At 38.2% G+C, this 144,179-nt stretch overlaps 1 long non-coding RNA gene and 1 pseudogene across 1 annotated transcript; one reads left to right on the top strand and one right to left on the bottom strand.

Annotated features, from left to right (window-relative positions):
* Window positions 1-19,600: 19,600 nt before the first annotated feature.
* LOC110211309 (uncharacterized) lies at window positions 19,601-94,876 on the top strand. The gene is made up of 4 exons (XR_002325347.1): window positions 19,601-19,749; window positions 49,105-49,187; window positions 50,067-50,310; window positions 94,653-94,876. It is a non-coding gene; the product is annotated as an uncharacterized LOC110211309 (long non-coding RNA).
* Window positions 83,662-84,593, bottom strand: LOC110211308 (ubiquitin domain-containing protein UBFD1 pseudogene; annotated as a pseudogene).
* Window positions 94,877-144,179: the final 49,303 nt, after the last annotated feature.

Genomic DNA, 144,179 nt, shown 5'->3' on the forward strand with positions numbered 1-144,179 from the left:
ATATGAAGTAGGGTTCTCAGTAGATGTTGACTGAGAACATCCGAGCTACCCTACAGCTCCCAATAGGTAGCATAGGCAAAGGCACCATATTAGGACTCTCTTCTATATTCATCTCCAGCCACCATGTAGCCTTTCACAGTTGTACACAGATCACTGCAGGTGATTTAGTTAACGCCAGTCCTTTGTACAAAGAAAACACCTGAGTACCCCAAGAGCTCCCCTCTCTCAACAGTATAACAACTTCTCCCTTCATATAGCTCAAATATACTGCAGACAAGGAGGGCTCTGCTAGGACCAGGAGCTGGGTGTCTAGAAACTCTCCTCTTGGCCAGTGTGGTTGAGGGCACAGTTTTCTCTCATTTGTTTCTGCCATTAATAGTTAGAGGGGTTTGGGAAGAGGGGATTGGTTACCATATTCCCTGCTCTAAGTTCTGCTATACTCTAGTCTATCCTTCAAAAAAGGAAAAGACTGAGTCTGTGATTACAGCTTCCTTTTTTTTGTATGATTATTACTTTAGAGTTTGGAGGTCATCTAGTTTAACCCTTTCATTTTATAATTGAAGAAACTGGAGCAGAAAGTTGTGATTTGTTAACATCACAGAGCTAGTGATTGACAGTTCTATGACTCAAGTGCAGATGCCTCTGATGCCAAATTGCACACTCTTTTCATTATCCCACCCTGTCTTCAGAAAAGGGTGTTCCTCCTTCAACAATTTTAAGCAACCAATTTATCCCAAATGACTTGAGACCCATCCTCCATAAGACTCCAAGGGGCATGTCCGTGGTCTCTTCAAGAACATACCATCAAGAGTTCCCAAGACTCATCATACTGGTGTAAGACTAATTTAAGTTGATCAAGGAACTTCTTGGATGAACTCCCTAGAATTTGATGGCATTTTACAATTTTTTCATGTGATAGTTTCATTTATGATTAGATAAAATGGTACCCTATTACTGCTATACTGTGTAGATTCGTGAGACTTAACAAGGGCTTGTCAAGCTGTGAAAGAGAAACTGGATTTAGAGAATAGATTTTTAAAAAATTGTTGTAAATTCAATGAAACAACAAATAGGAAACCAAAGGAATTTGAGGCTATGTGATCATAATTAAGTGAAATTGTTAAATCTCATCAGAACAATATTTCTTTTCCAAGGACCAGAAGAGTCATAGACTTACATACTAACTAGAACAATCTGACAAAAGAGCGAGAGGAAGAAATGAGAAAGAAAAGAATGGGGAGTACATGAAATTATTCCTTTGATAGGAAATGCTAGACCAATAAATTGGGTCAATAAAATAGTCAATAAACATTTATTAATTGCCTACTCTGTGCCAGGCATTGTGCCAAATGACAGGGATACAAGTATGAAAAAAAAAGTCAGTTCCTGTCCTCAAGGAGGTTATAATCTAATGGGGGAAGACAACGTACAGAAGAAACCTGAAAAGGAGTAGAAAGCTACCCGATGTGGGGGCATAATGGAGAAGGCAAAGAAATACAGAACAAATGCATCCAGAGAAGCCAAAGAAATCTAAAATCAGTGTAGCCAGGGGGCAAAATTAATACATTGTGATTTTATAAGCTGTATTAACCAGGTATGTTTGGTGACGATAAAAGAAACATTTCTCAAATTTGGTAAAATTATGGCTTAGGGACTTTTCGAAATTATGTAAATGTTTCCTTCTTGCTTTTTGGACCTGCTGACTCCACTAAGATCATGGATTTAGGGATAGAAGGGACCACAGAGGTCATCTAATTCAACCTGATCATTTTTCATAAGAGGAAACTGGGGACTCCAAAGGCTGGAAGCAATTTGTCCAAGGTTTCACAAGTAATGAGCAGCAGAGCCAAGATTTGAACTAAAGTCTTATGAACCCAGTTCCAGTCATCTTACTACAAAGACTTTTCTAATGTCAGCTTTCTCTTTCTCCTCTAACACTCAGAACAGTGCTCTGCACACTTACTTAATAAATGTTTGTCAAATGAATGAATGAATGAATGAATAATAAATGAATCTCTTTAATTGTCAATACTTATGCACTTCAGGAGACTTTGACAGTGATTCTGGCTTAGCGCCTACAACTCCCTGCTCCATACCAGTCATTTGTGAGAGCTGCCATTAAAACAAGGTGATAAAGTGAACTTTCTGAATCCTAGTCAAGAAGTAGATCCAGGATAAATAAGGCATTTTCCAACAGTGTTAGGGCAAGAGCATTTATTTAATTAAGTGCCCACTATATGCATGGCATTCTTCTAGGCACTGTGCATATGTAGATGACAAATGTAATGTATGTCATGTTCTCTGCCCTCTGTGATACGTACTCAGAGAAATGTACTATGGGATCTGTGTGGGGGAAAAGAGAGAGACAACGAGACAGACACACAGACACAGAGACAGACAGAAACAGACAGATAGAGAGAGAAAAGGAGAGAACAGACAGACAGAGACAGGCAGAGAAACTGAGACAGACAGACAGGAACAGATGCACATATGCACATACACAGCAAGAAAGAGAGAGACAGAGAGAGACAGAGAGAGAAAGACAGAGACAGAGAAAGAGAGAGATACAAAGAGCTAAATGAAAATTTGAGCAGAATAAGAACACTTTCTGCTGGGAGATGAGGAAAGGTCCCACAGAGGAAGAAGCATAATGAGGAAGGAAAAGAAGGATTTTGAAAGACAGAACACACAGGGAGTATATTACAAGAGTACATTATAGGATGGCCTGCTCAAATACATGGAGATAGAAGATGGAATATCAAGTTTGGAGAATGCCTAAATTATTCACTTTGTCTGGAATTAATGAGATTATTAATGTGAAATAACAAATGTAGACTGGAGCTTGTTTTACATTAATATCCATTGAAAGGAGAGAGCTGTAGAAGGTTTTTGAGTAGGAGGTTGAATATGGTCAGACTTGCATAATGGAAAATTTCTCCTGGGAGGTATGGAAGGGTTGTATTTTCAAGAAGAGAAATTAGAAGCAAGGAGATATCTCAGGAGACTAGTACGATAGTCTAGGAGAGAGATGATAAAGGACAAAACTGGGGCAATTATGTGAGTGGAGAGAAGAAGTCAGGTGTGAGAGGTGCCATGAAAGTAAAAAGTCAGAGGAAGTGACTGCTTACTTCGTATAACTGTGGGAGTCCTTAGGCATGTTCCTGGTATGCACATTGTGTAGTTAGGTTTTATTTGAAATATAAACCTCTGTATAGACAATCTTTGCCTTGAAATTCAAATCTCTTTATAGGCAGCCCATGCTCTAGAACACCTTGTAACTCTTGGGCACACTCTCTTGCATGACCAGGAACTCAGAAACTTTCTATTTATTTGTGCAATCTGATCTGGCTTTCTCATCACAACTCCCCAAGACTGGCATTGGTCAGTGGGGATTTTGAGAGGGCACAAGTACACAGAACACAGAAAGTTCCCCTCCCTCCCCACACTTACTCTCATTCCCAATCACTTAATTGACCATGACCTCAGACTGCCTCATACAGGCCACTCACTATATATATATATATATTAGCTCTCCTCCTTAACCTACCCCATATCCAACCTTTCTGAAAACAGACTAATTTTTTTCTTTTTCATTCTTTTTTCTCATGAACATCCCCCAACCTCCTATAGACCCAATAATTAGTTTCTACCATCATGCTGTCATAAATACCAACATCAAGAATATATCCCAATGGTATTTACATAGTCCAAAGGCATAATTAGTGGTCATAGGCAGCTGTACTTCCCTTCCATCTTCTGCTCACAGCTGTACTGGTGATCTTAGATTTCAACAGTCACATCTCACTATTTCACCACCATATGATGCTGCCTTTTTCTGCCCCTAGTTTCTGTTAATAGCACCAAATATGCATATGCAGACAAAAACAACCGAGTCTAATTCATCTACTTCAGAATTTCTATCATAAAAGTCGGGGTTGCCTGCACATAGCAAAAGCCCATTTGTTACAAGCAACTCTCAGAATAATCTGTATCCAGAATGATAAAAGATTGGGGTGTGGCCCAATAAGGAAAGTGTTTCCATGGGTAAAGTGCTAGATCTGAAATCAGAGTACTAGAGTTCAAATCCCACCTCCATCACGTACTGCCTTTGTGATCTTTCCCAAGTTGCTTAACCTCTGTGGGCCTATATCTTCATCTATAAAACGAGAGGGTTAGATCTTTAAGGTACTTTCCAGTTCTAAATCTGTGATATCATGAAGTTTGACAATATCATTCAAACTCATTACAACAACAGTCATCTAGGGCCACATAAGCCCATGTGTCTATAAACATGCAGACAGGGAGAATGTTATAATGGGAAGAAAAATCTGGACTTGGATTCAAGTCACGTAGCCTTAATCCTGGTACTGATACTTACTGACTATGAACCTCTCCTTAGTGCCGCCGCTCCCCACCCCAACACCTCCCTTGTTACCTAGAGGAAAGAGCTTCACAAAACTGACAGATCCCAGACTCAAATGTCTCATCCCTAAAGTCTATTCTACCACCAATATTAGACATTCCATTCTGTCCAAATCGTGATGTCTTTTAGTCTAATCATTTTCCTTGACATGATTGTGGTCCTTATGTGAATATGTATGTATATTATATATAAACATACATTTATGTGTGTGTGTGTGTGTGTGTGTGTGTGTATATATATATATATATGTATATATATATATATATATATATAATATATGTATATAAATTTCTCTGAGCCTCAGTTTCCATATCTGTATAACCCTTAACCCTTGGTTATTGTGAGGAAAGTACTTTGTAAACCTGAAAATGCTGTAGAGATTTGAGTGTATGGGGTGTGTGTGTGCGTGTATGCATGCATGAGATTTGTGAATATTAACTACCTTAGGATAATAACCTTGTGTCAAGTTTCTGTCTCATAACAGAGCTGTGTAGCAAAACCAAAGGGCTCCCAATGGTGGTACCTCCTTGCCTGGGCTCCGAGTTACTTTTAACTATTGGTTTTTGCCATCCCCAAGGCTGATTCCTGGAAATCAATTGCAATAAGACTGTTGCTAACATGAACAGACTTGTGGTTGTGTTGACAGAGCCAAAACAACAGCTTAAAGCAAATCTCAGCTGCAGTCTTGCTCCCCTGCCTATCACTGTCTGTCTCTCCTGCTCCCTGAGAGAATATCACCTACAACAGACATTGCATCATCCATGTGTTGTAATCTTTTCTCCACTGCATTTGTCTTTAGACTACAGAAGACGTTTTTAAAAAGGTATTTACTTCTTGAAAAGGCAGCCTTATGTCTCAGCATCCTTCCCACCTTCCCACAGGAGAGATGGTGTGGTTGGAACAAAGCATGCTTAGAGACAGAAGACCAAGATCCGCTTAAGAGCCCTGCCTTGACCATGAGCTAAATGAATCACCTGGAGCAAGTATTTCACTTCTCTGGGTATCTATCAGAAGGTGATCACTGGAGACATCTTATGTCTCCTCTTTCTCTTACATTCCATGATATTCTCTGTATTCTCCCATTTTAATATTCTATATTTTAACAATCCTTTAAATTCCAGTGTTCTAAGATTCATCTGTTCACAGGGAGAGAGTCTAAGTAGATGGATGAGATAAAAGTTCTGCATAACTAGACTTTCCTTTTTGGAAGCTTCCATGAAAGCGGAGCATGGAAGTGTCAAGGAGTCTGAGTTTTAGATGCCCAGATTGGAGATTGGGAGAAGTCTAGATGAGTAGGCATGGATCTAAAGGGAGCAAGTGTTTGGGTGTTAGAGAATTTATCTCCATTTCACTTAATAGGAGGATCTCTTCTTTACATAACATGAGAAGGTTTATGCTTTAGTCTCTAAGTAGGCACTAAATGGGCCAAATTAGGAGTGAGACAGAGGTTTTCATCCAAATAGCCCACTGCATTGTTTTTCATTTTTAACAATTTTCATTTAACTTTGGGTTCTTTCATCCTCATAATCATTTTTATCTGACTCAACATTTAGGATCATAGCATTTTTGTAGTTGGAAAGGACCTTAGTTAAGTTTAGCTCAACGCTCCCATTTTTAGAGATGACGAAACTGAGACTGAGAGAGGGAAAGTGACAGTATCTTTTATTTAGTAGGTCATTATTAAATGCTTATTGAATGGTATTTCATGTTCATTTTCATTGTGGCATTTGAGCTAAGAGTTGCTGATAGCTATTGGGCAGCGGAGCTCCTTTTTCCCCTGCCACATGTCCATGAACACATGATACCTCTGTTTTTGTTGTGCCTTATTTCTTGATGTTCAACAAATATGTATCTTTTTTTTTTAAGGCAGTTGGGGTTAAGTGACTTGCCCAGGATCACACAGCTAGTAAGTGTCAAGTGTTTAGTCTGAGGCCGGATTTGAACTCAGGTCCTTCTGATTTCAGGGCTGGTGCTCTATCCACTGTGCCACCTAGCTGCCCCAACAGATATGTAGCAAAGAAAGAACCAGATTACAACCTTCTGATGATTGAAGTGTTAGAAGAACCATCTGAGCTCTAGTAACTGTAGTCAATAGAGTTTTCCAGTAATCTCAGCAGTTGAGTTTGGTGAGGATCAGAGTCTGAAAAAAAAATTTACCTTCTTATCAAGCCCAGCAGTGGATCAACTGGGTAGCTGGGTTTTATAAACAAGGGAGTAGTGAGTGCCTTAGCTATGTCACACAGATGTGAACTTAGTGGAGGGAATGTTTAGTCCACTCTTCCTACAGAGAGGGACACATAGAGAAAAACATGTTCCCAGTTTGAGATATTGTTTCATTACAGTCCTTGCAACCCCTTCTCTGTAAATATTTCTTTGTAAAAGCTAAATGAAATAAAACATTCTCTCAACAAACAAAATAAGACAACACATAATCCCTTACACACCTTTAAGAGTATTTCTCAAGTTCTCTGTTAGTTTAAAAACCAGGACTCAAGTGCTCAGGCTTTGCTGTCAAGTTCATTATTCTTTCTATTGCATTGGGGCCTTCCTAAAAACTTACAGTATAGCCCTTTGCAAAGCACCGAAGAAGCAAAGATAATTCTGACACAATTTCTGCTTTCACGGGAGTTGTGATCTAGCTGAAAAGAGAGGATAGATGTTACATAAAAAAGAATATATTGTAGTGTAGATTGTTAAACTTTTTAAATGTTTGTTAATTTTGCTGATTTTTTTTTGTTCTATCCATTTTGTTTTATTTTGCTTTAGATTTTATGAGGAGATATTTCCTGAGAAGTTATAGCAAAAATTTAAGTATAAAATAGTAACTCAAACCAGGTATATACTCTTCTGTCCATGTCATTGCAAGACATGCTTCTCTGTGTGTGGGGAAGAGATACATTGGGAAGCACAGGTAACATAAAAATAGAAGGTATTAAGAGAAATTTATTTTAAACAAGTGCACACTGACCTGTGTTGTGATTGTTTTGTATTATCAAATTTTAATTTAGCCTGTAGTGAAGGCTTCATGTGTAATAGAGGCACTCTGCTTCCTTTGCCACCATTCTGACATTCTTGCCATTACTTCATCATACTTTTTGGCCACCCAGGCTGATGTAGATGGTGAAAGGGACTACTTACAATGAAAGAAGGTGTGTAAACTTTGAAGACAAAATACAGAGTCTAAGAGTGGCACAGTAGTGACTGAGGCACATTTATCTCCCTGCCTTTTTTGACATTTGACTTGTGACAGGGAGGCAGGGTTATATGTATTTTAGCCTCTGTGGCATTTGTATAGAACCTTCAGTCCTGGGATTTCAGGGTCAGATGGGACAGGATGACAATCTGGAGTGGATCTCTGGGGTATCCCCATAAACATAGAGGGAAAAAAAGAGCCAGATCCTGGAGAATTTATTTTTATTTTTCCTATTTTACCCATATATTTATGGCAATGAGTATCACTGATGGACTCCAGCCTAAAGTGAGTCTTTGCTTTGGGAGGAGCCAGATCTAAATTGAATGGAATTTAGTCTGTCATATGTAGTTAGTAATTCAGATTTTCCCATGTATTTATTAATTAAATTAAATTGCATTTATAATAAGTCTTTAGGATTATATCTTACTAGTAATAATATTTTGAGGATACCTAGGTAGTACAGTGGGATCTCAAAAAGACCTGAATTCAAATTCAGCCTTAGAAACTTACCAGCTGTGTGACCCTGGGCTAGTCACTTACATGTAAAGATAGTTTTGAACATTCATATTTTTATAAGATTTTGAGTTCCAAATTTTTGCCTTCATTCTCTCCCCTCCCACTTCCCCAAGACAGCAAGCAATCTAATATAGATTATTCATGTGCAATCATGTTAAATGTATTTCCACATTAGTCATGCTGTGAAAGAAGAATCAGAACAAAAGTGAAAAAACATGAGAAAGAAAAAAACCAAGAAAAAATGAAAAGAGTATGCTTTGATCTGCCTTTAGACTCCCATAGTTTTTTCTCTAGATGTGGATAGCATTTTCCATCATGAGGCTTTTGGAATTGTCTTTGGATCATTATTAGCAATATTGTTTGCCTGCTGCCTCAGTTTCTTCATCTGTAAAATGAGCTGGAGAAGGAAATGATAAAACTACTCCAGTATCATTTTCAAGAAAACCCCAAATGAGGTCATGAAGTGTTGGACATGACTGAAATGACTGAACAACCACAAATAACAGGACTTTAAAAGTTTATGAAGTGGCATATGTATATGTATGTTAGCTCATTTGATCTAGTTTTAGAACTTAAAGGGCCCTTTGAGTCACACTAATCTAACCACTAGTCACACTAGTCTAGTCACAGTAATTTCATAAAACAGGTAAGTGAAGCTCAGAGAGGGAGAGGATCTTACCAAAAGATACACAGCAAAATTAAAATTTGATTCCTAGTTCAGTGTTCTTTCTACTTTACAAGTATTTAGTCTAGGATCTCACTACAATAAAGGTGGCCACTTTCAGATCATGAAAGACAGATTAGTCACTAACTCGCCCAGTCTTTCCTGGGACACTTTCTTAGAACAAGGGTTTTTAACTTGGTTATACATGTCTTTTTTATTATTAAAAATGGCATTTTGATATAATTGATTTATTTTGTAATTCTGTGTACTTTATTTTATGCATTTAAAAACATTATTCTGAGAAGGGGACTATAAGTTTCATCAGACCGCTAAAGGAGCCCAGGATATAAAAAAGGTTAAGAACTCCTGGTAGAAAACTTAGCTAAATATATTAAATCTTCCATGTCATACTCCCCTGTCCCAGCCTACTTTAAAAGGAAGACTTGCCTGACACATGACTTATATCTTCTCATCATTATTCAGAGACAGAATTTTCCCCATTCATTCTCACGCTACATCCTGACTATCATACAATTCAATTTGAAGCAATGTGGGAAACTTCCAAAACAGCCTTGATTCCTCTTTTCCTAGTCCTAATGAATTTAAATAAAAGCATAATGTGAACAACACATTGCGAAAGAGATCAGGCCTAACACTTTATATTAGAGTTGAAATTCTCCAAGTGTTTCTTTTTGTAAATAAATGAAACTCTGATGATCAATAATAATTGTGATTAGAATATTAGCCCGCCCCCATCCTCAAAGAGAGAGAAATATGGCAAAGTAATTGCTATGAGCTCTTTAAGTCACTCTGAACTCTATTTTTCACAACCAGTGTGTCATTATAGCATGATGATTGATCCCATGTTCTTTTTATTTTTTATATTTTTAAAAATTTATTTTATTTTCAATTCAGGAAACAAAGCAAGCATTTCCATAACACAGTACAATTAAAAAAAAAAGATGATTGGTAATGAAACTGCAAATCTACCAGGTACAACTTGCTATTTCCTCCAAATATAAAACAAAGTTATCATGTAAATTTCTTTTTTTTCTTCCCTCCCTCCCTCATCTGCCCCAGAGATAGCTACCATTAGCCACAAATAGGTGAAATTTCTTGAGGCTGGGAGTGAGGTGAAAGTTGAGGTGAAATTTCCCTCAGGACAGAGCCAATCCAGACAGGGCCTGCTGTTTGTTGATTTTATGGAGTTGGTCTAGAGGCGTCTACACTTCACTCAGACAAAACCTCAGCCTCTGGAGTCTTCTCTGAGGTCATCTCAAGTTAGGAAAACAACTGCTTTACCCCTTTCTTTTTGCTACTCTATGTTCATTTTGCAATGATTTTCTTTCTGTTTATGGAGGAGATCTGGAGAGCCTAGAAATTTCTGACCTACTTGGCCATCTTCCCACAATGCCTTGACCCAGTGTTTTTGAAAGATAAACCAGTGGCATGTAATCTCTGACAAGGAAGCATAATCACAATCATAATCATAATAATAACGAATGACTAGCATATGTATAGTGCCTACTAAGTGACAGGCTCTGGTCCTATCTTATTTAAATGAGATAAATAAATAAATGAGATGGAAGAGAAGGCTTTCAATACATCCTCAGTTACATGTACTATCTTTTTTTTTGCATTTTTTTGGATATTTTATTAATTTATTTTGATTTATCAACAATCACTTCCACATGCTTTTGAGTTTAAATTTTTCTCCCCCTTCCTCCCCACCACCCTCCCCAAAATGGTGCACAATCTGATATAGGCTATACATTTACATTCCTACTAAACATATTTTCACATTAGTGAAGTTGTAAGTAAAAATTAAAACCAATAGGAGGAACCATCAGAAAGAGGAAACAAAACTCAACAGAAGAGGAAAAAAAAGATAGTGATTCAACTTTCACAGTTATGATTACTATGTCTTTTTCTCCATCCCTTTTTCCCCCCCTGTTTATGCTTTTCTTTCTCCTCTCTCCCTTCCCCCCTTCACCAGTACTTTGCTTTTGACCACTGCCTCCTTCAGTCTCTCCTCCCTTCTATTATCCCTCTCCCCCCTCTTCCCCTTTCTCCCCTTTCTGCCCTCCCTTCCATCACCCCTCCCTTTTCTTTCCCCTTTTCCCTCCTACTGCCCATAGGGCAAATTAGATTTCCATACCTAAGTGATTATGTTATTCCCTTCTTGAGCCAAATCTGATGACAGCAAGGTTCAAAAATGCTCACCCCCTTCTTTCTCTGCTGTAATAGGATTTTGTGTCTTTTCTTGTAATGTAATTTACCCTTGTCTGCCTCCTCCTTTCTCAGTACATTTTCTAAGATCAGACTAATCCACTTACTTGGATCCATTTAACCCACTTGATTAGATTTTTTTTTATCATTACATCAAAGTCAACTAATATCCACCCCTTTATGTATACTCCTTTAACATAGTGTAATAACAATACAGTTCTCAAGAGTTGCAAGTGTCATCTTCCCTTGTAGGGATGTAAACAGTGTGCCCTTATTAACAACATTTTGTATCTTTCTGTCCCATTTACCTTTTTATGTCTTTCTTGAATCTTGGACTTGAAGATCAAATTTTTTGTTGAGCTCTGGTCTTTTTATGAAAGGTTTGGAAGTCCCCTATTTTGTTGAATATCCATCTTCTCCCTTGAAAAATCATGCTCATTTTTGCAGGGTAGTTGATCCTTGGCTGCAATCCAAGCTCCTTTGCCTTAAGGAATATCATGTTCCATGCCCTGTGGTCTTTTAATGTAGAAGCTGCAAGGTCCTGTGTAATCCTGACTGTGGTTCCATGATATTTAAATTGTTTCTTTCTGGCTGCTTGCAGCACCTTCTCTTTCATCTGGTAATTTTGGAATTTTGCTATTATATTCCTTGGCATTGTCAATTTGGGATCTCTTTCAGGTGGTGAGTGGATTCTTTCTATGGTTATTTTACCTTCTGGTTCTAGGACTTCAGGGCAGTTTTCCTTTATGATTTCCTGAAAGATACTGTCCAGGCTCTTTTTTTCATCATGATTTTCAGGTAGTCCAATGACTTTTAAATTGTCTCTCCTGGATTGATTTTCCAGGTCAGTTGTTTTACCAATGAGGTATTTTAAGTTTTCATCCATTTTTTCATTTTTTTGTTTCTGTTTGACTGATTCTTGCTCTCTCATAGAGTCATTAGTTTCCATTTGTCCAATTCTAGTTTTTAACAGATTGTTTTCTTCTGTTAGTTTTTGTACTTCCTTCTTCAATTGGCCAATTGTATTTTTAAGGGATTTGTTTTCTTCAGTGTACTTTTTTCCAATTGGCCAATTGTATTTTTTAAGGACTCTTCTACCTCTCTCATTAGACTTTTAAAATCCTTCTTGAGCTCTTCTAAGAAGGCTTTTTGGGCTTCAGACCAGTTCATATTCCTTTTGATGTTGCAGATGTGGTTGACAATGTTGTCCTCTTCAGAATTGTCTTGATCTCACTCTTCTCATAATATGAATCTATGGTATTTCTTTTTACTCATGGTTTCTTTATTCCCTGGCCTTTAAAGAGATTGAGCTCTCCTGCTGGGGAACAGAGGGTACTGACCCAAGCTTCTTGTGTTGGGAGCCTAGGTCTTGGTCACTGGCTTTGTGTGCTGGGGCCCCTTATGTTGGCAATTGGAGGCTGTAGGGTTTTGGCAGCTTACCTCATGTTGGGCTGGAATCAGCAAGGCTGGAATTTTCAGGCAATTCTAGATTGCCTGCTTTTCCTTTCCTTTAGCTTTCTTCAGCTCCTTTTAGATGGGTGCTGCAGGGTGTTTATCTGCCTAGGGCCCCTTGCAATGCTGCCTCCCTTGTTTCTGCTAATGCACTGGGAGATTCCCTTGTGGTAGAGTACCAAGGCAGCTGGTGGTTTCTGAGCTGGTTTCCACCAGTTCACCTACCCTCACTGAGGCACTCAGAGGTTCAGGTGTTGCTGTTTGCGTGCTCTACCACCTGGGCTTCAGGATCTCTTCCTGGTTGACAGTTGGAGGTGTTGGGTTGGAATCAGCAAGGCTGGGACTTTAGGAAGACTCTAGGTTGTTTTCTTCAGCTCCTTTCAGATGAATGCTGCAGGGTGCTTATCCCTGGGGCCCTTTGTAGTGCTGCTTCCTTATTTTTGCTGAGGCATGGGACCATTGCTGGGTTGCTACACTGCTGTTCCCCGTCTTTCTTCTAGTTCAGCTATTCCAGGTTTTTTTTTTCTAGGGTGATATTTTCTGGATTTTCAGAGGTTGTTAGGGGAGGGTGAGAGAGACTACCTTTTCACTCTGCCATCTTGGCTCTACACGTGCTGTCTGAAGACAAGATTGGCTAAATTTAGAGTAGTTGCCCAATAGCTGATGACCATTTTGGCTATGGAGACTCATGAAAAAAAAAAAGAATACCAAAGCTAGTATTCTGGGATGTGTATAAAGGCTCAAGTGTATTATATTGTGTTACTGCTTTATCTCAATGCAATCAGATAAGTGAAATATGGAGAAACTTCATTAATTTGCCTTCACTCAGTTAGAAAGCATGTACAGATGCCTAAATCCCAAATATTTATTGAATTCAAGCAATGCACAGGGCACTGCACTAGCTGCTGGTGGGTACAAAATTGGTTCTCATAAACAGCCTGTTGTACTTTTTGTGAAGATAGGTGGTAATGGAAAAACCAGGTAAGTAAATCCTCTCCTTTCAAATTTTTTTTTATGTTATTATAGAATGTTTAAGTATGTATGTTTGTGTGTACATTTGCACATGGATGTGTAGAGAGATACAACTATACATACAGATATTATAGTAAGTTTTATCTTTTTTATCTTTCTCTGCTAAGAACAATTTAAGTAGACCCCAACTTTGCTTTTGCCATATTAATTACATAGCATTTTAAAACATTTTATTAAAGTGGGAAGTTAGCTTACTTCTACATTTTATATGTACTAAGAGGGAGACAAAGTAGCCTTTATTTCAAAGGATCCTATAATTCAGACATTTCTGATTCAGCCCTGCCTCCCTTTCACTAGTCTGAGGTGGTCTACCAATTAAAAATCATTTTGTGAGACTTTATAAAAAGTGTTCTTAACTTGAGGTCCATGAGTCCCTATGGGGTCCATGGATAGATTTTAGGGGGTCTCTGAATTTAAATGGGAAGTATTTTATCTTCTCTAACTTCTGAATGAAATTTAGCATTTCTATCAATCAATTATGAATTTTAAAAATTATTCTGAGGAGGCCATATGCTTCAGCAGACTGCCAAATGGGGTCCAGGACACAGAAAAGAAGATTAAGAATTCCTGACTAAGAGGTAGCTTAGGTGGTACAGTGGGTAGAGCACTTGCTCTAGAGTCAAGAAGACCTGAGTTTAAATCCAGCCTTAGACACTTATTAGTTGTATGAACCTGGGCAAGTCACCTAATCCCAATTGCCTCTCAAAAAAAAAAAGAATTCCTGAAAAGAGGTGTGGGGGGGTGGGGACAGTTAGGTGGCATAGTGGAGAGATCATCAGCCCTGAAGTCAGGAAGACCTGAGTTCAAATCCAGCCTCATACACCTATTAGCTGTTTGACCCTGGGCAAATCACTCAACCCTTATTGCCTCTCAGAAAGAAAAAAAAAATCCCAAATAGCTATCACTTGGGAAGAAATCCTTCCCTGCTCTTCCCACCCCACTGCCCTAACTTTGTAAACCAAAGCTCTTCATCCATAGGGAGTCATGTATCATGTAATCCCAGGACTTAAAACTGGAAAGGACCTTAGAGATCATCTAGTCTAAGCCCCTTATTTTACTGCTGAGGAAACAGAGGATCAGAAAGAAGTTACTCGTTGGGTTCTATCACTACAGAATCATTGCTAGGACATTGTAGAGGCCAATAGTCCTGACCTTAAAGAGTACAATTCCTTTCTCCCAACCTCCAGATTCCTCCTCCTCTCCCACTTGGCCCCATTCCCTACTCTTGCTGCTATTTGCCTCCTGAAATAAATCATCCCCTCCTCAAAGCCAATTTCCTTTCTAGAATATTTTCTAGTTTTGAGGATAAAGACTTTCCAGAGAACATCTTGAAGTGAATTATAGCTCAGAAGAAGTCCCAATCCTTCTCCCCAACCCCTTCTCCCCATTACCCAACAAAGCTGGGCTCTCCACAGTCAGAAAGGGATGGAATCAAATTCATCTGTTTCTTCAACCATATGACAATGCCTTCAGTTCCTTAAGAGCTCCACTCCTTTCAGCAAAGGAGCAGGAGAATGCCAGGCCAGCACTGTAAGTTCATGCTGCTAACATGATTAGAAATGTTGGGATAAACAAGTTGTGGTTTTCCCTTCCTGCCTCCAGAAAGCACAGGAAGAGGACCTTTGATGTCTCCTAAGCACCCTTCCTTCTTTTTCTGCCCGTGGTCTAATAAAAAGGCATGCTTGTGTTAGGACACTTGTGTCCCATCCATGTTGTTGCTGGCAGAATATTCTTTGTGGTAACAAGAACATAAAATATCCCCTGAGAAACCTCAGATTAAGTTTATTTGACTTTTCCTCAAAAAAATTAAAAGAAGAAGAAGAAGAAGAAGAAGAAGAAGAAGAAGAAGAAGAAGAAGAAGAAGAAGAAGAAGAAGCAGCAGCATGGTGTAATCAGGATTGTTTTCCTAACTGAGTTCACTGATGCAGTTTTTGGTCAAGGAGAATATTGGCCTGGCAGCTGGTAAAGACAAACACACAAACAAACAAACAAACAAACAAAAACGCAATTGAACTTTTCCCTAGTGACCTCCCACTTTCCATTTAAAGACTTTATGATTACGAAAATCAGCAGGGTACAGTGGAAAGAATGCTGAATTTGGGACAAGAAGACCTAGGTTCAAATTCTACCTTTTTCAACTTAGTTCATGGTTGACTTTGGGAAAGTCCCTTGGCCTTCCTGTGCTGCCATTTTATTCATCTGTAAAACAGATAGATGGGTCGTACTAGAGGAGCTTGAGAATACCTTCCAGTTGGGGCAGCTCAATAGCACAATGGATAGAGCTCAGGCTTTGGAGTTAGGAGGACCTGAGTTCAAATGCGACTTCAGACCAAACATTTGACACTTATGAGCTGTGTGATCCTGGACAAGTCACTTAACTCCAATTGCCTTAAAAAAAAAAGAGAGAATACCTTCCAGCTCTAAATCTATAAGCCTAAAATAGAAGTAACTTTGGCCTTCTCCTCTTTCCCTTCATCCACTAGGGCAGAAGTTCTTAAATGAGCAAAGACCTGTGGGCAGATTTCAGGGGATCTGTGAACTTACATGGGAATCAATATGTATGTGTGTGTGTGTGTGTGTGTGTGTGTGTGTGTATGCAACATATATACTTATGTATACATACAAATACATATATATTGAAAGAAATACTAAATTTCATTTAGTGGTAAATGAAAATTAAGATTCACATGCATACACATGCATATATATTACTTATATAATATACACATGCATGTGTACAATGCACTTATATGCATATAATATATACATAAATGTACAGACATATATATATATATATACATACATATATACATATGTATATGAACAACACACACACACATTTTTTTTCACTGACCTCTAAATGAAATTTAGTATTTCCTGCAACTATGAATGTTTAAAAAATATTATTCTGAGGGGGGGGCTCCTTGGCTTTATGGGACTGCCAAAGATACCCAAGACACAAAGAAGGTCCTGCAAGCCCCGCACTAACTAGAGGATAGGGGAACTTTCTCAAGGCTGGAAACTTTCTGGGCCATATGTGCATAGTGGCTTTTCTAACTTTAGGTGAGGTTAGAACCTTTGGAAATTCTTCAAGGTCAGTGCCTGACTCCCAGTGGAAAATTGTTTTGGCTAGAAGAATAAAGGCTTGATTAGGCCTTCTTCCAGAACCACTGAATTTAGAAGAAAGTGACCAAAAACTGTAGGTTCAGACAATTTCATCCCTGATGGAGGGGGGTCACAGGAAGAGCAGCCATGGCTGAGTTCACCCTATGGATACACCAGAAGGTGTTCAATTGCTTCATGAATTTTTGTATTCAACAGCAACACTCAACATATACTAAGTATTTGGGGGTTACTTGTGAACTATCATTTCAACAGCTTGAATTCATAGCTATTCTTCATGGAACACAAATTTAGTGCTCCTTTACCTACTTCCAAATCTCTAGAGTCGAGATATTGGGACTCCCTGATCCAAGAGAAAAAGAGAAGTTTGGAGAAAACTGCTGGACATGAAATTACAAGGCTTGAGTTCAAGTCCTCCTTCTAATACCTTTTGGCTTTGTGGGAAAATAACTGCACTTCTTTGGGGCTAGGTTTACTCATCTACAAAATGGGCATAATAATACTTGCACTACCTTCCTTACAGGGGTATAATGAGGAAAGAATCCCGTAAAACAAAATGCAAAATAAAAACTCAAGGTATTTTCCCTTTCTCACCCATCTTGTGGTCCTCTCCTTCCAGTTTCAGAATAAGCTGGTCACAATGATTTAGGGTAACTAAATACTCATCACTGTTTCTTAGTAACCAGTGCAAAGATGATTTATAGGACTATAGAATTTAGAGATGGAAAGGAATACTGAACAATCAGTTTTAGGGATGTTGGGAAGAGAATTCTTGTTTGGGGACATGAAGAACTGTAGGGCTTCTGAGATCCCTTCTAATGCTTAGATTCTGGGACTTGAGAGATTACTAGTCTAATGTCCTCATTTTACAGGTGAGGAAACTGAGTCTCAGAAAGATTGAATGAAGAGTAAAATTCCACAAGTAGCATGTAAGAGAGCTGGGATTCAAACCCAATTCTCTTATTTTAAACCTAAGGCTCGCCTCACTATATCTCACTGTCTTGTCCCTTCAAGGAATCAAATTACTTGGAGCATGGGCTATGCAAATAGTAAAGCAAGTCAGGAATGACTCCACCTGAGCCAAGCAGTGAAGCAATAGAGGATGACTATCATTTAAATCCAGAAGCTGTAGACATGATCACTCAACCTCTCATTTCCCGGCACTCAGCTGGAGTCACTCCTTTTCCAAGAAAATTCTGCCCCAGCTTAGTTCGTTCTTTTGATCAAGACTCAATCAGTTTCTTGTTCAACAAAAATGACAGGCTGCCTGAAAAGGGAAACAAAATTTGGGGTTTACCGATACTGCTTGGTATTAGACATCAGAAGAAAATGAGCTCTTTCTGCAGAATGTGCGCAGTGTGATGTTCTAGGCCCAAGTTTATCATTTAAAGAAGAGAAGAAAGAAAAAGGGGGAAAACACTCTTGTTTACAGTTTGGGAAAATGAAGAACTGGTTAAATCCTCCATTTTGAGACTGTTTCAAATTAAATTCCTGTTATTTGTTATTTTGGGGTGAGGTAGATATTGGGAGTTATTGACCACAAATTGTTGACCATGGCTAGTTTGAAGACCAAATACTGATGTATGTTTCTGACAATGAACATCATCAGTCAATACAAAGTATTAAGCACCTACTATATGCCATAAACATATATCCGGTGGGAAATCGAGAAGGAGGACCTATCTTGCAGTCCAAATTCATCCCTCTTCTTATCTAGCTTTTTATGCATTTGGACATGTACCCCTAAATCTCTTGTGTGAAGAAAAAATACCTTTCCTGAGTGTTTTATTCCTATCTTCTCTTCCTCTTACCTTTCTCCTCACATGCCTACTCATCATATCCATGTCCTCATGCTCTCTTGTGGGACACAGAACTGGAAGAAACCTTTGAGATCATCCATTCCAACACTCTCATTTTCCAAAGGATGAAAATGAAGTCCAGATTAGGAGAAAAAAACTTGAGAAGGGAGAGAATTTTTGTGAGAGGTTAAACACAAAGCATAAAAGGGGAATACACACAGCCAGAACACTCACGTCAATGGGTATGCTTTCAGAGAATATGTATGTCCAGAAAAGATACAACCATGTATAAGAACCACATGTGCAGCATAGGCATTGGGGGAATATTCATGACTAGGGTGCCCAGGTAAATGGCCACACTCTTGGGAACATATTTGACTAGGAAATAAACATGAAGGAACAGCATCTACACTTTCCATGTTGCTAAGCTGCTAGTGTATCTGGCAATGTCATCATCCCATTGCCGTTGTTGTTGTTGTTTTCTGGGCCCGTTCCCCATGAGGCATTGCTGTCTGCTGTTCTTCCCTAAGTGCTGCTCTCTGCTCTGGTATTCAACTATGTTTTAGGGCAACAAATATACTGTCCGCCATCTGCTGGGGAATGCTATGGTTAGTAAGTCAGCCTCCTACAAGGGAGAGTCCCAGCTCTGTCTGACAGCTCTATCAACCTTATATTGGGCCTCAGCTATAGTCTTTAGCTCAAGTGCTATTTTCAGGGTCATAGGTTACCCTGTCCACTATCTACTATGTGTCCTGAGCTTAGTAAGCTTTGCCCCTCTTGGGAAGGGGACAGCTCTTCCAGACACTAGCTAGAAACCATTTACCCTTAACTAGGCTACATATAAGATAACATGTCTAGGATGATATTACATATCTTCTTTGACTCTCTGCTAAAATTTCTTCTCAATTTTTCTCAATTTCACTTTCACATTATTTATGGTGAGAAATTTGATTAAGTTTTTGGTTCTTGATCACACCCCCAAAACTATAGCAAGTTGCCAAGGCTCTACTTCCTCAAATGGATAAGCAACTGAGTGACTCTGTGATGAGCAAACTACTTTTAAACCCTCTCCATCATACTCTCCTGCTCTGCAGATCACAATGGACTGAAAGGTCATAGAAGAAGGGCTTGGTCACTTTTGTCCTACTTCTCCCCAACAACAAATCATATGCAGGTCTCTCTTCAAACAGAATCTTTAAGTGAATATGTCTCACCATCTCCTTTAAGGATGGAGGAAGAAACATGGGATGTTAAGAGGCCTCGTAGGATTGGAGATTGAACCAATAGCCTATTTCTTGTGGACTCCACTTTTAATAAGGTAATAATTCTAATCATGTAATAATTTGTCTCATGTAATATTTTCATAAAAAACCTAGGGAAAGGACACAGAGAAATCTCCATAAATGCAAATGACAAGATACTCGGAGGTGTGGAAATGTCAAGCCAGCAGTCTACAGGGAATCTTACGAAGCTTTGGAAGTAGCTGAAAAGTTGCTGTTATGTTTTGATATGGCAGCTCACTAACTCATTAGGTAACCATAAATAAGAGGAAAGACACTGATATCTCAGTTATAGCTCAGGAGAAGTCCTCAGGAATCAGTTCACATTGATGCCTGGGTTGGGTCTGTTTTGCTAAAAGAACATATTAGGCCAAAGACCAAAGAAATGTGAAGCGTCCCCAGGAAAAAGAGGAGAAACCAAATTGCAATCCTCTTGCATATGCGACTTATCTCAGAGTTCTGAGAACAGGCATGGTCACTGTACGTCATGATGCATCCCATTTTAGAGTCAAACGCAGATCTTCTGACTCAGTTTGGTGCTCCCTCTACTAGTCATTATGCTTCCATTATTTCCAGTGGCATGTCACAACTACTGGGGCTGTACACAAAGTTGCAAAGTATCAACACTTCTTATGTAAAAACTTCTTTGTCCTCCTAATTGATCTCCCTCCCTTAAGCCTCTTACCTCTATTCATCATTCTTCACACTACTACTTATGTAATTTTTCTTAAAAACTGATCTAATAATGTGACTCCCCTACTCAACCAGCACTGATGCCTTCCTATTGCCTCTAGGATAAAATTTAAAGTCTTCTATTTAGCTTTTAAAGACCTATACAACTTGGTCCCAACCTATCTTTCTACACCTTATTCCTTCTCTACGCTCTGCTATCCAGCCAAACTGGTCTTCTCTCTGTTACTTACGTGTGATACTCCAGTTTTCCACCTCCATGCTTTTGCATTGGTGACTCCTTATTCTAGAATATCTTTCCTCCTTATCTGTGTGTCACAGATTGCCTCTTTTCCTTTAAGATAAAACTTCGGCATGAAATTTTCCTGATTCCCTCAACCACTAGCATCTTCCTTTCCAGATTTCATTGTACTTAGGGACTCTGCATATTTGAATTTATTAACTCTATATTTATATATTTTATATGTTCTTATTATTTCTCCCATTAGAATGTAAGTCTAAAGAAATAGCAAGTGGTACATAATAGAATTTGCAGTTTCATGTGCAGTCATCTTTTTTATTATACTATGTTACTATGTTTATTATACTGTTTAATATACTATGTTACACTTGTATTATTCCCTAAATTAAGAATAAAATAAATAAAAATTAAAAAGAATGTAAGTCTTTTGAGAGCAGTGATTGTTTCATTCTTTGTACTTATGAACATAGTACCTAGTACATTAGTCACTTAATAAAAACTTATTCATTCATTGACTACTTTTTTTCTCTCCCCTTGTTCCCTTATGCCTGCATGTTGCCATCTGTTCATCTCAAGATGCTTTTCCCAAACCAATATAAAATTGCTCCCATCTGAAAGAGACCTATTTGTACAAAAATATTTATAGCAGCTTTTTGTGTGGTGGCTAATAATTGGAAACTTAAGAGATGCCCATCAATTAGGGAATCGCTAAATAAGCTGTGGTATGTGATTGTAGTGGAATATTATCATACTATAAGAAATGACAAGCAGGATGATTTCAGAAAAACCTGGAAACACTTACACGAACTGATGTATAGTGAAATGAACAGAACCAGGAGAACATTTTATACAGTAACAGCAGTATTGTTCGATGAGCTGTGAATGACTTAGCTATTCTCAGCAATAAAAGGATCCAAGGCAATCCCAAAGGACTAATGATGAAGCATATCATCTGCCTCCAGAGAAAGAACTGATATCGTTTAACTATAGACTGAAACATGCTATTTTTTCACTTTCTTTTATTCTCTTTCTTTTATTTGAGTCTTCTTGTACCAAATGACTAATATGGAAATGTTTTACATGATTACACATGTATAACCTATATCTGCATACCATCTCAGGGAGGTGGAAGGGGAGACAGGGAGGGAGGGAAGAAAAGAAGGATAGAACTTGGGACATGAAACTTTTAAAAAATGTTAAAAATTGTTTTAACAAGTAATTGGGAAAATGATATATTGTATATATGTACATATACATAATACTAATATTTTATTAATTTTAATTAATTAATATTTAATATATTTAAAAAAACTGCTCCCATCTTCTATGTGTACTCCATTCTCCCCTGTCTCAGCTGAGTATTACTCTGATTATCAGTGTTAACAATTAATGGATTTAAACTTATCAGAGATATGTCATCCAACATTCTTATTAACCCAAATGAATTCCCAATTCATAGACCCATGGAAGGGAACTCAGAGAATTCTTATCTAGATTCAACTCTACCTGAGCAGAAATCTTCCTCAAACATACTTGAGGACTTTCACTTTCTCTAATGTCAATCTATTCCACTTTTGGCAAGTTTCATTGTGAGGAATTTATTCTTTACATGGAGCTAAAATTTACTTTTATGTAATGTCAGCAACCATGATTTATAGTTCTTTCTCTGGGGCAGAACAAGCCTAATTCCTCTACCATATGATGACCTTTTGAGTTCTTGAAGATAACCATCATGTCCTTCTTAAGTTTTTTTTTTCTTTCCAGGGTAAGCATCTTTAATTAGTTCAATTGATTCTTCCATAGCATGGGTCTTCTGGTTATCCTTCTCTAAGGACTGTCCAGTTTGTAAGAGTCCTTAGAACTGAAAAGTATACTCCAGATGTGGCCTTGGCAGGGCAGAATGCAGAATGCAATGGGACCACCATTTTCTTTGTTCCAGACATAATGGTATCAAGTTGTGGAGAAATGCATTGCTCGCACTTAGTCTGATGGTAGTTTTAGGAAATTATAGGCACTTCTGAAGTTTCCAACTATTACCTCCATATACTTGGGTTTACAGTTCTTGTGGAGGCATTTTATTCTATCCTTCCCTTTCACTATGGGCAAGAATGATGAACTAACCCATATGTGTTCTATCCTATAAAGTTCCTTGTCTCTATAGCACTACAGTTATATGGTGCCAGGTTTCAGGGAATTACAGTCAAATTCACTGAAGGGATATTATCTTTCATCTAGCATTCACTGGAGTTGGAAAGATGGAGTACAGGTTATTATCCAAGGTGTGTATAGGAGGTGGGATAAGGGTAGGACACAGGTGGGCTAGATTTGAACAATCTCTTACACAAATTTCAGTCATTTTTTTTTAGTTGTTTCCTGGGTCCCTTGACTAAGGAGAGGTATCCCACATGCCTTCTTACTAAGAGAAAAAAAAAAGCAGTGGGCTAAGGAATTTGCCTTCTTAACCTATTGCTTCCTAGTTCTTAACTTCTTACCATCTGCTCACAAAAGACATAGCTTTTCTTTGCAATTTGAAAATCATAAGATCAAAGAATTAGATCTGGAAGGGACCTTAGGGGTCATTGAATTCACTCCATTTATTTTACAGATAAAGATGTTGAGGCTGAAATAAGTTATGGGATTTGTCCATGATCACACAACTATCAGGTATCTAAGGCTAAATTTGAACTCACATCTTTCTGACTTTAAGCCTAATGGTCTGTCCACTGCCAGATATTATCAAACATCCCCTCAGCTAGTAGAAGGTGCAGAAGCTTGTGGCTCAGGCAACCCTATTCTACGTGGTCATTCTTGAGAGACAATAATAGTTCAACCCATAATCAATGAAAGCTTCACAAGGCCCATGAAGAGAAAATGAATATAGAAGAAAGAAACTGAAAATTATAGGAAGTCGGCAAACTGGGTACTGCTCCATCTGGATTAATAGTATACATGAGTTCAGTGGTAGAAAGGGTCATTTCATGCTCTGTATTTGTATTCTCAGTGCTTGGCACAGTGCCTGGCAAATAGGAGGCACTTAAGATATGCTTGTTAATTAGTTGGTTGATGGATTGATTGCCACTGAATATAAGCAAACTGAACTCAACAAACATTGGGAAGGCTCCTTCCCAAAGCTTCAGGGAAATATACATATGTCTGACAAAGAACTTCTTTCTCTTCTCCAATTCCTTTAACTGCAGAAAGCTAGTGTGGTCTATTAAAAAGAGCACTGGACCAGCAGGAGAAATCTAGATTCAAATGCCCAGCCTGACATTTGCTGGCTATGAAACCATGGGAAAAAATCTTATGTAATGTCACTGAAGCTCAGTTTTTTTTCTCTGTACAATGGGGATATCTAATTTCATACTATGTGTCTCATTGGGTTGGCAGGAGGAGAGTGCTTTATTAAACCAGAAAAGAGAATTATTATATTCACCTTCTTTAGCTCAACACAGAAAACAAAGCTAGGAGTTGATGCCCCAGGTTCCATCCTGAGAAGATAATCAAAAGTCAGGGTCTGCTTAACATATAAGATAAGGAGGCAGCATAGAAAGAGAGCTAGATTTGGAATTAGCAGACCTCAGTTAGAGTCATGTTTCTGCCACTTAGTACCTCTGAGACTTAGAGTAAAGCAGTTTGCCTCTCTGGGCCTCAGTTTCCTCCTTTGTGTAATGAGATGATTGGAGTAAGTGATCTCTAAAATGCTTTCTACTTCTAAATCTATGAAATAAAATAAAATTTTGTGTATAGGTCTACTAAGTCTCATTCATTTGGGTAAAGGGCTGAAGCTATTCTATTTGGGGTTATTATTTTTGTATTTTATTTTGCTTTGTTTTGCTTCCTTTAGGCCAGAGATGAGATTTTGTTGGTATAACCCTTAGCCACCATGTGTTTTCTTTTCCTTTTTTCTTTTTTTCCCCTTTTCTTTATTTTTCATTCTTTCTTTTTCTTTTTTACGTTGTTTTCTATGAGAGGTAGAGGAAAACCGGCAACAGTGGAGCTAAGACAGAAAGTAATTTCTGACTGGCCATATAAGCCACTTATGGACTTTGGGGTGAACTGGGTCAACTTCATAAGTAGAAACGTTCATTGTTTATCAAGTAGTCAAAGTGCCTTTGCCATTGACAGATATCACATTAATTCAGCCATTCTGTTATTTGAAAACTATGACCAAACAAAAATCCATTTTTCCCTAAATTGAAATATCTTCACAACAAAAAACAAAAAAGAAAGAAAGAGGGTAGGGTGGGAAGAAGACTTATAAAAATGAGATGAAGAGAAAAGAAAGAAATCAGAGAAGCCAAACCACTTTCCTCGTTCCTTTTTAATCTTACTTCCAATGTCCTCCTGGTAAAATCATTACAAAGGCCGTTTATTTTTAAAATTGAAAGATTGGGAAGAGTCATAATGAGATATTATGTGTAAAAGTTGCACATAAATTTTTTTCTGTCATATTTTGGGCTCCACTAACACATCTCCTTGGCAGGACCAAGAGAGCCTGATCTCTTTAGTATAGATTGCGTGCACTTCAATAATATTGCCCTAGGATAGAGCTACTGGGTGGCTGACTTGGCTCCATGCTGATTTAGAAATTAGCTGGGCTTTTATTGGCCGCACTAAATTGTTCTCAGAAAAAAAATACATTTTTATTACTGAACAAGGCATGATGATTGGAACAAGCCTTGTTCTTTCCCTTCTTTTAGAGGTAGGTTTTATACTCTAAGTGAGCTTTCCTCTCTTGACTTCTTGTTGTTTAATAGGGGCATACAATATCCTGACAGGAAACAAGATTATTTCTTTCCCCTGATGTCCCTCTGGAATTCTAGGGTCTCCAGTATTAATACCTTGCTTGAATTCCCTGGAGTTTAAGAATGGAAAAGGTGAGGAGTATGAAGAGGTATACACAGTAGTCTTAATACTGTGTTCTTCTGGAGCTGAGCAGTCCAGGACCTGTCTTGATAAACATGCCTGAAAGATTTCTGTGAACTTGAATAATGAGCTCTATCACTGCCTGAGGAAAGGCTGGGTCCCAGGATCACAAGATTCTTGTTTTGCCAGCCTCCTGGTATATCTACAACAGGGCTTCTTGATATCTTTGTCTGTAGGTGTTGTGGATCCCTTTGGCTATCTGGTGAAGTCTACAGACCCCTTCTCAGAGGAATGTTCTCAAATGAATAAAGTATATAGCCTTTATAGAATAAAATATATAGACTTACAAAGGAAACCAATTGTATTGAAACACAGATATTTTGTTTAAAAATAAGCAAGTTTATAAATCTAGACACTATAGCAATGAAGCAATAAAGCAGACCCCAGGCTAGCAGGGCAGCTAGGTGGCTCAGTGCGAGACCTGAAGTCAGGAAGACTCATTTTCCTGAGTTCAAATCTAGCCTCAAACACTAGCTGTGCGACGCTGGGCAAGTTGCTTCACCCTGTTTGTCTCAGTTTCCTCATCCATAAAATAAGCTGGAGAAAGAAATCACTCCAATGGTTCCAGTGGCAAACCACTCCAGTATCTTGGCCAAGAAAAGCCCAAATGGGGTCACAAAGTGTTGGACAGGACTGAAAATAACTGAACAACAACAGACTAACAGGAATGTTTTAGAAATGACAGCTCAGAATAATGAACTTTTTTTTTGACAATCTTAGCATCTCAACATTTGGTTGTGATGAAAACCTTTCTAAAATGTGCAACCCTAACTTTCTGTTCAGAATGTGTCAGACACTCCCTTCTGGCACAAAGGACCCAAGTACACAAGGACTTGTCAGGTTTCTGCCTTCATTGCCTCATCCAAACAGAACTGAAAAACTTTAGAATTTACTACTTGGCACCTCCCTTTATAAGCACTCAGGATTGTAAAAGTTCAATACATACAAGAATGGAGGATGCTCACCTTGAATCCCCTAGAGAGTGAAGACATCCTTGTCCTGGTGGGTAAATATTGTGCCAAAGGATAAATACAGTCCCTGTGACTTATACTGCTAGCCTAGATAGAGCCTCAGTATGGTGGAAGGCCAGGGGTTGCCTTTTACACTAAAATTCTACCCCTCAGTTTGTTTTGTTTTTTGTTTTTGTTTTCACCTGCAATTCTCCTGTTGAGAGTATTCTACCTTTCCACTGCCTTTGGAAGGGCTGTGCTGTATGTCCTTTCTCCTTCTCTAGTTCTGAGCTCTCTGTATCACTTCTCCCTGATGCTTACAACTCTTTCAGCAGATGGCACTGACTCTCAGGGGGCTTAGGAAGAGACAGAGTCCAATGCATCACACTGGAACTAAAGTGATAGCATGACTACTGATTCTTATCTCCAGGCTCTAAAGAACCTCTGGCCTTTGAAAACTTTTGTAGGGGCAGCTAGGTGGTGCAGTGGATAGAGCACTGGCCCTGAATTCAGGAGGACCTGAGTTCAAATCCAGCCTCAGACACATAACACTTACTAGCTGTGCAACCGTGGGCAAGTAACTTAACTTCATTGCCCTAAAACAAACAAAAAAATGCCTTTTGTAGCCTTGCGCAAAACGCAAAAATGCTCTTTTGGTGTCTGTGGTCTCTTTTCTGGATTGTTTTCAAAGAGGGGAAGGGTGGGGGAAAGAAGAGAGAAAAAAGAATAAAAGTACATAGTAAAGAACAAAAGAAAACTTAGAAGGAAGCCCAGAAGAGTAGGGTAGCTTTGAAAATGATGTGCAGTACTCATTACATAGTTGCTGTTTTTTTTTCCTCAAAGTAAAGTGTGAAGTGGAAATTCATGGTTTTATATTGAATCCTCTTTTTATGTTGCGCTATGTATGTGAAAATGTCCTCTTTTTTTTGTTTTCATGTATTTAAGTTCAAAATTAATTTTTTAAAAAAATTAGGGAGTGGGGTGGAAAGAAGACTTTGGTTAATGCCCTGGGTCTGTTCAATGAATGATTGGAATCATTTACCCCCACCCTCCCTCAATGTCTAGCCAGTATACTTCCTAGTGTCCCTTACTGAGGTTTTTCTGCCCTCTTTCCTTTCACCTTCTCCTCCCAATCTCCTTTAGGTGTGATTGGTCTGGATTAGATACATTATCCAAGGCTATTTCTTAACACTCCCCAAAAGGGAAGGGGGTAAGCCAAAGTTAGAACCTCCCAGCAGCTACGATTAGTGAAAGCACTTAGGAATCAAAGAGAAGGCTTTTGTCCTTCAATTTAGACTGCTATTGTTTTTTTTTTCTTAACTTCACAGCATCAGTTCACAAAAGTCTTCCCATGCTTCTCTGAATTTGTTATAGTCATCATTTTTGGTGGAGGTACTACATTACATTCATGTACAAATGGTTTTAACCATTTCCCAGTTAATGAGCATGAAGCTTCTCATCATTTTTCTCTTCTCAAATCAATATTTTTAATTTTAACTGAAATTTTATTCATTCACTTGTTTATTGCCACAAGAAATTCTAAATATACTATCTACTAAGGCACTAAGGGGTTGCTATAGACATTGGTGGAGGGCCTACCCACACCAAGGGACAACTCAGAACTTGTACAATATTTGAAATATAATTTCTAAAATGATAGGAAATCTTGCCCCAAAGAGAAAGGGATCTATCAACTATATGGTACAGTCTCCAACTTTGAAATATTGAAGGGCCTTAATGCTGTGTTGGAAATAACTTGAACAAGGTAACTGTTGTGGTTGAAGGAAGAATATCCACATTATTTGGATTTCTGAACTTCTTTTCCATTTTTGATCATGAAGAGTGAAGTATACGGTAACAGTGTTGGGGCCAGAATTCTCTTCAAACGTGCTGCATGCTTTTCTTTTAATATATTTGGTATTTAATTTTTCCCCAGATACAAGCAAAAGCAATTTTCAACATTTGCTTCCAAAATGTTGAGCTCCAAATTCTCTCCCTTCCTCCCTTCCCAGTCCTCTCCTCCCCCCCTCCTTTAGAAGGCAAGCAACTTGATATGGGTTATATATGTGTAGCTATGCAAAACATTTCCATGACAGCCATGTTGTGAAAGAAAACTGACCAGAAAAAAGGAAACCACAAGAAAAATAAAGAAAGTAAAAAAGTATACTTCAATCTGTATTCAGACACCATCAGTTCTTTCTCTGGGGATAGATAGCATTTTTCATCATAAGTCCTTCGGAATTGTCTTAGATTGTTGTATTACTGAGAATAGTCAACTTATTCACAGCTGATCATCTTACAATATTGCTGTTACTTTGTACAAAGCATATTTCACTTTGCATCAGCTCATGTAAGTCTTTCTAGGTTTTTTGGAGAGCATTCTGCTCATCATTTCTTATAACACAGTAGTATTGCATCATAATCACATACTACAATTTGTGCAGCCATTCCCCATTGATGAACATCCTCTCAATTTCCAATTCTTTGCCACTAGAAAAGAGCTGCTATAAATATTTTTGTACATATAAGTCATTTTCTCTTTTCTTTTCTCTTTTGGGATGCAGACCTAGTAGTGGTATTGCAAGGTCAAAGGGTATGTATGGTTTTACAGCCCTTTACAGCATTTTTTCATATGGCTATATATAGTTTTGATTATATAATTTGAGAACTGTTCATATCTTTTGGTCATTTATCAATTGGGGAATAGCTCTTATTTTTATAAATTTAACTCAGTTCTCTATATGTTTGAGAGGTCAACCTTTATCAGAGAAACTTACTTCAATTTTTTTTCACATTTACTATTGTTAACTGTATTTCCATAAAGTCTATTTCTCCCTTCTACCATTTATTCTATTCTCTCTCTCCTTTAGCCCTGTCCCTCTTCAAAAGTGTTTTGCTTCTAACTGGGAGAAGAAGAAATAGTTTACCTATCAGATCTGTGGAGAGCAGAATTCATAACCAAACAGGAGATAGAGAACATTATGAAAAGCAAAATGGATAATTTTGATTACATTAAATTGAAAAGTTTTTGCGCAAACAAAGCCAATGCAACTAAGATTAGAAGGAAAGTAGAAAATTGGGAAAGAATTTTTACAACTATTCTCTCTGATAAAGGCCTCATTTCTAAAATATATAGAGAATTAAGACAAATTTATAAGAATACAAGCCATTTCCCAATTGATAAATGGTCAAAGGATATGAACAGACAGTTCTTAGATGAAGAAATTAAAGCCATCTATAGTCATATGAAAAAATGCTCTAAATCCTTATTGATTAGAGAAATGCAAATCAAAACAACTCTGAGGTACCACATCACACATATCAGATTGGCTAATAGGACAGAAAAGGAAAATGACAAATGTTGGAGGGGATGTGGGAAAATTGGAACGCTAATGCATTGTTGGTGGAGTTGTGAAATGATCCAACCATTTTGGAGAACAATTTAGAACTATGCCGAAAGGGCTACAAAAATGTGCATACCCTTGACCCAGAAATAGCACTTCTAGGGCTATATCCCAAAGAGATCATACAAATCAGAAAAGGACCCACATGTACAAAAATATTCATAGCAGCTCTTTTTGTGGTGGCAAAGAATTGGAAACTGAGAGGATGCCCATCAATTGGGGAATGGCTGAGCAAGGTGTGGTATATGAATGTAATGGAATACTATTGTGCTATAAGAAATGATGAACAGGCTGACTTCAGAAAAACCTGGAAAGACTTGTATGTTCTGATGCTGAGTGAAGTGAGCAGAACCAAGAGAATATTGTACACAATAACAGCCACGTTGTGCGATGACCAGTATTGATAAACCTAACTTTTTCAGCAATGTAAGGATCTAAGACATCCCCAGAGGCCTAGGGATGGAAAATGCTATCCACATCCAAGGAAAGAACTATGGAAGTTGAATTGCTATCTTTTTTTCTCTTCTGTTGAGTTTTGTTTCCTCTTTCTGATGGTTCCTCCTATTGGTATTAAGTTTTACTTAGAACTTCACTAATGTGAAAATATGTTTAATAGAAATGTAAAAAAAAAGTTAACACTTTGAAAAAAAAGTGTTTCGCTTCTGACTACCTCCTCCCCAAATATGCTGTCCCTTCTATCACTCTTCTCCTTCTGTTATTCCCTTCCCCTCCTACTTTCCTGTGTTATTTCCTATCCCTTAAGATAGATTTCCATACCCAACTGAGTATGTATGTTATTTTTCCTTTGAGCCACTTCCCTCCACTACAAAAGCCTGTTCTTGTCTCTTTTATGTGAAATAATCTACCCCATTCTACCTCTCCCTTTCCCTTTCTCCTAGTAAATTCCTCTTACCTCTTAATTTTATTTTTTTTATTATCATCCCTTCATATTTAACTCACACCTGTGCCCTCTGTCTATATATACTCCTTCTAACTGCCCTAATAATGAGAAAGTTCTTATGAGTTATAAGTATCATCTCCTTACGAAGGAATGTAAACAGTTTAACCTTATTAAGTCCCTTATGATGTCTGTTTCCTGTTTACCTCTTTATGCTTCTCTTGAATCTTGTATTTGAAAGTCAAATTGTGTATTCAGGTCTGGTTTTTTCATCAAGAATGCTTGAAAGTCCTCTATTTCATTGAATATCTATTTTTTTTTCTCCTGAAGGATTATACTCAGTTTTGCTGGGTATGTAATTCTTGGTTGTACTCCCTGATCATTTGTCCTCTGGAATATCATATTCTAAGTCTTCTGATCCTTTAAAACAGAAGTTACTAAATCTTGTGTTATCCTAACTGTGGCACCACAATACTTGAATTGTTTCTTTCTGGTTGCTTGCAATATTTTGTTGTTGACCTGGGAGCTCTAGAAGTTGATTATAATATTCCTAGGAGTTTTCATTTTGTGATCTCTTTCAGAAGGTGATTGGTGGATTATTTCAATTTCTATTTTACCCTCTGGTTCTAGAATATTGGGACAGCTTTCCATGATAATTTCTTGAAAGATGATGTCTAGGCTCTTTTTTAATCATGGCTTTCAGGTACTCCAATCATTCTAAAATTATCTTTCCTGGATCTATTTTCCAGCTTAGTTGTTTTTTTTCCCCCCAATTAGGTATTTCACATCATCTTCTATTTTTTTCATTTTTTTGGTTTTGTTTTATTATTTCTTGATTTCTCAAAGTCTGTAGCTTCCATTTGCTCAGTTCCAATTTTTAAGAAATTATTTTCTTCAGTGAGCTTTTGTATCTCTTTTTCCATTTGATCAATTCTACTTTTTAAGGAGTTTTTTCTTCAGTGAATTTTGGTGCCTCTTTTTCCATTTGGCCTATTCTGCTTTACAAGGCATTCTTCTCCATATTGGTTTTTTTGTATCTCTTTTACCTTTCTGCCTAATCTGTTTTTTAAGCCATGATTTTCTTCAGTATTTTTGTATCTCCTTTACTAAGCTGTTGATTCATTTTTCATGATTTTCTTGCATCACTCTTATATCTCTTCCCAATTTTTCTTCAACCTCTTTTACTTGATTTTCAAAATCCTTTTTGAGCTCTTCAATGGCCTGAGACCAATTCATATTTTTCTTGAAGCTTTGACTTAATTATTTTCTTCTGAGTGTGTGTTTTGATCTTCCTTGTCACCATAGTAACTTTCTATGGTCAGAAAATTTTCCTCCTGTTTACTCATTTTCCCATCCTATTACTTGACTTTTAACTCTTTGTTAAAGTGCTCTCCAGGATGGAGAGCACACTGTTCCAAGATTTAGGTGTTTTGTGCAGCTGCTTTCAGAGATACTTCTAAGGACCTGTAAGTTTTCAGTTCTTCCAAGGTGGTATGATCTAAGGAGAGGTGCTTATTACTCTCCTGGCCTATACTGTGGTCTATGATTGACCACAACCATTTTTTTCTGGCCTGGAACTGTGAGGAAAGCCCTTCCTCCACTGTGGGTACAAATTCTGCTATGCTAGTGTTTCTCCCCTCCCTGGGATTGCCACACAGAATGGTGACCCAGATCTGAGTATGGGCAAAGCAAGAGAGACCTGCCTCAGTGCTAGCCAAAAAAAAACAAAAAACAAAAAAAAAACCCCAAAAATTAAAACAACAACAACAACAACCCTGCAATCTCCTTCTGACCAATTTTTCAACCCCCTTATCATCTGTAGGCTGAGAACTCTGGAAGTAGCCACTGCTGCTGCCACTGCCACAGCTGATTTAGTCACTTCCAAGGCCCACTACTGGTTTACTGCGCCCAGCCTGTGCTCCTCTCTCACCCAGGTGTCACAGACCTTTCCTGTTTACCTTCTAAGTTGTCTATGGCATCTGTGGGCTGAGAGGTCTGGAAACCACCACTGCTGCCACTAATTCAGTCATCCCAGGGCTTGCTCTGGGTTTGCTGGGGCCCTGTCTGTGATGGCATGGCCTGTGAAGGACTGCACTTCTGTCTCACCCTGGTGCAACAGACTTTTCCTGCTAACCTTCCAAGTTTTCTTGGGCTGGAAAATTGTTTCACTCTGTATTTTTGTGGGTTCTGCTGTTCTAGAATGTGTTTAGAGTCATTATTTAAAGGTATTTGAAGGGTTTTGGGGGAGAACTCAGGAGAGTCCTTGCTTACACTCTGCCATGTTGGCTCTGCTTCTGCATGTTTTTCAAGAGAAGGCTGCACAAAAGTTTTTTCCAACACTGTCCCTCCTGACCTCACCTGACATTGAGGAGCATGGGTCCCTGAGTGACCTTAGGACATTTTTTTAAGCCAGCTGAATGATGTGCTTCAAATCTCCAAAAAAAAAGTTTGTGATGGAGGTAGAAATAGAAAACTTGACTTCTGGATTCCTCTCCTCCTCTATTAGCCTCCTAACCACACAGCCTTCCATTAGTACTAATTTCTTTTCCCATTGGGTAGAAATTTAAATTAGATATGGCTCTCTGACTACTAGGCCCCCCAAACCTAACCATGGATTGTCCCTAAGGGAAGGCAGAGCCACTTCAGGTAATTAAACATCCACAGGATCCCAAGCCAAGTCTGGGAAATAAACTCTTAAAGTTGGTTTGGTTATTCTTCCTCTGTTACTAATTAGAGGGAAGAGGGGGAATAGGAAGAAAGAGAAAGGCAAGGAGAAAAGAGAAAGGAGGCTAGGAGAGAAGAAAGGGGAAGGAAGCTAAGCCCTGTGGGGTGTGGCTCCTGCATGTGTTCCTAATCACAGCCCACACAATCAAAATGTTTTCTTTCTGGGACAATCAGAAGAAACCTTGGAGAGATTCAAGATTTTTTTTTAAAGCACAGTAATAACAAAAAAAAAGTCAAACTAAAAAGTTTGTTCTTCATCTTGGCAACAAGCTGTAAGAGCTGGAAAGTTAGCCCAGCCTCCCACCAAACACTAGTAGCCCACGTGTGACCTCTCACCCTGAGGACGTAGCCAGCTGGAGAGAGGGGCTCAGAAGGCCAGCCCCACTGTTGGTAATATGTGGAGAAGCAGCAGGCTGGGTGGAGTGTTCATCTTTGAGCTAGGGTTAAGGTTAAAAGGAGACACCATCAAGGGTAATAAAGAGTTTACATTCTACAGGAGGTAGCCTCCATCCCTTCCACCCCCCATCCCCCACCCCTCTCATATCCTAAAGCCTGATTTTCGTGTATCCAACTCCAGCCTAGCAAGTTGCTTCATCCCTTTCATCCCTTCATGAAAGAGTCTGGCTTGGGGTTCTTGACTCTAGAATGACTGTAGGCCTTCTAGTCCTTCCTCCACCTTGACCTCTGATGACTAGATGGAGACTTCAACCATATCCACTTGTGATGAAGGAATAGAATCCTTGATGTAGCTCAATATTCAAATCATCTAATAGATTTATGGTCTCAACAATTTGGGTATATACTCCAGTGATGAAGGTCACAACCTGTTCATACTTGCCCATCCATGGATTTCTTTTGTCTTGTTTTCATTTTAGTCTCCAGTTTTTAATCTTCTCACCAGTTGCCTACCTGCCTAGACCAGAGACTATAAATGGACTAGAGGACTTTAAGCTTTCAGGTCCAGAATTCCCAGCCTAGAGGTTCTACTATTCTAACTGATGAGTGCCTCACATGGCTCCCTATATCTAGGTTAGCTCCAGACATACTTCACTTTACTTCACAATCATCTTTTTGTCAGCTAGCATAGGTGTAATCTCTACCCCTCTCTTCACCCCTACTCAATTGTAAGTACTACTTTCCAGTTCTAAAACCAAAATCAAATCTATGCTGATATTGCTACTGGAAAGGGTGTACCATTCTGTTCTCCTGTGGTTCAAATCATTGTTCCTGTAACTTTCTAAATGAAAATATTCTCCTTCACTAACAGTGACCCATATGTGTTGTTCCCCCTAAACAAATGTAAGCTTCTTGAGATCACGAACTGTCTTTGATTTTGTATTGTTATCCCCAGGACTTAGCACAGTGCTTGTCATATAGTAAGTGCCTAAATTTTTTTTCCTTCCGTTTATTCCTTCTATTCATTTAAACCATATAACATGAGGAGACCTTCTTTGAATTCTCTTAACATTAAAAAGATACCAAGAAAACCCATGGGTTGCCATAGTTTATCTATAACTCTTGTCACATGACCAGCCAGACCATCTTTTATTTTTTGATTACACATTTCTTTGATGACATGCTTTACAATCTTTCTTATAATTCCTTTTTTTGTAAGGTGTTATAGCTTGGTCACACCCAACAGGAATCTCTTCAATTCTCTTATGTGACCCTCAATTTCAATTCATCTGAGACTAGACTTAGTGTGCCATAACCCATAGTTTACGTGGAACATCACTGGGATAATGTTGGTGTTAAATGCTGGAGGGGCTATGGGAAAATAGATACATTAATGCACTGTTGGTGGAGCTGTGAAAGGATCTAGACATTACGGAAAGCAATTTATTAAATTGTTATACCTTTTTGCCTACTGATACCACTCCTAGGTCTATTTTCCAAAGAGATCAAAGAAAGAGGCAAAGGACTCACATATACAAAAAATCTTTGTGATGGCAAAGAATTGGAAACAGGGGTGGTTCCAATGATTGGGGAATGGCTGAACAAGTTATGATATGTGAATGTGATGGAATACTCTTCTGCTATAAGAAATGATGAAGAGAATGGTTTCTGAGAAACCTTGGAAGACCTATATGAAGAAATGCAAAGTGAAGTGAGCAGAACCAAGAGAAAATTTATAAAATAAAAGCATTACTGTAAAGACAAACAGCTTTCAAAAGGATGTGTGATAAAGCATGCTACCTACCTCCAGACAGAGAAGTGATGGACTCAGAAGGCAAAATGAGGCATACACACGCGCACACACACACACACGCACACACACACATATACATATATAATATACATATGTATGTATGTATATGTGTGTGTTTATGTACAATACGTAATATATTTATACATATATACTATAGATATATATACACACATGCATACATATATAACAAGTGTGCATATGTTATATATATTATAACCAATGTATGATTTGTTTTGTTTGATTGTACATGCTTGTAATTGATTTTGTTTTTTCATGATTTTTTCTTTTTCTTTTTTTCTTTTTTTGTTTTTTTGGCTAGGCAATGGGGTTAAGTGACTTGCCCAGAGTCACACAGGTAGTAAGTGTTGTGTGTCTGAGGACGGATTTGAACTCAGGTCCTTCTGAATTCAGGGCCGGTGCTCTATCCACTATGTCACCTAGCTGCCCCCTCATGATTTTTTCAAAGGGGGAGAAAGGTAGAGAATTTGGAGCTGAAAATTAAATAAAATTGACTTTTTTTTAAAATGATGGTTTTTGAAACTTTGGGTATTTGTCTCAGGTAGAAGCTTGGGATTATTAAAATAACTCTGAAAATTCCCAAAGGCTACTTTGGTCTTCTCAAAGACCAGTGGATAGGGAGTGTGGAAACCTAGAATTAGACACCAGCTGGCTTTGAGGAAATGAACAATCTTGCAGCATTATTTTTCCCTTTCTGGGCCTTAGTTTTCAAATCTGTCCAAAGGAGAAGTGGAATTAAATGATCTTCAAGGTGCCTTCCATGACTTTGATGAATCTGCTTTCTTTGGACATACATGGTCTGCATGGTTCATTGATTCAGGGAACATCTATTTAGAACTAGAAGGGACCTCCAAAGTCGTCCAATGCAGCCCTTTTATTTGATAGAGGAAGAAACTAGGCCAAAGACAGGAAATGAGTTACCCAAAGATTTTCATGTTGGCTGAATGACACTTGTCAAAAAGAAACCACTGGGACGGAAAGGGAAATCTATACCTTGAAACTCTTTTTGACCATGGGGAAATGGGAACGGGAGGAGGAGTAGAACATGTCAACATTGGTGATTCCAAAGTAAGCATAAAGGGAAGATTAGGGAATAAGCATTTACTAAGTTCCTCCTACATGCCAGGCACTGTGCTAAGTGCTTCACAAGTATTATCTCATTTGGTCCTCACAACAAGCCTGTGAGAGAGGTGCTATGATGATCCCCATTTTACAGTTGAGGAAACTAGGGCAGACAGCAGTTAAGCAGCTTGCCCATGGTCATAAGGTTAGTAAATGTCTGAAGTCATATTTGAACTCAGGTTTTCCTGACTGCTGGCTCATTATTGTGTCCACCTTGCCACCTAATGTTTCATTATCCAGCTAAGGTAATACAGAGATCCCTAAAAAAAAAAAAAATTCACAAGTCAAATGCGGTAGGTAGCAAATAGTGGATAAATTATTAGTAAGTAATAAATATCATCCCATTTTCAGGTGAGGAATCTCATCAATTAATGTGAAGAAATATCAGAGTCCAGAATCAAATTCAGGTCTACAGCACTTTCCCTCCAGCATCATGTAGCCTCTTAACCTGGAAAATGAGAGCTAGAGGAAACCTTGGCCTGTCCCAGGGGTGGGGAACCTGCAGCCTTGAGGCCACATGTGGCCCTTTAGATCCTCAAGTGCGGCCCTTTGACTGAATCCAAGTTTTACAGAACAAAACCTTTTGTTAAGGGGATTTGTTCTGTGAAGTTTAGATTCTGTCGAAGGGCCACACTTGAGGACCTAGAGGGCCACATGTGGCTTCAAGTCCACAGGTTCCCACCCCTGTTCTGTCCTTTTCATTTTACACATGAAGAAATGGAAGCCAAAAGAAAAACGTCTCATCCAATATCACATTACTTCTAAGAACCAGAGTTTTCTTGCTAGCAGCTATCTCCTCCTCACCTCCATACCTCCCCAAAATCACTTGTTTTCCCTTCACAGGCTCTTATTTCTGAAGTATTCCCAGACAGGAAAGTCCACAGTCCTGGTAGTTTGGTGGGATCAACTTCTCCTCCAAGATCTCAGGCAATATGTGGACCAATAACTTTTTAACTGGAGACTAGAAAGTGCCTCATTTCCCTTCACCTTTTGGTGAACCCCCCAAATCATTGCATCGTACTGGTCTTGGGGTCAATTCTGCATTTGCTTCCTGCCAGGACAAGACCACATGCAGAGAGCGAGAAGTTTACGCTCAGTGATAGAGGCTCCCAAGTGTTCCTGGAAAGGCTGTTTTTATAAATATTGTTTTTGCATGTCCCATGAAAGGCGTTGTTCCCAGGTCTTCCTCAAGCCTCCCTCCCCCAGGTCTATTAGATGGGGACTGCTAAACAAGGGTAAAGGCATATGGAATTCAACAGCCAGCGAACCCTGTGAAGACCCAACAGCAGCCCAAGACGGGAACACAAGGAGGTCTTAAGCATGGTGCCAAACACAGCCCCAATCACCTGCTTTGACTTTCCATATAAGAAAGAAAGACATTAACTATATCAGTCCTGAGCAATGCACCAAGTTTGTCCATGATGGCTTTTCATCTGGGGCCATGATGGAACAGGATAGAATTGTTTATAAATAGTGGAAAGAGTGCTGAAATTTGAATCATAGGATCATTGATATAGCATTAGGAGGGAACCTAGATATCAAGGCCTGCCCAGTCTTTTAACAGACAAAGAAATTATAGCCCAGCAGGTTTAATAACCTGACTAAGGTTGCATATGAAGAAAGTGACAAACCCAAGTCAGGAGTCGGGGGTTTGAATTTTGATTGTGGTCCATCCTAGTTGCATGAACACAGGAAAGTCACTTAATCCCTGTGAGACTGATGGATTGCTTATCAGTAATAGGTACTATGCTAAAACGTGAGGGATGTAAAGATGCAAAAATATAGTCCCTGCCCTCAGGAGGTCATTTTCCAATGGGGCAGAGGACACAGAAAACATATGAGATATATACATTACAAATAAGATATATACCTATGAGATAAATACAACATAAATGGAAGATAATATGTCATAGCAGAAAGTGGAGAAATTGGGAAAATTGTTCTGGGAAAGACCCTTTGTGAAAAGTGGGATTTGATATGACTCTAGAAGGAAATTATGGAAGCTGAGAGGTAAAGGTGAGGAGAGAGAGCATTCCATGCAGCAGGGACAGTCAGTGAAAGGGTACAGAGTCAGGACATGGAGTATCATGTACAAGGAGCAGTAAGAAGCCCAGTGTCACTGGAATGCAGACTATGTATAAAAAGACTTTGGAGGTGGGAAGGGGCCAGGTTGTGAAAGGCTTTAAATGCCAAAGAGAGGATTTTGCCTTTGATCCTAGAGGTAATAGAGAGGCAGAGGGGTTTATTGAGTGGAGAGGTGACATGGTCATACCTATGTATTAGGAAGATCATTTTAGCAGCTGTATGGAGAATAGACTAGAAGGAAGAGGTACAAGGCAGGGCAATCACCAAAACGCTGTTGTAACAGTTCGGGTGTGATGTGATGAGGGTTTGCACCAGGGTGGCAGTTGTGTGAGCAGAAACAAGGGGGCAGTGGAGACAAGAGGTGTTGTGAAGGTAGAACTGACAAGACTCGGCGACAGATTGTATATACGAGGTGTGAGTGAGGTATTGGTGGTGACATCAAGGTAGCAAGCATGGACGGCTTGGAGGATAGTGGTGCCTTCATTGTTGGTCAGCCTTTGTTCTCGAAGAGGACCAATGACACCAGGAGGGTGATGTCTTGACTGGCAAGTGAACTGGATTTAAGTGAGGCAGAGCTGGGCAAAGTCATCAGCCTCATTCTCTCCTCCAGTCAGTGGAGTCCAGCAGCAAAATATAAGTCAAGACAATAGCAATGGCCCAGGATGTAGGAAGAGACCTTGACCTTCTTAAGCTAAGATCTTTCCCAGGTCTGTTTGTCTGTGATATTCTATGATTCAAGGATTCTAAGTAGTAGCATTTATGTGATCTAGGGAAGGTTGGAAACTCCTTGTAATACCCAACACTGGGGGTCTTGAGGTTTCACCATAGCATAGAGGGATTATTACCAAATAACTAACAATGTGTAACAGAAAGTAGGATTTCTGTAATTAAAAACCTTTATTGATTTAAAAACAGCAAACAAAAAAAGCCCAGTCATATTAAAAAGTATCCCTCAGGGCACCTGTTCTATTGGTAACAATTGTGCCCCTAAGGCATCAAGACTCATGAACCACCTCATTTTGTAACTCTCTAACGTGCTTATAGTGTAATATTTAGTATCATAGTTTTATGTTGGTGGCTTAGTGTTGTTTTTGTTTGTTTTTTGTTGAGTCATTTCAATCCTGTCTGACTTTTTGTGGCCCCATTTGGGATTTTCTTGGCAAATACTGTAGTGGTTTGCCATTTCTTTCTCCAGCTCATTTTACAGATGAGGAAATTGAGGCAAATAGAAGTAAATGACTTGCCCAGGGTCACACAGCTAGTGTCTGAGGCCGGATTTGAATTCTGGAAGAGTCTTCCTAATTACCAACCCAGTGCTCTATCTACCGTACCACCTGGCTGCCAGGATTATCCCTTTACTGTGATAAATATGTGTGTGTGTGTATATGTGTGTGTGTGTGTGTGTGTATGTTTATACATGTATATGTGTGCATGTGCATATATGTGTGTAGGTATACTACATGAGGGCTGAGATGACGTGTTAAAATTTGTATCTTTTGCTCTGTCCACATTAGCAGCTCAATAAATTTTGAATGAGTGGGTAAATAAATGGATAATACTGTGTTTGTTTCTAACTCTCCCCTGCAAAAATTTTTTTGGATCTGTGAGGGCAAGCATTCTGTCTAATCTAATTATAGTATAGTATAGTATAGTATAGTATAGTATAGTATAGTATAGTATAGTATAGTACAGTACAGTATAGTATAGTATTCTGCATATGGAGCAACTAGGCTGCACAGTGGATAGAGCACCAGGCCTGAAGTCAAGAAGACTCCTTTTCATGAGTTAAAATGTGATTTCAGATATTTACTAGCTATGTGACCCTGGGCAAGTCACTTGACCCTGTCTGACTCAGTTTCCTCATCTGTAAAATGAGCTGGAGAAGGAAATGGCAAGTCACTCCAGTATCTTTGCCAAGAAAACCCCAAATGGGTTCACAAAGAATCAGACATGACTGAAACAACTGAACTTTTGCATATGGTTATTTTTCAATTAATGTGGAGTGAGAAAATAAGGGAATAAATATTATAATTATCACTAAATATGCTTTTCCTCTCTATTTCTTCTACTAGACTGAGATCTCTATGACAGCAAGGATGGTATTGTCTTACCTAAATTGTGTATTTCTTCCAACCCACTCAGTATAGTGCTCAGCACATAGTAGATACTTAATCAATGTTTATATCTATTGCTGTTGCTTCTTACCCTTTAGTGGTCAACCAGAGACCTTGTCCATTCTTTGTTTCTGCTTTGTGGCAGAGGTAAGAGTACCTTCCCTGCCCTTTCCCAAATGACCTGACCTTAGAACCTAAGCCCAGGCTATTAAATTTGAGGTCAGTGTAGATTTGTATTAGGAGCAAATGCTAAAAAATTATGTGTGTGTGTGTGTGTGTGTGTGTGTGTGTGTGTGTGTCCAGTCAAAGTAAACAAATAGACTCTGGGTTCTTTTCAGGGGGAAATTCAGAAATTAGCATGAGGTCCAAGTGTAAGGAAATATGTGTAAAAACAAGTTCTTGGGCCTCAGTCCCACACCTTTGTGCTGAAACAGTCCAATGGTTGTTTTCCAAGCTCTGTGTCCCATCACCCTCTGCCCAGGTGCCTTCCCTGCCTGCCTTCCCTCTCCCCTACCCTGCATTTCACAAAGAAAGACTTGTTTCCATTATGGGGCTGTGGTCAGGAGAGTCAAATGGGCCCGGGTCATGCCCAGACCCCACGGTGGGAGGCTGTGTTCTGGGGAGAATATCTGGTATGCCTGGTCTGCAAAGAGCCAAGTCTTAAACCATATCCTGCCTAGCACTGCTCCAGTGAACCAGGTGTAAGTGGTTTTTCCGGGACAGCCAAAACCACATCTTACTCAGAGAAACCAGCCGGTCCAAGGAGGCTTCATTCCCCAGGGTCATGGCTCTGCTTTTCCCACTGAGGCCTTGTTTACCAAGGCCACCTGCCCAAAGAATCAAATTCGGAATCTCTCAGTTTGGCCCCCACAATTCAACTTTCAAAGCCTTGGAGAGCCGACTGACAGATCAAATCCTTTTTACTCTGTCAGCAGCCTCTCTCCCACCCTGCCCCACCCCATCCCCTTGCCTACTTTGTATTTATTTTACTGTTTCAAAAGATCAATCTATCACTCAGAGCTGAAGGCTTTACATTTTAAAAATTCTGGTGGTAGAAGGGTTTCTATCAAGTAAATTTCCTACAACCTTGTCAGATTCCACTTTAATATATATTGAGAGTGCTTTAAACCATCAGAGATACTCACTCTGACCAAGAAAGGACCCAAGCTTTCCATCAATATTAAAGTGTCCTTTAGACCTCTCTGGGAAATTTAATCTAAATCTGTTATCATTGTCATTAATAGCACTAATTCCAAAATCTTTACTTACGTAGTAGCCTGAGGTACTGGAAAGAAAAAAAAGATGGTTAGATAGATAATGGATATAGATATATAGATAGAGATATAGATAGAGATATAGATATGGCATCATGGGAGCTAGGTTCAGATCCCAGGTCTGCTACTTAATGCATAGTTCATTTCTCTGGGTCTCAGTTTCTTCATTTATAAAATGAGGCAATAAGACTAGTAGACTCAACTGGAAAATCTTTTGCCCTAAATTCTATGATTTTTTTGATGACTTACAGATGCATTTAATTACTCATCCTATTTTATCATTCAAAATATTAAAATGATAGAGACCTTAGAAATAATCTAATGATCTTCAAGGCTTCCTTTTGAAATCCATCCATTCTTTCAAAATCTAGCTTAGGTGCTATCTTCTCCAAGAGCCAATCCTTTGCTGGCCCTCTCAGCTAAAACTATTCCCTCTCACCTTACCTGTCATATCCCTTTCTGTTTGGCCTTTCCTGCATACTTACATCATACTAATTTGCACTATAGCTATTTGGGGACATGTTTCAAACATTCATCACACTAGACCATTAGTTCTTTGGAAGAAAGAATAGTGCCATTTTCCATCTTTGATGGGCATCCCTACTGTCTGGCACAGGGCCCTGTAAATAATAGGAGTTTAATATGCTTGTTGAATTGAACCCTCTTGAGATGGAAACAGCAAGTATTATTATTCTCATTTTCCGGGTGTGAATACAGAGACACAAGGAGATCAAATAGCCGGCTGAGTGATAGGTTTGTGTCTAGCCAGTTGTCAACAATGAACCATGTGTGACTGAGATGAAGAAGGTAAAGAGCATCCCAGATCAGGACCAAGGATATGCTAATGGGTAGGGTAACTAGAAGAGTAGAGATTATGATTGGAGCTCAATTAATCTATAAAAAGGGTATATTCTTCATCATATTCAAGCTCATAACAAAATCTATAGAGCTTGAATCTTACTGTAATTCTCCTCCAGTTTGATCTAAAACTGAGTAGAAAGGCTATGACTAGTGTTCAGAGCTGTAACCTGGACAGGGACCACAGATAGAAGTAGAGTCAGAACTTAGAGGCTTATGATCAATACCCAGAAGCTCAAACCAGGCAAGATGACACAGGAAGAAGCAAAGTTATAGAATAATAGAATGGAAGGGATTTTGACTATCATAGAATTCAATGCCCCCAATTTACAGATAGGGAAATTGAGGTAAAGAAAGGCTACATGATGTAACATAACATTGGATTACAATTCAATCAGTGGCAGAAATGCAAAAAAGAAAAGAAAAGAAAAGAACTAAGTATCCTGCTATTTTATCCTTCCTGGGGTATTTTGTATATTAGTAATGGGCTATCTTCAATGGACTAATCCAAAGGAATGACTCTCTAATGGTGGAAAGCTAGAGGGAAGAAAAGGCCTTTATGTGCCATTTTTAATCAATGCTATGTCACTCAAGGGCTCTTATAATGACCATATACATATATGGTACAACCTAATTTGAGTTCTAATTATTTACATTTTTAACGTAACTTACATTTTCTATGTACGATATGCCAGGCATTTGTAACAGCATGATCATAGATTTCAAGTTGGAAGGAACTGGAGAAGATCCGCCTGTTCCAAATGTCCTGTTTTCACGGCTGAGAAAGCTGGAGACTAGGGAAGCAGTGATTTGCCTGAGGTTGCAGAGGTCGTGTGTACCACAGCCAGAATTCTATCAAGCCAAGGTCTTCTGATTCCAAATCCAGCACTCAGTCCACAGTACCAAGAAGCCAGTAAGAAGGCTGGGGCTCCCCTTTGAAGCACAAAGCCACCCTCCTCTCTGGAGCCATCCGCGCCAACAGCCTCACTCAGCAGGCTGCCAGAGCAGAGAATTCCACGCATTAATGGTGGGCTGGGGAAAGGGGGACAGACAGGGGCTGGGATACACACATCTTCCTGGACCTAAACACTAAGGAAAGACAATCTTCACAGCCTTATATTACGTAAACAAAAATGGGCTTTTGTGATTCATCCTCTGTTTCCTCAGACAGTAAACAGACACTTAGGGCTTTTTATGCTTCAGAGCAAATGAGATTACTGCTTTAATAGTTCAGCAGCTCTCAGCCTCCCACCAATGGGCTCTTTGCCTGTTCTTTGGAAGCACACACTTGTTTAAAATTAGTTTTATTATAAATCACCCTCCCAATGAAGTGACTGCCTTCACCCTCTGACAGATTTGTGTCCTTTCATGTTTTTAATGATGAAAGGCTTCCTCCTTCTTCATTCCTCCCTCCCCCCCAATTTATTCTCTCCCCCTCTCTCTCCTCCTTCAACTCCGAATTTAGCTCAGGAATAGCAAGTTCCAGGAGACCACAGTAAAGGGACCCCCTCTTTACCAACCAGAGCAGACAGTGTGGCAGCAGAATTGGGCTGGCCGAGGAATTCTGCCTAGTTCCTGTCCTTACCCCAGATGAGACCCTGGCAAGCCCCAGATATGTCTCTCTCCAGAGCTAACTAGGGCCACACACCGACAGCCACAAGTGATGTTTGCCTGAACAGAGAATTCTTGAACTCTATCACCTTTGACTCAAATCAGCCATGCTTTTTAAAATAAAGGAAAAAATATATATAGAATTCAGGGTTACGTTAAAAAAAATGACATAGAACTACTGTATTCTTTTACCCAGGCTAAACTTTACATCTCATCCATCCATTCATCCATCTACTTCACCCCAGGCACCTTGACATCCACCTTCCTATCTGTTCAGACTGTCTCATTTCCATATTTTGCTCTAGGAATCATATTCAAATGAATACATCACTCCTTTCCCAAAAGAGATGGGCTGTCCTAGGACTACACTCATCATTCTTGTTATTCCCCATGCAGAAGTCCCTTCCTTAGCCTTTACTCCCTTATATGTATGATCACTCCCTGTTAGAATACAATATAAACTCCCTGAGGGTAGGGATTGTCTAACTTTATTTATATCCCTAGCATCTAGTACAGGGTTTAATACATGCTTTCTTATTCATTCATTCAATCATTGATTCACTTTAAAAATAAATTTAGTCTATCTCAGAGTCTGGTGAGGAGAGAGAAAACCTGTTTGGCATTTTGGGGATTTTTGTATTTTAAATTTGTCTATTTTTTAATAAAATATTTATTGATATTGCAACATATAAATGTCTTATTTGTGCTTCTTTCCTTCCTTCCTTCCTTCCTTCCTTCCTTCCTTCCTTCCTTCCTTCCTTCCTTCCTTCCTTCCTTCCTTCCTTCCTTCCTTCCTTCCTTTCCTTCCTTTCCTTCCTTTCCTTCCTTCCTTCCTTCCTTCCTTTCCTTCCTTCCTTCCTTCCTTCCTTCCTTCCTTCCTTCCTTCCTTCCTTCCTTCCTTCCTTCCTTCCTTCCACCTTTCTTTTACTTTCCATTGACTCAGGATCCTAGATCAAGAGCTGGAAGGCTGTCAGATGTCATCTAGTCCAACTCTATCACTTTAGAGATGAGGAAATCAAAGCCCAATGACTTGCCCAAGATCACCCAGGTGAATGGAAGAACTGGGATTTAAACCCAGGTCCTCTGAACCCAATTCCATCACTTTTCCCACAATGCCATGCTGTTCTCCAACCTTCCCCCTCCTCCTACTCCCCTATCCTGTACCCCCCACCATGGCAATAGAACCCTCCAGCTGAGCAAAGAAAACAAATCAACACATGAGACATGCTCAGAAACTTAGCTTAAGTACCTCTGGTACTATTGTGACTTCCTAGCATGGAGTAGATGGAAACAGCAGCCATGGAGTCAGAGAACTTGACTAATCACATGACCTCTCTGAACTTCTCTTTCTTTACCTGTAGAATGGGGATAGTAGAGCATGCATTATTGCCCTTGCAAGGTTATGGTGAGGCAAAGAAATTGTAAAAGCTAAAGTGCATCAGAAATGTGAGCTGTTATTAATCGTCTAACAACTTTTTCACTTTGTCAGTCTTGCCTAACAGAGTTCCTTAGGGGACATGCTTCAGTGAATTATAAGAAAGGTTTGTAATTGGCATATCAATTATTTGTTTTCAGAGCAATCATTTACATGCAATGTCTTTTAAGTTGGCTTAGTCCATTTGCTGCATACTTAGAAAAGTCTTCCAGTATTGGCTTCCTAACTTGGTATTTAGTTCCCAGAGTGGATTCAAGGTCCTTGAGAGTCTGTCCTCCCATTTCACAAAAGGGCCTTGCAGGATTGTACCTGAGGCTTTTTATCCAGCATCACAGGGCTATTCATAATCTCCTTAAAAAGACAGGTGAGTGAGCGAATGAGTGTGTGTGTGTGTGTGTGTGTGTGTGTGTGTGTGTGTGTGTGTGTGTGTGTAAAGGGAACTATGCAATTGCTGTAAAATCCAAAAGACAGGTTTGAATGGAAGTCTGAGGTGCTTCCTTTTAAGAACAGTGATGCAAATAAGGTTCTCCTTGAATAGGGACACTGATTTCAAGCCTGGTAGCAGGACTGGATTCCGCTTTCTAGTGATCTGTGTTCCTCCACTGAGGACTGACATTCTAAAGGGCCTCCTACAGTCAGGTCATATGGGGGGGGAGGGTCAAGACAGTGTGGCACAATGGAAAGAACAATGGATTTGAAGGCGAGTCTCAAGTCTTTTTGGAGTCTTCTTGAAGACTCTTGAAGTCTCACTTGTAATGAAAAACCAGTTCTGTTATTTGCTATACATATCACAGGATCATAAGTTATGAAATCGACAGAACTTCAGAAATCAGTTAATTTGGCCTTTAGCTGAAGAGGAATTCCCTCTGCAAGTTCCTTCATCAAAGTTCATGGAGCCTTCCTTGAGGCTAGGTAGCACAACCGATGGAGCTCGGGGCTTAGAGTCAAGAAGACCTTAGTTCAAATTCAACCTCAAATACTTAATAATTACATGACTTTGGGCAAGTCACTTAACATCTGTCCACCTCAATTTTCTCAGCTGTAAGGAGGAGATATTAATAGCATCTACCACTGAGAGTTGTTGTGAGGGTTGAAGGAGATTTGTGAAGAGTTTAGCACAGAGCTTAGCGTGGGTAGTAGGTGTTTAATAAGTGCTTATTTCTTTTCTTCCTTAACATCTCCAGTAGGAAAAAAAAAAGCATTCCACTTAAAGGCAACCTAATTGATCTATTTGTTAGGAAGTTTTTCTGTACTCCCCACTCTTGCCAACACACCTAAATGCAAATACACCTTTCTGCATCTTCCACTCTGGATATCCTAGTTGGACCCTCTAGAATGTGTTCTTAATCTGGGGTCTGGAGAGCAATAAACATAGAAAGGGAAAAATCACATATTTTATTTTCATTCATTTCTCTAATTTATCATTTCTTTCAGTTATTTAAAAAAATTTTAATGTAAATAAATTAATAACTTTAATAAAAATAATTAAAATTATCCTCAAAAGGGGTCAATAAGTTTCACCAAGTTAAGTCAGAAGCATTTATGAAGTACCTACTATATACTTATGTACTAAGTACCTACTAAGATACTGAGCTAAGTGCTGGGGCAGCAAAGAAAGGGAAAAAAAAAAGAAAAGAAAACAGTACCAACTCTCAAAGAGCTCACAGTCTAATGGGGAGAAAAGAAACAATCAGGCAAACAACTATGTACAAATGAGATCTATACAAGGTAAATTGGAGACAATCACAGAGGGAAAGCACCAGCATTAAGAGGGATGAGGAAAATCTTTTTATAGAAGGTGGGGCTTTTACCTGGAATTTGGCAGAACCCAGGGGAGTCAGGGCAAAGAGAAGGAGGGACAGCCTTCCAGTCACAGAGGACAGCCAGAGAAAATGCACCAAATTGGAAGGGGGAGTATCTTGTGTGAGGAACACAAAGGATATCAATGTCACTGAATCCCAGAGTCCTTGGAGGAGTAGAAGGTATAAAATAATGTAGGAAAATAGGAGGGAATCAATTTGTGAAGGGTTTGAAGCCCGACAAAAGATTTTATATTTGATATCAGAGGTAATAACTAGACTGCCACAGAGGTATATGAGAGACACAAAAAGATTTAGAACCCTTCCTGGAGGAGGGGAAACAGAAGAAAAAAAGGGGGGATAAAGGAAATTTACATGATTACTATATATTTAAAAAGAATAGCAAATTGTACGTAATAGATTTGCAGTTTCATGTGCAATCATTTTCTATTACTATTATTATTATTATTATAACATGTTGTAGAAATGCTTGGTTTATTCCATAAATTAAAAATAAAATAAACAATTTTTTTAAAAAGAACCATTCCTCTAGAGCTAAGAAGAACAAATCAAATTGCTTTTCTACCTAATAGCCCTTTGAATAATACAAAGCAAAAATCACACCATACCTGAGTGTTCCCAATTTTAATCATACTCAGTTCTTTTAACAAATCATCCTTGTGATCTCTTGGCTTCCTCCGTATTCTGGACATCCTCCTCTGGATAATCTCCAACTTCCTAAAATGTTATTTGCTCAAAATGTGTGCCCCCTTCAAACTTCAGCCGTGGTCTAAGCAGAGCTAAAGGTAGCCACATGAATGTCTTCTTTCTTTTGGACACAAAGCTTTTCTAAACCCTGCATGAGATTGCATTGGCTTTGAGGGCTGCCATATTGGAATCAATTCATTCTGAGCTTGTAGTGTATATAGAAAACATTAAGATCTCTAGCCAAAATCTGTTGTCTAGCCACACCACATCTATCATATGCTTGGGAATTTATTTTTGGAATCTAAATGGAACCTGATCTTCTCTCAGTTTCAACAGTTGTAAGAAAGAGGATGGAACAAGCTGATGACCTGACACCCTGGAGCCATAGAGTTTCCATGGATCTTCCAAAGGTCAGTGTGCCCACCAAGCTTTGGTTGTTCAGGGAGCCAGTATACCAAAGGAGGGCAGAAATGAGGTAAAATTTAGTTGTCATGCAAGTTTTGGGGAGAAGAAAAAAAGCAAAAAAAAGAAAAGGAAACAAGATGATATTGGCCAAGGACTGCATTGGCTTGTAGACCTTCAAGTTATGTTTTCATGATGAGAATGTGATAATTTGCCTTGCTTCTGGGCAGTACCAGGTTCGTGAAGCAAGCTCCAAGGCAAGAGAGGTTGCAAGTGTGGCTAGTGTGAAGTAGCCAAGATCAGTTGGAGAAGGATTCAGCATCTTAGTCCAGATTGCTGTTGGCCGCCCTGGAGAAGGAGATCATGTAGATATACTGAGTCACAACTCCTTAGATATTGACTCTGTTAGAGACTATAAGTAAGAAAACAAAATAAAACAAAAACTTGGGGACAATTTTTTTAGCTCCACGTGGGAGCCACTGATGGGATGTATGATTCTAACCACCTTAAATGCATCAGTTGATCTCTAGCCTGTACAGTGGTTAGGCAAGGCAGATTAGTGGTACAGTGGATAGAGTAGTAGACCTGGAGTCAGGAAAACCTGAGTTCAAATCCACTCAGATACTTAACTTTCTGTGTGACTTTCAGCAAGTCATTTAATCTCTGTCTACCTCAGTTTCCTCAGTTGTAAAATGGATATAATAATAGCACCTGCTTTTCATATTATGAGGATAAACATAACATGTTTAACACAATGCCTGGCACATAATAAATGTTTGTTTGCATCCTCTTGCTCCAGTTAACAGCTATTTAGGGCTGTAAGGAGCCACAGGCAACATGCAGTAGTTATTTTAATATATTTGATTTTATCCCTTTTGCACAAACAGAAATGAACAAAGCACAGTATTCAGTCAAGCCACACTTGTGTGGTCAGCTCCATGAAGCCATGCTCAGGTGATGAGAACTCATTGAAATGCTGCAGAAAAGAAAGGAGGACAGAGCATACTAGTGGAGGGAGAGGAGGATCACAACCAAGAGATTAAGTAGACAAATTCACATGGATTACACCATTGGAATGATAACATGAACACTGACACCAGATTGGAGCTTCTCCATGCCAGCATGTCAACAGTGAGTATGAATCTTGTTTCCTTGAACTAACATTGGTTGTTGGTAGAGAATTGGTAGCAAGAGCAGCTGGTGGACGAGGGACTCCAAAAAGTGATACAAGCCAAGAACTGATGCAATGAATCCAAAGGACTAGTGTTCCAGTCTTTTGAAAGCCTCTTAATGTTAGAATAAAAACAGAAAATTGTAACTGTGTAATGGAGTACTGTGGGTAGCTAGGTGATATAATGAATAGAGTTTCAAGCCTGATGTCAAATCCAGCCTCAGACACTTACTAGCTGTGTGATCTTGAGTAAGTCACTTGACTCTGTTTGCCTCAGCTTCCTCACCTGTAAAATGATCTGGAGAAGGAAATGGCAAGCCACTCCAGTGTCTTTGCCAAGAAAACCCCACCTAGGATCACCAGGAAGCAGACAGGACTGAAACAACTTAACAATAACAGCAAATGGAGTACTGTGCACAATGGTGTCACATTTAAATAAGAACAGATCCCTGGGGATTGCATACTGACTTAGAAAACCACAAATTAGCATTATTTGTGCCATAGCGTATTTTAATTTTTTTTCTGTAAATATTTTTCAATTACATTTTAATCTGATTTGGACCTCACTCTGGAGTTTTGCTGGATGCATGTGGTTTATGGGCCATGAGTCTGACACCTCTGCTGGATAATCCTATGACTATTCCCACACATGGTGCCAGAAAGCAGCTGGTGCTACATAGCCCATATTCCTATATAACCATGAAAGCTTTGCATGATGTCTTTGGACACATGGGTAAAGAGAGTGCCCTGGAGTTAGTAAAGATCAGCTTTTACTGGCTGCAGATGGCTGCAGATGTCACCAAGAAGTATGAGATACATTTGTTGTGCACGTAGAAAATCACTGCCAACTCATGCTATGTATTTGGAGAAGATAAGCACTAGCAAACCTTTGGAATTTGTATATATTGACTTCCCATCTCTGGAAAAAAAGATAGGATAATAAGTCAGATATTGGTGGTAATGGACCATTCCAGATGGCATACCCAAGCAAGAGCCAGAAAATGATGTGAGAGAAGTATTTCTCAGGGCGTGGACTTCCTTCCAGAGTCCATTTGGACCAAGTCAGAGACATGGATAACATGCTACTCAAGGAAACACAAGCATTGACTGGCATCATAGGGTCTAGTACTACACTTTCCCACCCTCAAGAGGATGCATAACCTGAATGTTTCGATGTCTATGTTTCAAACATGTTATAGACACAGAACAGAATAAAAATCTCAGCGGAGTCAGCAAGTGATTTCCCTAGTACTTAAGAACAACTCCACCAGGAATCATGGCACCACTTTAGCCCGGACCTGTTGACATTGGGCACTCCTACTTGTTGCCTTGTATTTTGGAATCTATGGGGAGGAGAGCCTGGAGATACTCATGTCCAGCCTATCTTTCAGTTGAGAGAAAGGCTGATAGAAACTCACCACCACAGTTATTACCACAGCAACTCAAGAGAGTGCTGGCAAAAACGAATGACAGCGTGATATTCTAGTTCATTGTCAAATTTTACTAAGAAATCTTGGTGCTTATGAGACATACAAATTAGCTGATCGATCAAAACTACTCCTCACCTAGTTGTAGAGAGACTGGGCAGCTTGCCTAGTTACAAAAAAAAGCTTCAGGATTGACAGAACCTCTGTAAAGATGGTTCACTGAGACCACTTTGTGCCTCTTGGTGAGTTGTTTGGACTCACTGACAAGGCAGTAGAGACTGCTGGACACGTACTTCAGCAGACTCGAAGCAAAAGACACTGCTTGCCGTTGGCATGAAGACTGAGCTAGAAAGGCGCTCCGAAATAGGCATTTAAAGTGAAGAATGCTCTGTGTATCTTAACTCAAGAGCCAGTTCAAATAAAGGGAGATAAGAATTCAGAGGCAAAACCTGTTCTGCCTAGAATTTCTGAAGTTGCTACCCTTAGGGTACCTAGGGGTGGGGAACCTGTGGCCTCGAGGCCACATGTGGCCTTCTAGGTCTTTGGGTGCAGTTATTGAGGGCATTTGTTCTGTGAAATTTGGATTCAGTCAAAGGGCCACACTTAAGGACCTAGAGGGCCACATATGGCCAGGAAGCTACAGGTTCCCACCCCTGGGACACATCCCACAGAGCAAAGAAACTGGCAGCCAGACAGAGCCTTCCATAAAGTCAGGTTTAGGGATATGGGATTATAGTTCTGATGAGGGCTATGACCAGCCCTTACCATCAATCTAGCTTAGATTTAGGGGCAGAAAGGTCAACAGGTTAGAGCTGGGCCTGTTCAACTAGTAACTAGACTAACTTATGCTTTTATAGGAGAAACTTTACTAATAGTTATACATATAGCTAGAGAGCAATGCTGTTCACTCATGTAATGTGTGCCTTGGTACTTATACAAACTCATTGATGGAGGGGATAATCGTGTTATGTTTTGAGACTGAATCTGTTTTATTTTCTCATTCACATTTATTTGAGTTTATTCTAAGATCATGCATGTCTAGTAGCCATATTTAGTTTTTCTTGTTTGCCTATCTGTGTATACATGGCTATTCTGTGTATTTCCATTATTCTGCAATTTATTATTACTTTATTTGTGAATTGCTATTATGCATATTTAGTGATTAAGGGAATAGGCATTTATTAAGTGAATACTATATGCCAGGCATTATACGAAGTACTTTATAAATATCATTTCTTTTGATTCTCATGACATCCCTGGGAAGTAGGTACTATAATTATCCTATATTATTATAACAATATTATTATTACATTTGAGAAAATTGAGGCAGACAGAAAATTAGGGGACTTACCCAGCATCCCACAGCTAGTAAATATCTGAAGCCAGATTTGAACTCAGTTCTTCCTGACTCCAGGCCAAGTGCTCTATCCACTGTACCACCTAGCTGCCTTGTTTATATTTTTCCGATATGCATGCAGGTCTGTGAGATGGGCTTAGAACATGTCTTACATGTATATATGCCACCTATGCAGCTATGCTTTCTGTTATGCTATGTCTACTGCATGCATTGTCTATATATATATATACACACACACACACACACACACACACACACACACACACACACACACACACACATATAATATAATTTATATATTCTCTATAAAAGTATGCCAAGATGATTACCTGGGGTTCTGGGTTATTCATTCCTATTCTGTTAACTGTGGATGCTCTTTTGATGCTGTGATATATGATTGAAGATGTCACATGTGCTGCAGCTGATTTTGCAGGGGATCAAAAAAATCCTAACTCCAGAAAGGAGTGCACTGTGCCCCTTCCACTCTGATTCCTTTAGCCCAATGAGCTAGAAAGTAGCTGTGATTGGGCCTGAAGGATGGGATAGAAATGATCAGCATATTCTGATCCAAAAAAAAGTACTGGGGACTATGACTGTTAAGTGAAATGATGCTTCCATTATGTCGCCCCAAGCCCAATTCTAAAGGAAAGGAGAATGGAAGTTGAACAAGAGAGAAGAAACAATGCTTTCAGGAAAGATAATACTCTTCTATAATTTTGTTGTTGTTTATTCCATTATCATCCACTCAGTCATGTAGTTTGTTTTCATGTTTTTGTCTATTTGACTCAGCATTAGTTTCTACCAGGTTCCCCACCCCTGGTTTATGCAAATCTTCTTATGATTTTCTAAATTCTTCATAGACATTAGTTCTTATGGGGCAGTAATATACAATTACATTCAGATATGATTACTTGTTTACCCATTCACCAGTTAGTAGATATCTATTTCATTTCCAGTTCTTTGATAACACAAAAAGGACTACTATGTATATTCTGTACACATGTGACTATTCTTCCTATCTTTGACCTCATTGATCTATACACCTTCTTGTTGCCTGGTCATTTTTTCAGTTGTGACTGACTCTCTGTGACTGCCTTTGAGTTTTTCTTGGCAAAGATACTAGAGTGGTTTGCCATTTCCTTCTTCAGCTCATTTTACAGATGAGAAAATTGAGGCAAACAGGGTTAAGTGACTTGCCTAGGTCACACACCTAGTAAATGTCTGAGGCTGAATTTGAACTCAGTTCTTCCTGACTCTAGGCTTGACACTCTATTCACTGTGCCACCTAACTGTCATATATTTAGCAGTTCTTTGTATTGGCACACACACACACACACACACACATAATTGTTCAGCAATCATATAGTTCAGTTCATTCAGTATCTTGGGGTATAATTTAGCCAGACTAAACGCCTTGAACTTTTTGAGCATAGCTTTGTATTCATTGATTATGTTTAAACTCCCTCTTAACCATTTTTGTTCTATTCTTCCCAACCCAAAGAATAGTCCTAATGTATACATTTTATATATATATATGTATATATATATATATATACATATATATATATATATATATATATATATATATATATAATGTATATGTATAGAATTATATTAGAGATGGAAAGGCAATGGGTAGGGAGATGTGTAGAGATATGTCATGATGACCCTCCTACCACACAATTTAGGTAGCGGCCTGCTTGTCTGGCTGACCTGTGTGAGGTTCAACCTTTGATGATAAAAGTTTTGCATGGTAGCCCTGCTTTCTCAATGAACTCAGAACAAATCAATCTCATACCAGTATCTCCTTAGCAAAGGTATGTACTTTGAATCACTAACTTAATAGATAACTATTAAGTTCTACAATGTGCCAGGCATGAAGGTAGGGACTGACTTATAAGCATTTTTTTAAAAAAGTGATCTAAGATTGGGATCAATATTCAGTCCTGCAACTTACATCTTATGTGACCTCAGTGAGCCTCAGTTTCCTTCTCTAGAAAATGAGGACATTAACGGCAGCTAGGTGGTGCAGTAGATAGAGCTCCAGCCTTGGAGTTAGGAGAACCTGAGTTCAAATCCAGCCTCAGACATTCAACATTTACTAGCTGTGTGCCCCTGGGCAAGTCACTTAACCCTGATTGCCTCACCAAAAAGCAAAAATAAAAATGAGGATGTTAGACAAGATTATTTCTAAGGTCTCTGCCAACTCTAAAGCTGTAATCCTATAAATAGTGATGCTCTACTCCTTATAGGCATAGACACAAGATTTATACTACTCTCTCCCATTTGGGATACATAGGCCTAATAGACTAATATATGTGATAAATGGCCCTTCATGAATACCTCATGAGGAATGTTTTCTAATTCCAGGTGTTTACAGCCTCATGCAGACAAAAGCAATACAAACTTCTAGTCCCTTTATTCTCTAGAGTTCATTGGTCTGTTTCCATTTATGGAATACAGTAAAAGCAATAGGAGCTGATCAGGAAGAGAAGGCAAGTGGCCCTGAGAAGGGCTGGAGAAATCCACCTACAGGAGCCAAGGCTCATAAAAGCTGGCATTCTATAGCACTCTCACATTTGCAAAGTGCTTTACAGTGTCCTGAGACCATCCATTTAGAGCATGAAGAGACCTTAGAGGTCATCTAGTCCAACTGTCTGATTTTAGAGGAAACGGAGGCCCATAGAGCACCACAGAGGCAGTAAGTGGCAGATTTGAGATTTAAATCTAGATTCTCTCACTGCAGATCTAGCACTCTACTTACATTATCTCAATGGGTCCTTCCAACAATTACATGGCAAACAGTACTAACTACTAGTTTCTGCATCCTCATTTAAGAAGTCAGGATTAACAGCGAGGTTAAGAGACATTAAGGGATTCGTCCAGGGTCACAAAGATAGGAAGTATCAGATGGAACATTTAAACATGAGTTTCTCCTGATTTTAAGTCCAGCATTCTTGCCTCTATACCACATTGACCTTATAAAGAGCATCTCCCTAATGGTCCTCATCTTCTTTCTAAATAGGAGCACTCTTCTCTCACTGTGGGAGGAGCTTATGGGTACCAAAGTGCAAATGGCAACATGATTAGTTCCATATGTAGCTTGTTATACTTGTAAGGGAAAGTGATTACTCAAAAGTGACCAAACTCACAACAATTTTTAAGTGCTATGAATCTTTGTAGGTACTTTTCTTCCAAGAATTTCATACTTCAGTAGCATTGATTTCTTTAAGAAAAAAAAAGCAAGCCTTAAAAAGACACATTTGGATACTTAAAGATTCATGGGAGGATTATGTGTGGAGCTTCCTTATGGTGGAAGTGCTTATGTCTAGTTTAACATTGAATGGGAACTCCTGGAGGCTCAGAGTGGGCCCTCAGGCTGATTTTCATTCTGAAGGAAGCCTTAGGAAATAACTACCTAAAGGGAGGTAGCTTGCAATAATGTTTCGAAGCCTTGGAATACAATTTTCCTTTAAATTCATTAAACTTGTTTTGAGCAACTAATATGTGGAAGGCACTTTTCTGGGAATTAGGAATACAAAGGCAGAAAAAAATATATAGTTGTCCTTACATTCTACTAAAATATGGTCCCTCTGTGGCCTTATGTAAGTCACATCCCCTCTCTGGGCATCAGTCTCTTCATTTGCAAAATGAGATAGTTATATTAAATGATCCTTAAGGTACCTTCAAGCTTGGGATCCTGTGATTTTTTTTTAAGCTAAAAAAGAAAAATGATGGAGATTTTAGGAGGTAATAAATAACCTGGGATGCTTTAAACCTTCATAATGTAGGAGAGAATACATCTTGTTTATATTCATCACACAAGACAACTCACCATAAAGTATCAATTAAAAGTGCAATCTGAATAACTGTTGATGTTTTTTGGCACCATATTACAAAGAGTTACTGGAAAACAGCATTTTAAAAAAATGATGCATTTGAAATCACATAGGTCACTTCACAGTGTGGAGAAGGCTAGCCTGGAACTTCTTCAAATGGTCATAAATGCACTCGGATCTTATAAAATGAATGATTCCCTAGGGCCAAAATCATTGCTCCCTTTTAATGGTTTCTCCATGGCCAAAGTACTTCTGGCTTAGGAAACACTTTGATAATATAACCATCTCTATTTCTGCCACTACCTGTATATTAGATTTACTGATCCCAGACCATATGTGAGACTCTCTTTCTGGAACCTCTTTGTATAAGTTTTGAGGCATATAAAATAGAAGTTGGGAAGAAAGGTTTGGGGACAGGATTTCATGTCAGTTCTTGCCCACCTCCCCAATAAAGTAATGTCCTAATGAGGTTAGTGGAGCCTATCTGGGAGGGGCAACTAACTAAGGTTTTGGACCAATTAGCTTAATATTTAGAAAACATGAATTTGGAGGGCTAGTCAATAACCAAATTCTTCTCTTCCCAAAAGTATGGAGACAGCAGGTATGGGACCACTGCATGCTGGGAAGTAAGATGGGCTAGAACCATTAATGTTCCTTAGTCCCTGTGGTGAACATATTTTGTTAGCTACTTGAGGACAAATGTTGTTTCATATTTTTTTTTCACCAATGCCTAGCATACAGTATGTGCTTAATAAATGCATACTGATTGTTTGCTATCAGCTTCATGGTCATGGGATTGGACCTCTTAAAAGGTGGCAACACTCCTCCACCAAGATCTGAGGAAGTCAAAGCCAGGCATCTTTTCTTTCCCAAGGCCCACATCAGCAAAACACCACTGAGCACTTTCCTTCCAAGCTGAGTTGGAAAGAACATAGGAAAAGACATGATAGCAGCACCCACATCTTTAAACTTCCTTACCATGGAAACACTCAGGACCTGCAGACAGTTGTGGGGGGAGCAGACAACAACATACTCTTTCTCCACTCCTTTTCCACATAAAGCAAGAGCAAAACCACTAGATTTGCATATAACCCACAAGCAGAGAAGTGTGTGGCTAAAGAAGAGCCTCAGGCTTCCTCCACCCCACTCTGTGTTCTCTATCTTAGGGTGTCTGAATCAGCCAAACAGAATCTGCTTTGCTCCTACCCAGAAAGAATAAAGAAGTTAAGAGATAGCTATCTTATGGTCCTTAATGGGGTATAACTCTCTCATTCAGGTATTCTAGTGGCATGCTTCTTGTCTCTTGCTTCATATGCAATTTGAGGGCAAAATTCTGGTGGTTGAACCCTGCACTGAGCTCTCCATGTGGAGTGTTGGCTAAGGATCCTACTAATAGCAATGCGTTTTAAGATTTGCAAAGAATTTTATCTCCCTAATACCTTTGTCCAAGAGGTATTAGGTACCCAAGAGGTAATGCAGATGTGATTGCATCCATTTTACAGTACTGGAAGGGCTGCATTTGGATGAGGAATTAAATTTATTTTTCCTGCTCCCAGAAGACTGACTCAGGGCAATCAGTGGAATTTATGTAGTTGCCCTCACAACTCATACAACATTGCATTAATGTGATTATCTTCTCATAGCTTCTCCATCATTTACCATTTGTCTTTTGTCATCTTTTTCAATCAGATGGGTGTGAAGTGAAATGTTAAGAGTTTCAATTTTTACAACTTTGAGGTACCACATCACATCTATCAGGTTGGCTAACATGACAAAACAGGAAAATAATAAATGTTGGAGAAGAGGTGGAAAAAGTGGAACATTAATCCATTGTTGGTGGAGTTGTGAATTGATCTAACCATTTTGGAGAGCACTTTGGAACTATGCCCAAAGGGCTACAAAAATGTGCATACCCTTTGACCCAGTAACATCTAGGTCTGTATCCCAAAGAGATCATAAAAATGGGAAAAGGACTCACATGTACAAACATATTTATAGCAGCTGTTTTTGTGAATTGGAATTTGAAGTGATGCCCATCCATTGGGGAATGGCTAAACAAGTTGGTGGTATATGAATGTAATGGAATACTATTGTGCTGTCAGAAATGATGAGCAGACAGACTTCAGAAAAACCTGGAAAGACTTATATGGACTGATGCTGAATGAAGTGAGCAGAACCAAGAGAACATTGTATACAGTAACAGCCACGTTGTGCAGTGACTAACTTTGATAGACTTAGCTCTTCTCAGCAATGCAAGGATCTAAGACATCTCCAAAAGTCTCATGATGGAAAATATTGTCCACATCCAGAGAAAGAACTATGGAGTCTGAATGCAGATCAAAGCACACTATTTGCTCTTTTTTTCTCTTCTGTTTTGTTTTGTTTCTTCTTTCTTGTGGTTCCTCTTACTGGTTCTAATTCTTCTTACAACATGACTAATGTGAAAATATGTTTAATAGGAATGTATATGTAGAAACTATATCAGATTGCATGCCATCTTAGAGGGGAATGGGGGAGGGAGAAGAGGAAAATTTAAAACTCAAAAGCTTATGGAAGTGAGTGTTGAAAACTAAAAATGAGTTAATAAAATGTCTCAATAGTGAAAATAAAAAGAATTTCAATTTTGAGCTCTCGCCTTGGAGTCAGGAGGACCTGAGTTCAAAGCCTAAGACACTTGACACTAAACTAGCTGTGTCACTTAGCAAGTCACTAAGCAAGTCACTTAATCCCAATCACTTCATCAAAAAAAGTTTCAATTTTAATTTTCAAAATTTAAATTTTCAAATTTAATTTTTCTTATTTTTGATCATTTTGGACATTCTTTTTTACTTAGCCATCAAAGTTTTGCACTTGTTTTGAAAACAACTTGCTTATATCTTCTGATTATTTGTCTATTGGTTATGATTCCTATTCTTAATTATTTGCAGCAGTCCCCTTTTTCTTGGATATCAGACCTTATCAGAGATATTGATACCAAAGAGATTTCTCCCTAATTTTTTTCATTTCTTTTTTTTTTTAAAGTTCAAGCTGCATTGATTTTGTTCATACAAATGCTTTTGAATGCGCGCAGTTTTACAGAACAGGAAACAAAAGCTCATAGATAGAAATTCAGTGACTTGGCCCATAGTCACACAGCTAGTGAATGACTGACTGGGGATACAAACACAGCTGTCATATCCAACACTGTTGGATGTCATATCCAACACTTTTTCTGACCTCTTCCTATCTACCAATACTGGCTAAGGCATATAGGTTATTAGAGGATTTCTGCAATATCACTCTACTTGTACATAAACCTGCCTCAGGCATTACCAAAATTCATTAAATAAACCTCCATATTTCAAATTGGAAAAATGCTAAGGATTCTAAGAAAAATTGGATTATGACTCAATTGAGAGATGGATGTTTGTCCCTTGAAACTAACATTAGTTCTACAAATCTCCTCATTGCTTCCCATACTATAGGAAGAATGGGAAGGATCAGAATGGTGGTGATATTCATCACAGTCACTGAAGTAGAGGTAAGGAATTAGCATAACCTGTTGAGACAGTGGAGTTGGAGAAGGGATGGTAACAGAAATTGCAAATATATCAGAGGGTTTGCATAAAGGAGTATCTAGAAATAAGTTTAGAAAGCCACTTTTGAGCCAACTTGTCAAGTGCGTTGAAAGCCAGGCTAAACACAACAAAACAATTCACATTTCCATAGTGCTTTATAGTTTACAAAATAGTTTCCCTGCAACAACTCTGCAAGGTAGTTCATGCAAGTCTCCATTTTATTGATCAGAAAATTGAGGCCCATAGGGGTTAAATGACTTGCTTGTTATGGCGGACCTAGGGAAAAATGGAGTTAGAATAAAAAATCAGGCCTCCTGAATCCAGAATTTTTCCCCACTTCACAATGATGCTTCATAATTCATAGGTTCCCAAAGTGGACAACACTAGACTCTGGGGGGTGCTGGAATGATCTGGGGTGGTATTAGTACACTTGGGTGCAATTGGGGAGGTGTTAAATAAAAATAAAAGGGTGGTGGAAGCATAAGGAAAGAAAAGTAAAGAAGATACTTGAAAAACCATTTATATATGTTTCATCTATTGTGTAACAAAGTCATAGTGATTACATTATTTTCCAAATAAACACATAAAATATAAGTTATAACTAATCAGTGGCTAAGTCCACCAACAGGTCTTAACAAGCAAGTTTTGGCAGGCAAGCATGTTGTGCATTGTTGGGAAGTCTAGCATGTATTTGCAAAAATATGTGTGTGTAATGATTTGTTTACAACATAATACTATACAGTTGTGTGATGCAATAGTGTGTCATCAAAATTTTAATGCAGGAAAAGCCCCACAAATTTACAATAAATTATTAAATTTAAGATGCATCATTGTTTTAAAACAAATGTGTATTTTTTAAATGATGCAAATTAAAAACAAACACTGAAGGGTTAAAGAAAGTATATTTCCAGGGGGGTGCTGAGTAATTCTTTTTTGAAAATGGGGCAGTAGGCCAAATAAGTTTGGGAACTTCTGCTTTATATGATTTTATCTCAAAGGTAATAGGGAGCCATTGAAAGTTTTTGAGCTGGACAGTGACAATAATAATAATTTTTAGGGAACAGATTTATAACATGTTACTTAGTTTCCTTGTAGAAAGTATTTAGCAGAAGACAGAGGCTAGAATTATACAAGCGTTACAGATGCAACAATAATTTGGGAATACTTACACCAAATACTAGATCATATATATATATATATATGAAGATGGGGGTGCCAATTAGGAAGCTATTGCAGAAAGGGACACATTAAGTAGCCTCATAAGACTAAAAGAAAACCATGGCTATATCTAATCCAGTCCTCTCATAATATGACTTACGAAACTGAGACTGAGAGATAGGGAGCATCTTGCCCGGGATCAGCAGAAGAATCAAGATTTGAAGCTAGGTACTTTGACTCTAATTCTAGCTCTCTAAATTTCTTCAACAATATCTATGGATTCATGACACTGGATAAAGAGCTGGCCTTGAAACCAAGAAGACCTGGGTTGAAGTTTTGCCTCTAATGTGTATTGGTTGCATAACTCTGAGTAATACATCTAAACAGTTAATGCTCTAGAAAATTCTCTAGGACTATACATTGTAGAGAAGTGCCACCCTGCATTGAATTGTCAGATTCTTAAAGATTTTGTTGTATCAAGAAAATCACAGTCCAGGCCTTATATTTATGTATTAATGGATCGCTTTGAAAATATTTTTATTTATGTCTTTTATTTTTATCTTATAGTTGTTTCCAAATGTTTCCTCCCTGTTTTCTACTCAGTTAGCCACACCTCATAACAAATAATAAGTAAATAGGAGAAAAAAATAGTTCAACAAATTAAGTGAAACATCTACAATTTGACAATATAGTCAATATTTCACACTGATAGCCCCCTACCCCAGTGATGAAGGGAGTGAGGTGTATTTTTCCAAATGTTCTCTTAATAGCAAAGTGTAGTTATAATTACACAACATTTAGTTTCATTTTATTATCTTTTAAATTTACATTGTTGTGGTCATAGTGTTTATTGGTTTTTTGGGGTTTTGTTTTTTTACTGCATCAGGTTGTATAACTCTTCCTATGTTTATCTGAATTCTTCTTCACTTTTCTCATGAAGCACTAATATTCCATTACATTAATATACCACAATGTGTTTAAGCAATTCACTGATTGATGGGCATCTACTTTCTTTCCAGTTCTCTGTTACCACAAAAAGAGCTGCTGTGATAATTTTGGTGTACATTGGCCCTTTCTTTCTGTCTCTGATCTCATATACACATAATATATACACATATGTTTGTACATATGTATATATACACATTTGTGTATATGTATATATGCATACACATATACTAAAACATATGTATGTTTGTATGTATATATGCATATATATGTCTCACTATAAAACCTCTGGGTCAAAGGGTATGGAGATTTTAGTCACTCTTTTTTTTTTCTTAGCGCATTCTTCTCCAGAAGGGTTGGACGAGTTCATAGCTCAAGTAACAGTGTACAATATTAGGGTTCCTGTCTTCCCACAGCCTCTGTGACATGAATTATTTTTATTTTTTGTCTTTTTTGACAATTTGTTGGGCATGGGTTGACACCTTTGAGTTGTTTTGATTAGCATTTACCTTTGTTATTAATGTGTTGGAGAAATCTTTAATATAATTGTAAATAGTTTACAGTTCTTTTGTGAACCATTTATTCCTATCCTTTGACCACCTCTCTATTGGGGAGTAGTTCCTGTTCTTATCATTTGTGTTAATTCCTCATGCTGTACATCATGGAAATGACAGCCTCACCAGAGGCATTTAATGCATTATTTTCCCTTTCTCTAAATTTCCCTTCTAGTCCTTGAGGAACTGATTTTGTCAGTGTATATGCTTTTGAATTTCATAAAATCGAAATGACCAATTTTATCTTTTTGTGATTGCTCCTATCCCTGTTTGGTTAAAAGCCATAATTGTGAAAGGTCCCTAATCTGGTTCTCTTTTAATTTTTTTTAATGGTGTGACTTTTTATATTCAGTTCATGTATCAATTTTTAATTTATTATGGCATATGGTAAAATATTTTAGTCTAAACTTAATTTCTGCCAAATTGCTTTCCAATTTTCCCAGCAGTTCTTGTTGAAAAAGGAGTTCTTCTTGAAATAGTTCATATTCTTGGGTTTGTCAAACATCAGATTATTGAGTTGGCTTCTGATGCTTCCTCACTGAGTCTGTACCACCATTCTATCCTTTTATTTTTTTAACTGGTACCAAATAGTCTGGACACCTCCTGCTTCATAGTACAAGGTGATATCTATAAATGTTAATACCCCTTTATTTCTACTTTTCTTCCTCATTATTTCCCTTGAGATTTAAGGCCTGCTGTTCCTTCAATTGAATGTTGCCATTAATTTGCATAGCCCTAAAAAATATCCCATTATCTGGTCATGTTCATGTGCCATTTGTGTGGCTCATAAAGCATTTATCCCAAAAGGACCTTGTGAAGCAGGTAGTGAAAGTATCATTAGCTCCATTTTACAGGGAAGAAAATTGAGGCCCAGAAAGGTTGAGACTTCTTCATTTTCTCACTACCAGCAAGTGACCAGTGGAGCAGAAGTTTGACCCCAAGTCTACTGGCCCCCAAACCAATGCTCTTTCCACTGTGCCATGCATTAAGAACTATCCTCTAAGCCTTATTTTCACCCACAGGCCCTTGGATGCTTCATGAAGTTCCTCTCCCTATCAAACAACAATAAAACTAACAAACTAGCCCAAGTTGTTGGATTTTTAGGGGTCGGGGGAGTTCTGGCTGCAGTTAGGGATGGTAGGCTTGCTGCTGCTTGTCCTTTTGCATGTGTGCATGGTGACATATTTTGTTTTTTAAACCAAACATTCCTAACAACATTCCTAAAAATCAAGGAAAGCTATCATTCATCAGAATGAGTCGGGGTAGCTTCTACCCCAGGAGAGATGCTCCTCTAATGCAGAAAGCCCTTTTTAAAAAATTGACCAACTTGATCTGGTCAATTATCTCCACTGATTACATAATTTTCCTTCATTGGGGACAATGATTATCAGGAATGTGCAGAAGGGCAATAGATTTGAGAGTCAGACTGTTCCCACCCATTTGGCAGAGAGGATCACTGTACATTTTAACAGTTGTTTGGTTTGGTTCAAGAAAAAAAATATATATATATATATATATGTATATCTCAAGCTTCTCAAATCTCTGAGTCTAAGATGATGATTATAGCAGAGTGATCCATTTTTTCCAATAATAATAATATTACTAAGCTCATATCCTACTAATTTTGCTAGATATTGGTACTGGACTTATGATTTCATTGCTACAGGGAACTTTTGGTAATGGAAATTTTTTCTGTCAGTTCAGGTTGGCACCTTCTCTATAACTTCTAAGAGAGTAACCTAGAACACTTAGAGGTCAGCCACTTGTCCCGGTTCACACAGTTAGAATGTTTCAGAAGTGGGACTTCAACCCAGGTCTTCTTGGCTTTGAAGGTCACCTCTCTATTTTTTTTTTGAATTTACAAAAAACCGCATTTTATTCATCTTTTAGTTCTTCCAAAGTTGAAAATATCAAGTCCTACTGCTAAGGAGAAAAAAAAAACGAAACAAAAAGCCTCTCTCTCTTAAAGTCACAGGACACAGAGTGATCTGTTCTGGGACGAGTGAGCACAGAGGACTAGGAGGGAAGATGGCAGGCAAAACCCCCTCCCAAATACTTAAAACAAACAAACAAAAAAAACCTGTTCAACAGAAACTGTGATAAATACAGGACAATGCAAGACAAGTAAAAATGAAGAACAGTGACCAGTGGCTGTGTTGTCTTTCTCTCCCCCCTTCCTTTCTTTCCCTGATAGTATCTCTAGGATACTGAACAGTAACTTTTCTCACCCAGAATTATTGTTGCTTCAAAACAACCCCTCTAGATTTCATTAGGAATTGAATGTGAGTCACAACTATTCCTTCTTGAGTAAGAAGTTCATACAGAAAAGCTGTATTATTTTCTCTTGCCCACTCTGTTGTTTATGAATTTGTGGGAAAAAGTGTGACAGTGAGGCAGGGAAACATTGTTTGTCTCATCTTTGGAGACAGCAGAAGGACCTTGAATGAGTCAAGAAGGTAGGGAGAATGACAATTACTGAAGTTGCTGCATGGAGCTTATGGATTATAACAGCCTTTAGCAACTGCTGATTGTCCTCAAAAGAACCTTTTCTTGAGTACTGCAAGAACTGGGGAAAGGATTATGGCAATAGGGTAGGACAGGAGGAGGGATCCTGCTGGTCAGGATCCAGGGTGCAGGCAATGCCCTATATACCACATTATAAAAAGGATACCACCTTTGAGCTGCCACAGAATCCATGTGGCTCAGAACCCAAGCCCCTTGGAAATGGGTTACATATGGGTATCGTAATCAGAAGCCAACAAGGTCTTCCTGGAAGAGGATGACAGATAAAAAGAGATCACCTCTCTATTATTAAATTACAAAAAGCAGACATTTCCTCTCCCTAGCCTAGGCAATAGTAGTCAGAACCTTAAATATAAAGCACAAAGGCAGAAGAGTGACTTGACCTTAGGTCTATTTCTTATTGAATTCCATTGAACAAGATGAAAAGGATGATTTTCTATGATAATGAGGCTGCTATTGCTGCTGTTATTGATGAGGACAATGCTTCAGTATTTCAAGGCCTTATGTTTTCATCAGTATGGGTGCTGTTTCCATTGATGCAGATTATGGTCTTAGGGAGTTTCTGCAGCCAAAAAATCATCAACTTAGTGTAGTCAACTTAGTGAGTCATTTTTAGCTAGGCTGAAATTCAGGCACCAGAAACACAGTCTGTCACCAGGCTAGGATGGACTTTATTTATTTCTGTTTGTTGCAACCAATCACAGCTTTAATTCTGCCAGCATAGCCAGTGAGAACCCAGGCCCTCTTCCAGACCCTAACCTAGTATCCAAGGGAGACTTTAGAGGAATAATAATAACAAAAATGCTTCCTATTAACAGAGTTCGATTATATTCCCTACAAAAGATGAGTCAAATTCATTTGCCCATAACACTCTAATCCAGGCAGAACCAGATTTAAAAAAAAAGAAGAAATATTTAACAAATTAAATAAAAATAACAAATACCAAAATAACAAAAAATAACAAAAAAATTAAAATAGAACATAGATAATATTAATACAAGGTTTTCTAAGACAATATAGTGCCCACAGGGATCCTTAGGCATGTTTAATGCCTCTCTCTTTTCTATTTGAGTTTGACTGTCCCACGATGTCCCTGTGAAGTAGATAGCATATGAATTATATAATCGTCCTCCCATTTTATAGATTAGGAAACTGAGACTTGGGAAAAAGTGACATGACCACATAACAAGTTAAGAATCAGTTTTCATCACAATTTCCTAACTCCCTAGGTCCCTGCTGCACTTTCAATCTTTCCTTCCTACATTTTTTTTTGTAAACATAATGACCTTGTATTTGACAAGTGTAAAGACATGAGATTTGGGGATAAGAATTCATTACTTGGAAAAAATTGTGGGGAAAACTGGAAAACAGTATGGCAGAAACTGGGCATGGACCAATATGTCACATCATTTACCAAGATAAGGTCAAAATGGATACATGGGCTAAGTATGAAGAGAGATTATACAACCAATATTCCTAATGAAGCTAAGTATTTATCTTTGCCTTGATGCTTTGTATCTGAATATCTACCTTAGCTTTAAATAGGCAAATTAACAAAAGGATTCAAATGGACGATGAAGAACAGAAGTTACGAAACTTAAATGTTGAATTTAGGTAGTAGAATGCTTCTAATGTTGGAGCTAGAAGAGACATCAGAGTTTATTTCTTACATCCTGCTGTTCTTATAGAAGAGAAAATCCAGCGAAGTAGAGGGTTTTCTCCAAGGTTACATATTTAGTAAAAGCTAGACTCTAGGTGAGAGCAGAGGTTTCCCAAAATTCTTCAATTATGCACTATTGCCTCTTGATCTATCTTCTTTCCACATGTTGTTTACATAAAGAGGCAGTAATTCACAGACTAACATTTGTCATATTAAATTGTGTTTTTCTTAAGTATACTTGCAGCATTTAAAGTTGACAATATCACCAAAAACTGTTTATTTCACACTTATATCACAAAGAGAGGCAGAGTGATACAGTGAAGATAGCTGACCTCTCTATCTTTGCCTGTCTTTATGACTTAATTTCCTTTCTCTTTTTTTCTTTCCAAAATGATTTTATTTTTATTTTTTTTAATTTTTTTCCATATACTTTTGAGTTGAAAATTTTTCTCCCTTTTTCTCCCCTGCACCCTCCCCAAGACAGCGTACAATCTGACATAGGTTTTACATTTACATACCCATTAAACATATTTTCACATTAGTGAAGTTGTAAGTAAAAATTAAAACCAATAGGAGGAACCATCAGAAAGATGAAATAAAACTCAACAGAAGGTAAAAATAAGTGAGAGCGATTTGACTTCCATAGTTCTTTCTTTGGATGTGGACAGCATTTTCCATCCTAAGGCCTCTGTAGATGTCTTAGATCCTCGTAATGCTGAGAAGGGTTCAGTTTAACATTCTTAGTCATTGCATAACGTGGCTGCTATTGTGTACAAAGTCCCTTTGGTTCTGCTCACTTCACTCCGATTCAGACCATGTAAGTCTTTCCAGGTTTTTCTGAAGTCAGCCTGTTCCTCACTTCTTATAGCACAATAGTATTCCATTATATTACTATACCACAACTTACTTAGCCATTCCCCAATTGATGGGCATCCTCTCAATTTCCAATTCTTTGCCACCACAAAAAGAGTTGCTATGAATATTTTTGTACATGTGGGTCCTTTTCTGATTTGTATGATCTCTTTGGGATATAGCCCTAGAAGTGCTATTTCTGGATCAAAGGGTATGCACATTTTTGTAGCCCTTTGGCATAGTTCCAAATTGTTCTCCAAAATGGTTGGATCATTTCACAACTCCACCAACAATGCATTAGTGTTCCAATTTTCCCACATCCCTCCAACATTTATCATTTTCCTTTGTCATGTTGGCCAATCTGATAGTGTGATGTGGTACCTCAGAGTTGTTTTGATTTGCATTTCTCTAATCGATTAGGATTTAGAGCATTTTTTCATATGACTATAGATGGCTTTAATTTCTTCATCTGAGAACTGTCTGTTCATATCCTTTGACCATTTATCAATTGGGGAATGGCTTGTGTTCTTATAAATTTGTCTTAATTCTCTATATATTTTAGAAATGAGGCCTTTATCAGAAAGACTGGTTGTAAAAATTCTTTCCCAATTTTGTACCTTCTTTTTAATCTTAGTTGCATTGCTTTTTTGTGCAAAACTTTTCAATTTAATGTAATCAAAATTATCCATTCTGCATTTTGTAATGTTCTCTATCTCCTGTTTGGTCATGAATTCTTCTGTTCTCCATAGATCTGATAGGTAAACTATTCCTTGTTCTCCCAGTTTACTTATGGTATCAGCCTTTATATCTAAGTCATGAACCATTTTGACTTTATTTTGGTATATGGTGTGAGATTTGGGTCTATGCCTAGTTTCTGCCATACTCTTTTCCAGTTTTCCCAGCAGTTTTTTTCAAAGAGTGGGTTCTTATCCCAGAAGCTGGGGTCTTTGGGTTTATCAAATAATAGATTACTACAGTCATTGACTACTGTGTCTTGCATATTTAACCTATTCCACTGATCCACCTCCCTATTTCTTAGCCAGTACCAAACAGTTTTGATGACTGCTGCTTTATAATACAATTTAAGATCTGGAATTGCTAGGCCACCTTCCCCTGCATTTCTTTTCATTAGTTCCTTTGATATTATGGACCTTTTGTTTTTCCAAATGAATCTTGTTATTATTTTTTCTAACTCTATAAAATAATTTTTTGGTAGTTTGATTGGTATGGCACTGAATAAGTAAATTAGCTTAGGTAGGATTGTCATTTTTATTATATTAGCTTGGCCTACCCATGAGCAACTGATGTTTTTCCAATTATTTAGATCTGATTTTATTTGTGTGAAAAGTGTTTTGTAATTGTGTTCATAGAGTTCCTGGGTTTGTTTTGGGAGGTAGACTCCTAAATATTTTAATGTCTACAGTAAGTTTAAATGGGATTTCTCTTTCTATCTCTTGCTGTTGAGCTGTGTTGGTAATATATAGAAATGCTGATGATTTATGTGGGTTTATTTTATAGCCTGAAACTTTGATAAAGTTGTTTATTATTTCAAGTAGCTTTTTAGTTGATTCTCTAGGATTCTCTAAGTATATCATCACGTCATCTGCAAAGAGTGATAGCTTTGTTTCTTCTTTGCCTATTCTAATGCCTTCAATTTCTTTTTCTTCTCTTATTGCTAAAGCTAAGGTTTCCAGTACAATATTGAATAACAGTGGTGATAATGGACATCCTTGTTTCACCCCTGTTCTTATTGGAAATGCTTCTAGCCTGTCCCCATTACATATAATGCTTGCTGAAGGTTTTAGATAATGCTATTTATTATTTTAAGGAAGACTCCATTTATACCTATGCTTTCTAGTGTTTTTAATAGGAATGGGTGTTGTATTTTATCAAAAGCTTTTTCTGCATCTATTGAGATGATCATGTGGTTTCTGTTGGTTTTGTTGTTGATATGCTCAATGATGCTGATAGTTTTCCTAATATTGAACCAACCCTGCATTCCTGGTATAAATCCTACCTGGTCATAGTGTATTATTCTTGTGATAAGTTGCTGCAATCTACTTGCTAGTATTTTGTTTAAAATTTTTGCATCTATATTCATTAGAGAAATTGGTCTATAATTTTCTTTCTCTATTTTGACTCTTCCTGGTTTAGGTATCAACACCATATTTGTATCATAAAAAGAATTTGGTAAGACTCCTTCTTCACCTATTTTCCCAAATAGTCTATATAGTATTGGAATTAATTGTTCTTTAAATGTTTGATAGAATTCACATGTAAATCCATCTGGCCCTGGAGATTTTTTCCTAGGGAGTTCATCAATGGCTTGTTCAATTTCTTTTTCTGAGATGGGGTTATTTAAGTATTTTACTTCCTCTTCGTTAATCTGGGCAATTTATATTTTTGTAAATATGTATCCATTTCACTAAGATTGTCAAATTTGTTGGCATATAGTTGGGCAAAATAATTCCTAATTATTGTTTTAATTTCCTCTTCCTTGGTGGTAGCTTCACCCTTTTCATTCTTGATACTAGTAATTTGGTTTTCTTCTTTCTTTTTTTAATTAAATTAACCAAAGGTTATCTATTTTATTGGTTTTTTTAAAACCAGCTCTTAGTTTTATTTATTAGTTCAATAGTTTTCTTAATTTCAATTTTATTAATTTTTCCTTTGGTTTTCAATATTTCTAATTTGGTGTTTAGTTGAGGATTTTTAATTTGTTCTTTTTCTAGTTTTTTTAGTTGTATGCCCAATTCATTAATCTCCTCTTTTTCTATTTTATTTATGTAAGCATTTAGAGATATAAAACTTCCCCTAAGAACTGCTTTCCTGCATCCCAGGTTTTGGTATGTTGTCTCATTATTGTCATTCTCTTGAATGAAATTATTGATTGTTTCTATGATTTGTTGTTTGACCCAATCATTTTTTAGGATTAGATTATTTAGTTTCCAATTATTTTTTAGTCTATCTTTCCATGGCCCTTTATTACATATAATTTTTATTGCATCATGATCTGAAAAGGATGCATTTAATATTTCTGCCTTTCTGCATTGGATTGTGAGGTTTTTATGCCCTAGTACATGGTCAATTTTTGTGTATGTGCCATGTACTGATGAGAAAAAAGTATATTCCTTTCTATCCCCATTCAGTTTTCTCCAGAGGTCTATCATACCTAACTTTTCTAATGTTCTATTCACCTCCTTAACTTCTTTCTTGTTTATTTTGTGGTTAGACTTATCTAGTGCTGAGAGGGGGAGGTTCAGGTCCCCACTAGTATAGTTTTGCTGTCTATTTGTTCCTGTAAGTCCCTGTACTTCTCTGTAAGAATTTGGATGCTATACCACTTGGTGCATATATGTTTAGTAATGATATTACTTCATTGTCTATGGTGCCTTTTAGCAGGATGTAGTTTCCTTCCTTATCTCTTTTGATTAGATCTATTTTTGCTTTTGCTTTGTCTGAGATCAGGATTGCTACCCCTGCTTTTTTACTTCAGCTGACATAATATATTCTGCTCCAGCCTTTTACCTTTACCCTGTGTGTGTCACTCTTTTTCAAATGTGTTTCCTGTAGGATTACGGCTTTTAATCCATTCCGCAATCTGTCTCTGTTTTATGGGAGAGTTCATCCCATTCACATTCACAATTATGATTACTATCTGTGTCTTTTTCTCCATCCTTTTCCCCCCATTTATGCTTTTCTTTCTCCTTTTTCCTTTCCCCCTTCACTAGTGTTTTGCTTTTGACCACCGCCTCCTTCAGTCCCTTCCCCCTTTTATTATCCCTTTCCCTTTTCTTCCCCTTTACTTACTGCTTCTTCCCTCCCTTCTTTCCCCCCTCCCTTTTCTTTCCCCTTTTCCCTCCTGCCTATAGGGCAAGTTAGATTTCTATACCTAACTGATTATATTATGCCCTTCTTGAGCCAAATCTGATGAGAGTAAGGTTCAAAACAATGCTCCCCCCCTTCTTTCCCTCTGCTGTAATAGGATTTTGTGTCTTTTCCTGTAATGTAATTTACCCTTGCCTGCCTCCTCCTTTCTCAGTACATTTTCTAAGACCAGACTGATCCACTTATTTGGATCCATTTAACCCACTTGACTAGATTTTTTTTTTTATCATTACATCAAAGTCAACTAATATCCACCCTCTTTATGTATACTCCTTTAACAAGGTGTAATAACAATACAGTTCTCAAGGGTTGCAAGTCTCATATTCCCTTGTAGGGGTTTAAACAGCCCCCCCCTTATTAACAACATATTGTATCTTCTGTCCCATTTACCTTTTTAAGTCCTTCTTGAGTCCTGTACTTGAAGATCAAATTTTTTGTTGAGCTCTGGTCTTTTTATCAGGAAAGTTTGGAAGTCTCCTATTTCATTGAATATCCACTCCTCCCTTGAAAAATGATGCTCATTTTTTGGGTAATTGATCCTTGGCTGCATTCCAAGCTCCTTTGCCTTAGGAATATCATGTTCCATGCCCTGCGGTCTTTTAATGTAGAAGCTGCAAGGTCCTGTGTAATCCTGACTGTGGTTCCATGATATTTAAATTGTTTCTTTCTGGCTGCTTGCAGCACCTTCTCTTTCATCTGGTAATTTTGGAATTTTGCTATTATATTCTTGGCTTGTCAATTTGGGATCTCTTTCAGGTGGTGATCGGTGGATTCTTTCTATGGTTATTTTCCCTTCTGGTTCTAGGACTTCTGGGCAGTTTTCCTTTATGATTTCCTGAAAGATACTGTCCAGGCTCTTTTTTCATCATGATTTTCAGGTAGTCCAATAATTTTTAAATTGTCTCTCCTGAGTCGATTTTCCAGGTCGGTTGTTTTACATGAGGTATTTTACATTTTCATCTATTTTTTCATTTTTTTGTTTCTGTTTGACTGATTCTTGCTCTCTCATAGAGACATTAGTTTCCATTTGTCCAATTCTAGTTTTTAACAGATTGTTTTCTTCTGTTAGTTTTTGTACTTCCTTCTTCAACTGGCCAATTGTGTTTTTTAGGGACTTGTTTCTTCAGTGTACTCTTCTGTTAGTTTTTGTCCTTCCTTCTTCAATTGGCCAATTGTGTTTTTTAGGGACTTGTTTTCTTCAGTGTATTTTTTTTCCAATTGGCCAATTGTATTTTTGAAGGACTCTTTACCTCTCTCATTTGACTATTAAAATCCTTCTTGAGCTCTTCTAAGAAGGCTTTTTGGGCTTCAGACCAGTTCATATTCCCTTTTGTTGTTGCAGATGTGGGTTTGTTGACAATGTTGTCCTCTTCAGAATTTCTGTCTTGATCTTCACTCTTCTCATAATATGAATCTATGGTACGTTTCTTTTTACTCATGGTGTTTCTTTATTCCCTGGCCTTTAAAGAGATTGAGCTCTCCTGCTGGGGAACAGAGGGTACTGACCCAAGCTTCTTGTGTTGGGAGCCTAGGTCTTGGTCACTGGCTTTGTGTGCTGGGGCCTCTTATGCTGGCAATTGGAGGCTGTAGGTTTCTGGCAGCTTACCTGTGTTGGGCTGGAATCAGCAAGGCTGGAACTTTCAGGCAATTCTAGGTTGCCTGCTTTTCCTTTCCTTTAGCTTTCTTCAGCTCCTTTTAGATGGGTGCTGCAGGTGTTTATCTGCCTGGGGCCCCTGCAGTGTTGTCTCCCTTGTTTCTGCTAATGCACTGGAGATTCCTTTGGTGGATGCCAGACTCTGGTGGTTTTCTGAGCTGGTTTCCACCGTTCCCCCCCCTCACTGAGGCACTGAGGTCCAGGTGTTGGTGTTTGCCTGCTTTACCACCTGGGCTTCAGGATGTCTTCACAATTTGAGGCTTCAGGGCTCCTAAAGCTCACCTGGTGTTGGGTTGGAATCAGCAAGGCCGGGGTTTTAGGAAGCCTTTAGGTTGTTTTCTTCACCTCCTTTCAGATGAATGCAGCAGGGTAGTTATCTGCCTGGGGCCCCTTGTTTTTGCTGAGGCACTGGGAGACCTTTTGCTGGGCTACTGCTTGCTCCTTGTCTTTCTTCTAGTTCAGGTGTTCCAGGGTTTTTTTTTTCTGGGGTGATATTTTCTGGGTTCTCAGAGGTTGATAGGGGAGATTGAGAGCGACTACCTTTTCACTCCGCCATCTTGGCTCCCGGAAGCAGAATCTAATTTCCTTCCTCTTGTGTTATTGTCTTTCCTACCATGTCTAGCACAACAAAATAATATTAAAAGAGTAATTAAAAGAATTTCCATGCTTTACTCCAGACTTGTTTTTGGGGGGGGGAGGGGAAGCATTTAGTGTTTTTCCATGGTAAACTCTCACTTCTTTTTTTTTTAATATAAATTTATTTATTTTTAGTTTTAAACATTCACTTTCAAAAGATTTTGGGTTCCAAATTTTCACCCATCTCACCGCTCCCCACACCCCAATATGGCGTGTATTCTGATTACCCCTTCCCCTAGTATGCCCTCTCTTCTATCTCTCCCTTCTTCTCTTATTGCCTTCCCCTTCTATTTTCCTGTAGGGTAGGATAGACTTCTGCACCCCATTTCCTGTATTTGTTATTTCCCAGTTGCATGTGAAAACACTTTTTTTAAAAACATGTGTTTTTAAAACTTTGGGTTCCAAATTTTCTCCCTTCCTCCCTCCCTACCCACCCTCATCAAAAATGCAAGCAACTCAATATAGGTTATACACCTGCAGTTACGCAAAACACTTCCATAGTAGACATGTGAAAAACTAACTCTATTTCCCTTAATTCTATCCTGCCCCCCCATTTATTTTATTCTTTCTTTGGACCCTGTCCCTCCTCAGAAGTATTTGCTTCTGATCACCCCCTTTCCCAATCTGCCCTCCTCTTTATCATCCCCCTGCTCTCTTGTCCCCTTCTCCCCCTATTTTCTTGTAGGGTAAGACAGATTTCCATACCCAATTGAATGTGTATGTTATCCCTCCTTAAGCCAAATCCTATGAGAATAAGATTCACTCATTCCCTCTCACCTTCCCCCATTTTCCCTGCACTGTAAGAGCCTTTTCTTTTCTGTTTTTTTTGTAAGATAGTTTACCCTGTTTTACCTCTCCCTTTCTTCTTCTCCTAGTATAATCCTCTCTCATCCCTTAATTTTATTCTCCAGATATAACACCTTCATCTTCAACTCAGCCCTATGTTCTCTATCAACCTATCTATCTATCTGTCTGTTTATCTATCTATCTATCTATCTGTCTGTCTGTCTGTCTGTCTGTCTATCTATACTTACATATGCTTTTTATCCTCCAACTACCCTAATACTGACAAAGGTCTCATGAGTTATATATATCATCTTTCCATGCAGGAATGTAAACAGTTGAACCTTAATAAGTTTTCCATGCTTTCTCTTTCCTGTTTACCTCTTCATGTTCCACTTAAGTCTTGTATTTGAAAATCAAATTTTCTACTCAGCTCTGGTCTTTTCATCAGGAATGCTTGAAAGTCCTCTATTTCACTGAATGACCATTTTTCCCCATGAAGAATTATACTCAGTTTTGCTGGGTAGGTCATTCTTGGTTGTAATCCTATCTCCTTTGCCCTCCAGAACATTATATTCCATGCCTTGTGGTCCTTTAATGTAGAAGCTGCTAAATCTTGTGTTATCCTGATTGTGTTTCCACAGTACTTGAACTCTTTCCTTCTGGCAGCTTGTAATATTTTCTCCTTGACCTGGGAACTCTGGAATTTGGTTACAATATTCCTAGTTTTCCTTTGGGGATCTCTTTCAGGAGGAAATTGGTAGATTCTTTCAATTTCTATTTTGCCCTCTGGTTCTACAATATCAGGGCAGTTTTCCTTGCTAATTTCTTGAAAGATGATGTCTAGGCTCTCTTTTTCATCATGGCTTTCAGATAGTCCAATAATTTTTAAATTCTTTCTCCTGGATCTATTTTCCAGGTCAGTTGTTTTTCCAATGAGACAGTTCACATTGTCTTCTATTTTTTCATTGTTTTGGATTGTTTTACAGTGTCTTGATTTTTTATAAAGTCACTAGTTTCCAATTGCTCTATTCCGTTTTTTTAAAAAAATAAATTTATTTATTTTTAGTTTTCAACATTCACTTCCACAAGTTTTTGAGTTCCAAATTTCTCACCCCTCCCCCCACTCCAAGATGGATTGCATTCTGAATACCCCTTCCCCTAGTCTGCCTTCTCCTCTATCTCTCCCCCCTCCCTTCTCTTATCCCCTTCCCCTTCTATTTTACTGTAGAGCAGGATAGACTTCTGTACCCCATTTCCTGTAATTCTTATTTCCCAGTTACATGTGAAAATATTTTTTTAAAATATGTGTTTTTAAAACTTTGAGTTCCTTTCTCCCTCCCTCCCTCCCCACCCACCCTCACTGAAAAGGCAAGCAACTCAATGTAGGTTGTACATGTGCACTTATGTAAAACACTTCCATAGCAGACATGTTTTGAAAAACTAACTCTATTTCCTTTAATCCTATCCTGCCCTCCCATTTATTGTATTCTTTCTTTTGACCCTGTCCCTCCTCAGAAGTATTTGCTTCTGGTTACCCTCTTTCCCAATCTGCCCTCGTCTCTATCATCACCCTGCTCTCTTGTCCCCTTCTCCCCCTATTTTCCTGTAGGGTAAGACAGATTTCCATACCCAACTGAATGTGTATGTTATTCTCGCCTTAAGCCAAATCCTAAGAGAATAAGATTCCCTCATTCCCTCTCACCTTCCCCTGTTTCCCCTCCACTGTGTGAGACTTTTCTTTTCTGTTTTTTTTTGTGTGAGATAATTTACCCCATTCTACCTCTCCCTTTCTTCTCTGAGTATCATCCTCTCTCATCCCTTAATTTTATTCTCCAGATATGACCCCTTAATCTTCACCTCACCCTGTGCCCTCTATCTATCTGTCTATACATACATACATATAATTTTTTTTTTCTTCAAGTACCCTAACACTGACAAAGTTCTCATGAGTTACAAATATCATCTTTCCATGCAGGAATGTAAACAGTTAAATCTTAATAAGTCTCTTTTGATTTCTCTTTCCTGTTTACCTCTTCATGTTCCAGTCCTGTATTTGTCAAATTTTCTATTCAGCTGGTCTTTTCATCAGAAATGCTTGAAAGTCCTCTATTTCACTGAATGACCATTTTTTCCCCAGAAGGAGTATACTCAGTTTTGCTGGGTAGGTGATTCTTCGTTGTAATCCTATCTTCTCTGTCCTCCAGAATATTATATTCCATGCCCTGCGGTCCTTTAATGTAGAAGCTGCTAAATCTTGTGTTATCCTGATTGTGTTTCCACAATACTTGAATTGTTTCCTTCTGGCAGCCTGTAGTATTTTCTCCTTGACCTGGGAATTCTGAAATTTGGCTACAATATTCCTAGGAGTTTTCCTTTGGGGATCTCTTTCAGGAGGAGATCTGTGGATTCTTTCAATTTCTACTTTGCCCTCTAGTTCTAAAATATCAGGGCAGTTTTCCTTGATAATTTCTTGAAAGATGACATCTGGGCTCTTTTGTTGATCATGGCTTTCAGATAGTCCAATAACTTTAAAATTCTCTCTCCCAGATCTATTTTCCAGGTCAGTTGTTTTCCCAATGAGATATTTCACATTTTCTAATTTTTTATTCTTTTCGATTTGTTGTACAGTGTCCTGATTTCTCATAAAGTCACTGTCTTCCAATTGCTCTATCCTAATTTTTAAGGAAGTATTTTCTTCAGTAATCTTTTGGACTTCCTTTTCCATTTGACCAATTTTGCTTTTTAGGGCATTCTTGTCCTCCTTCGCTTTTCAGACCTCTTTTGCCATTTGGGTTAGGCTATTTTTTAAGGTGTTATTATCTTCAGAATTTTTTTGGATCTCTTTTAGCAAGCTGTTGATTTGTTTTTCATGATTTTCTTGCATCACTCTCATTTCTCTTTCCAGTTTTTCCTCTGCTTCCCTTACTTGCTTCTCAAAATCCCTTTTGAGCTCTTCCAAGTCCTGGGACTGATTCATATTTTTCTTGGAGGCTTTGGATGTAGGAGTTTTGACTTGGTTGTCTTCTTCTCGTTGTACATTTTTATCTTCTTTGTCACCAAAGTAAGATGATATAATCTGACTCTTTTTGTGCTGCTTACTCATGATCCCAGCTAATTACTTGAGTTTTAAGCTCTTTGTTAAGGTAAGAGTCTGCTTCCAATGTGGAGAATGTACTGTCCCAAGCTTCAGGGGTTTGTGCAGCTGTTTTCAGATATACTTGTAGGGACTTGTAAATTTTCAGTTGTCCCAAGGTGGTAATGATAAGGGGAGAGGTGTTGACTCCTTTCCTGGCCTGTGCTCTGGCTAAGCACTCCTTTCTGTCCTGGAACTGTGAGGAGGGTTTTCTCTCCACAGCCACTACAAGCTCTACCATGCCAGAGCTCCTCCTTGCCTCAGGATTGCCACCCAGAAATGTGACTCAGATCCAGGCACAGGCTAAGAAAGAGATTCTTTCCTCAGCACTCGCAAAGAGATCCCTGCAATCTCCCTCTGATCAGCCACTGTATTCCCCCTCAGTCTGTGGGCCTGAAGCTCAGGAGGCAGCCTCTGCCCTGGTGCCCACACTCTGGGGAATTGGAGCTGAGACCTGGTGCTCCTCTCTCACCGCTGCAGAAACAGATTTTTCCCACTGACCTGCTAAGTTGTCTTTGGAGTTCATGGGTTGAAAAGTATGGAATCCGCCACAGCTGCTCGCAATTCAGTCCTCTGAGGCCTGCTCCAGGTTCTCTGAGGCCTGTGTGCCCATGCTGAACTGCGCTCCTTTCTCTGCCTGGCACGATATATCTTTCTGATCAGTCATCCAGCTTGTCTCGGGCTGGAAATTGGTTTCACTCTGTCTTTTTGTGGATTCTGCTGCTTTAGAATTTGTTTTGAGCCATTTTTTATAGTTATTTAGAGGGGTTTGGGGGAGAGCTCAAGCAAGTCAGTGCTTTCACTCTGCCATCTTGGCTCCGCCCCTTCATTCCTACATTCTTTTAGAATTTGATCCCTGGTCATGAAGTGTATTTGATCATTTTGAGGAACATATATCCTCTGTCTCCAGGCACTCATGCTCTCTCTCTCTCTTATGGGGCTTGCACTTTAGCAGGAATGAGAGCTTTAATGCAAAGGAATGAATGGCAGGATGTGAGACATAAGTGTCAATCATTATGGGAGACAGGAGTAGCTCTTGGAGAAGCTACAGGAGCCCAGATTCTGGAGAGGCTGGGAAGGAATGTCCCCAGTTCTATCTCTGAGACCAGTGCTGAGAGACCCTGCTGTGCTTGATGCCTATTTATTTTTGTTTGTTTCCCTTTTTTGTACCTTGAAGCTGCCCACAATATGGAGTCTTGAAGGCAAATCAAATCCCACCACTTTCTCCTCTGCAACAGCAGCTGTCCCATCAACATCTCTGGATTATTTTTGAACCTGGCAGATCCCATCAGTAAGTCAAATGAGCAGAGCTAAGAAGAAGAAAGAGTTGTCATCAGACTAAGGGCCTCCAAGGCCATTTCCCCAACAACCTATTTTAATAATAAGAGCAATAACAGGATGTATTATGTATGCAGCTTGTTGCTGTCATTTCTGAGAAGAAAATTAGTTTTTTGCCCTGGGCAACAGTTTGAATTCCTGAAAGTCTTTAAAAATAAAATAAAGAAGTATGTTTGTATCCATATGCATAGATACATACATGTGCATATATATGTGAATATAATTATATATATGCATGCACACACACAGGGCAAAAGAAAAAGTTATTGAAGGCGCTAAGCCAGCAAACTTTATATTCTTAGTATTAAACAATTGTGAAAAAGGATGAATCTCCTTAGTTACTAAGAAAATGGAACAGTTCATCATTAATTTAATGACTGTATTGCCATGTCATTATAGGAACAGGTGAAGGAATTTTAGTGGATTGCCCATCCCATAATGCACAGGGGGTGACAAAGACATGGTCTCTAAAGTCTCTGAATAGTGGTGAGGCAGGGGCCTCCTTGTAATGTTTTCACAGATTTATACAGTCTCCAATTTGAAAAAGACTACAGGGGTCACCTAGTCTAACTCCTACTTGAACAGGAATCTTCTGGACAACATCTGATCACAGCAGTTTTCTAGCCTCTGGGGAACTCACTACCACTCAAGGCTGCCCATTACACTTTTGGAGAGCTATCATTATTAGGATTTTTTCTCAGTTACATCACGTGAAAATTTACTTTTACACAACTTTGTTTCTAGTTTCTGGATCTGGCTCAAAGCCTCCATATCTCATCCTTCTATATACCAGTCCTTCAATACTCAATGACAATAACTATCTTCCCTTAGGTTTTCTCTTCCATAAGCTAAAAATCCCCACTTCAATAAACAAATCATTAATAAAATAATCAACATAATTATGTTAAGAACAAAAGCATTCAAACCTGATGATTATCTCAATGGATGCAGAAAAGGCCTTTGACCTAGTACAACATTCATTTCACTTAATATTATAAAAATTATCTATCTAAAACTAAAAGCAATAATGATATACAATGAAAATACAATATAACTCTTCCTAATAAATATAGGCACAAAATAAGGATTCCCACTCTCCTCTGTATTATTTGATATGGTTATGGAAATGCTAGCTACGTCAACAAGAAAAAGAGAAATAAATTAAATGTATAGTAATAGGTAAAGAGGAAATAAAGCTATTCCTGTTTGCCAATGATAGATGGTTTTCTTCAAAAATCATAGAGAATCAAAAAAGATACTGATTGACCCAATTAAGAGCTTCAGGAAAATTGCAGCCTACAAAATAAACCCTTCAAACATCAACAGGATTTCTATATAATAATAGAATTAAAAAGTCAATAGTAGAAAGTTAAATTCCATACAAAATAACTATAAAAAACATAAAAGGTCTGGAGATCAGTCTACCAAAGTTTAAGAAAGATTTGTATAATTTCAATTACAAGTGTTACTTAAAGAAATAAAGAATATCTTAAATAACTGGAGGAATATTCAGTGCTCATGGCTGGGTCATACCATCATAATAAAAATGAAAATATTAATGAAGGTAATTTATAGTTTTAATGACACACCAATCAAATTATCAAAGGGATATTTTATAGAACTAGTAAAATGATAGCTGAATTGCTATTTATTGGAAAAATAAAAGATATAGGAAATCAAGGGAAATAATGAAAAGGGTTAGGAATAAAGAAGGGATTGTACTTCCAGATCTCAATCTACATTATAAAACTGTTTGATATTGGTCAAAAAAGAATAAAAAGGTAGATTAATGGAACATACTGTATAAAGGAGAATTAGAAACAATGGAAAACCCCAGCATTTAATAAACCAGAGAATTCAAATCACATCAAATTACTTACTTTTTTGATGAAAATAGCTGGGAGAACTAGAAAGTAATCTAGAAGAAATTAGGCTTAGACCATTAAATTTAGACTGCATCCCACAATACATTCTAAATGGATACCTTCCCTTAATATTAAAGATTGTAGTATTAAAAAACATTAGAAGAGAGGCAAATCATATTATTTCACAGTTATGGGTAGGAGATGTATTCTTAACTAAATAAAGGATAGAGGTAATTACAAAAGATAGAATAGATGACTTTAATGCTATGGAGCTGAAAATCTTCTGTACAAACAAAATTAATGGACCTTGGATAAGAAAGGAAGTATTCTAGTGGGAAAAACTTTTTTATGATAAGAATGTGATATACAATATATATAGACAATGAACCCCCACACGTGCTGTTCCCCAATAAATGAGAGCAAAGGAATGAATAATTCTCAATAGATGAATTTTTACTATTAACAAGCATATGAAAGAATGCTCCAAATCACTAATAACAGAAATGCAAATCAAAGCAACTCTGAGGCTTTACCTCACACCCAACAAATTGATAAAGATGACAAAAGATGAGAATAGCCAATATTAGAGCAGTTGTGGGAAGACAGACACACTTATGCATTGTTGGCGAAACTGTGAACCAATACAACCATTTTGGAAAGCAATTTGGAATTAGACCAAAAAAGTAACTAAGTCTGTAATCTTTGTCCCAGAGATTCCTCTACTAGGTTTATATCCCCAAGGAGGTCACTAATAAGAAGAAACTCTCCACATACATCACTTTTTAATAGCAAAGAATTAGAAACAAATGAAATATCTGTTGATTGAGCAATGCTTAAACAAATTGTGGTATCTGAATATAATGGAATATTATTGCACCAAAAGAAATAGCATGTATGATGGCTATGGAGAAGCATGAAAAAGTCTAAATAAACTAGAGACCTTTGTCAAATTTATGAGAATATGATTTATTCACCAACTGATAAATGGTCAAAAGATATGGACAGGCAATTTTCTGATGAAGAAATCAAAACACTTCATAGTATATGCTCTAAATCAATATTGACTACAGAAATGTAAATTAAAACAACTTTGAGGTATCACTTCACACCTAACAGATTGGCTAACATGATAGAAGTGAAAAATGACAAATATTGGAGGGGAGGTGGAAAAATTGGGACACTAATACATTGTTGGTGGAACTATGAACTGATCCAAATATTTTGGAAAGCAATTTGGAATTATGCCCAAAGAGTTGTAAAACTGAGGAATATACCCTTTGACACAGCAATACCACTTTTAGTTCTTTTCCCCAAGGTGATCAGGGAAAATGGAAAAGAACCTGTATGTTTTAAAATATTTAAAGCAGCTCTCTTTGTGGTGGCAAAGATGGGAATGGCTAAACAAGTTGGGGTATATGATTATGATGGAATACTATTGTGCTGTAAGAAATGATGAGCAGGTTAATTTGAGAAAAAAACATGGAAAGACATGCATGAAATAATGAAGAGTGAAATAAGCAGAGCTAAGAGAACGTTGTATAGAGTAACAGCAATATTGTTCAAAGAACTATGAACTGTGAACAACTAAATTATTCTGAGTATCATAATTACTCAAATCAACTACAAAGGACCTATGAAAGAAGATGTTATACACTTCCAGAGAGAGAACTGATAATTAGAAGTACACGTAGCAATAATTTTACATCTACACATATATATTAATATACATACATATACATATACACACATAGATACATATATACATATGTGTATAGCTGTGTCAAATGGTAGTCTTTTCTACTATGAGGTGGGAAGGCAGGGAGGGAGGCTGTTTGGAACTTAAAATGTTACAAAAAATAAATTTAACTTTTTTTTGCCTTCTTAATTAAGATTTATCAATTTCCACTGTATTCACTTTAAATATGGTTTGAAGCCGACTGAAGGGAAGAGATTTTGTAATTTTGAGTTAAAAGTAAACTAATGGTGAAAGTACATCACCTCTGTCTTCAGTCAATATCTCCTCAGATTTGAATTAATAAAAGTTCCAGGACTATGAAATCCGGGCATATCGCACTCAGGCCTCTCCCAGCAATGTCCTTCACTTTGGGTCAGTCTTCTGTGCCAGAGGTGAAAGTGCTTTCAAAAATACTGTCATTTTCCCAGCACAGTGTCTTTGATTGCATCCACATATTGAGTTGGAACCCAATACACCCAGTAGTCAGAGGCTTCGGTGGGACCCAACTGAAATGCCATCATGTGGTAATCTTCATGTCCTTCAATGGGTTCACTGACCACATTTTTAATGGAGCCCATAGGTAATTTTTCAGTCCGTTCTTTAGTGCCAATCCACAACTGGTCTTGTAATTTCAAGGTTAAGTCTCACTTTTCCTCCTGTCTTATTGTACATGCCTGATAAAGGTGCTGTTGGCAGTCGTTCCGGAGCACCCTTAACAGAAGGCATCACATCTTCAGGTTTCCCTTTATCTTACACTTTTCTGTGTTGCTTTTGCCTACGAAGTGGCTCCTTCTCACTCTCTTCAGCTTTCACTTCTTGCTGTGTTTTCACTTCTTGCTGTGTTGCATCTTTGGGCGTGTTTCCTGCTAAGACATCATTGATGGTAGATCCAACCACCATAATCTTCGCACCACTGGTTACTTTGATCTCCCCTAATGTTTTCCCCTCAGGTAGAAGTCCCTTAAACATAACTTTCTGCATGGCAGGTGGTAGGCCTGTAATGGAGTGGATCTTGTGCTTCAGCTCGGCCCCCGTGCTGTCCAGGGGCACCCGCATGTCGTATTTGTTCTTGTCCCAGATGATCTCCAGGTCCACCAGCTCCTTCTCGGCGTCGGCGTCGTGGCCGTTGCTGACCGCGGCCTGGGCGCTGGCCATGGCCCCCCTGCGGCTGGTCTGCCTACAGGCTGCCCTTGGCCGTCGCGGCCGCGGCCAAGGATGCGAAGGAGGAGCGGGAGGAGGTCTCAGCCTCGGCGTCCACGCAGTTGAGCTGCAGCTTCTGGGCGTCCGTTTCCATGCCGGGCTCCTCGACTTCATCCGGGGCTCCGGCCGCCGCCATGATGAAAAAATAAATTTAATTTAAAAAATAAATACTTGCACACACAAAACATCTACATATACTCACTTAAACTAAGCAAAGCCCCAAAAAACCCATATATACTATGACCAAAATAACGTAAATGATGAGATCGAGTATAAAAAAATTCAAAAGTGAATATTGCCAAATTGCAAAAAACTTTGCAGGTTTTGAGCATAGTACATTGTTCATATTTTTTGTCTTTTTTTTTGATATTTTGATCAGTTATGTTAATTTTTTCCTCTTTTTCAAGTTTAAAAATATTATTTATTATAGGAAATGTCTTTCTGGGAGGGAAAAGAAGAGGGATACTGGGGAAAATTACAGAGATATAAAAATAAATGGCATCAATAAAAATTATTTTAGAAAGAAATTACAAAAAAGAAGAACATTAACTATATATATATATATATATATATATATATATATAGAGAGAGAGAGAGAGAGAGAGAGAGAGAGAGAGAGAGAGAGAGACAGACAGACAGACCGACAGACAGAGAGAGAGAGTTCACAGAAGAAAATTTTCAAAAAATTAGAAGGGGACTCAAACACAGAGGACAATTATTTTACCATCATTTTAAATTTAACATACACGAAAAAAATTGTACAGAACAGATATCCAGTTTGCTATACAATCTTATCATCATCTTTTCATCATCACTGATGTTGTCGCTATTGATCTTTCTATATAGAAATATGCTAGAATCTTTTATTCTTTTTGTCTGGACCTTGCCATCATGACTCAGCTGCTTCCCCATCTATCCCTTTGTCTCTTTGGTGGTTTCTTTCCAAACCCTCCATTTTTAGAAAGGGCCTAGACTAACCATCCTTTATTCTTTGGACTTTACCACCATAATTCGTCTGCCTTTTTCCTTTGCCCCCATAATCCCCTTTCCATCACCCTTCCGTCACAGAAGTATTCTTCCTGAGACCTCCCTTTTGAGGAAGGCCCCAGACCAACCATCCTTTATTCCTCATCCTTCATTCTTTGGACTTTGCTACTATGCGCCTATAGTATACCATCCAGATCCTCGTTCCCCCACACTTTTTTAGCTCCCTTTTATGTTTTATCTTCCCTTTTAGAATGTAAGCTCCTTGAGGTCAAATACTATACTGATTTTGCTGGTATTTGAATCCCTAGAGCTTGCCATAGTGTATGGCATAGTGTAGGGAAGTGGGAGGGACAGTCAGACCTCTGCTTCCATTTACTTTAATCTTCACCCTAGTTCAGGCCCCAGTGGTACAACAGCCTTCATTGGGCCTCCTTATTTCCCACCGCCAATCTATTCTGCACATGCAGCAAATAGAATTGTCCTCAAATATGACTTTCATGTCAGCCCCTTGCTTTTTTATACTCTTTGTAAAGGAAAAGTATTGAATATTTAAAATTCAACTTCTTAGCTTGGATATTTAAAGCTTTCTGCTATCTAGCTTCATTCATTCTTCCACCTCAGTTCTAAATCTCAAGGCTCTCCTCCATGATTCTAAAAACTAATTCTTTTCTTGGGACTATCTACGATTAATTGAAAGGAGTCATTATTATGCAATAGAATGAATACTGGACTGGAAGTTGGCATAAAACTGGGTTTATATCTCGGTTCTTATTAGCGACGTGACCATGATGAAATTATTTAATGTCTTCAGACCTCATTTTCCTCACATATGATGCTGGTATTAAATTCCCTTATGAGGATGTTGTGAGGATCTAATGAATTCACCTAAAAATACTGAAAACCTAACTGTGTACAAATCAACCTGACAAAATAGTATAGTCAGCCTTGGAGTCAGAAAGATCTGGGTTTGAAGTCTGACTCTGACTCATACTATGTGATCATGGGCAAGTCACCTCATCTTTTGCTACCCCAGGCAACTTTCTAAGATGTAAGTTATAATTTCACTTGGTGAAGGGAGTTCCCATACTAGTAGCTTCCCATCCAATGAAAGAACAAGTCCAGACTTAGTCACCAAAAATTAGATAAGTAATACAACAAATGCAAATTAGGCATTAGTCTATTAGTCATAGATTAACACAAAGTAGCCTCTGTCTTCAGCGATCTTACATTCCACTGTGGGGGCCAAAGGGAAGATGATCACCCAGGAAGGTGACTATTTTATAAGGTTTAAGGTACTCTGTTGTAATGTACTCCTAAAGCTATAGTTCATAAGCCCCCACTACTGCATTTACCTTTAATACTCAGCCAAAGGACGTATTTAACTCAAAGCAAAGGCATTTACTGAGATGACATTGTAACAACAGTAACAACAAAACATTTCCCCTTCCTCATCCTGTGAACCTGGGGCACATTCTCTCATAGCTTCAAAAGGATGAGTGAGCATATTCCTAGAATACACTGGTAGTGAGATACACAAAATAGAAATGCATGTGACTAGAAGCACATTATACTTCGGAGAGTTCTGGGCCCTAATCTTTTTTTTTTCTGACAATGTCCTCATACAATTCCCCATGAGTGCATTTCTAGTTACAGCTCTGGTATGGGAAGAAAGTTATGATCATAGAGAGCCGCATAGGCCAATGGGATGCCTCATTGAGGATCTTGCTGTCTGGGAAATTAGATGCCATAAAGTAGTAAATATTTCCCAGGAATGCTTTTTAATGGAGAATGGGCGAAGTCATCCTGGTGCAGGTTAAATTCTAGCTAAAGGAAAGCAGCTATAAGCTTTCGGGTTCTGGTATTAATCAGGAACCATTCCAGCAGATTTGGTGCAGTACTAACTTGCAGGACAGAACCACTGTGCAATTGCATATCAAGGTTTGAAAAGAGGCCAGATGAATGTAATGTTTAGATTGGCCTTTTCATTATTCTTTGTTTTTGTTCCCTCTTCCCTTCCCCAGGCAAGAGATGGGGTTTTTTTTTTCTTTTTCTTTTTTTTTTTTTTTTTTTGTAGCTGGAAAGCTAAGGAGGCCAGCTGATTGGGACAGGAATATAAAACCAGCTATTAAGTATTTGTCCCTCCCTGGGCTTCGGTTTGGGATGATGCTGATGCTCCTTGAAGTAGGCCCCTTCCCAAGTTCCTGCTGCCAAGAAAAATAGCCACAATTATTTCTTAAAGACTAGAGCTTCCCAGGGAGTATGGGATTGTTTTGAAGGGACACCATAGATGGGATTGGTGGCTGGACTAGCAGGCTCTTGGCTAGCTGACACCTACCCCAGTGAGATTTATGGGTGTACCAGGCAGAAAGGGCCTGGGGTTTTTTGGCCACCTCCCTTCTTTCTGTTCTTTATATGTCACTAGCTATCCATGCTCTACAGCTGCCTTTCCTAAGAAAAATGTCAAAGGATACTTAAATACTGAGGGGTGACTGTCCTCTGTCTGTTGAAAGAATCCCTAACTGGGCATTGTACAGCCTGTAAAGAACTGAGTTGTCTTTGTGAACTGGAGGAGCAGTGTCAAATATGTATCTGGTTGAATTAATCTTTTAGGTTAAATATTACTTTACTTGCATAAATTATATCCTTGGGCATATATACATATGTGTGTGTGTGTGTGTGTGTGTGTGTGTGTGTGTGTGTGTGTGTATATATATGTATATATATATATATATTTTTTTTTTTCTTTTTGTCTGGGCAATGGGGTTAAGTGATTTGCCACACAGGGTCATACAGCTAGTGTCACGTGTCTGAGGCCAGATTTGAACTCAGGTCCTCCTGAATCCAGGGCCAATGCTGTATCCACTGTGCAACCTAGCTTTGGGCATATAATTGACAATTGACTACTGACTGCTACTGATCCCAAGGACTAAGGGTAAGGAAGGATGTGTGGAAGTGGGGAATGAGTATTAACACCTCCCAGAAAGCAGCGAATCTCTTAATTGGCTGAAAGTGTTTAGTGAATTTTCACATAGGTCCATCACAATGATTGTTCTTTTTTCCCCATTGTAGATACTTTTAATTAACAGTGTGTGTGTGTGTGTGTGTGTGTGTGTGTGTAGGAACGACAAAGTAAATATACTTCAAAAGAGCCTGAAACTTTGCAAGGAGCACTTAAAAGAGGGGAGGGGTTAACGAGTATTTGGTAAGTCTCTACTATGCTAGGGCATTTACAGATATTGTCTTATTTATTTGATCCTCACAACAAGGTACTATGACATTCCTTATTTTATAATTAAAGAAGTTAGGTAACTTTCCCAGGGTCACACAGCTAATAAGCACCTGAGCCTAGATTTGAAGCTAGGTCTCCCTGACTCTAGGCCCATTGCTCTATCCACTATGCAACCTAGCTATGATGAAAGAGTGATTGTGACTGGTAGTACATAGCAGTATAGTGAGAAAAAAAAAAAGAACTTAATTTGGTTCAGAAGATCTCAGTTCAAATTCTACCACTAGGACTAAATAGCTTTATGTCTATGGACATATGGAAAATTTACTTAATCTTTCTTGACTTCAGTTTATTCAACTCTAAAAGTGGGAAGTTGAATTAGTTGACCTCCTAAGGTCCCTCTCACATCTAAATCTGTAATCCTTCCTCACTTTCTGCTTTTATCTTTTACCTTTTATTAACATAATTGGAGGCCTATGTTTTCAACTTCAATTTGATTCAACAGTCTGTCAGTCGATATTTAGTAAATGCCCTCTATGTGCCAGGCATTGTGCTGGTAACAAGCACTGATAAAACATCTACTATGTTCTAGGTGCTAACAAAGGAGATACAAAGACAAATGTGGAACATTCTCACCTTCCAAGAGCTTATATTACATTTGGGGTAAACAATATGTGCCCAATCCAATCCCATAAACATTTATTATTTTGTCTACAATGTATCAGAAACTGTGCTAAGTACTATGGATACAATTAATAAAAAGAAAGACAGTCCTTGTCCTCAAGGGGCTTATCTAAAGGGAAATAAATACATAAATAAATACAAAATCAATGGGCGGGGAAGAGAACAAATATTTATTAAATACTTCACATTTATTAAAATTAATAAAATTATTAAACATTTAAATATTAAATATTATTAAGTGCTTGTTGTTTGCCAGGCACTGTTCTAAGTGCTTTATAGATATTATCTCATTTGATCTTCACAAGAAGCCTGGGAGGTAGGTTCACAGAAGAGGACACTAGGGTAGACAGAAGCTAACTGACTTACCGAGGTTCAACACACAGCCAATAAATGTCTGAGGTAGGACTTAAACTCAGGTCTTCCTGCCTCCAAGCCCAAAGTAATTTCAGAAGGGGAATGGTAAGAGGAGGCCTGGTGTAGGTGAACCTTGAGCTAAGCTCTGAAGGGAGGTAGGGAGTTCTAACAGGCAGAGGTGAGGAGGCTGAAAAGTCCAAGCAGGGGGGCACATTCTGCCAAAAGCAGGGTTTTGGTAATTTGGCATCAGCATTGCCCGCTGTATTTGATGAATTTCATAACCTGTTCGCATTGTCTTCATTAACGTTGTTATGGTCTTTGTACGCATCATTCTTTTGGCCCTATTTCTCTCTGTGTCACTTCATCCAAGTCTACTAATTCTCCCCAAATTCTTCATTTTTGTCTTTATAGCACAATGATGTTCCACTATTTTAGTATAAAGCAATTTGTTCAACCATTCCCCTTTTATTGGGCATATAGTTTTTTCTAGTTTATTGCTTTTAAAGATAATGTCACAGTGGTTCTTTTTGTAAATATGTATAATTTCTTTCTTACTGTCACTGATCTCTATGGTAACATAGCAGCAGATGATTGACTGAAAGGCTAGTAATAATTTTGCGATTTTTCTTACATAATTCTAGTTTTTTCTCACCGCAGAATGGTCAAACCAATGCAAGGCTCTACACTCAGTGCGAATGTGCCTTAAATGTCACTTCAGACGTTGATTTTTTTTTCCACATCTAAACATCCTTGCTAACTGTACTGATGTAAGATAATACTTCAAATTCATTTATATGTGTATATTTCATATTATTAGTGATTCTGAATATTTTTTCAGATGCTTATTAATAGTCTGTGTTTCCTCTTAGGAGACAAAAAAACAGTGGAAAACACTGAATATATAGTCAGAGGAGTTATTTTTAATTTCTTGCTTAGCCACTTAGGGAAGTCACATAACTTTGAGGGGGCAGGTTAAATCTTCTCATCTGTTAAGAAGAAGAAGGAGGAGGAGGAGGAGGAGGAGAAGAGATTGAAATAGATGACTACCAAGGTTCCCTCCAGCTTTACATCTGTGATTCTGTGAAAACTATTCATATACTTTAGCCACCTGTTTTTTGGAGAATGGTTCTTAGTTTTATAGATTTGTTTTAATTTGCTATAGATTTTAGATATCAAACTTTTTTTTCAGATATTTTAATGTAAGGTTCCTTCTCCCTCCCCCATTTGTATCTTTTCTTCTCATCTGTTTCATTGATTCTGTTAGTATAAACATTTTAAACATTTTGTATAATTAAAACTATGGATTATAATCTCCTCTATTCTATTTCTAGTTATAAATACTCCCCCTATCCACAGTTTTAAGCAATATAACCTTCAGCTTTCCATAAATCTTTAAATGTAGCTGTGGTGCATGGTTATTGAAAGCCAGCTCAGATCATGCCAGGGAAAAGAAACATCATCATCATGATTCAGGAAGGAGGGAAAGGCCTGCAGTCATGACCCAAGGCATAGAAGATTATGGCACAGAGTAGGGAGGGGGTCAGGTCTGAGCCTGGGCATTAGCACTTTGGGGATATAATTAGTAAGTAATACAGAAAACTAGCAAAAGTTTATAGGTCATCTGAAAACTACAAGAGTCTTAATGCCTTCTATCCCCTCTTCTGCTAGTCAGCCAGTATCATTAAAGAAACAGCAGGGGATCCAGAGGACCAATGTCCATTTTACATTTTTAATCGTTTCTTTTATTCGTTTCCCACAGCCATAGAATTCACTTTTGTGGTTGGGCTATACACAACAAGCCTCTCCTACCTGGGCTGGTCCTCAGACAGCAGATTCAGTCTAGGCCAGGACTGAATTCAAAGACTTTTCAGAACAATAAGACTTGATGGAGCTCTTAAAGGAATAGCCTTCATGAAGCCAGGCTTACCTCCACGCCGCAGTAAGGCACCCAAAGAGAACTTTGTTGAGGCAGGAAAGAGAAGATTACCAGAAGTGTCTGCGCAAGCAAAAAAATCTGCACTGAATTCCAATCAACCATGTTAGGCACTCAGCAATCTCTGTCATCTCTCTCTGTATAGCCATTCTAAAATCCTGCTTTATTTAAAAAATACTTTCAAAAATTCATCCATATTTGATAAGCATTTATTAAGCACACACTGTGTGCCAGGTATTACACTGGGCTATTGGAATACTCTGATAATAATGAAATAGTATCTGCTTTAAATAAACTTATATTTTATTGGAAGGAAACAACATGTACATAGAAAATTAAGTGCAATCTGTATTTATCATCTTTCTCCATTTCTATGTATGTGTATAGGTATTCAATCATCTATCTTAGATACAAAATAGTTTCTAAAAGAGAGCACTGGATAACTGAGGCTACCAGGGGATTCTATCAGGCTAAAATTAGGAGGGAGGGAATATGAGAAGTAAAGGAAAGGTAAGAATCAAAAATATCTCTGGGATCATGGACGTCTGTGATGGGAAAGATTATGATGCTCTCAATAGAAATTGGAGATTTAGGAAGCAATGAGGGGTTGAGGACAAAAATCATTCATTCCGTTTTGGATACATTGGGTTTGAGATGTCCACATGACAGAAATCAGATGGTTTAAGCTGATTCTGGAGGTACTTGCATTGTACTTAGCTCTATTCCTTGGATGCCCAAAATACTTATATTTAAAATGGTGCCTAGTAAAGGTAATCCTCTTGTTATAGGAACTAGTTGGTGGAAGACCTAAATCCAAATCTAACCTCAGACACTGTGTGACCCTAGAGAAGTCACTCGGCCTGTGTCTACCTCAGATTCATCAACGATAAAATAGAGATCATAATAGCACTTATCTCACAGGATTCTTGTGATAATTGGATGGAGTAATAATTGTAAAGCACTTAGCATAGTACATTGTGTATAGTAGATACTGTCTGTTCAGTCTTTTGCCCACCCCAATAGACAAATGTCAACATTTTGTGCTTATAATTCAGGAAAATAATTGGTTATTACTTATTGCACATAAAGACTATCTGAGGGTCCTCCCAGCTTTGAGACTGTACAATTCTGAACAATCCTGAGCATCATTAAGCACCTGCTTACTAATTTCTAGGCTAACTTAATAGGTCTATGCCTCGGTTTTCTTATCTGCACAAACAGGCAGCTTGATCTCTAAGATCTCTTACAATTTTAACTGCTGTAATCTGGTTTGTTATGGATCAGAGACGAGGGAGTTATACCAAGGTAGGATCAAAGCTTCTTAGAAGAGTGGCTGAAGAAGGTTACCTTTCTAGTGGAGAAGCTCACTACTTGTTACCTTCTTACTCTATCTCCCTCTTTCTTGCCCATTTTAGCATGGGTACACAAAACAAGCTCCTTTTGCAGCTTTTTTTTTTTTTAAGCATTAGGTAACTGCTCTTCCTGCTTGTGCAGGACTTGTATGAGAGAAATACAAATTTGAGCTGAGGGGATATGAGTTCAAATCCCACTTCTACTACTTGGTACCTGTATGACTTTTGGAAAGTCATTTTATCTCTCTAAGACTCATTTTCCTCATCTTTAAAAAGAGAAATTTGAGCTAGATGACCTTGGAAGTCCTCTCCAGCTCTGATACCACATTCTTTACCCATGATCACCAATATAGGAGGTCATTTAGGAGGGTGGGTGTTGATAGACAATGAGGAGTTTTATAGCCTTGCATACTGGGTCAGTTTAGTTGGTGTTACTGTTTCCCTTTAGAAAAACTAGGCTTTTTATAGCTAATTGAATAATGGAAATGGAAGGCAAATAGCAGAGTTATTTTGTCTGGCTCAAAATTCTCCTCTCTCCCCCAACCCCCACCTTGGAAAGCAAAGGTTCCTAAAACATAATGAAATCACATTTAAGAATATGGCAAGCTGTTAAAAATATAGAACCACTGGGTATAGAGCTGGAGAGGAAACTGAAAGAGATGCTAGAAAAGCATCTTGCTCAATTCCCTCATTTTACAAATGGTGGGAGATGGGGCCCAAATTTAAAGGAAAACAAATTCAAGGAATGTTTTTTTTTAATTTCACTTATTTGTTAATTTATTTGTTTTGAATTTGCCCTGTGATTTCATCTGTGTAAAGAATTCTCTAGTGCAGAAACTCCCTCCACCAATTTAAACTGGCATCTAGTCTGTGTTTTATAACCTTGGAGAATTGCTTCAGTGCATTGAGACATTAAATGATTGCCTCATAGTTGCATAGCTAGTGTGTATCAGAAGCAAGATTTGAACTCAAGTCTTCCTGACTCCAGGGCTGGCTTTCTATCCACTACCTCACATTGATTGTTTATTAAAATAATATTATCATAAATTAATAACAAAATGTGAAGGCCATGATATAACAAGAGTGCACAAAGTTGAATTACAAGCAAATTTATAAGAGCATCTCTATTCTATAAAGTAGAGAACATTTATATTGACAAATATCACTTCTACTTGGGGTCCGGGTTTCATTCTGGGACTGGCTTATGCCAGAAAGTGAAGCAAGTTTATCAGTTTAAAGAAAGCTTTGTCAAGATATCCAACTAAACAAAGTCATCCCAAGGGCCTTAATAATGTAAGCGAAAATAGAACTGTAAGCCAATGAGCATAAAGCTATAGCAAACATTTATTAAGCACCTACTGTATGCAGTGTCTATAACCAGTGCTGACCATGCAGGCCAGGTACGACAGTACCTGCCTTCATGGAGCTTACTGTCTAGCAAGAAGACACTAACAGAGACAATACTAATGTACATTGTCGAGGATAGTCCTGATTCTGCTGTTTGAGAAATGTACTTGTTATCTGAAGTACTCAAAGCACAAGACATCCCTAACCCTGAAGTTTTTATGTGTTTATTTTTATTTTGCTGTCATTGATGTCCCCCTTCCTTCCCACCCTCCAACATTCACACTCCTACCTTGACTCCTTTCTACATTTCAGGTGCCAGGAAGTAAAATGTGCTTCATTAAAAACCCACAGCAAAACCCAAACTGTGCCCAAAACTCATTTGCAAACACAGAGTGCAGCTGCTTTCAAGCCACCGCCTAGCTCTCCTGACAAGAGGGAGTGTTCACAGCACAGCAGGCCTGAGTGAGCGCCAAGGGGAAGGAAAATGATTTAGGAGGAAAAGAGGAAAACAACAAAATGATTTCCCGATTGAGGAAAACACCCCAAGTATTTTCTCTCTGTGTCAAGGATGTATCCTCATAGGCCTGCTTTCAAAGGGAAAGGGCTTGGTACTCCACAAATGTGGCAGCTGCCCAGGATCTAATCTTGCAACTTGGAGATGATTTTTTTTTTCCCATGAGAGCTCAAAATACTTTCTCCTTAATCCTCTCCAAATACTAATACAAATGTAATAGTGTTTGTGTTTGGGGAAGAGAAAGTGTGTATGGGGTGGGGAGGGTGGTACAGAGAATTATTTTAAAAGGAGATAGACAATATTATGATGAACTATGTTTAAAAAGTATTAAAGCAAGCAGGATAAATAGTTAGCAATTAGAAAGCTCACTGAATTTCAGAAGGAAAGAGTTATACTTACCTCAGAATCATATAGCTGGAAAGACCATCTAGTCCAGCTTTGACCTGAGTAGGAATTCTCTCTACAAGGGTTCTTAATCTGGGTTGGGTCAATTTTTTTTTAAATAAAGATAGACAGACAGACAGACAGACAGATAGATAAGTAGATAGATAGGTGAGCTGTATTTCACTTTATTATTTTTTAATCTTATGTGTTTTATTTCAAGCATTTAATAGAATTATTCTGAAGAGTTCCATGACTTTCACAAGACTGCCCAAGTGGTCCATATTGCAAAAAAGGTTAAGGAGTCCTGTTCTAGATCATCCCCCCCAAAATGGTCTTCCAGCATCTTCTTGAAGATCTCTAAGGATGAGGAACTCACTGACTTTCAAAGCAAACAAACCCTTCAATTCAACTGAAAAACAAACAAAAAACCCATATTTTAAGTGAGTACCATGTATAAAACATTGTATTAGGAGCTAATGAAACAAAAGCATAAATAAAATATTCCCTGCCTGTCATTGAGGAGATTAGTTTTGGATAGTTCTGTATGTTAGGAAGCTTTGTTTCATTTTGTTCCACAAAACTTTGCACATCTGTATCTCCCATCCATTGCTTCTAGCTCTGCTCAGTGGAAGCCAAACAGCAAATCTCATTCCTTTTCCGTAACAGCCAATAAACTACATGAAAACAGCTGTCATGTGTTCCACACTCAAGGAACAACATCTCGATTTCCTTTACCCAATCTTCATTTGCCATGGTTTTGAGTCCTCTTATCATATTGGTCATCCTCTTTTGGACAGGACACAGCTGGTCACTGTCATGTCTAAAATGTGGCTGTTGAACTAAGCATACATCCTTAGATATAATCTAACCAGGAGAGACACTAGTGATATAACCATGTCTCTAGTTCTATTCACTGTGTTTTTGATAATAAGTTCATACTAGCATCTTTTGGCTATCCTGTCACTTTATTGACTCACTAAATTTGTAAATTTGTAATCCATTAAGACTGCAGATTATTTCCCCCTACATCCATTAGATGTTCTTGTAACTGAAGTCCTCCATCATTACTCTGTGTCTGCTTTGTGATTCTTTCTCCCCAGAGTTTTTCTTGATTTTGCACATTTGGACCTTACCTAATATTTTGTTTTAGAATTCTCTAACACATTTATCTTATTTATATCTATATATTCTAGCTCTCTATGTATACTTTATCCTCCAACTAAACTAAAATTCTTGAAGGCAGGGACTTTGTCTTATTTACACTTTATAATTTCCCCAATGTCTTACAGTCCCTGCACATATAGATAGTTAATCAATGTTTGTTGAATGAATGAATGAATGAATGAACGCTTCTAAAACTTGAGTTCTAATTTCTTCTTTTATCTAGGGAGCCTATAAAATGGTCCCTCCATATCTCTTCTGCTTTTCCCATCATTTAGCCCTAATCAACATTTGTTTTCTCAATCTCATGATGAGACAGGAAAGTTTAACATGCCCCTTTGGAAGTGTAAGACTTACAGCCCAACTATTCTAAGGGCCTTGGCTGACAATCTCTGCTGGCTAACCTGGGCTGATGCAAGGAGATACAGATTAAAGGGTTGCATGGAGTTTCCAAAGCTATATCTTTTGTCATATAGCTGAGTTAATACAGGACATATTAAACCCAGCTAGGACTTGTGCTATCACATCAGCACAGGGTAGAGGAGCAGGAAGACGTAGAACCACCAAAAAGAGTAACATTTAGGAGAGACAGGCTGTGTAGAGTCAACTCTACTAATGTATCTACTCCAGTTCTTACACTCTCCCACCCCTATAATCAAATCTTGTCCGCAGTAGCTGTTTTTCCTGCTACTCTCAAATCCTGGTCTTAAACTGCCTTTATATTTGTCCTTGATTGGCTTCTGATTTAGGACCTTGCCTTAGAGGACAGGATGATCTTCTCCACAGTCCAACCATATCAGCATTTTGATATGATATAGGATAGAATGGTATCAGGTATGGTCTTCAAGAAAAAAAAAATAGTTCTGTTGTCTCTTCCTGAATGAACTCTTCAAGGACCAGGATCTTCAACAGAATACTAGGAAAGATAGGGGAGAAGGGAACAAGCCATTTATTAATTACCTACTATGTGCCAGGCACTGTTCTAGGTGCTTTACAAATTTTATCTCATTTAATCTTTGCAACGATCCATTTTATAATTGAGGAAATTGAGGCAAATAGGGTTAACTGACTTGCCCAGGGTCACACAGAAAATTTTTGAGGCCAGATTTGAACTCATTCCTGACTCCAGGCCCAGTGTTCTATTTACTGTGCCACCTAGCTGGCTTTAGGATCCCCAAAATGTAAGGACTTCATACCGGAAATAAAACCCTCTCTATACCATCTCTGGCAAATGCTCATACAAATTCCTCTCGATAAATTTAAGTGATTGGAAATCCACTCATTTCCTGGGTAAGCCCATTCTATTTCTAAATGACTCTAAAGGTTAAGAAGTTTTTTTTTTTTTATGCCAGAAATGTATTTCTCTCTACAATGCCAAATATTTGTTCTTAAATCTACAAATAAAGCAAACTCACTATTTCTCCTCTGGAGGCAGAAAAGCATCCTGGATTTTGAATTACAAGACCTGAATTAGAATCTAAGGTGAGCTTTATACTCTATGTGTCCTGTCCTGAGGAAATCAATGTACTTGTGATTATTATCTTCATCCATTGGTTTAATTTGACTTCTGGATGAAACTGCATATGTTAAATCCTTTGCACTATTGGGGTCTAAATGACTTATTGTTTTCACTGGGGAAAGATTCCATAATATGAAGAAGTAACTTCATGTGTTTTTTGGTGGAGCCATATAACTTGATGTCATCCATACACATTAAAATTAATCAAGTGAGTAAGCAAATGGTTTAGTTCAACTACCTGTTAATTTTAGAAGCCATGCTATGGCCATAGAAGCCATGGAAGCTATATTTAGAAAATGTGATAATGGGTTTAAGACTAGGAAGAACCATATTGGGGTTTAAATACCTCCCTGAAATCAACCAATAAAAGAAACAAACAAACAAAAAAACCCAAATATGTTTGATATCAATTGCTCTTAATGTTACTGCATTGATTTTATGTTTTAAATAGGGAATATTGTTTTTCCATATAGACATTAACTACTCTAGCTTTTTCATTATATTGGGGTCTTTTTTTTTAATATGTTCATGATATGAAACAAAAAAATAATGAATGCAGAACTGAATCTAAGACTTCATAATAATCAATAAAAGCAATATCCATGCTGTGGATATTTTAGGGAATTCATTCAATATTTACCAAACTGATAATAATTTACTCTTTATACCCCAAAGCCATTTTGGCACACCTAACTAGCTAGGTAGCTAGAGTCAAGAAGACCTGAGTACAAATCTGGCCTCAGATATTGACTATCTTGGCAAGTCTGGGCAAATCACTTAATATCTGTTTGCCTCAATTTCCTGAACTATAAAATGGGGATAATAATAACACCTACCTCTCTGGATTGTTTTGAGGATCAAATGAGAGTATATTTGTAAGGCCCTCAAGCATTTAACACAGTACTTGGCACATAACAGGTATTTAATAAATTTTCCTCTTTGGTTCTCAGACTAGATAGATAGATATAGATATAGATAGACATAGATGTTTTATTTTATATATATATATATGTATATATATGTATATATATATATATACATATGTACATATACATATAGATTGAGTGATACAAGCTCAGAATGCTTTGTATGAAACAAATAAACATGTAGTTGGTCTATATTTGGAGTAGTCTCTTGCACTTCCATCTTTTTTTGTTTTTAGTAGATAGATGATACTTTCTGTTAAGATATGTGGTATCACACTTGTATCTGACAGGAAGCTGGTAAAGCACTTTGCCAGTGCGGCATAAGTATAGGGGTGGAGGGTCACCTCTGAAGGTAACACTAGTAAATATTGTTTAATTGTGAAGTGCTTGAGCCAACAATTACAGATCTTATATCCACACTTCAACTTTCCAATTTTGTAGAAAAACTCATTTCACCCATCTTCCCCTGATATAACTATTCTGTGGTTCATTATTAACTACGCACATACTTTTTGTTTTGAGTTTGATACAAACTGCCTTTTTTTGTTCAGCTTCTTGCAAACATATAGAGGACCAGAAGTTTTTTCACACCCTCCTTCCTTGGGAGCCCTTTTCCCTCTCTTCCTCCACCTCCCTTTCTCTTTCTGTCTCTGTCTTTTCCTCTGTCTCTCTGTCTCTGTTCCCCCTCCCCCCCACTCCGAAGTCTTTGCTTCTCTAGCATCTGCTAAAAGGTTTTTGGTTGATGGATTGTTAATTGTGTTCTTTGTGCTATGTTGACTCCTTGTATTACTTGACCCTTTTGACTTCTGCTTTTGTTGGCAGATTGAGAGAATCTAGCATTTCTGATAGATTTTTGTTTTTAAGATTCCACTTCACATACATCCTTTTTATGATATTCAAGTCATCTACTGGGTGCATCGGTTAGATATTTATGCAATATCCTATTGCTTTCTCAAATATCTCCTTTTGCTCTATCACTATTATTATTATCCTTATTATTATTATGAACTGTTCTCATCTTTGTCATACAAGTTCAGAGAGTAATGGTCTGTGACAGATTGCTATTCTATTATTCTTTTATATTCAATGTTGTGTAGAGTATTCATAAGTCAATAAAATAACTTTTTTTGTAGTTAAATATAAGCATTAGGTTACAAACTCATCCTCTTTAGATTCTGTGATAGCATCCTCAGTACAGCTCAGTCATATAACAAACAACAGGGATGATATGTACTTTGTCTTAATTCCAGATGATTTTAATCTCTTCTGTCAGGTCTCTGTATAGAAAACTTTTGGTTCCAGACAGAACGTTATGAGGATTTGGCATGGCAGCATCTATTAAAATTATTTTTGTTAATTGTTTATGAATAAACCCCATTTCCAATATAATAGTGAATGTTAGGCTGGAGCCTTAAGTTACAAACAGAGAAGTTTGCGTTTTATCTTAGAGGACATAGGGATCAAGTGAAACTTTTTGAGTAGAGTAGTGATGTGGTGGGACCTGTGGTTTAGCAGTATCAATTTGACAGCTGTTTAGAGGATGGATTGGAGAAACACGAGACTGAAAATGAAAGTGAAAACCATTATGAAGCTGTTGCAATAATCGTTCAAGTAAGAGGAAAATAGGGTGGTGAGCCTTTGAGTGCAGAGAAAGGTCAAGAGATGTGGATCTCTCAGAGTCTATGGATTGAGATATCTTTGTGTTAATACAAGATAGCTTCTAATTCCTTTAGTAAAAATGAGGTAGCAATGAAAACCTGCCTCATTTATATGTCAGGTCAGCCTTTTTTTCTGGGGAATTAGGTAATTCTGTGTTTATATTTCTAGTGATTGCATAGATGTTCAAAAGGGGCAAAGTGGTGGGAGACATTTTCATTAACAAGGGCCTAATCCTTAGATATGACTTGTACTGCATAATTCATACAAGCAGAGAAGGAAGGTTGTAGGAAGATATGGTGGCTATTAATTGTATATATGAATTTAAGCACATTGACCATGATACCACAAATCTTTTCATTCATGGAATAGATACTTTCCAAACTGCAGACAATATTTAAGAAATCTTCCTAATATCAAGGACTAAAGGATTTTTTAAAATGATGTTCAATAATCTACTGGTACTGACAGCAGGCCTCCTTATCTGGTTGCATGTCAGGGAAGAGGGGCTTAGGAAGATACGTACATACACACACATGGAAAGATAGATAGATAGACAGATAGGTAGATAGATAGGTAGATAGATAGATAGATAGATAGATAGATAGATAGATAGATAGGTAGATAGATAGATAGATAGATAGATAGATAGATAGATAGATAGATAGATAGATGTTCTCATTGCTCAGATAAAGAAATAACTTTATCTTCCTTTTAACTGAGTCATTTGCCAGTTGACTTGGCTCTTCTATCTGGCATTCAAGACCCCATACAATCTTAGACTAATCTACTTCTACAAGCCTATCTCCTTTACTCCCTTTGATGGATGCTACATCACAGCCAAAGTGGACTACTCTCACCCTTTGTACATCTCCTACAGTCTGTCACCTCTGTGCCTTTGCAAACATGGGAATGACCTCTCCCAGGCCCCACATCCATCTGCCTTTGCCTACTGAATTTTGTCCATCCTTTCAGTGACAACTCAAATGTTAACTTTTGCAAGTAGGCTTTTCCTGATCTCCCTCTCACTACCCAACTCCTCTTTAGACATCATAGAGCACTTTGTTTAGTAAATCTTAATGTACTTATTCAGTTAGCCCCACTCAACATTCAGTTCCATGAAGGCAGGGATGCTGTCTTAATTAAACTTTGCTGATCAGTGTTCTATACAGAGAAACACTACAAAATGTTTTTTTATATTGCAGTGTATTAGCATAGATCTTGAAAGGCCATCTGGTCCAGCTCCCTACTCTCAGTGGATGTCTGGTCCATTGAGACAGATGGTCATCTCTCTTCCCAAAGGCCACTAGAAATAAACTCTACACACTCCCTCAGTTGCTTATTACTTGGCTTATTACCCTGTCAGTCAAATTTTTGCCTCATAGAATCCTATGACTTAGAGCCAGAAGGGCATTAGAGTCAACTTTTCTGGCCTCCTCATTTTACAGAAATGGAAACTGACATCCAGAGACAGTGACTTGCCCAAGAACACACAGGCTGGATGAATTATAAATGGATTTGAACCCAGGCCTTCCAACTCCAAATCAGGGGCTCTTTCCACTGGATATGGTATGCTAAATGAGACACATATCTTTTGGGCAAGGCCAGTATGGAAGCTTGTTTTGCTTGACTATGTTTTAAATCGAGGTTTTTACTTCTTTTATTTTTGTTGTTGTTCAGTGTGGGGAAAGGGGAGGAACTGGGGAGGAGAGAAAATATTTATTGGTTGGAAAAATAAAAAAAATTAATTTTTTAAAAGGATGCATGCTCCTTGAGGGCAAGACTTTTCCTCCCTTTCTTTGTGTCCCCATTACACTCCTTCCTTGTCAGACCCTAATTGTTTTTGACTTTAATTGCTTGCTGTTCATTTGAAATAGCCTCTTTGGACCAGAAAAACATTCTCTCTGACAGTCTTTCATGGACTTGTCCAAACAGGATGAGGGGATATGGAATAGATGCAGTGAGAAAAAGTGAAAGGAACCAGAGTTGCTTAGCCTGAAGGTGGCTTAAGGGTGACTTGATTCTGATCACCTTTTTTCCAAATCTTTTTAATAATGCAAAAGGCCAAAACTGTATTAGCCAGATTCTTAAGGGAGAAGTGTGCTTAGAATTCAGAGGAAGGGTCATTTCCCCTGAATATCATATTCATTACCGTAATCCTCACATCATGATGGCCAAGTATGACCCCCAGGTCATCTCCCTCTGTGCTTATAATCTAGCCATTCCTTTCCCATCCTGTGTATGCATTGTCTTTTTTTTTTTAATTTCTCAAATGTACACTTTGCACTTTTCCTTATTTCAGATCATCCTGTTTTTATGAGATCCATTTTTCCTGTTGGTCAAGGTCATTTTGTTGTCTTCCAAAGTATGAACACCCATCAAATGTAGTATCCTCTGTTATTGTGATTAGCTAGGTCTTGAGTTTATGCAGCCTCTAGATAAAGATGCTGAAAAGAACAGGTGCCAGAATCGATTCTGACAGGTCAACAATGGATGACTAATGGCTCAGCATTAGTTTTGACAACATGTAAACAGCTGTAGAGCTGTGCAATATTGTGGTGATTGAGTGAATGCCATTAATGGCCTGCAGTTTTTTACTGAATGAAGAAGCATTGTTCACAAGATGCATGCATTCATTCAACCAAGTACTCAGACATTTGTTGAACCTCTATCATGAATCTTCCCCAGTGCCTAGCATAGAACATTGCACAAAGATAAATAAAACATGTTCCCTGCTCCCAAGGAGGTTACAGTCTAATAATTAAATATGTGATATGCTGGAGTTATCTGCATGTAAATACTATGAGATTGGATGAGAGATAAATTACTTTCAGCTGGGGTAGAGGGAGTTGTTTGTTTGTTTGTTTTTCCTTTCTCATTTATTGTACTTAGATCACTTGACCTCCCTGGTTTACTATTTCCTCATCTGTAAAATTAAGGATTTGAGCCAGAGGATCTCTAAGAGTTCTTCCAGATATAAGTCTGCGGTCCTTATTTGCCTATGGTCATAGAAGAAGTGTTTTACAGGTGCTTGAGATATCATATCTTATAAGAGCTGTTAACCAACTATTGGTTTAATTTTAAGATTTCTGAGCTAATGTGATGATAGCCAGAGTTTGATTATGAATGCATATGTTAAGACTGATATCTGCTTTTGTAAGTTCAACACAACAGTCTGTGTTTTTAGGATGTACATATTCAGTCCATTATTGAGAAGCTCTCTTACATAGAAGAAATTTGCTTCTAGTTGTTGAGGCTCCAGAAGTATCTATTCATGTTTCCAAGGCATGTTCTTGGTGTGAGAGGGATGGCCTTTAAGAATTCACTCTCCTCAAAGGCTCAAATATGAAGGCAGCTACTGGCTAAAATGGTGCATCTTGGGTCAGGGATTCTTCTTAAGAGATGAAGTTGGGGGGGCAGCTAGGTGGCACAGTGGATAGAACATCAGCCCTGAAGTCAGGAGGACCTGAGTTCAAATCTGACCTCAGACACATAACACTTACTAGCTGTGTGACCCTGGGCAAGTCACTTAACCCCATTGCCTAGCCAAAAAAAAAAAAGAAGAGATGAATTTAGGTTCAAATCCATACCAAATAGGGGAGTGAATATGTGGAGTAGTAGAAAGAACCTTAGATTGGGAGTTAGGAGACCTGGGTTTCCATCTCAGCTCTGTCTCTAGGAGTTGGACCATAAGCCCTTAATCTTTGAGCCTTATTTTTCTCAGAGGAGTGAAGAAAGAGGGAAGGGAAATGAACAAGAGGAATGGATAGTCTTCAAGTTTTTTCCTATGTCTAACATTCTAAGATTCTATGATTCTTAATAGTACAAAGCAGGAAAAAAAGTGATGCTTGGTACTCAGTTCCTATTTTCTGAAGCATCAAATCAAATTGAATTCTCAAGGTCATACTTGTTCCCAGTCACTTTACATTCTGCTTCCTCAACTTTTCCACCTTCTTTTCCTTCTTTCTTTCCCTTATTTCCCAATCTGACCCATCTCCTGTATCCGACACATATACTAAGGCAATATAAAGCTAAGGGAACTAAGAATCATGGAGAAGACCGAGAAGCTTGGTGCACTAAAATAATGAATTTATCTGGGCCAGAATAATTTTAACTCTCAAGAACAAATCAATCTATTTCAGAGTCAGGGAGAGAGGGAGAGAGGGAGAGAGACAGAGGCAGAGATAGACACATACACACACACACACACACACACACACACACACATAGACACAGAGATGTAACCTATCCCATTATCTGATGCAATAGGATGCTAGGACAGATGAACCTCATTGCTCTAACATGATGCATCCTATATTCAGAGAATTGCATGAGTTTGGGCATTTTACAAACATAGGCTCTAATCAGCATGGACAAGGAGCTTTGGAAAATGAAGAACAGGTCCTACTCAGGAAATCATACCCAAAGCTTCCTATAAGCTGACATCTATATGTCACCATGACCTATGTTTAGACATGTTAGTAGGCCAAATGATATATTGAAATATTAGTTTCAAAATATTGATGAGTAAGTTGACTTAATAGAAAACCTAAATATGGAAATACCCAAGTCACAACACTATCTACTTAGAACATCGAATTCAGGCTTAATGCATTTTATAGAATGAATGCATTGTCCTTGATTTGGAATGAGGACTTAGGTGTGAATCCTAATTTTAGTACCTTACAGTGTAATATGGGGCAAGTCACAATCCTCTGCCTCAGTTTTGTCATCTGTAAAATATTTGGGGGGAAGAAAGAGGTAGACCAAATGTTCTCTACATTTCCTTCCAGCTTTAAATCTATAATCCTATAATTTTATGATCAGTAACTGTAGTAGGAAGGATGCATCTGAGATGCAAGCATACAGCAATAGGATATGACCAGTGGGACCTCAGGCAGGAGTTAGGCTGCTCCCTTCTGGGTACTTACAACTATCAAGCACATTACTTGGGTAGTCCTCACCAGTGTAGACATGTCAGCTGCCCTGAGTCTCAAATTTTAACTTTCCCATAGGCCTAAACAAAGAGATTGCTTGGTAGAAATGAAATTATGTTTCCTGATCAACTTCCTTATCACTATAGGGCAGTCCAGTGTGGTCGCTCATTGGTCAAACCTGCCCACGAGGCAGGAGGAGATAGCTAACACATTGAATGTGTCAGAAGTCAGCCTGGGGTATGACAATGAGAGCTGAATTTCAGGGTAGCCTCCAGCCAGGAAGCCAGTTGGAGAGGCAAGAATTTCTCTAGAATCAGTGTTTTATATTTGGTTTCTCTGGCCAGTTGGGCAGGTTTGGGGGATGCAGATTACAATAAGCTGTTCTGAGGGAAGCCTTTGACAATGTTCTAGACAACGCCCTACTTCATGGAGGGCTTTTAGTACTGAGAACACTTTGTGGGCCATATACCCAAATATCTCAGGTGGATATCTGAGGAGACAATATGGCTTCTTGGCAGAGATGGAATTCTGCTAGAGGCTTCACTCCTTTGCTTTCTTTTTTGTCTTTCTACTACCCACTAATTCACTGCCCTCCATGCTCTATCACCAATAGTAGCCCTCTCTTATAACAAAGATAGTCAAGCAAAACAAATAAACCTATTGGCAATATCTGAAAATGTCCATCTCATTCGGCACCCCTAGTCCATCACCTTTCTGCCAGCAGGCTCATTTCCTAGTGGAACCCTGTTTACTAGTAAGCTTTGGCTTCCTAGGGAGAACTCTCCAGTTGACCCTGGCCCCTGCCAAACTTACAATTTTTCAGGAAGGTTGGGCCCTCCTCATGGACGCAGATTCTGGGAGGTAGATAATCATGGCCACTTGATTGTGAAAGGCAATTGAGCAAAGACGTTATCTCCAAAGGTTGAGATAAATGTGTTATTATTGACATAGTTATTATTGTTGTTGTTTTCATTGTTATTATTCTTTTCTCCCCTCCATTATTCTTTTCTCTTTTTCTAGGGAAAGTCCACTTCCCTAGGGTCCCAAGGAGGGTCCCCAAGACATCATCCTTTTAAAACAAAACAAAAAACTAGGAAGCCACCTAGGAAATTGTTGCTCTCCAGACACCAGCTCCATGTTGTTCAAGAGGAGTGAATTTTTTTCAAGTTGGTTAAAAAAAAATCCCTTACTCAACAATTAATTCCAATAATATATAAACTATTGGAAAAATAGAGCTCAGATTCTTAATATCTAGCCAATAGCTCACTAACATTCAGACTCCTTAAGAGTCTGCCCAACATGGCAGATGTTCTAATAAACTTTGTCTTTGGTTGAAAAAAAAAAAGAAAAATAGGCAAAGAAGGAGTCCTATCAAATTCCTTCTATGACCCAAATATAGTGCTGATACCTAAGTCAGGGAGAGCAAAAACAGAGAAAGAAAACTATAGACCAATTTTCCTAATGAATATTGATTTAAAAATTAAAATAAAATACTAGCAAGCATGTTACAGAAATATATCAAATTATAACCAGGTGGGATTTATGCCAGGAATTCAGGGCTGGTTCAATAATAAGAAAACTATCAGCATAATTGACTATATCAATAACAAAAACAATAAAAATCATTTGATTATCTCAATTTAAAAAAAGCTTGTGACAAAATATAATGCTAACTCTTACTAAAAACACTGGAAAGCATAGAAATAAACAGAGCTTTCCTTAAGATAAGTAGTATCTATGTAAAACCATTAGCAAGCATTATTTTCAATGGGATAAGCTATAAGCCTTCCCAATAAGATCAGGGGTGAAGCAAGAATACCCATTATCACTACTATTATCCAATATTATACTAGAAATGCAGTCTAGAGTAATTAGAGAACAAAAAGAAATCAAAAGAATTAGAATAGGCAGTGAGGAAACAAAACTATCATTCTTTGCAGATGACATGATGATATACTTACATAATCCTAGAGAATCAACTAAAAAGAAGTTGAAATAATTAAAAACTTCAGCAAAGTTGCCAGATATAAAATAAACCCATATAAATCATTAACATTTCTATTTATTACCAACAAAATCCAACATCAAGAGATAGAAAAAGAAAGTCCATTTAAAATTGTAGACAATATAAAATATTTGGGAGTTTACCTGCCAATACAAATCCAAGAATTATATGAACAGAATTATAAAACACTTATCACAGAAATAAAGACATTTAAAGAACTGGAGAAATATCAATTGCTCATGGGTAGGCTGAGATAATATAATAAAAATGACAATACTACCTAAGTTAATTAAGTGCCATACCTGTCAAACTACCAAAAATATTTTATAAAAATATAGTAACAAAATTCATTTGGAAGAACAAAAGTTTAAAAATATCAGAGAAACCAATGGAAAAAAAAATAGTGTAGGAAGATGGCCTAGCAGTATCCAGGTCTCAAACTGCATTACGAAAAGGTAGCTATCAAAACAATTTGGTACTGGTTAAGAAATGGAGTGGTGGATCAATAGAGCAGATTAGGTACACAATATACCGTAGTAAATAACCACAGTAATCTAGTACTTGATGAACACAAAGATCCAAACTTTTGGAAGAAGAACTCAGTATTTGTCAAAAATTGCTGGGAAAGCTAGAAAGCAGTTTGGTAAAAAGTAAACATAAATCAGCATCTCATATGATGTACCGAGATAAGGTCAAAATGAGTACGTGATTTAGACATAAAAAGTGATATCATAAGCAAATGAGGGAAACATGGGTTATCTTACCTGTATGACCAAACAAGAGACAGAGAGCATTACAGGATGTAAAATGGATAATTTTGATTAGATTCACTAAAAAAGGTTTTACACAAACTCCATGCAGCCAAAATCAGAAGGAAAGAAGAAAACTAGGGGAAAATTTTATAGCAAGTTTCTCTGATAAAGGCCTCATTTCTCAAATGTATAGAGAACTGAGTCAAATCTATAAGAATACAAGTAATTCTCCAGTTGACAAATGTTCAAAAGATATGAACAAGCTCTTTTCAGAAGAAGAAATCAAAGCCATCTGTAGTTATATGAAAAAATTCTCTAAATCACCATTGATAAGAGAAATGAAAATTAAAACAACCCTGAAATACCACATCACACCTATCAGATTGACTAACATGACAGAAAAGAGAAATGACAATTGTTGGAAGAGATTTGGAAAAACTGGGACACTAATGCATTGTTGGAGTTGTCAACTGATCCAACCTTTCTGAAGAGCAATTTGGAACTATGACCCAAAGGCTATAAAACTGTGCATACCCTTTGACCAGCAATACCACTACTAAGTCTATATCCCAAAGAGATTTAAAAAAAAGCAAAAGGACCTATATGTACCAAAATATTTATAGCAGCTCTTTTTGTGATGGCAAAGAATTAGAAATAAAGGGGAAGCCCATCAATTGGGGCATGACTGAACAAATTGTGGTGTATAATTGTGATGGAATACTATTAAATATAAGAACATATAAATAAATATAAGAAATGATGAGCAGGATGGTTTCAGAAATAACTGGGAAGACTTATATGAACTGATGCAAACTGTAGTGAGCAGAATCAGGAGAACATTGCACACAGTAACAATAACAATGTGTGATTATCAACTGTGAATAACTTAGCAATTCTCAGAAATACAATGATCCAAAACAATTCCAAAGGTCCTATGATGAAAAAATGCTACCTACCTCCAGAGAAAGAACTGATGGACTCTGAATGCAGATAGAAACATGCTTTCCTTCCTTCCTTCCTTCCTTCCTTCCTTCCTTCCTTCCTTCCTTCTTCCTTCCTTCCTTCCTTCCTTCCTTCCTTCCTTCCTTCCTCCCTCTTTCTTTCTTTCTTTCTTTCTTTCTTTCTTTCTTTCTTTCTTTTCTTTCTTTCTTTCTTTCTTTCTTTCTTTCTTTCTTTCTTTCTTTTTTTCTTTCTTTCTTTCTTTTTCCACAATATGGCTAATGTGGAATTTTTTTTTTGCATGATTGAACATTTGTAGTCTATATCAAATTACTTGCCTTCTCAAGGAGAAGGTAGAGGAGGCATAGAGAGAATTTAGAACCCAATTTTTTTTAATGAATCTTAAAAATTGTTCTTATACATAATTTGAAAAAATAAAATACAATTTTTTAAATAAGAAAAAATCAATTCAATGAGCATTTATTAAATATCTACCATGCAAGCACTGCGCTAGGTACTAAGGATACAAATCAAATGATTAAAAAACAAAGGTTCCTGACTTCAAAGGGCTTACATTTTATTGGAGGGGGAGAGGGGAAAGGCAATGTTTAAGCAGATATATGCAATATTAAAGCAAGCGAAAAAATAAATCTTTTCCTTGAAAGCACCTGGGAAATTTTGTTAATCAATAATTTGCTCCTTGATCTAATTCTTGAAAATATTATTGAGTAATTTATTGCATAGAAATGTTCTGATCTTGAACCATCAGGGACTTCATATGTCATCTAGTCCAACCTCTTCACGTCACAGATGAGGACATTGAGTTGCAATGAGGTGATGACTCATACAAGGTTATACATGAACCTCAGAGCCAGTGCTCCCTCCACTGTTCCAACTGACTGTAGTCTTCTTTTTTAATACAATTTAACATTATTTTGTCATATCTAGTTTCATTTCTTGAGATCTCATTTAAATTAACTTATAATTTGATTTTCCATCTGCTGATTTCTCCCCAGAACCTTATACCATAATTTATCATGTTCAGCCTCCCCCCTTTCCCACTTGCTTATTTCTTTTTTATTTACTAGAATTTATCTGGAAAATTACTTAATTTTGAGGTTCTTTGGTTTTTCTCTTTCCTTTCTATTTTTTCTGTATTTATTAATTAATTTATCATTTGTGGTTCTTTTAACTTATTAATCAGGTTAGAGACTTAGGAACTCTCTTTGTTACCTCTCAATCTTTCTCTGAAATCTTGCCCGTATACTTTTAATTTTAATTTCAAATCTGTATCTTCAGCAACTTTTTTTTTTGCTTCTATAATATCCTATCAATTACCCAGCTATTTCCAAAGATCCAGACACTTTGGAGGACTGGAGGTGAGGAGCATATCAGAGCATATGAGACAGTCCAATTATTAGCCACATCAGCTTCCTCTGGGATTCATCAACTTCTGGACTCTTAGGAAATGTGATTCTCAGAAGTACCAGGCAAAATTTACTTTCAATTAGAGAAATCAACTTAATCTTCCCTCACTGTGACCTTTCACTACTTTAATGGAGCTCCCAATCAAACCTCACTTAATTCTGTTGTCTTAGAATGATGTGGCATTGTAATAAATTGGTCATTTTCCTGATGTACTTTTGCTAGTGTCCCAAAATAACCCAAACGTTTTGTCAGTTTTTACTGTCCAGACACACAATGGCCAAAGGGTACTTCTACCTCCAGGAGAGTCAAAGAATATGAAAATGGGTTGATTCAGCAGTAGAAAACTGTCCTGGTTTATTTCAAGGAGACCGAAGAGAACAAAGCTTCCAGTCTTAGCATATCAAGGCTGTGGCAAACTCGTATGAAGGCAATTAAATATATGTGTATTTGTGCATGGGTATCCCACAATGGAAAATCAAGGCATAATTGATGTGTAAACTTATGGGGAATTCACTCTACTTCTTTGGGGCTCTGCTCTAAGATGAAACAGCTGGAAGAGAGGATATCTGAGGCTCATTCTATCTCTGGCACACTATAGTTCTGACTATCCATCTCCCCACAATATACAGTTAGGGTGTGTCTTGCACCACCTCCTCCACATGTATGTATGCATGCATGCATGCATATACACACAGTCTTAGTGCACTTTTAAAAGTACTATGACTTTTGGATACATGCATAACATGTGTGTATGTAATTTTTATATATACATACATGCATATATAAAAAAATAAGAACACAATACACATATACGTATAAAATTGAGATGCATGATAAACATGTGAGTGTACATAATACACATACTACATACTACATGCATACATGTATATAATATATGTATATATGGTGTCCTATAATATGTGTATTATATTATATTATACATAAATACAAATAATGTGTATTAAAACTTAAAACTACAATAATACTTTCGGGACAAAATGTATGTGTATATGTGTGTTGTGTTAACCCATCAATTCAATTTCAATGAGCATTTACAAAATGCTTCTATGTGCCAGGCGCTATACTAGGCACTATGGATTCAAAGAACAAAACAACAAAGTTGCCTTCAAGTTACATTTCTAAAAAATTCTCGTTATTGATATCTTTTGATTTGTGCGTCACCTTCATTTCCAAATATGTCTCTCTTCCCTCTCCTAACCAGCAAGCCCTTCCCTGGAACAAAAGTTTTAAAAAGAAATAAAACAAAACAAAAAAAAAACAGTTCAGTTAGCTAACACATCAACTTTGATTTATAATATATGCAGCATTTTATATCCATAATCCCCTACCTCTGCAAAGAAGGGAGATTGATTTGCTCAACTCTTCTCTGTGTCCCAGCTTAGTCATTGTAATTGTGCAGCACCTGGTGCCCTTTTTTATTTCAGTGCCATTCTTCTTTTCTTCTTTTTTTTGGTGAGGCAACTGGGGTTAAGTGACTTGTCCAGGGTCACACAGCTAGTAAGTATCATGTGTCTGAGACTGGATTTGAACTCACATCCTCCTGACTCCAAGGCCAGAGCTCTATCCACTGTGCCACCTAGCTGCCCCCTTCAGTGCCATTCTTTGTATTTACTTCATTGCAGTCATCGTCTACAGGATTTTCTTCATTGAGCTTGCTTTTCTTTGCAGTACTTAACACATTTTCCCATGCTCCTCTGGATTTGTCATATTCATCTGTTGTCACTGAGAAGTAATAGTCTGTTGCATTCATGTCCCCCAGTTTTTTTTGTTGTTGTTTGCCCTTTGTTCTTGAAGAGGACCAATGACATCAGGAGAGTGATGTCTTGACTTGCAAATGCATTGGATTTAAGTGAGGCAGAGCTGTGCAAAGTCATCAGCCTTACTCTTCATCCAGAGACATCTGGGTCCAGTCTTTCCCCAGTGATGGCCATCTACTTTGGAGCTCACATCTGCAGGAATTCAGAACCTTTTTTTGTGTCCCAGATCCCTATGGCAGTCTGGTGAAGCTTATTGACTCATTCTCAAAATAAATTTTTTTAAAGCATAAAATAAAATAAAGAATATTACAAAGGAAACCAATAATATTAAAATATGGCTATCAACATATTAAATTTTTGATAAGTCCTATACTCCTGTTAGAAAGAAACTATACGTGTGTGTGTGTGTGTTTGTGCGTGTGTGTATGTGTAAGTAAATGCAAATACAAAGTAAGTTGAAGGATTGACAGAGCAGTAACGACTGAGAAAGTTGAGAAGGCTTCTCATAGGAGATGATACTTGAACTGAGCCTCAAAGGGAACTAGGAGTTCAAAGAAGTGTAGAGCATTTCCAAGATGAAAGCAGCATGTATTCAAAGGTAGGGGGCCATTAGGAGAAACAGCAAGAAGTCCAGTTTGACTGGGACAGAGAGTGTATGACAGGGAGGAAGGGGAAATTAATCAGAAAAAAATAGATAGGAGGCAGATTAGGAAGGGCTTTAAATACCAAGGAGAGAAGCTTTTTTTTTTTCTAGAGGCAATAGGGAGCCACAGAAGTTTCATAACCTTTACATACTAATAAATGCTTCCCCTACTCAACTTTACCCTTCACCAAAGGACTTTCTTATTAAAAAAAAAACACTTTAGCAAAATAATTTATGATATTGATCAAAGTTGACAGAGCAGGCAATTTTCTGCTCTTCTAGTGGGCAAAACTGAGTAATTATGCATGTTGCTACGTAAAAAAAATTTCTAGGTAGTTCTTTTATTTATGAGACATAACCTAGAAGAGAGAAAGCTTTAATTTGTTGTCATGTACAAGAAGCTTGGTGAACATATATGTTCAACAAATGATCCTAGAAATTATGGGGAACCACCCAGTGATGTCTATTGAGCGGGAGTATGGAGTTGACATAGTCAGATGTTCCCTATAGTCATATACTTTAGCAGTTACGTGGGGAATGTACTCCAGTAAGGAGAGACTTAAAGGGGAATCAATTAGGAGACTATTCTAATAATATAGGTGAGAAGTGATGTGGGCATGAACTTAGATGATGTTTTTGTGAGTGGAGAGATGTGTAGACAGATGCGGTAGACATATAAATCACGAGATTTAGCAATTGAAATGTGGGGTGAGTAAGTATGAGGAACTGAGAATGACAAGAGCATTGTAAACACAGGTGACAAGAAGGATGGTGTTGCCTTCAACGGAAACAGAGAGGTTTGTAAAAGCAGTTAAGTTTTGGGGAAAAGATAAGGAGTTCTGTTTTGGACATATTGAATTTGAGATGTCTAAAGAGGCTATCAGTTAAAGATGTCTAATAGGTATTTGGTGACATGTGAATAGAGTTCTAGAGAGAGCTTAAGGCTAGAGTTATCTTCATAGAAATGATAATTAAGCCCAGGGGAAATGATGAGATCATCAAATGAAAGTAAGTGGAGAGAAAAGAATAGAGGGCTCAAGACCGAGCCTCAGGATACACCCAGAGTTAGGAGGGGGTCATCATAAATGAAGATTCTGCAAAAGAGACTGAAAAAGATAAGTCAGAGTAGGTGGATGAAGGAGTGTCATGGAAACTTAGAAAGAAGATAAGGTCCAGATTAAGAAGGTCAGGAAGAGCATCAAATACTACAGAGAGGTCAAGAAGGAAAAAGATTAAGAAAATGTCTATATTTGGTCACTAAGGGCATATTAGTCACTTTCGAAAATATATTTTCAGTTGAGATTGAAAGAGAGTGAAAGGAGAGAAAGTGAAGCAAAGAATGCAGAAATCATTATCATTGGCTGAGAAAGGTAGGAGAAATAAAGAACAATAAGCCATGGTAATAGTATATATACTCCAAGAGTTTCCAATAAGATCTTTGCTCTCACATTCAGATTACAATTCACATGCAACTTCTCATCTTGCTGTTATCCTTATCAGTTATTAAATTCTCCATACCGCAGTAGGTTCACCAAAATACGGACTTCACTTTAGGGTGCTCAATATAACCTGGGTTTGACTCCTATAGGTTATTTGTCCAATTCTTTGCGGCTTGATATAAACAGCCTCCTTCCTTCCCTTTTCTAGATGTGTATCTCTCTGATAATATTCTTTACCTGTCTTCTTGTTTGCAACTGGTTGTGGGTAGTGTATTTCAGTCTTTTTTATACCTACCATGCCTCTCTTCATCATACCATTGATTATCTTGCAATTTGATATTACGGAAATGGTGGTTTTCTTTTCCAGGCTATGCTTCAAATTTCCTCTACCATTTCCAGTGCCAGATACCTTTTCCTCCTCCCTCTTCACTCTTCTTTTCAGTTTCTTTTTATCTGGCATCTCCCCCAGTTAGAATGTAAACTCCTTTAGGACAGGCGTTATCTATCTATTTTTATTGGTATTCCCAGTGCTCAGCACATAGTAAAGGCTAAATGAGCTCATGTTGACTGACTTAATTGACTGATTTTTCAAAGATTTGCAGCCACTTAGTATTATTGGAAGAATATTGGTAATAAAAATTTTATTTTTGTTTGAGGGAGAAGTTTGTGGTTCTTGGAATGCTTACACAATTTTCCAAACACAGTCGATGCATCTTTCTTCCTATTATTTAATTCTGAGTCTAGTTCATTTTCTCTTTTTAATATTTATCCAATATAGAGGGTGTGCCAAAAATCTTAATGCATTTTAAAGATATTTAAACTTCAGTAGCTTGAAATTACACTAAGACTTTTGGGACAGCTTATATCTGTACTGATGCAGCAGCTCATGATGTTGTCTATCCAACTGCATAGCATAGTCTGGGCAATTAACATTCTTTTTCACTTGTTTTGTTTGTTTGTTTGTTTGTTTGTTTGTTTGTTTGTTTTCTACATGTGGACAGTTCGGCCAACTCTTGAGAGACAGTGAATCACTGCTTGACAAAATCAACATGATGCTACATTTGCACAGGGTCATCTGGGATTAGAATCCTGCTTCTATCTCTTACTAGAATTGTGGCCACTTTAATCTCTAAGATGGGGAAAATAATGCCTACAGTATTATGAATATATTTAAAGCTCTTCAAAATTCTTATTTCTTTGTATCATTGCTAGCTATCACCATTATAATGATAATAACACAACCTGATAGACATAGCTCTTCAGAAAGTCCTTTAGCATACATGATTTCATTTGATCTTTTACATTTTTTTCCCTACAGTATGAGTTTAACAGTCATCAACAAAAACAAATATTTTGATCTGTGAAAAAGAACATTTAATCCTCACAATAACCCAAGGTAGCACAAGAGAAAATGAGTTCCTGTTTTACAAATAAGAAACTGAGGATCAAGTAACCAAATTTTACCTGCTTACCCCTTGAGTAAGTTGGACTCAATCTCAGGACTCCTGATTTGAAGCATTTGTAAAACTGCCTCCCATTCCATTGATTTACTACTGGGAGTAGGTTGAAGAGAACAGGCCATAGAAGTGAGAAATATTTAATTTCTTGAGAGTTTATTTTCACTACTCTATGCATTTATTTTTTGGTTTGGCATAGAATGAGTGAATTTGTTCACTGTGTTTTTTCACAACCAAGTGTTTACCCAAGCAGGGGATTTCAGTGGTATATTATCAGGGTTTTTCATGCTAATGATATATGATAGCAGCCTACAGGTAAAGCAACAGCTCAGTTTGAAGCTATAATGAAATGACACATTAACTGGAACAAGGTACTCAAGATGGTGCCATATTTGGATTGGGTTCTACTAAAGATAAATGGGTCAGCAAGGAAATTCACTAATATTCATTGGGAAAAAAATAAAGTAGATAATGCCAAGATACTTCTGCACCAGAAATCTGGCACCTTACAAACACATCATTTATCTCTTTGTCAAAGGAACTCCTTGCAATAGAAATAGCATTAGAGAAATTTTCCTTCATCAGCAAAATGGATGGCCCATTCCTAGGTATCCACTCTCTATAAGAGCAGGGAAATGGATGCTGAGAGACACTGAAAATAAAAAAATAAAGCAATGTCACTTAGCAAAATCATACTGTGATCAAGAACCAAGTCTTAGAAATACTTTATGGCTTTGGAAATAGGGATATTCAGAAACAGATTCCTCGGGGACATATTTAAGAAACAGACACTATACAATCAAGGTTTTTATGGCTTAAGCATATAGACTATGACTCCTGCTCCAAAGGGCACCATTTTGACTTTGAACTAAAAGAGGTTCTAAGCACTCCCTTGCCCCTTGATAACTAGTTTCAATGCTCTGATTTCTTTGGTTGAATGACTGACTGAATTGACCATTATTTGACTGACCAGTAACTTCAGTTGGAGGAATTACTGTTGAACCAGCTGCAAATAGAGATGCCTGGTAGAGAGCTATCTATGTAGTACTGTCATAACTGTGTGAAAAGTCAATATAGTGTTGGTAGGTGAGCTTCAGGAGTGGGGGAACTCTAATAGGCTGAATAAGCTCTGAACTTTGAGCAACAGAGAAGGATACCTAACGATATAATTTCATCTGTCCCATGAACAAACTTTCTAAAGCTGCGATCAATAGATAATTTCTATGACAGTTTTTAGTTTCTAGAACTCTCCTTAGTCTATTTGATTCAACAAGCACTTTTAACTACCTCCTGTGTGCAAGGCAGCCCACTAGACTCTAAGGATGCAAAGACAGAAAATGAAGAACAGCCTCCATCCTCAGAGAGCATATGTAGTGTTAGGGGATACAGTATGCAAGCTGCTGAGTAAATAAACACAATTAGAGGAAGAACACACTCAAAACTACCAAGATGGGTAAAAGTCTCTTGGCCTGAGCTTAAAAGGGAATTAGGGATTCTTAGAGATAGCAGTGAAGCAGGAAAGCATTTAAGAGAGAAGTCTGTGCAAAGATGGGGAAGTGAGAGATGGAGTAACATTTATGGGCAAGAGCAAGTCAGTTTGGCTAGAACAGAGAATGCCAGGGAGAATAATATGTAATAGATGGGAAAAATTGGGTGGAGTCAGATGGTAGAGGGGCAAAGACCCGGAAGAGAAATTTATATTTTATCCCAGAGGTAATAGGGAGACACAGAAAATTTTTGATTAAGAGAGTTACATGCTTAGGTCTATGCTTCAGGAATATCAACACTATATTGGCAGTTGTGTGGAGAGAGGTTGGATTGGAGAGGAGAGGAAATGGAAGATATATGAGAAATTGTTGTAAGTTGTAAGATATACGAGAAGTTGAGAAGTGGGGAGGCTCTGGGGCTTCACAACACCAGTAGGGACAGCAGAGCGAAGGTTACCAAGGCTGGCTACTGGACTGAGTGGGGAGGAAACTTCTTTGACAAAATGTCCTTTAAGGCCTAGAATCTGAACCAACTTTCCTCTGTAGAGGAGTTGGATGGAGCATGGAGACACACTGGCCTAAGGTCAGAAGAACAGCATCTCTGTTCCATAGTCAATGATTGCTGTCCTGGCTGTGCTCTCTTTTCTCAGTGTCTCCTTTGGTCATCTGGAGAAGTATACTTGGGGTCTTGTAAAAGATGCCCCAGGCAGGTTAACCACAGCTTGGGCAGATTTGGATGGAGGGCAAGTTTAAATGTCTACCCTGGGCTCCACACCTTCTCCTTAGCATTCCTTTCTCTTTAATTGTTTCTCTCCCACATTATCATGCTAAGGCTACCTAGGTCAGTGGCCCTTTTTCTAATGCTCTACCAACATTTAAGCTTCTTTCTCTGATCTGCCCTTGCCTGAAGACACAAAATACTATTTAACTCATCTGATAACTTGATCGCTCTGTGTGTACAAATGGAAGAAGACTAGAAGATCAGTCCCAGGTAAAACAAAAGTATTTTTCCCTAAAATTTTCTCAAGATAATGTTGTTACCTTTCCTATGCAACCTAATAGTGATTTAGACTTTCAGGAAAAGTGATAGGCTCAATGAGAAAGGGCATGGGGGGAGGAGAGAAGATGGAAGCCTCTCTATAGCCCACATCTCCAAGTATGGGGTCAGCCTTGAGCTGAAGCCTCCATTAAAGCATTTGTCCAATTCCAGAGAGAAGCTGCTCTTGATCATGCTCAGATACCCCTTTGGAAGTCAAGGCTGCTTATGCACGGCTGTCTAGGCCTTAGCTGAGTCCTTAGCAATAGAATAAGCTACCCAGACAGTCCCTATCATGGGTGCTTGACAAATCGAAGAAGTAGCCACATGGATCATTGATTTTTCTGAGCCCCAACGGCTGTGGTTGCCAATCTTCCTATTACTGTAATTGCTGGCTAAATGAACTATAATTGTATTAAGAGGTAACTTTGAAATATGCATGCACTCTCTTCTAGTTCTCAGAATTTGCAAGGAGAAGGGATTGATTCATCATGCTTGGAAGAGCAGTTATGTGACTGTCCCTCTGGAATCTACCCTGCTTTCTGGGGGAAAACCAAACTGAGCTCCGTAAGTCAGGTAATCAGGGAGAGAGGTCTGGAGACACAAGTGTGAGCTTCTACTCCACAATCAGTAACAATTGACATCACTGGTCAAGCCCCAGGTCACTTACTTCAAGTCACAGGAAGGTAACTTACTAAAGAAAAGAGAATAAGAGGAGAATATAATTCATGCTGGAAGAAAATATGATACTATCTGAATAGATGAGTCTGGATAAGATCTAAAGGAAGTGACTGTGGAGAGGAAATGAAAAAGGAATCTCTTTACAACTGCTCTGCAGCATTATTTGCTTATTTGTTCCCACGGTAAATTGGGCCAAATGGTTATGAAGTTTTGTCTCTGAAGCTATCTTCAGACACAGAAAAGGTCTATAATTCAGGAATCTCTGATTTTTTTTTAAGATTCACTAATACAATACCAACTCTTGGGGTACCACATTCCTGTGCATACAAAGGGACTTACCCTACCATCCTAATCAAATGAGCATCATGGTATGGCAGCCAGAGAACTGGTTTTGGAGCATAGAAACATGAATTTGAATCCTGTCTTGTACACTTACTCATTGTGTTATCATGAGAAAGTAACATCATTTTTCTTGGTTAAAATTGCAATTAAAATTGTATCTTATGTTTTTACATCACCTTCTTTTCCAAATATATACCTTCATCCTCCCCTCCCCAGAGTCCTATCCTCTGTAGCAAAGAAGAAAAAGTGGAAAAAACAAAACAAACACTTCAGCACAACTAATCAACACATCACCTGAGTCTGACAATGTATGTCGTGTTCTGCAATCAGCTTACACCTCTGCAAAGTTGTGGGAAAGACATATTTTCTCATCTCTTCTTCAAGATCATGCACAGAAGTCATTTTAATGACACAACATTCAACATTGTCTTCTTCTCCCTCCTTTCCATTTACTTATTATAGTTGTGAGATAGATACATAGATAGATAAGTGAATGGAGGGATAGATATGTAGATAGATATGTAGGCAGATAGATATGTAGAGAGATTGCAGATGGATAGACACTGATAGATAGATAGATAACTAGATGATAGATAGATAAACAGAGAAAGGTAAACTGTATGCCAAGCACTAGGGCTAAAAATGTAAGCAAACAAGACAGTCCCTGCCCTCAAGGAACTCAAACACTAGTAGGAGAAGACAACACAGGGATGGAAAGTGAGATAAGGAGGCAAGTGGATGGTAACCACTCAGATACAAGGATGATGCCAAACTGGGGAATAATTTCCGAATCAATCAAGTAGGCAGTGAAGTGAGTATGGCTGGAACCTGTCATGAAACGGCATTTCTCTAATTATTCATGACTTGGAGCATTCTTTTATATAGCGTTGTTGTTGTTTAATGAATGGTATTGATAATTTTTTTCTAGATTTTTTTCTAGATTTCTTAATGTATTCTTCTCTTTCCTCCCAGAGAACCATCATGAATAAAAAAAAAAACATAAGAGAGGGGGAAAAACAGTTCAGAAAAACTAACCAACATATCAAAAAAGGTCGACAAACCTGCTGCCTCCCATTTCCACAAAGTGGGGGTAGGATGGGAAGATGAGGGAGTATTTGTTTTATCTCTTTGTTGGGGACAATTTTGGTCATTAGAATTTTGCAGTATGTCGTTTTGATTTTTTTTTCCTGGATATTGCAGTTCTTTACATTTTCATTATTGTAGACATTGTGCATCTTGTTTGTTTTGTGTACTTCATCAGTTGTTATGAATTTATTATAGTTCTGTTTTTTTCAGTTCAGTAATATCCTATTATATTCATATACCACTGCTTTCTTAGTCATTCCCTAGGCTATAGGTATCAACTTTGTTTCTACATTCTTTAATAGTAGGACTACCTCCATCTCCTCCCCCCAAAAAAAGAGTTTGCTATCAACATTTTTGCATATGGGGGTCTTTCTTCTTGTCATTAACTTCCTTGAACTAAGTGCCTAACAGTCAACTGTCTGGGTCAAAAAGTCACTTTCATTGCAGAATTCAAAATTGCTTTCCAGAATGGTTGGATCAATTCACACTGCTCCACCAATAGTGTATCAGAGTGCCCATCTTTCCTCACACTGTATGATATTGACTATTTTCATCTTTTGTCATCTTTGCCAGTTTGCCAGGCAAAAACTAAAACCACAGAGTTCTTTTGATTTTCAGTTTTCTCATTATTAGTAATTCAGGCCATTCATTTTACGGGTTATAGTAGCTGCTAGTATTGTTTATTCATACTCTTTAGCTACTAACCCATTAGGGAATGGCTCTTGGTCCTATATATTTATATTAGTTCCCTATGAATGAATATGCTCAAATTTACCCAAACTACAGAAAAGTTTCTCTCTGTTTGGATCCCTTTCCTTCCCATTATGAATTGGGTACAATTACTTATGCCTTTGAATTAGTATCCTCTCTTTCAATTTCATACTGTACACTGGACACAATTTGTTGTTAAGGGCTATGTTCTTTAATAGTAGGTTCAAATATGGTAAGCATACTAATAAACACCGAAAAAGAAATGGGTTTCCAATTACAGACTTTAATGACTAGAACTTGGGGAAGGGAGAGGTATTTGAATATCTTTCCCTTTTTTCTCACTGGTCAAAGGGAAACTGGGAAGTGAAATACTTTGAACTGTAAAAGGCAGCAGGATTTTTTTTGGCAATACTCCAACAAAGAGGTAGGAAGTAAAAGCATTATAGACTGGACTCTGGGCTTCTCACCAACTGCATATAAGCTTTTTCAGCTTGATCTATACCATGGTTCTCTGATCCTGATCCTGTTCCATTATGTCTGGTTAGGCCCATATCTATGCTCTTTATTACTTAACAATGGCTAGCAATAGGAGTGGTTCAATTCTAGTCCTGAACTGGACTAAGATCCTATTTCAGTGCTGGTTTATAGAGGCAGACAGGAGTGGAGAAAACAAACAGACAAAACGGAAAAAAAAAAACACAGACCCTAGAGTGGAGTGCCAAATCCATGGAAGAGCAGAGTTTCTGGGATGCTAGAGGAATAAAGGGGGTTATGTCCCAGTTTTGCCCATAGAACTATGACCAGGAAAATCATGGATGTTTCTTCAGAGTCCTTTCATAAGTTAAAGCCTTTGCACTGTTCCCATTTCACAGGTAGATGGGAGGTCTATTATGATATACTGAACTTTAGCTTTCTTTTCCCATCATATTTTGAATGCCTATGAAACTAATAGGAAGGGAGACTGACTCCAACTTAAAAGTGGCTTTCTGCCTTGGTAGGGGTTGAATATAGAAATCAAATGGAAAAAAAAAAAAAATATATATATATATATATATATATATATATATATATAATATATATATATATATATTATATATATATATATACAGTTTATGTTACATGTGATCAATACTTCAGTTTTTATTATGCATTCATTTCCAAATCTAATTAAAGAATGATTTTAAATCATTGACCTTGAAAGAATGAAAATAAAGAAATAATACAAAAAAGCTGTGTCCCAGAAGATGGGGCTGAGCTAGAGACTGAATGAGTTTTACTCTTAGATAAGTATCATAGATATAACAGGTGACTGAACAATTGGATTATTGCTAATAATGACATTTCTTTTCCCTGGGGACCTGATTGCTTTAAAGATCAAAAGTGTTTCCTTAGTTTTATATATATATATATATATATATATATATATATATATATATATATATATATATTTGCAAATTATACATTTTTTTGCATGAAATATATCATTTAGGCATCTAAGTGTCATGGAGAATGGATCGCTGGAAAGGAGTCAGAAAGAGATAAATTCAAATTTTGATGCAGTTGCTTTCTGTGTAACCCTTCCAAATTACTTAACTTCAGTTTTCTGATCTGTAAAATGGCAGTAATAATAGAACTCACTTCACAGGGATAGTAAATATCTGTAAAGATTAAGTGAAACATTATATGTAAGGCATATTTGGAAATTTTAAAGCACTATGTGAATGCTAACTATTATTATTAGCTGTTGTTTGCTCCTAAAATTGACCTTGTGAGGTAAGTACTATAAATAGTTACCTCCATTACAAAGAGGAAGATACTGCATCTTAGAGCAATTAAGTGACTTGCAGAGGGTTTGGACTCAATTACTTTTGAAGCCCCTTCCATCTCTAGATCTACAGAATCTTATGATAAACACATTAGAGGATCGTAAAATAAAATGCTATGGAAGGTCCCAGGTGAAATATCATCACCAAAGGGAGATCACAGAAGTCTTCATGAAGAAGGAGGCATTCCTGCAATTTCCAATTGTTTGGCCGCCACAAAGACAGCTTCTGTAAACATTTTAGAATATATGGGCTAAAGTGAGGGGGGTGGGGAGAGAAGGAAAAAAAAGAAATTTACATGAAAATTTTGTTGTATATTTGAAAGGAATAGCAAGTTGTGCATAGTAGATTTGCAGTTTCATATACAATCAATCATTTTTTTTAATTGTACTATTATGGAAATGCTTGTTCAATTCCATAAATTAAAGATACATTTTTTTTTAAAAAGGAAACATTTTAATTGTAATCTTCACAAAGATATTTTCTTATTCTTTTATATTTGTGAATCATATCTCCTCAACAATGAAAGCTTCTTGAGGGAAGGGACTTTCTTTGAAAGTGTTTTTTTTGCTAATATTTTATTAAAGCTATTTTTTACATCACTTTGAGTTTCCAATGACTTGCTTCCTCTCCAATAGAACTCTTCCTTGTAACAAGTAAGTGTGTTAAACCAAACAAAGCAACACATTGGCCAATTCTGAAGACTTGCCTAAATCCACATTTAAATCTCAAAACTTCTTTGCCAAAAAGTGATAGTCATGCTTCACCATCAGTCCTCAGATGTCATTAATACTTAGTGCATCAATCAGAGTTCTGAAAGCTTCCATTTTTTCCCCCTTTATATTGTTATGGCTATGATATAAATTGCTCTCCTAGATCTGGTCATTTCATGTAAATCTGAGGGGAATCTCTTCTATTCCCTTGAGCCCCTAGCACACAGTCTTGGTAACAGACAGTAGGCACAAATAAGTGAACACTTATTGACTCAGTGTGTTGACTTTGGTTATTGATGCATCACTGAATACTGATTTAGGAGCCATGAACCCCGGGGTTGCAAATAAATTTCACCAGCATCTGGGGCTTTGGAACAGTTCTCATTACCTCCCAATGGCTTGGTTTTTTTCCATCTATTTAATGGAAATATCCATATGTTAGTATACAAATATATACATACACACACACACACACATATATATATATATATAGCACAGGTATATAAATGCCTCACATACATATATGTATGTCCCTGCCCTCCTGTTTTCTTCCTCTTTCCCCCCTTTCTTTCTCCTTTCTTCTTAGCTCTTTATATCTGTGCATATTTCCATTTATCTATACATACACACATATTAATATATACATGCATACATACACACATGTGTGCATGCATTAATGCATATCCTATATCACAACTTCTAACTTTTTTATATTGGGAACTATGGATGTACTTATTGAAAGGCAAAACATCTAAATGAAAACTTCTGGTCTTGTCCCATGCTGGGGGTGTATATATCACTGAGATATTATTAATTTATTTTCAAAGAGCTTGCCTTGACTCACTGAGCAGGGGGCCATTGGTTGCTGGGATGACATGGAAGGTATGTGTTTTATTTCTCCAATACACAACATGCCAGTTTATCCTTATGAATGGTATGCCCCCTGAAACTCTCACAGCTATGCAGGGAAGAATCAACCAAAGTCAATCAGAAATGACCTGCTCTGTTTTGGTAATAAAATAAACCTTTGGAGATTAGATAGATAGATAAATAGATGGGTATATATATATATATATATATATACATATACATATATGTATAAGTGTGTGTATGTATATATATATATACATATACATATATGTATATGTGTGTGTATGTGTGTGTATATGTGTGTATGTGTGTGTGTATATATATATATACACACACACATACACACATACATATATATCTATATATCTATATATATCTACACATATATACATACACATATATTTGCACACACACATATATATTAATGTGCACGTAAATATATAACATAAACAAGTGAATTTAGTTGATTTTTAATTAGCAGTATTTTGCTTACTGACATATCTGTTTCCAGAAATATGATATTTTATGGAGATAATTCCAAAGCAGCTCATAGGTCATTGAGAATTAATCAAAGAAGATATCCTGACTTGACCCTCTTCTAGAATGTCTACTTTACTAAGTGGTAGTTTTTCAAATTACATTGCATAGAGAGAGGCAGTGTAGTGCCTTCCATAGTCAGGAAGAAATGGTTTCAAATCCTGACTCAAGCACTTACTAGTTGAGTGATCATGGGAAAATCACCTAAACTCTGAACCTCAGGCAACACCCCAAGATAGCTCTACTTTCTCAGAAAAGAATGTCTACATTGTTAAAGGCATTCCCATGCCAATGAAATAGCGAATCCCTGTCATTTCGGTATTATATAGATGTTAAGAGTTCAAAATAGTACTATATCTCCAGGCTTAGGGAAGTTCTGCTTACCTGATCTTTCTATTGGTATGCACCATGATGTATTCCAATAAATAAGAGGACAATGGAATGAGGGACCAGGGGAAAGGAGAGATATAGAGAGACAGAGACAAAGAGAGAGACAAAGACAGATGGAGATGTAAATATGTATATCTTATCTATTCACTTTGTCCCAGTTGTCATAAGGACATGGTGTCAGGTGAACTTAATTCAAATCCAATTTTACTTCACTTTGTCTTTACTAGAAATGAATACTTGGAATATAAAATAATAATAACTGATATTGGTATAGTGCTTTAATGTTGCAAAACAGGGGCAGCTAGGTGGTGCAGCAGATAGAGCTCCAGCCTTGGAGTCAGGAGGACTTGAGTTCAAATCTGACCTCATACACTTAATGCTTACTTAGTGACCCTGGGCAAATCACTTAACCCTGATTGCCTCACCAAAAAGCAAAAAAAAAAAAGTTCCAAAACAATATATATATATATGTATATATACATATACACACATATCTATCTATCTATCTATCTATCTATCTATATATATATATATATATATATATATATATATATATACATTTAATTTGATCCTCACAGTAACTGTATGACCAGGTAATTACAATAGGTATAATTATCTCCATTGCACAGATGAAGAAGCTGAGGCTCAGAGGAAGTAAACACTTTGCCCATGGTCAAATACCTAATAAGTATCAGAAATTGGTTTTGAATGCATGTCTTCCTATCTCCAAATTCTATACTCTGTCCCCTTATGCCACATTGCCTTATGCATCATGATATTCAAGTGCTATAACAATTATTTGGAATAATGAATTACAAAGCCGAATATAATTTTTTAGATTCATCATTTGGGAATCATTGCTTTTCTTGATTAATACAAATCCTTAAAACCAGACATTTTGGGAAGTTATCTCTGCTTTTTGTTTCTTGCTTTAATTCTGCAAGTTATCATGACTGTCACTTTGTATTGGGTTCTAACCTTTGACTCATTTTCCTCCAGGAATTCCTTTTTGTTTTTTGAGGTTTCCAAGGAACAAGCCCTGTAAGGCCCTCTGACCAGCCACATATACTTTGTTTCCTCTCTTCCTCCCAAAGTTGTTCCCAAAGATAAAAAGGTCTAGGGCAGAAGTCCTTTAGCAAAGTTCACCTGAAGTTTGTTTCTCCAATACTTGGATTCTATAAAACATGTGGGAAATAAGGGATTTCACAGATGCCGAGAAAAGATCAGAGGCACAAACCTAGTTAAAAATTCCAAAATCGATATGAAAAAAAACAAAATGAAAAACCCCAGGAAACTCCCAGCTTGCCTAAGAAGTCCTCAGTTCAAAGATAGTTGTCCAGGGAGAAATCTGTAGGATCTGAGTGTCAATAGGATCCAGACTTGATAGAGAAGGAAAGATCTTTTTTCTTGCTGCCATTGAGAATAGATAACTTTATAACTGACATACAAGGAGAGAAACTATAATCTCGGGTGTTAGGGCAGAGTAGAAAGTGTACAGAGAAAACATCCACCCAGTTTCCCTAAGTGGCCGCTTCTCCAATTTTCTGAAAATGATTTGTCTGATAAATTTTCACAGTTTTCACAAAAGTTTCCACTTGAATAAATAACAAAAGAAGTGTGTTGGGGGGGGGGGTCCCTGTACGTTCTGTTTCTATGAGGGTTATATTTGACCTGTAGGGTAAAATGACCCAATTAAATTTTCTCCCAGTTTATATGTTCAAATTTGGCTTAGATATCTCTTCAATTCAAATTAACAAGCATTTATTATTAAATACTAGTGTGCCCTGGTGTGGGGTGGGGGTTGGGAGCTCTAAGAAGGTGGGCCCCTGTCCTCAAAGAATTTTTGTTCTACTATACTTAGCTAAGTATAATATAGTATATAAGAAAAATGCAGAATAATTTGGAGAAGGAGAAGATGTCAACTGGGGGGATCAGGCTTTTTACAAGAGATCTATGTTGGCCTGCTGGCATTGCCACTGATCAGCTATTCTGGTGGTATGACACCTGAAAGGGACTTCAAGAGACCAGCAGGGCTCAGCCTCTGGGCTAATTAGCACCTCTCTGGTCCTGAGAAATATTGTTTACTCTTGAATGAATTAAATATAAAAGCAGCCCTTAAAAAAATGCCTCCTCCCTTTTGTTTACTTATTTCAATATTTAATCACCTTGATCTTTAAGAAGTATTTATTCATAAGACCTCCAGCTTCTATCACACTTTCAAGATCTCAAAGTCCTTATTTCAGAGTAACCCTGTAGAGTAGGCAGTGCAATTAGTATTAATTCCTTTGCATAGATGAGAAGATTGAGATTCAGATTAAATGACTTGCTCACGATCATGCAACAAGAGTGTCAGGGGACCTGGGTTCATATTCTATCTTTGCCTCTTACTTTATGAACTTAGGCAATTCATTTATCCTCTATAGGCCTCAGTTTCCCTAGTTGTAAAAATGAGGTTTTGGACCACTGGTGTTTCTTTTAGGGCTAAAACCAAGAGCCTCTGTCGAAGAAATGGAGGCAGCTAGGTAATACCATGGGTAGAGCACTGGACTTGGAGTTGGGAAGACATGAGTTCAAATATAGCTTCAGATACTTAACATCTATGTACCTCTAGGAACAGGCAGCTAGGTGGCATGGTGGAGAGAGTGCCACGCCTCAGTTAAGAAGAACTGAGTTCAAATCCATCCTCAGACACTTACTAGGTGTGTGACTATAGGCAAGTCACTCATTCCTGTTTTCCTCAACTGTAAAATGAACTGGAGAAGGAAATGGCAAACCACTAGTATCTTTGCCAGGAAAACCCCAACTAAAGTCAAAAAGAGGCAGACAAGACTGAACAACAAACTCTGGGAAAGTTACTTAACCTCTGTTACCTTATGTATAAAATGAGGATAGTTAGTAATAGCACATATCTCACCGAATTGTGACGATCCATGGAGGTAACATTTTCAAACCTTAAAGCATTATTTAGATAAATGCTGGTTTATTATATTAAATATCAGAGCCCATGATCAAATGTAGGCCTGGTCATCTTTCTGCTACAGTCTATTGCCACTTGTGTCTAATTGTCCTCGATTATCTCATGCCCATTTTCTCCTATTCTATGTGGCAGAGATAGAAAAAACTAGCCAAGCTCCGCCTTCACATCTCCTATTGAGATATGAAGATGCTAACATTGGGCATTGGTTTTTCTTTTTTTTTTAATATAAATTTATTTATTTTTAGTTTTCAATATTTACTTCCACAAGATTTTGAATTCCAAATTTTCACCCCATCTTGTCCCTTCCCCCACCCCAAGATGGCATGCATTCTGAATACCCCTTCCCCTAGTCTGCCCTCCCTTCTATCTCTTTCTCCCCCCCTTCTCTTATCCACTTCTCTTTCTATTTTCCCGTAGGGAAGGATAGATTTATGTACCTCATTTCCTGTATTTCTTATTTCCCAGTTGTATATGGAAATATTTTTTTTAAACATGTGTTTTCAAAACTTTGGGCTCCGAATTTTCTCCCTTCCTCCCACCCCACCCACCCTCATTGAAAAGGCAAGCAACTCAATGCAAGCCATATACATGCAGTTATGTAAAACATTTCCATAGTAGACATGTTGTGAAAAACTAACTCTATTTCCCTTAATCTTATCCTGTCCCCCCATTTATTGTATTCTTTCTTTTGACCCTGTCCCTCCTCAGAAATATTTCCTTCTGATTACCTCTTTCTCAATCTGCCCTTCTCTTTATCATGCCCCTGCTCTTGTCCCCTTCTCCCCCTATTTTCCTGTAGGGTAAGACAGATTTCCATACCCAATTGAGTGAGTATGTTATTCCCTTCTTAAGCCAAATCTGATGAGAATATGATTCACTCATTCCTCTCACCTTCCCCTGTTTCCCCTTCACTGTAAGAGCCTTTTCTTGTCTGTTTTGTGCAAGATAATGTATGCCATTCTACCTCTCCCTTTCTCTTTCTCCTAGTATAATCCTCTCTTGCCCCTTAATTTTGTTCTCCAGATATCACCCCTTCATCTTCAACTCACCCTGTGCCCTCTATCATACATACATACATACATACATACATACCTACATACATACATACATACATATAATTTTTTCCTCCCACTACCCTAACACTGACAAAGGTCTCATGAGTTATAAATATCATCTTTCCATGCAGGAATGTAAATAGTTCAACCTTAATAAGTCTCTTATGATTTCTCTTTCCTGTTTACCTCTTCATGTTCCACTTGTATTTGAAAGTCAAATTTTCTATTCAGCTCTGCTGTTTTCATCAAAAATGCTTGAAAGTCCTCTATTTCACTGAATGACCATTTTTTCCCCTGAAAGATTATACTCAGTTTTGCTGGGTAGGTCAGACTTGGTTGTAATCCTATCTCCTTTGCCCTCCGGAATACTATATTCCATGCCTTCCGGTCCCTTCATGTAGAAGCTGCTAAATCTTGTGTTATCCTGATTGTGTTTCCACAGTACTTGAATTGTTTCTTTCTGGCTGCTTGTAATATTTTCTCCTTGACCTGGGAACTCTGGAATTTGGTTACAATATTCCTAGGAGTTTTCCTTTGGGGATCTCTTTAGAGATTGTGGATTCTTTCAATTTCTATTTTGCCCTCTGGTTCTAAAATATCATGGCAGTTTTCCTTGATAATTTCTTGAAAGATGATGTTTAGGCTCTTTTTTTGATCATGGCTTTCAGATAGTCCAGTAATTTTTAAATTCTCTCTCCTGGATCTATTTTCCAGGTCAGTTGTTTTTCCAATGAGATATTTCACATTGTTTTCTAATTTTTCATTCTTTTGGATTTGTTTTACAATGTCTTGATTTCTCATAAAGTCATTAGCTTCCAATTGCTCTATTCTAATTTTTAAGGAAGTATTTTTTTCAGTATGCTTTTAGACTTCCTTTTCCATTTGGCCAATTTTACTTTTTGGGGCATTCTTCTCCTCATTGGCTTTTTGGACTTCTTTTGCCATTTGGGTTAGGCTGTTTTTTAAGGTGTTATTTTCTTCAGTATTTTTTTGGGTCTCCTTTAGCAAGCTGTTGACTTGTTTTTCATGATTTTCTTGCATCACTTTCATTTCTCTTCCCAGTTTTTCCTCTACTTCCCTTACTTGCTTCTCAAAATCCCTTTTGAGCTCTTCCAAGGCCTGGGACTGATTCATATTTTTCTTGGAGGCTTTGGATGTAGGAGCTTTGACTTGGTTGTGTTCTTCTGGTTGTATGTTTTGATCTTCTTTGTCACCAAAGTAAGATAATATAGTCTGACTCTTTTTGTGAGGTTTACTCATGATCCCAGCCAACTGCTTGAGTTTTAAACTCTTGTTAAGATAAGTCTGCTCCCAATGTGGAGAATGTACTGTCCCAAGCTTCAGGGGTTTGTCCAGCTCTTTTCAAAGATACTTCTAGGGATCTGTAAATTTTTCGTTCTTCATAGGTGGTATGATAAGGCTCAAGGTGTTACTCTTTTTCTGGCCTGTGCTCTGGTCTGTGAGTGACCAACCAAAATCAGTCTTTTCTGTCCTGGAACTGTGAGAAGGGTTTCCTTCCACAGCCACTGCAAGCTCCGCCATGCCAGTGCTCCTCCTCACCCCAGGACCACCACCCAGAAATGTGACCCAGATCCAAGCACAGGCAAAGCAGGAGATTCCTGCCTCAGCACTGACAAAGAAATCCCTGTAATCTACCTCTGATCAGCCACAGGATTCCCCCTCAGTCTGTGGGCTGGAAGATCAGGAGGCAGCTGCCTCCCGGGGTGATTTCCCCAGGGAATGGAGCTGAGACCCCACGCTCCTCTCTCACCACCACAGAAACAGGTATTTCCAACTGACCTTCTAGGTTGTCTTTGGTGTTCACGGGTTGAGAAATCTGGAAACCGCCACAGCTCTCCATGATTCAGTTCTCTGAGGCCTGCTCCAGGTTGGCTGTGGCCTGCAAGCCCATGCCACACTGCACTCCTCTCCCTGCCCGGCACGATATTCCTTTCCAATAAACCATCCAGGTTGTCTTGGGCTGGAAATTTGTTTCACTCTGTCTTTTTGTGGGTTCTGCTGCTTTAGAATTAGTTTAGAGCCATTTTTTTTACAGGTATTGGGAGGGGTTTGGGGGACACCTCAAGCAAGTCACTGCTTTAACTCTGCCATCTTGGCTCTGCCTAATGGGCATTGGTTTTTCCACGAATCTACATGAAGCACAGGATGTAGCTACGAAGATCTCCTTGCCTCACTGCTGAGCACATGGAGGAAAACATAGTTTGGGCCAAAAGCTTTTTTTTTCTGACATATGTCATTCCTTAGGGCTCCTGATTGATTCTCTGCTGATCCTCAGGCATCTATAGCCAAAGGTTCCTTCTCTTGAAGTTTTTTCATCTCTTCTCTCTTCCTGTCTTCTGTCTTTGCCAGGGCCAGTTTTTCAGATGTAAGGTTGAATATCCTGGTAGGGGTAATGGGAAATTAGGGTGGGAAGAGAGCTGATCATGTCACTCTTCGAGTGAATAAACTCCACTGGCTCACTATTACCTTCAGTTCAAAATATTTAATGCCCTTAAAAATCTGGCCCCAACCTATCTTTTCCTGTCTTATTAAGTAACTATTGCCCCACTTTGTGCCCACTATGGTCCAGCTAAACTACCTTTTTAATGTTCCTCTTATGTGGCACTTGATCTCTCATCTCTGTGCCTTTGTCCTGTCTGTCCCTGTGCATGGAATGTACTACCTCCTCGCCTCTATCACTTAGAAGCCCTAATCTTCTTCTTAGCTAATTGCCACCTTGTACAGGAACCTCTCCTCAAACTCCTCTCTAGCTACTGTCAACTCCTCTCTCCAATTGTTCATACTTATTTTAAAATCTATTTTGTATAAAGTTTTGTACATCGTATTTGTATATTCTTTTTTATATGTATAGCCACTTCCCAGTTTGCAGTGACTGTTTCCCCAACAGAGTGAGTCCCTGAGGTTCAAGATACTTTTTGGGTTTGCAATCCCAAAACTCTAGCTCTGGAGCCCCTACTGGGACATTTACCATTAATAGTTAAACATTAGAAACAATGAGCTCAAAGCAAATGCATTTACTAAGATAATAATAATAACCATAGCTACAAAACATGTCTCCCTTAAAACTAGAGTGTATACTCCTACAAGTACATACTGTGTCAGTGGAAAAAAAGTGGGCGTGTTCATAAAGAATATTATTAGACACACACGTAGGGAATACACATAGCCCAGTAACTCATAACCCCCACTTTGTGGAGCTGCAGTATCTTTTCCCTTCTCAGAGTATCCCAATGCAGTTCCCTTCTGACTGAATCATCTCTTGTATAGATTGTTAAGCCAAGCTTTCTAAGGCTATTCTTCTCCACAGTTAAACTCAACAGAGGTCACACTCCTCAAAGCAGTCTACTTCACTGCAAGATTCCAGAGACAATGGGGGTAGGGGAGAGTACGAAGAGAAAAATCTGCCCCCTTTCCCAACAATTCCTTTCCAAAAGCTGGGTTTTTTCTTCCAAAATTGATTATCTTCTTTGGCGCCAGATTTTATATATCTCAAAGCTGCATCCCACCTAGACTGACAACTTAGAGAATGTGTCTCACTTTTTTTTTTTGGCTAGGCAATGGGGTTAAGTGACTTGCCCAGGGTCACACAGCTGGTAAGTGTTATGTGTCTGAGGCTGGATTTGAACTTAGGTCCTCCTGAATTCAGGGCTGGTGCTGTATCTACTATGCCACCTAGCTGCCCTTGTGTCTCACTTTTTAAAGGGCCATGAGGGGTCTGGCTAATCCTTTGGCCACACAAATATAAAATTCTATGTTTAACATTCAAAGGTCTTTATAACTTAGTGTGCCACCCCTTTCCAGTTTTCTTACACCTTATACCTATGTGTACATTCAAACCTTACATCAGACACTAACTGTGTAATCCTGAGTAAGTCACTTAACTTCTATTTGCTTCAGTTTCTTCACAAAGATGATAATAGTACCAAGATCAAAATGAGATATTTGTAGGGGGAAAAAAACCCTTAGTACAGTGTCTGGCACATAGCAGGTGCTATATAAGTGTGTATTCCCTTCCCCTCACCTGTGAATCTACACACATGAAGCCTTTGAAACTCTTCTCATCCTGGACTTCCTTACTCAGGTTCTCCCAATGCTCCACATCTTGTCTCTAAGCTAAGAGCTGCCCCATGCTGAGGACTTCAAGATCATCACAGCCATCAAAGGATCATAGACTGAGACTCAGAAGGAACATAAGACATCCCTGAGACCACCTTCTTCCCTCATTTTATAATAGAGAAAAGAGATTTCCAATGAGGTTAAATGATTTGCTGAATATCCCCTAGGTATTAAATATCAGTATTGGAATCAGGAAGATTCATCTTTGTGAGTTCAAATCCAGCCTCAGACACTTATTAACTGTGTGACTCTGGGCAAGTCACTTAACCCTGTTTGCCTCAGTTTCCTCATTTGTAAAATGAGCTGGAGAAGGAAATGGCAAACCATTCTAGTATCTTTGCCAAAAAAAAAAAAAAAAACAACTCGAAATGTGATCACTAAAGAGCTGGACATGATCAAAGAAACAGGAAGTAAGTTTCAATGAGGATCCCAACCCAAGTCCTCTGACTCCAAGTCTGGCATTCTTTCCACTATACCATGGCTTATTACTGCCATCACCTTATCATCATGCTAGCTGACATGTTCAGAGTGCTCCCAGGTTATAAAGTCCTTTACCTTTATTAGCTTATTTGCTTTTTCACAATGGTCCACAAGAAAGACAGTACAGGTATTTTTACCTCCGTTCCACATGTGGAGAAACAAAGATAAGAGGGTTTACATGATCTGCCCAAGAACATAAGGTTGGTAGGTAGAAGAGTTGGGGTGTATTCCCTAGGTCCTGTGATTGCAAATTCAATCTTTCCCCTATTATATCTTGCTGATGCATACCTTACAAAGGCAGTGGGGCACAGAGGAAATAATCTTGAACTTGGAGAGACCTAAGATTAATTCTGGCTCCCACACTTGCTTACTGGGTGACCTTATGTTGGTCATTTAACCTTTATGGGCCCCGTTTCCTCAACAGTCAAACGAGGATAATCGTATTTATATAAACTTCCTCAACACCTGGCTTCTTGTTGCTCAGTCATTTCAATCGTGTCTGACTCTTCATGACCCCATGTGGGATTTTCTTGGCAAGGATAGTAGAGTGGTTTGCCATTTCCTTCCCCAGCTCATTTTACAGATGAGGAAACTGAGGCAAACAGGGTTAAATGAGTTACCCTGGGTCACATTGCTAGTAAGTGTCAACATCTGGCTTGGTAAACTTCAAAGTTCTACATAAATGTGGTGGCTGTTTTTAGAGTGAGTGAGCTCTCTTTTGTACCAGTGAGAATCTTTTTTAATTTTTGTCATTGGTAGCTATAAGCTTTTTAAAAAGAGAGAAGGTAGCTAATCCAAAGTTTTTGAAGCAAGTATTGTTTGTTTACTTTTACAGAATGTAAGAAGCCTCTACATTTTAACTCAAGATAATATTACAGCTTGTAATATAAGATCTAGCCTATCAGAAGTGTTTATAACATCCTTCCATGGTGTAGACACACACACACACACACACACACACACACACACACACACACACACACATCTTACTGTGTAGTATTGGAAATAGAGTACCAAACACATATTTGCTATGGAGAAGAGCCAAAACGTATATAAATAACACTTGTGCCCTATTCTATGGTGTTCATACACATATACACATGCACACACATACGTACATAGGCAGACACATTCTCCTTGGCTGAGCAAATTGAGTTTGACATTTATACACAAAGCAATAAAAGTGATGGAGTCAAAATTTATTCCTAAAACAAGTTCTGCAATGTCTCCTCCAAGCCCTGTTTGAGGTACCAAAAAAAAAAAAAGTGCCTTTTCAAGTTTGCAGCTGAAGTCTTGGCCAATTCTGCAAATGGTTTTGGAAAATTGCCCTCCCAATTGGCTTTCCCAGGGGAAGGTTTGCTTTTACGGAAAGTTGAGATAGGAGGAAGATTTTCAGGATCTTGGAAGAGAGGCCAAGGCTAAGGTGATAGTAGGGTAACTGGGCCCAGGTGGTCCTCCTTTCTCTGTGTCCAGTAGTCCTTCACTTAAGTGATTTCTGTTTAACAGCAGTGGGCTCTCTTTGTGAGAACACCCTTATATTCATTCATTTTACCTGCAAGAGTCTCTAAGCCTAGGCCCAACTGATATCTTCTCTGGACATAATGCTCCATTTGGAAATGGAGATTCTGCATTCTGGACTCTGGATCCAGTCCTATCCAATTACACACCATCCAACCAATATTTCCTGACCATCTACTTTGTGCAAAGACCTGGGCTCAGAGATTTTTTAAAAAATGAGCAAAACACAGTCCTGACCTTCAGAAAGGTGATAGTTTAGTAGGGGAAATATCAAACAAATAGTTATTAAGAAAGACAGCATGACATAGTGGATAGGAAAAGTTGGCCTTAAGTCATAAATAGGTGGGTTCAAGTTTGACTTCTAAGAGCTATAACTAGGGTGAAAGAATAAGGGTATTGGCTCAAGGAAAAAAAAATTGCCACAGGGCTACAGACTGAAAGGGCAGCTGACAGAAATCTCTCTCTCTCTCTTTTTTTTTTTTTTTTTGGCTAGGCAATGGGGTTAAATGACTTGCCCAGGGTCACAAGGTAATAAGTGTCTGAGGCTGGATTTGAACTGAGGTTCCCATAACTTGAAGGCCAGTGCTCTATCCATTGCACCACCTAGCCACCTAGAATCCTACTCTTGTAAAGAAGAAGGCAGAGAGGAATCTAGGCAAGCAGGGATTGAGCTGTGGCTAGGAGGGGCTGGTACCAGGAGAGTGTGGGGTGAAGCAGGAACAGTTGGAGAATCCGCTTAATACTCTCTGTGGTTCCTAGGGTTGGTGAGCTCTACCTCCTAGAATGACCTAGGGGTGAGGACAAAGGTCTAGAAAATCGGTTCCCTTTTGCTTCATCCAACAGTCTGGTCCTCTCAGTGAGGCAGAGGCACATCTCGCGGCTGCAGAGAGGTGGATTACCTACAGATCACCAGCAATCTTGGAAGGACCCCTTATCTGTCACCTTCCCATGAGGTGAGGGGTGGGGATATTCTATATCGTCGGGCATATACTGTATGGGGCAGGTAAGGAACATAACACCTCATCTTGTGGGGGGCCATGCCTTCCTGGGGGTCTCTCTGCTTGCCTCCTTCATATCTGGACTTTGTCCCTCTCTCTCTCCCCCCAACCCCAAAGCTTGACTTTCTCCAGCTTCTCAAACTTTCTGGAGGTCCAGAGTCCACGGTTGAATAGAAGGACCAAGGCCACTCTGCCGGTGGGATCAGATCACGGAGCCAGGGCACATGCTGTCCCATGTTAGCAGAAATGCTTCCCCAGGGATAGTTCTCCATTGCTTCTCATCTCAGGAAAGAGTTAGTTGAGGTTGGGAGTACTTCAGGTAGGGGCAAAGCAAGGGATGGCAGTCATCCCTTGAGATCTCCATCCCCAGGACTTTTCTTTCCCTCTGATTTGCTTTCTTAAGATACTTAAAAAAATTTTAGGGAGCTAAGCTTAGGGTATGGGTGCACTTGGAAATATCCAAGCCTTCTTTGACCTTCCTACCTCCTTTCAGGTGTTTGTCCAGAGTTGTAAGATCAGGGTCATGGATCTGGAAGGACTACTGCCCAGTACCCCGGGGAATTCAACTTCAACAACCTTCCCAAAAACTGGCCCTGGAGTACGGAAAACTGCTCTGGACACGTTCCATCCTGTGACTCAAACTCTGTTTGTTTCAGAGGTGTGCTAGAGCCAGCTCAAACCAACTGATAAGAGCCAGCTGTTAAATTCTCAGTGGGAACATTTATACTTCAGCAATCAGCAAATCCTGCAAACTGGAGGTTTATTTATTATTTTGTTGATTGACTAGATTTAAGAAAAGAGAAAACAACAATACACCATAAACTCAAAAGTGTGTTTTATATACATGTTTTTCCTAGTGATCTGGTTGTTAAACACTTACTAGCTCACCCTTAGCTCTATTTCTTCTTCTATAAATGAGAGAATTGAGGGGGCAGTTAGGTGGCGAAGTAGATAGAGCACCAGCCCTGAAGTCAGGAGGACCTGAGTTCAAATCTGGCCTCAGACCAAACACTTGACACTTACTAGCTGTGTGACCCTGGGCAAGTCATTTAACCCCAATTGCCTAAAAACAATAAATATGTAAGTGAATAAATGAGGGAATTGGACAAAACGGTTTCTCCCAGTTCCGACAGTCTGAGTCTATTTGATTCCATCTCAGCTCATCTTCAATTTCAGAAAGAGTTGAATAAACCTGATTCTGGGAAGTTGGGAAAGTCACTGCTTTTCTATGTGGCCTTAGTTTCCTCCTCTGGAAGAAAAGGAATTGGAATAAATTATCCCTTCCTCCCTCCCTCCCTCCTTCTTTCCCTCCCTCCCTTCCTCCCTCACTTCCTTCCTTCCTTCCTTTCCTTCCTTCCTTCCTTCCTTCCTTCCTTCCTTCCTTCCTTCCTTCCTTCCTTCCTTCCTTCCTTCCTTCCTAGACATGTGCGTGTGTGTGTGTGTGTGTGTGTGTGTGTGTGTATGTGTGTGTGTGATTTCAAGTCCTCTTTCAGTCCTGACTCAAATTTATCTGTTTGCTGTAAAGGTTACCACTCCACCCCCACACCCTAGTAATCAGGCTTCTTGAATGACAAGTGTGAAGAAACAAGTGACCTTAGACCCAGAATACCAAGAATAAGTAGGTGACATAGCTATCAAGCAACCACATGGCTAGATTCCTCTGAAGTGAAAAGGAATACTTCCCAGCACTCAGCTTTGGTGATCTATGTACTCTTCTCTCACCCAAGGGTGACTTTATTGCCCCTTGCTTCAGGTACAAGAATTCCTGTTTGAGGCACTTGCCATCTCTGATACATATGGACTGCATGATTCTAAACAAGTTGCTTGACCTCTGGGTGCTGTAGAAGGCTCCCTAACGCCATGAGTGACACTAACACCTCGAGATGCTGATTTGTATTGGTAGAGGGATTTTCATGCCCAGAGTTCCCTAACCTGATGAAATCATGGGTTTGGATAATAATAACATCTGACATTATCGTAGCACTATAAACTTTATAAAGCCCTTTAGATTCATTATCTTAAAGTGTTCTATGGATAGTGAGGTGAATTTGAAAATTCAAGAGAGATTGTGGTTTAAATACTCTGATACCTACGTGACCAAGAGAGAATTCTTAGTTTTCTCATCTGGAAAATGGGTGATTGCTTTCAGTAGCCTCCTTACAATGTTGCTGTGAGCACTGTATAAATGTCAGTTATTATTATGAGCCAGTCCATTTGAGCTAAGTTGTCCAAAGACTGGATTTGAACAAGTGGATTTGACAGGAGGACTGTGCAGCATGGGTAAAAGAGCAGAGGCAGGAGATGACAAAGCAAGGGTGGAAAGGCAAATCTCATCTACTAGTGCCATCCCCTCTAAGGCTAGCTCCTATCTACTTTGTATGGTGTATCTTTTAATGTAGGAGTTGTCTCCCTGGCTGTGCTGCAATCAGCTTGAATTGGTTCTTGAGAGCTAATTATAAAATTGGTCACATGAGTATTCATAGTTCCTCCATTAGAGTATAAGCTCCTTGAGGACAGGGATTTTTTTTTCTTTGTCTTTGTATCCACAGCTCTTAGCACAGTGCTTGGCACATGGTAAATAAGCACTGAAATGATTATTGATTGCCTGAGATGGCTTGATATCTCTGGGCCTCATTTCCCTTCCCTGTAAAACAAGGTTAGACTAGTGATTTCTGAAGTATATTAAAGTTTGAACATTTTGTGATTTGTGAATATTTGCATATGGATAAAGTTTAGGTTTCTTTAGAGGAATAATGCTGGGTTTTTTGGTGTGGTTTTTGGGGTTAAGCAATTTGCCCAGAGTCTTTGTACCTGAGGTTGGATTTGAATCCAGGTCCTCCTGACTCCAGGGCCACCTCGCTGCTCCTAGAGGAATGATGTTAAGAAAAGCTTTCCGTTGATTCAGGTAGCTCAGCTCTCATGTAATGTTGTATGCATGGACTAACTACTAAAGGGTTTCACAACATTTTGAAATTTTGCAAAGAATGCAGCAGACCTAGACATAAAGAACTTTCCTGACAACCCCTTGCTGGGCCTCAGTTTACTTATTTATAAAATATGACAACATAATTGAGTATAAAGAGGCCTGGATTTGGAGTTAAAAGATCTGTGTTTGGACTCAGTTTCTGCAACTCTTCATAATAATTATAACATTATAAATCATAAAATTTGCTACTTATTTCCTATGTGGCCTTGGAAAAACCATGTCCCCTCTCTAGATCTCAATTTCCTTCTCAGTAAAATGAGGGGGTTGGATCAGATTGGGGAAAATGACCAAAAGGAAAATGGCAATTGTTGGAAGGCCTGTGGGAAAATGAGCACACTAATGTACTGTTGGTGGAGCTATGAATTGGCCCAGCCATTCTGGGAAGCAATTTGAAACTATGCCTCAGAAGTCACTATACTGTACATAGCCTTTGACTTCATAGTATTACTACTAGGCCTATGCCCCAAAGAGAAAAGTGAAAAAGACACAGGTTCAAAAATATGTATAGCACCTATCTTTGTTGTAGAAAAGAACTAGAAATGAAGAGACTGCCCATTAACTGGAGAAGAGCTGAACAAATTGTAGTATATGAATATGATAGAACATAGTCATAAAGAATAATGAAAGGTATATTTTCAGAGAAACCTGGGAAGACTTGTGTGAACTGATATATAATGCAATGAACAGAAACAGGAGAGCAATTTACATAATGGGGATATCATAAAGGAAAATGACTTTGAAAGACTTCAGAAATTCTGATGGATGCAATGAGCAGCCAGCATTCCAGATGACTAAGGACGTAATAATACCCATCTGCTGATAGAGAAGTGACGGACACAAGGCGCAGAAAGAGACATCCACTTTTGGTTGTGGTGAACACATCAATTTGTTTTGCTTGACAACGATTCCTTGTTACAAGGGGAGAAAAAGGGACAAAAACTGGTTAATACTTCCCCCTGGCCTGCCCTCTCCTCTGCTCCACACAAAGCACACGAGAACATACACACAAATGAAGTTGGGCAATATTACTTCAAAGGTCCTTTCTAGTTCTGGGAACTTAGAGTTCAACATCAGAATGTTTCTGTTTGTAAAGGTTCTACCTTGGACACCCCTCTACCTACTGCAAATCCCACCTGCTAAATTAAGATTTCAATAGGGTCTCAAACAAGCCTGGAGGCCAACTGGGGAAACTCAGACTGTTTTTATTTTCAGCTAGGTAAACTTTGAACAGGTCTCAGTCCCAGTGTGGATTTCATTCCTTAAGCCGTTTCAGCTCCAGTTACTCTGGGAAGGTTCACCCTCTAAGAAGGGGGGTAGGGACAAGGACAGGGGCAGGGGCAGGCCCAGGAATGTTCCTCCAAGCACTACTGAAATGTGGCACTTAGAGGGAACCTGAACCGCCCTTGGACTTGGTCTTCCGCTGCAGAAAAACAGCAGGAAATCCCCTGGTGTGTGTGTGTGTGTGTGTGTGTGTGTGTGTGTGTGTGTGTGTTGGGAAGAGGTTGTTCAAGGAGAGTCCTCTGGCCTTGACCCCCCTTCTCAGCACCTCCACGACTTCCAGTGTTGTGTAAGACCCAGGGCAGCCTATGATTTGTATTACAGGCTTTTCAAGAATAAAAGTCCCTTAGAATTCACTTAGTCCAATCCATTCGTTTTACAGAAGAGGAAACCAAGGCCCAAAGAGGGGAAGTGACTTGTCTAAAGTCTCACAGGTAGTGTCCAACTTGGTCAGAGGATTAGCAGATCATAAGATTTAGGTGTGGACAATTGCTTAGAAAGTGCTTTCTTGCCTCACTCCAAGTCCACTGCTCTTTCTGCCACACCAGGCTGTCTTTATGAGAAGGAACATACGACTTGCAGCTGTCCAGCTCTGCCTGCTGTCCTGATGGACCCTCCCCAAGTGCCTGCTTGCCAGCCTCCCAAATGTTTCTCAGGCACAGGCACCCAAAATGATCAAGTTTCCTGTCTCTGACCGTTCCATCCTCTAGCTGGCCATTACTTAGAAAAGCAGGGTCACTCTGTCACTGATCCTTGCCCAGCCCTCTCTCACTCTGTCTCGCTACTTCTGCCTCTCTTCCTTCCATCCCTCTCTCCCTGCCTACAGGGGTTAGGGGTACATCTGGGTGGGGGAACGGGAAGGAATGCCCAACATCCTGACACATTTGGTCAAACCCACACAAGTCGACCACTTGGGCTGTGGCTTCACCATTCAAACCAAATATTTGTTTGCGTGCCTTCCTGCCCACGCTCCAGGCAGCTTTCCCAGCTGGGCCTTTTGGGCAGCCTCACCCTGGGACCAGCGTACAGCCAACAGGCTTCTAAGCTATGAGCACCTCTGCTATGAAGAGAGCCTGAACAGAAAGCTCATCCCACAAGGTTCAGGGTGGGTGTGAGAAATGAGCATTTGCATCTGTGCAAAGGGAGGATAGTGGTGAGAAAAGAGAAAGGGAGTTGTTCTTTTGATCATTGAAATTACCCTAGAAAATACACATGCTCCTGGAGATGGTGGGATTGACACATCCTTTCCTTGAGGTATTAAGCACTCTGGTCCACAGCCTATTCGTTTCACGTGGTATTGTTGTATCTGTTACCAAACATGAGTTCTGGGGAGGAAATACCAACCTCTCACCCCACCTTCCCTCATGCCTATGTCCTTTCGTTAACTTTGAAAAATAATTGTACAGCGGTATTGATAATAAGTTTAAGGCTTACAAAGTGCTTTAGGTGACCCACTTTTGTGAAGAAGATAGAATGAAAAGAAACAATGAATGTCAGGGAAGCGAAAGGGTCCATAAGAATGTGTTTAAACTTCCTAGACATAGTAACACAAGATAGTATTGTATTGAGGGTTTAGGGAACTGAAGGAAGTAAGGGTCAGACATGGCTACAGAATTCTCTATGAAAGATCAATCATATATCTATCAATCAACAATTAAGTATAAGTACCCACTAAGTGTGAGGCATTATGGAGAGGCTGAAGATACAAAGTCAAAAATGAAGCAATCCCTTCCTTCAAGTCGTTTTCATTTTATAGGTCTCCCACAGATCCCATTCAAGACCCTCTCATCCACAATGGATCTTTTTTTCTTCCTTTTTGTTTTCATCTCTCCATTGCTTAGCATAGTACCTGGTACGTGGCAGGTTCAGCACACTGGTTGGTTGGTTGATAGAACATTGCAGTTTTATTTTTACGTTTTCATCTTTTTTTAATAGTTATTCATGCTTTGTCATAGTTATTTCTAGAAATATCTCCCCTCCACAATTAAACTTCTTCCTTGTACAAAGAAAAATGAAGAGAAAAACACATAATACAGTGACCACATCAGATAATACATATAGCAATGTCAATACCATTTCAAACTAGCCCACCTCCCTTCTCCTGGATCATCCCTAGACTCTTAGGTACTCAGATTTGTGATTTTTCCAGGGTTCTTCTTTGACAGTGTAGTCATTATTTGGGGTGTTTTGGTTCTACATATTTTATTCTTAGTCATCAATTCATAGAAATCTTCCCATATTTCTCTGAATTTCTAATAGTCCTGACTTCTTATTACACAATAATATTCGATTACACTCAGACAACCTAGTTTTTTTCAGGTCTTCCTTATCGATAGGAAGCCAGCCTATGGAAATGTTGCAAGCAACCTTAATTTAAGGGATGCTAGGAATCCACTGGATTGAAGATGAGGTCCCATTGTGGACTTTACTGTCCCACTCTGGTCAAGGATAGGGATTTATTTCATTAAATCATGTTCAGTATTTGATAGAATGAATCAGAGGTCATTTAATGGACATGCATTTCTGATGAGGACAGAGAGTATATGGTGGAAGTACAGAACAGAAGAAAGGAAGGATGAGAGGAACTGTTCCCTCTAAAAGTATTTGCCATTATTTTTTTGTCTTTACATTGGGCCAGTGACCAAATTTTAAAAAAAATTGCAATCCCTTACCCAAGAATCTGTTTGAATGGTGGGATTTACTTTCTTCCCTATATATTTTATATAATTTTGTCTAATCTAACCTTATTGAATTTGAAATCCTGTGTGTCCTCTCAAGGCATGGCCAAACTTTAATGTGTTAGATTAAAGGCTGGGGCCTTCTAACACTTGCTATATAGATCTGTATCTTTCCCGGTCTCCCACATTGGTGGTGATTTACTGTCTCAAGTCTATTTCATTAACACATGAGTTATGTTAGCCTCCATAATTAGCAATTCTGCTGAAATAAAAACACTAAAACCCCTACACATGCTAACAATTTCCCCATGGTGAACTTCTCTGATTTTTATCTTTCAACAGGAAACATAACTGTGTGTTAGCAAAAACTGGAAACCTGATGCCTCAGTATTTTGGGGGGCTGGAGTGGGTGTGGAAAAATGAACTTGAATTTAGGACATATGTTTGCCAGAAATGTGATCAAAATCACATACATGTGTATAGATGCACAAACACTTTCACTCTCTGTCTTTCTGTCT

The sequence above is a fragment of the Phascolarctos cinereus genome, unplaced genomic scaffold (assembly GCF_003287225.1).
Source record: "Phascolarctos cinereus isolate Bilbo 61053 unplaced genomic scaffold, phaCin_HiC Scaffold_2;HRSCAF=192, whole genome shotgun sequence".
Lineage (NCBI taxonomy): Eukaryota > Metazoa > Chordata > Mammalia > Diprotodontia > Phascolarctidae > Phascolarctos > Phascolarctos cinereus.